The sequence below is a fragment of the Xenopus laevis genome, chromosome 3L, assembly GCF_017654675.1.
Source record: "Xenopus laevis strain J_2021 chromosome 3L, Xenopus_laevis_v10.1, whole genome shotgun sequence".
Classification (NCBI taxonomy): Eukaryota; Metazoa; Chordata; class Amphibia; order Anura; family Pipidae; genus Xenopus; species Xenopus laevis.
Window position 1 is genome coordinate 151,917,111 of NC_054375.1, and position 144,179 is coordinate 152,061,289.

Here is a 144,179-nt window from a genome sequence, read left to right on the forward strand (position 1 = left end):
CATATGCTTCCCCTTCAACAACTTTTTTTGTTGCTTATGGAATTTGTCATTAGCATTATATGACACCTCTGTCTCTAATAATGTATAGGTCTATACTACGAATCAAATCTCAGGCATCCAGTCATGTGACGTTGGTGTGATATAGAAGTGAGAAATCAGTGCTTCCCAGTCACTCTCACTACATTCTCATAAGTGGAATTATATCTGGATATTGATACTGCTGATCCCCAGAAATGAGAGCGGCGGTCTTCACTGCTCTTACCTGCGCCTCGCTGCTGGCAGTAGGTAAGTGGCCTTTTTTTATGCATTAATGAGAGGACGGTATACTGAGAATATATTTATTATAGGGAGATAGTCATCATGATAAAAAAAAAATATCAAACTGTATTGTCACCTACCTGTTCCTGTACCTGTATTTTTGAGATATAAAATTCAACCAAACATTTTTCCAGAAGCAGTCAACTCACTCCTGCTGTGAGTCTCAGACTCATGAGTCAGAGATTTGGGATATTCAGTTGCCAAGAGCCATAAATGAACTGATTGTGTTGATGGAACTGGCTACATTTTATAGTATTATATTAGCGAATGTAGCAGACAACAGTGCAAGAGCAATTTCAAACATTCTATGGTTTAATTCCATCATTTTTTATTTTCATTAATTATTATTTTCTAAATCCATTTGGAAAACTGGTATCAATAACCTGCAGTTCAACAGTGGATGTATATATATGCAGTAACCTGGCTTATTACTTCATCGCTTTATCATTATTCTACTGTAGGTGTTCAGTTCAAGATTAAATCAGTATTATCAGATTATCAATTTAGCCTTGTTTATTCTCACCGATATCTCAGTCATTAAAGTGATCCTATCATTACAATTTGTACACTTCTAACTGGTGCTAGATAGCAAAGTGATATTAAATACATTAAACATATTTTAAGCTGTTGCCTTCGACTTCCTTAGCATTCTTATATCAGTTATTTGACTAATGCAAGAGTGTGAGTAATAGGTATCCATGTGACAGAATGCTCTGTTATACAGATAGCTAGAATATCAGCTGCCATAAAGCAGGACAGGACTACTGCTTACAATGGGGATCAGATAAGATCTGTGCAGCCACTGGGACAGAATGTTCTGTTATACAGATAGCTAGAATCTCAGCTGCCATAAAGCAGGACAGGACTGCTGCTTACAATGGGGATTAGATAGGATCTGTGCAGCCACTGGGACAGAATGCTCTGTTATACAGATAGCTAGAATCTCAGCTGCCATAAAGCAGGACAGGACTACTGCTTACAATGGGGATCAGATAAGATCTGTGCAGCCACTGGGACAGAATGCTCTGTTATACAGATAGCTAGAATCTCAGCTGCCATAAAGCAGGACAGGACTGCTGCTTACAATGGGGATCAGATAGGATCTGTGCAGCCACTGGAACAGAATGCTCTGTTTTAATCTCAGCTGCCATAAAGCAGGACAGGACTGCTGCTTACAATGGGGATCAGATATGATCTGTGCAGCCACTGGGACAGAATGCTCTGTTATACAGATAGCTAGAATCTCAGCTGCCATAAAGCAGGACAGGACTGCTGCTTACAATGGGGATCAGATAGGATCTGTGCAGCCACTGGGACAGAATGTTCTGTTATACGGATAGCTAGAATCTCAGCTGCCATAAAGCAGGACAGGACTGCTGCTTACAATGGGGATCAGATAGGATCTGTGCAGCCACTGGGACAGAATGCTCTGTTATACAGATAGCTAGAATCTCAGCTGCCATAAAGCAGGACAGGACCCACATCGAGGGTCATGCTCTTGACCTTATATTCTGCCACTCATGCTGCCCATCCAACTTAATAAACTCTCCCTACCCTCTGTCTGACCATCATCTACTCTCCTTTCAGATACTGCTTTCACCTGCACCTTCACAACCATCTCTCTCTACCCATACATACAGAAACCTTAATGCTTTTGAACCACAACAATTATCAACAGTATCAGCACAATCCATATCTCATATTAATACTCTCTCCTGTCCCAATATGGCAGCTTCTCTCTACAACGATGCCCTTTCAACAGCACTTGACTCCCTTGCACCTTCTACCACCCGTCACAGCCGGCCAGCTAAACCCCAACCCTGGCACACTAGTGTAACACGGTACCTCAGAAGATGTAGTAGATCAGCTGAGCGACGATGGAGAAAGTCACGAACTGATCCTGATTTCATCCACTTCAAATTCATGCTCTCTTGCTATAACCGAGCTCTATCATTAGCCAAAGAACAATACTTCTCTTATCTAATATCTACTATATCCTCCAAACCACAGCAGCTGTTTGCCACATTTAACTCACTCCTATGCCCCCCTCCACCTCCTCCACCTATTAATGTTACTGCCCAAGACCTTGCTCATTTCTTTAATGAAAAAATCGATCTCATTAGGCTGAGCATACCGTCCGACAACAATCTCAGACCAACGTGCAGTCCACTCACATCTACTTTGCACTCCTTCACCCCTGCAACTCTAGAGGAAGTCAGCAAACTTCTAGCCAGCTCAAAACCCACCACCTGCTCCCTTGACCCCATACCCTCTCGCCTTCTCCACCCAATCTCTGATACACTCTCTCCTGCACTTACCCACCTATTCAATCTTTCACTCTCTACTGGTACCTTTCCATCATTATACAAACAAGCACTAATCACTCCTATCCTCAAAAAACCTTCCCTTGATCCCAGCTCTCCCACTAACTATCGACCAGTCTCCCTTCTTCCATTCGCCTCCAAATTACTAGAAAGGCTTGTTTATAAACGCCTGATCCAGCATCTCACTCACAACTCCCTCCTCGACCCCTTGCAATCAGGCTTCCGCCCATCACACTCGACTGAAACTGCCCTCACCAAAGTAACCAATGATCTTCTATTGGCAAAGTCTAAAGGTCATTATTCCATTCTAATTCTACTAGATCTCTCTGCAGCCTTTGACACAGTTGACCACACACTCCTCCTTGACATTCTACACTCGGGACACTGCTCTTTCATGGTTTACATCTTATCTGTCTGACCGCTCCTTTAAAGTTTCCTTCTCTAACTCTACTTCTACTACTTTCCCACTCTCTGTTGGAGTTCCTCAAGGCTCTGTTCTTGGCCCCCTGCTGTTCTCGCTCTATACAACTTCACTAGGAAAACTCATTCAGTCATTTGGACTTCAGTATCACCTTTATGCTGATGACACCCAACTCTACTTGTCTACTCCTGATCTTTCTAATTCTGTCCTTTCCCAAGTCACAGACTGTCTCTCTGCTGTCTCCTCCTGGATGTCACAGCGCCACCTGAAACTGAACCTTTCTAAAACAGAACTCATTATATTTCCTCCAAGATCTTCCCCTGTCCCTCAGATATCACTCACCGTAAACAACACCACCTTTCATTCCACCACACAGGCACGCTGCCTAGGAGTTATCTTAGACTCTCATCTGTCTTTTTCACCACACATTCAAACACTTGCAAAATCTTGCCATATTCAACTGCGCAACATTTGTCAAATACGACCCTATCTCAGTTCAGAATCAACTAAAACACTGATTCAGTCTCTCATCATCTCCCGCCTTGATTACTGCAACTTACTCCTCACAGGTATTCCAACAAGTCACCTTTCACAACTCCAATCTGTTCTAAACGCGGCCGCTAGACTCATTCATCTAGCTCGCCGCTCAACATCAGCTGCTCCCATTTGTATGTCCCTTCACTGGCTCCCAATCTCTTCTAGAATCAAATTCAAATTACTTACACTCACATTCAAGGCCCTTAATAATGAAACCCCTCCCTATATTTCATCTCTAATCTCCAAATACACTCCTTCACGAAACCTACGCTCTGCTTCTGATCTTCGCCTCACTTCTCCTCTGGTCACTTCTGCCCATTCTCGTCTACAAGACTTCTCTCGGGCTTCTGCTTTTCTCTGGAACTCTCTGCCACAAGCTGTCAGACTTTCTCCTTCCTTCCAAACTTTCAAGCGCTCTTTAAAGACCCATCTGTTTAAAGAGGCCTATTCGTTGTACCTTAATTAATCATTGCTGTATCAAAAATGACAAAGTGTTTATATAATCCTAATGTCTCAATTGTACCCTAACCTTTTAGTTTGTAAACCCCATTGTACTCTGTAATCCTTGTCTGTTAGCCACCATTTATTCCCTGTTTGCTATAACTGCAGTAAAGCACTGCGTATCTTGACAGCGCTATATAAATAAATGATGATGATGATGATGACAGGACTGCTGCTTACAATGGGGATCAGATAGGATCTGTGCAGCCACTGGGACAGAATGTTCTGTTATACAGATAGCTAGAATCTCAGCTGTCTTTCCCAAATGTTTTCATACATTGAATAGACCACAGATGATATATATGACTGACAGTATAATAAATACAGTCTCTTGGTTATAGCAGTGCTTCCTATTCATGATCCCATAGGCTCTTTCTGCATAGTCATTAGCACATATATTATAAATACCCAACACCTTCAGTACACCCTCATATAAACTGTTTGACACCGAACAATCCACCAAAAAGTGCTCTTGACTCTCCTCCACCCCACACCCCCAGGGACACTCTTTTCTTACATGACTCAGATATTTCATGTGGCCCCGCACATACAACTTGCCCTGCAGTGTCAGCCAGGAGTTATCAAACAGTTTTGGGGGGAGTCTCACGCTGTTTAAATACTTTAGTATGTCCTCCAGGGTTTTGCTGGTACAGTCTCTTATAGCCAGTGGGACAGTAAAGAAGGATGTCAGTACCCTGGCATAGATTTGCTTCCTTGGGGTTGATGTTATTTCTGCTGCCCCAATGTCCCACCTCTTAATCAGCTTAAGGGCATGGGCAATGTGTGGTGGGAAATAGCTCTGTCTTACACGGACCTCTTTCGCCCTAGCGCCCTGCAGCCAGTCCATGATAAAAGACGATGCCCAAGACCTGATACAACTTTCCCACAGGGAGCTTGTTCCTTGAGTCAAACCCCCAAAGTTAAACTTTAGGAACATGACACCAAAGAAGGTCACAGGACAGACCATCCCCAAACCTCCCTCTTTCCTCTGCAGGAACGTTATCCCTCTTTTGACTGGGTTTAGCCTATCCCCCAGATCATCTGGAAGAATAAGCTATAGACTCGAGCATTGAAAGATTCTTGCAAAGGGAACACACAGGACACATACAAAAACAACGGGATCAGAAAAGTCTTGATAAGGTTAACTCTTTCCCTATAGGTCAGCTTCCACCCTTTCCAACGCTGAACTTTTGCCAAACCGGTATCCAACTTCTCTTCCCAATTTAGCCTGGCATTATCTTCCCTCCCAAATTTAACCCCTAGTATTTTTACTTGAGAGGAGGCAACAGGGAAGGTTCTTAACTCAAAACTGGGCTCATCCTTCAAACTCCACAAAGCTTCCGACTTTTCACTATTGACCAGAGATCCTGAGGCCTCTGAGTAACTTCTGATGCAACAGGAGACTCTCTCCACCTCTTCAGGCTTTGAGATAACCACTGTCACATCATCTGCATAGGCCACCAACCTCAGGCGCTGACCACTGGGTGCACAGATACCCTCTAAGTTACCTCCCTGCAGTGACCTAAGAAATGGATCTAACGCAAACGCATATAGCAAAGGACTCAGAGGGCACCCCTGTCTTACTCCTGCCCCAACCTGGAAGTCTTCACCCTGCCAACCGTTAATTAGTGGGAAGCTTCTCGCCCCTTTGTACAAAACTTTTATCCAACTAATGAACTGACCCGGGATACCGTATTTAGACAAAACAGCCCATAGGTACTGGTGATTCACCCTATCAAAGGCTTTTGACTGATCTAAACACAGAAAGTATTTCCCCCACCTATGAGCTTTGCATAATTCCAGAGCCTCTCTAATGGTAAAGACAGCTCCAAAAATGCTCTGCCCCTTCACCGTGCAGAACTGACAGTCGGACAATAAAGTGCTTGAAAATAAATTTAAACGAAAAAAAAATAACCTTTGCAAGAATCTTTCTATCTGTATTGAGCAGGGCAATCGGCCTCCAGTTCTCAATATGCTTCTCGTCCTTACCTTTTGACAACAAAATCAAAGAGGAAAACTGCATAGATGGCGGGAGGTCATCTTCCTCTAAACAATTGTTAAACACCTCAACAAGTGCCGGAGCTAACAGATCTTTAAAGGTCTTATAGAATTCTGATGTTAAGCCATCCGGACCTGGAGCTTTCTTATTATGCAGACTCTCTATCTCCTACTTTACCTCCTCCTCTGTGATTTTAGCTGTCAAGGGGAAAAATCCAAATTATTTGTGTCAGGCCCTGGGGTCGTCTCTAAGAAAGCTTTCATCCTTTCCCTCTCCAAAGTTCTCTCAAAGCTGCATAGTAGGATCTCACAACCTCCAGTATTTACCCTGGAAGTCAATGAGACCCCTCAGCAGTTTCCTTTTAACTGACTCTTTACAGTTCCTAAAAGGATCTGGGGAAATTTTTGTCCCAGAATCCCTCTCAAGAACCAGTGACCTGTGGCGGTTGTACTGATACTGCTTCATTTGGTTCTTTAACTGGGTAACTTTTTCCCGCACCACCCCATCCGAAATATAGGACTCCAGCTTCTTTCTCAAGGACTGGTACTGCCATTGTCTATTTCCCTCCCTTTTAACAGATAGGGACTTGAAGGAAGCCGAAATGACCTCTTGGCCTCTTCCCACCACTGTGTTGGTGAATCATAAAAAATCATTTTTGACAGAATATTTTGTACAACAAACTCGCAAAAGGGTTTTTGTTCCTCATCCTTTAGTATTTCTGAACCTAACCTTCACAGACCTTTACCAACCCCCAGACTATCTGATACCCCATATTCAAAGAAAAGAACCAAGTGATCAGAAAACCCCACCTCAATCTCCTTAACCCCTGAAAAAGGAGCACCAGCTTTAATATAAATCTGATCAATTCTGCTACTGCGGGAGCCACAAAAATACGTGTGCTTGGCCTTCCTACCCCCTTCAGTAGCCACATCCACCAACCCTGCTGTTCGAACCACCTCATTGAGAAATGCACCCTCATATTTCCTATACATACCAGATCTATCCCCTGGCCCTGTCACTTGGTTGAAATCCCCAGCTAGGATGACTGGCATTGAGGTGTGCAAATATTGTCTCATTTCTCTTATGAGTTCCTTCCTCTCCACCACTGATTGGGGCCCATACATTTTAATTAATCTTAGATCTTCCCCTTCTATCTTAATATCAAGTAACAAACACCTGCCCATTTTAACCTCCACCAACCTCTTAACTTCAATGTGCCTGTCAACATTAAACAGAATCCCCACTCCTCCCGCCTGTTCCTCTGCTATGGACCAAAATGAGGGCCCTTTCTGCCAGTCTCTCTTTGCATTGTAGATGTCATATCTATTAGTTAGGCGAGTCTCCTGAACAAAAATGATATCTACCACCAAGGAAAATAAAAACTCAAATGCTACCAATCGTGCCTTGGGAGACCTAATGCTTCACATATTAAGGATAAAAAAAGAAATTGGGGAACCCATCATGTTTTAGGGAGTTTTGCTGAAGACTCTTCCCCTCCTTCCCCACATCTCTTAACTTGCATCCCCTGAGATTCATCCCCTTCTACAAAAACCAGAAACTCCTCCTCAAAGGAACCTCCTTCCCCAGAGTCTCTCTCCTTCCTCTTTTTCCCCTGCTCTTCCCCAGTAACTTCTAGAACATCTGCGATTCTTGGAGTCTGGCCTGCATCGGGTTCTGGGGATATTCTTCCTTCTTTTGTTTTTTGCCTTTTCTTTTTCTTCTCCTCTCTGTCCCTTTCTTCCTTCTCTATCTGCCTTTCTTCCTCCTCCTCCTCTGCCATCTCCCCCCAACTCTTCCCACCTGGGAGGGTAAATCTGTTTGATGTGCTCACACCTGCCTTAACAACCATCTTTCCCTGTTGTTTATTCCCCTTTGCTCCTACCACAGTCCAGTCCTCCTTCTCTGTCCCTTTCTCCTTCCTTTCCTTCCTCCTAGTTTCCTGAGGGACTGCAGGCTCCACTACTCCTTCCACCCTGGTCTCCAACTCCATTTCTTCTTCATGCTCCCTCCCCTCCTCCCGCTCCTCCTCCTCCTGAAATTCCCACTCCAAATTAGGGCAATCTCTGACAATGTTATGCCAAGCATTAGGGCAGTCCCTGTGTGTCTGACCCAGAGCATTACATAGGTTGCACCTGACCTCATTACATTCCTTGCTGGTATGGCCTTTAGCACCACACAGAGCACACACCTTGGTTTCACAGTTAATGGCCAAGTGTCTGTTTGAACCACACTTAAAGCATTGGCGAGGTTGGCCTGGGTAAAAACAAACCCCCCGTTCTCTTCCTATGAAAAATGAGTTAGGGAGGTGCTTGGGGACATTGTAATGAACCTCTAGTTTCACTTGGGCTTTCCATCCTCCTGCCCAAAAACCTTCCTCATTATAGATCTTGTTGAGAGGGGTTAGTACTGTGCATTGTCTCTTTAACCAAACAAGGATATCCTCAGGGGGGACTGATTCATGTTTGAAAATTATGGTTACATTTTTGGTTTCAGGACGTGAGATTGGGATTGCCTTAAAATTTTCCCACTCTTTTGTGTTTTTCTTTTGGTCATAAAGAGCCCAAAACCTCTCCATCCCCTGGGACAATTTAAAGCTGAGATCATATTCAGTAACAGAAATATCAAGAAAAGCATTGACATCATTAGTAGTGAAACCCATAGACTCTTTCACCAGGTTACGTGCCACATATCTCCAACCTGGGAATTTGTCTTGCTCCCCCTCCCATTTAATTCTCACCACATTGCGCCTTTTAAACACCGGCCCATCAAAGGATCTATTTAGCCCAGATGAGTTAGCAAACAGCTTCCTCCTTTCCCACACATTCACAGGTGCTTGGCTTCTCTCTTGCCCAACCTCTGGAGCAGCCTTACTGCCCCCCACAGTCCCCTCTCCCATCCCCCCCACACCAGCACTCTCACCCCCCTGTACCCCTTCACTCACAGTCTCTCTCTCACCACTTGCCCCACTCACACCTGCACTCACACCAGCACTCACACTCACACACTCTGGCTGCACAACAACATTAGCAGAGACATTAGAGGAAACATTAGAAGAAAAACGTTTCCCTTTTTCCATCTGCTCAAACCTTTCCCGGTTCTTATAAATCTCTTCCCATGGTTTAATTATAAGGAAAGTCTTTTTAATTTCTTCCTCCAGTTCCTCCAATTCTTTATTGTACATCGCAGTCTTTCTTATTCTCTGCCCTCTTAACTCTCCAGTCACTTTGGCAGCCAAACTAAGTTCTTTTGCAATCACATTATTTAGTTCTTTTTTCCTCTGCTGCAAAAACTCCATAGTCTTTAGAGCTTTAGCAATTGCCTCCTGATTTACAGAGTCTTTAAAGGTGGAGACCCCAGAAAAGTCTTTAGAGACACAGTCTGTAGCAGCAACAGTCTCATTAGTGGAAACCCCCTCCCCCACACAGGCAATTAAGGAAAAGTCAGTTTGTTTGTTACCTGCAGATTTCTCCTCCAACACCTGTAAAGCCACAGTCTCTGCCAGGTAGCCACAGTCCATGCTTGCCTCCATTCCTCCCTCTGCTGAAGCAGCAGCAGCAGTCGGTGCCATTTGTGGGGGGGGTTCCCTGATTCTTTGCTGGAATCTTTCCTTTCTTACTGTCTCTGCTGGACTCTCTGCAGCTTTCACTGGGTGGGCGGAGCTTCCCCTTTGCTGTGCACAAGCCTGTCTCTGCTTCCAAAATGGCGTCCTCCTTCCCAAGCACATGGCCGGCCTCCATTACTGCAATGCAGCTGGTACCTGCTTTCTCCCTCAGCTGGGGGTCACTGTCCATAGCAGCAGCTGCTTGTGTGTCAGTACAGCCGCTTGTACCTTCCATTTCCCCAGGCAAAGCACCGCTCCCCTCTGCTCCCTGACTGATGCAAGTACCAGATCAGGGGCTCCAGGCTGCGCTGGCCACAGGACTTTCCTCCTCCATAGCTATGGGGGACCTGCTTGTTCCTTGGGGGGTGCTCTCTGGGACACAGGTAGCTTGGGATTCACCAACCTTTGCTGAAGCTCCAGATGTTGAGACTTGTAGTTCCGCAACATGTTGCACAGGGGGCTCAGATGCCGCAAACCCAGACAGACTTGACTCAGGGACCTCATCCAGCTTTTCTTCCTCCTCACTCTCCACAGACACCTCTTCCACCACCTCCTCCTTTGGCAAAACGTTCCCTTTCTTGTTCACTTTCTTTACAGTAGCAGCCATTTTCTTTTCTGCACCAACTACAGCTTTCTGGCTCACTGCTCGCCTGCTGGATCCCAGCCTTGCTCGGGTATTCATTGCCCCTGCTTCCTCTGTTGGGGGCAACTTCTTACCCATTTCCAAAAATAAATAAATAAATCAAAAACAAAAATTAAAAGTAAAGGCTATAAAGCCGCAAAAACAGCTGAGAAATCAACCTCCCCAGACCCAGAAGGGCCTGGGTAAGTCAAAATCACAAGTTCTCTCTCAAAATCACCAGCTCTCTCCAAACACGTCTGCTCCCTACGGGGATCAGATAGGATCTGTGCAGCCACTGGGACAGAATGCTGTTATACAGATAGCTAGAATCTCAGCTGCCATAAAGCAGGACAGGACTGCTGCTTACACTGGGGATCAGATAGGATCTGTGCAGCCACTGGGACAGAATGTTCTGTTATACAGATAGCTAGAATCTCAGCTGCCATAAAGCAGGACAGGACTGCTGCTTACAATGGGGATCAGATAGGATCTGTGCAGCCACTGGGACAGAATGTTCTGTTATACAAATAGCTAGAATTTCAGCTGCCATAAAGAAGAAGGACAGGACTGCTGCTTACAATGGGGATCAGATAGGATCTGTGCAGTCACTGGGACAGAATGCTCTGTTATACAGATAGCTAGAATCTCAGCTGCCATAAAGCAGGACAGGACTGCTGCTTACAATGGGGATCAGATAGGATCTGTGCAGTCACTGGGACAGAATGCTCTGTTATACAGATAGCTAGAATCTCAGCTGCCATAAAGCAGGACAGGACTGCTGCTTACAATGGGGATCAGATAGCCACTGGGACAGAATGTTCTGTTATACAGATAGCTAGAATCTCAGCTGCCATAAAGCAGGGCAGGACTGCTGCTTACAATGGGTCTATTTAAGAAAATGGGTTTTACCCATGCTCTCCTAAGTCACTGTCAAGCTTGGCTTTCAGAAGTATCTAATATAGGAAATTGCAATCTTTCTGTTTCTTGTCCTTTTTGAGCCCATGTTGCCACAGCTCCAAGACCTTCCCCACAGTGATATCAGCCCCACAGTTGGGAAGCACTGACATAGGGCATGATGGAAGGATTGAGTTATTCAAGGCTAAAACAACATTCAGAATAAAGGAAGGTAAAGATTATCTGGTCAATGAAAAACATGTAAATGGCAAATGCTAACTAGTGATGGGCGAATTTATTCGCCAAGCGCAAATTTGCGGCTAATTTCCAAGTTTCGCAGATGGTGAATAAATTCACGAATTTGCAGCAAAAATTGACTGGCGTCAAATTTTTTTACGTCGGCGACAGTTCTGACGCCGGAGACAGTTCCGACGCTGGTGACAACCGAACGCCCATTGACCTTAATGTGTGTCAAATGTTGCCGGTGTCAAAACTTGTGTTTCGCGGGACAAATTCGCCCATCACTAATGCTAACCATTAACTATGACCAGAACACACGGATAACTTGCAACATGAAGAGTGAATTCCATGTTTATTTCAGTTCCAGTGATTAGTGATGGGCGAATTTGGCCCGTTTCGCTTTGCCGAAAAATTCGCGAATTTCGCGCGAAATTTGCGAAACGGCGAAAAATTCACGAAACGGCACCGGCGTCTCGTTTTTGACGCCGGTGCCCGTTTCTGACGCCGGCGCCCGTTTTTTGCGTCCGTTTTTTCGAAAAAAAATATTTCGACGCCGGCGAATTTTTGCCGCTAATTTTCGCGGGCGTTTTGCGAATTTATTCGCTGGCGGCGAAATGCGCAAATTCGCCGCGAATTCGCCAATCACTACCAGTGATGATTGAAAGGCTCAATGGTTTTCATTTTTCCATGTTTCATGTGTCAGTAAATAGATCTTGCAGTCAAGATAAGGTGACCAGTGATCTGATTTATTATTCATTAGTCATTATGGGTTTCTGCATTAGACAAATGCTGCCAGCTAAAGGTCTGGTGGTAGGACAGCAGGTTGAACTTGATGGGTATACTATGTAGCATGCAGATGGCAGGGGGAAGACCTTATGGCAAAGGGGTGTAGGTGAAGGAGACTTTTAAAAAAAAGCCTTTATTTTTTAAACAACTGATGGGAAAGAAAGTGTTTGGAAGGTGAACAATCCCTTTAAGGATATGTACAGATGACTATTTCTTGGTCTTTGCTGAATTGCATATGTTGTGCTTCCAACACATAGCATTTGCAGGAACTGACACACAATGCCTGTCTGTTAAAGTGGACCTGTCACCGAGACGCAAAAATCTGTAAAATAAAAGTCCTTTTCAAATTACACATGAAATCCAATTTCTATTTTTTATTAAAGCATTCATAGCTGTTGTAAACTCATTTAAAAATCTCAGCTGTCAATCAAATATTGTCTGCCCCGCCTCTATGCCTAGGCATAGAGGAGGGGCAGACAATTGCTTTCACTTTCCATTCAGCACTTCCTACATGTCACTGCCAGTGGCGTAACTAGACTTTGTGGGGCCCCACTGCAGAGGCACTTTTAGGGGCCCCTGATGAAGAATTTGATGATGGAAATATATTCAGTAAGGAGACCTTCTACAAAAACAATGACACATGAGCCCAGTTGCACCCCCTACTCACCTTGTGCCTTTTCTACATGGCCCCCAGAGCCTTGACCTCATGGCTGGAGTGCTTGCCCTTCTCTAGGCACTGGCATCTTACATTGCATGCAGTACATGTGATTCTCCAGCTCATGGATCGGTACAGGTGGAGATCTTGCAGAGACTCATCCTTCTTCTCACCTGGCTCTGCAGGGGGGCACTAGGCGATGCTTACTGAGTGGGCCCCCAAGGCTGCCGGCTCTGCATGGGACTCTGAGTCCGGGGTCTGCACAAGGATGTTCTTGGCACAAGAAGAACAGGCACAGGCTGTGGGGACAGGGCAGGATTATGGGTTCCCGGTAAAAGTTGACGCGCACCGGGTACTTGAGTTCACAGACAAGCTGTGCAGGAGGACCAGAGGCAGGCTCTATGCTGATCCCCTCCCGCCCTGCTAGGTTCGTAAAAAAAAAATCCAAGATGGCCGTGCGTTCCACAGTAGAACGCACAGCCCTTCACCAGTAGCAGGAGATGCGCCGGCTGCAGATAGGCAAAGCAGACGGCGCGGAGCACTTCAGGAATCGGGCCCCCCACATTGCGGGGTCTGTGGGTGCCTCAGTAAAATCCTTTCCGGGCCCCCTCTCCCCCCGGGCCCCCCCGCAGCTGCTGTAGTTACGCCAGTGGTCACTGCTCTCCCCACATTCCCCAGTTCTCTTAACCATTCAATTGTGTAGCCAGGACATGGGAATGGACATCAGGTCCCCCATTCTGGTGCACAAACAAGATTCTGAGATGATACAAGACTTGTCTTAATAACAGTGTCCACAAAATGGCTCCTACAGCTTGTTATTATTATAAATTCCCAGACTGAAGGAAACAAGATTCAAATAATTTATATAATGTAATTAAAGTTCACTTTGCTTGACTAATGTGATATAATAGGATTTTGATTATTTTTTTTGGGTGACAGATCCCCTTTAAGCGAAGGATAGCATACCAAATCTTTTTGCAGTCAAAACCCTTCACTCCTTTGCTTCTCACTACATCTCTGCACTTATCTCTTTATATTCCTGGCCAACTCCTCTCTTCCTCTTAGAGCTATCAACTACCCATACCACCTGCCATATCTCAGGTATGTTATAACTAGGGGCACTGTTGCCTTTAAAGGAACAGTTCATAATAAAAATAAAAACTGGGTAAATAGATAGGTTGTGCTAAATAAAAAAAAAATTCTAATATAGTTAGTTAGCCAAAAATGTAATGTATAAAGGCTGGAGTGACTGGATGTCTAACATAATAGCCAGAACACTACTTCCTGCTTTGCAGCTCTCTTGGTTTCCCCTGATTGGTTACCAGGCAGTAACCAATCAGTGACTTCAGGGGGGCATGTGGATCATAACTGTTGCTTTTGAATCTGAGCTGAATGCTGAGGATCAATTACAAACTCACTGAACAGTTATGTCCCATGTGGCCCCCCTTATAGTCACTGACTAACTCAGAGTTAGAGAGCTGAAAAGCAGGAAGTAGTGTTCTGGCTATTATGTTACACATCCAGTCACTCCAGCCTTTATACATTACATTTTTGGATAACTAACTAGATTAGATACATTGTTTATTTTGCACATACTATCTTTTTACCCAGTTTTTATAATTATACGGAACTGTTCCTTTAAAATAGAAGGGAACCAAAAGCATAAATACCTGTTACTTACACAAAGCAGATCTCTGACCCATATTGTATTTGTTCTGCTCCTGAAAGGTTTTAAAGTCTGCTCCTCTTCTCTCCTGCTGGTCAAGTGCTAGAAAATGCACTTTCTATTAGCACCAGCTTCACACATTTTCACTACAGGTCTATTTATTTTTCTATGTAAAACATAGGTTATCAGTGCTCCTAATACTAAGAACTAAGGGCTCATTTAAGGAGTAGGGAGGAAGTGCAGAGGACAACTTGTGTTTTCCCCTCAGTAAGTTGTGTGTAAAACCATTTTAATTGAAGGTACATCCCTATAGTTGTGCTCACTGCTGCTCAGTTTTTCCATCTAGTGATGTGTGGGTTGACCAACTGTCAACCCGGGCTGTCAACCCGTGCCCAACCTTTACCAACTCTAACCTGCACCTGATCCAGTCTATGGCTCCTTGGGGCAAATTCACTGTAGGGCAAATTATCGCCTCAATAGGCTCCACCTCACCTAGTGCAATATTGTCAGCGAAAAAATTTTCAAGCAAACTTTCGTTACTTACTTCCTAGTGAAACTTCATTAACATACTTACTGTACGCGTAGGTCAATTTGAATAGGGCGGGTACATATAGGTCATAGATACGTCTTTATTAGAGATGTTGGTGCAAATGCTTGAAGTGGCCACTTATTATTACAAATGTCCAAGGAAGCAAAATAAAGACAAAAGAGATCCTCTAATGACCTAGACATGAGCCCACCCTAAATTTGCCCCCATGTCTCGTTATATACCCCCACACCTAATTTGGAAATCCATATAATGTATAATGTTAAGGGGTTTCTGGATAACGCATCCCATACCTGTGTAGGGATGTGAAAATCTTAGACACCCTTGCACTTTACAGACAGGCACATCCCTAGTTATTTGGACGCCTCAGTGGGTCCTTATGGGGACCTTGTGCTTATGTAACCCCTGTAGTTCTCACAGTGTACACCAGATGGCACTGTGCCAGAGTATAAAAGGTTTAGAAACCATGTGCTCTGGGTCCATTGCTTTAGCCCAGTGATCCCCAACCAGTAGCTCGTGAGCAACATGTTGCTCTTCAATCCCTTGGATGTTGCTCCCAGTGGCCTCAAAGCAGGGGCTTATTTTTGAATTCCAGGCAAGTTTTGGGTGTATAAAAACAGATGTTCTGCAAAACAGAGCCTCAATGTAGGTTGACAAGCCGCATAGGGGCTACTAAATGGCCAAGCACAGCCCTTATTTGGCACCCCAAGAACATTTTTCATCTAGTGTTGCTCCCCATCTCCTTTTACTTCTGAATGTTGCTCACGGGTTCTAAAGGTTGGGGATCCCTGCTTTAGCCCAACCAAGCAGGCTGGAAGGGAATGGGTAGTGCTGACCCTAGGCGCCTTGGCCGTGTAATTAGACAGCTATATTCAATTATAGATCACTCTAGGAGTGATAGAGAGGCTAAATAGTTGAGCATCTTAAGGCTCCGCCTAGGAGATTAGAGGGATTAAGATCCCAGGGTATTACTGACCCGGAGTAAGGACTAAAGTGTTGAGATAGGGATGTCAGGAGTTCCCCTAGTCTGCCACTGGAAGATATCCTGAAAACTGGGCAATACCTCTCACATGCTGTCAACTTACTCTCTGCTGTATATTCCCTAGCCTGTGGGGATTCAGCCTATACGTGCTGTGAGTATATGCTTCCTTTATGCTGCTGTGTTATTCTATGCTCCATTATGGATGAATGTGCTGAATGATCTATGTGCTATTGTTTAATAAATACAGTTCTATGTTCAACCGTTAAAGAACTACTGGCGCCCATCATTGTGCTATTGCACCTAGTTACAGTTACACTACACCCTGCCTCCACCCCGTTGCGAGGGCTTGCCCCTGAGAAAGAGAACTCATCTGTGGTATCAGCCCACAAAGGAAAGTAGCTAAAACTGCTAAATACAAAGCAGTTTACTATAGCGCTACACCTGTATAATGGATTGTTAATCATTCTTTTTCACAAAGAGGTTTAATCAATCTTTCTTAAATAATGAGATTTCTGTGCTTCCTTATTTCCTATTGCAAAGAACACCCCCATACTATGGAATCAGTTGGTCAGACCAGGTGAAACCCACCAGGCACTCAGAGCATGTCTGAGTATTGTTTGATTCCAGAGCTCACAAATAAATCATTCAATATCCAAAGAACTGCAGGAGAACTTAATGAAAACTAATTACATAGGAATAATAATGATAGTTGCTCTTAAACATACCTTCACAGTTTCCCTATGCAAAAGGTAGCTCTGGTTCTCTATAAAGGCTTAGCTAAACATTAAATGAACAGTAACATCAAAAAATTAAAGCGTTTTAAATTAATAAAAATATAATGAAATGTTGCCCTGCACTGGTAAAACTGATGTGTTTACTTTGGAAACACTACTATTGTATGTAAATGAGCTGTATATAAATAAGCTGCTGTGTAGCAATGGGGGCAGCCATTCAAAGGAGAAAAGGCTCAGGTTACACAGCAGATAAGCTCTGTAAAACATAATGGTGTTATCTGTTATCCACTATTTAACCTGTGCCATTTAGTCTTTTTTTTCAATTTCCACCATTGCTACACAGCAGCTTGTTTATATGAACTATAGTAGTGTTTCTGACGGAAACCTGTTTTACCAGTGCGGGGCAACAATACATGATAATTTCATTACATTACAACACTTTAATTTTTTTGTTAAAAATTTGATAAAGTTTCATTTCTGAGATGGGATGTTGAAACTTGTAGTGATGTATACTGGAGAAAGAATTCCACAAAATCCCCAAATTTCTACTTTCACCTACAAAGCTTTGACTTTAAATCAACAATCTAATAAAAACTTATTTTGTTTCCTTACAGCTTGTTCTACAACAATGAATCCATCCTCTGTGTCTGATACAACAGAGACTTTCTCTGTGTCTGACTCAACAGAAACATCCTCTGCGTCTGATCCAACAGAAACATCCTCTGCATCTGATACCACAGAATCATCCTCTGCATCAGACCCAACAGAAACATCCTCTGTGTCAGACTCAACAGAAACATCCTCTGTGTCAGACTCAACAGAATCACCCTCTGCATCAGACCCAACAGAAACATCCTCTGTGTCAGACTCAACAGAAACATCCTCTGCATCAGACCCAACAGAAACATCTTCTGTGTCAGACTCAACAGAAACATCTTCTGTGTCAGACTCAACAGAAACATCCTCTGTGTCAGACTCAACAGAATCCCCCTCTGCATCAGACCCAACAGAAACATCTTCTGTGTCAGACTCAACAGAAACATCCTCTGTGTCAGACTCAACAGAAACATCTCCTGTGTCAGACTCAACAGAATCATCCTCTGCATCAGACCCAACAGAAACATCCTCTGTGTCAGACTCAACAGAAACATCCTCTGTGTCAGACTCAACAGAAACATCCTCTGCATCAGACCCAACAGAAACATCCTCTGTGCCAGACTCAACAGAAACATCCTCTGTGTCAGACTCAACAGAAACATCCTCTGTGTCAGACTCAACAGAAACATCTCCTGTGTCAGACTCAACAGAATCATCCTCTGCATCAGACCCAACAGAAACATCCTCTGTGTCAGAATCAACAGAAACATCCTCTGTGTCAGACTCAACAGAAACATCCTCTGTGTCAGACTCAACAGAAACATCCTCTGTGTCTGATCCAACAGAAACATCCTCTGTGTCAGACTCAACAGAAACATCCTCTGTGTCAGTCTCAACAGAAACATCCTCTGTGTCTGATCCAACAGAAACATCCTCTGCGCCTGATCTTACAGAAACATCCTCTCCATCTGACCCAACAGAAACATCATCTGTGCTGGACACAACAGAATCATCCTCTGTGTCTGACTCAACAGAAACATCCTCTCTATCTGATCCAACAGAAACATCCTCTGCGTCAGACCCAACAGAAACATCCTCTACATCTGACCCAACAGAAACATCCTCTGCGTCTGATTCAACAGAGACATCCTCTGCATCTGACCCAACAGAAACATCCTCTACGTTGGACCCAACAGAAACATCCTCTATGTCTAATCCAACAGAGGCTTCTTCTGTGTCTGATCCAATGGAAACATCCTCTGTGTCTAATCCAACAGAAACATCCTCAGTGTCTGATCCAACAGACACTTCCTCTGTGTCTGATCCAACGGAGACTAACTCTGTGTCTGGTCCAACAGAGACTTCCTCTGTGTCTGGTCCAACAGAGACTTCCTCTGTGTCTGGTCCAACAGAGACTTCCTCTGTGTCTGATCCAACAGAGACTTCTTCTGTGTCTGATCCAACAGAGACTTCCTCTGTGTCTGGTCCAACGGAGATTTCCACTGTGTCTGATCCAACGAAGACTTCATCTGTATCTGATCCATCAGAAACTTCCTCTGTGCCTGAACCAACAGAGACTTCCTCTGTGTCTAATCCAACAGAAACTTCCTCTGTGTTGGCCCCAACAGAAACATCCTCTATGTCGGACCCAACAGAAACATCCTCTGTGTCTGACCCAACCGAGACTTCCTCTGTGTCTGACCCAACAGAAACATCCTCTGTGTCGGTCCCAACAGAATCATCCTCTGTCTCGGACCCAACAAAGACTTCCTCTGTGTCGGACCCAACAAAAACATCCTCTGTTTCTGACCCAACAGAAACATCCTCTGTGTCTAACCCAACAGAAACATCCTCTGTGTCTAACCCAACAGAAACATCCTCTGTGTCTGACCCAACAGAGACATCCTCTGTGTCTGACCCAACAGAAACATCCTCTGTCTCGGACCCAACAAAGACTTCCTCTGTTTCGGACCCAACAAAAACATCCTCTGTTTCTGACCCAACAGAAACATCCTCTGTGTCTAACCCAACAGAAACATCCTCTGTGTCTGACCCAACAGAGACTTCCTCTGTGTCTGACCCAACAGGAAAATCCTCTGTGTCGGTCCCAACAGAATCATCCTCTGTCTCGGACCCAACAAAGACTTCCTCTGTGCTGGACCCAACAAAAACATCCTCTGTTTCTGACCCAACAGAAACATCCTCTGTGTCTAACCCAACAGAGACTTCCTCTGTGTCTGACCCAACAGAGACTTCCTCTGTGTCTGACCCAACAGAAACATCCTCTGTGTCTGTCCCAACAGAATCATCCTCTGTCTCGGACCCAACAAAGACTTCCTCTGTGTTGGACCCAACAAAAACATCCTCTGTTTCTGACCCTTCAGAAACATCCTCTGTGTCTAACCCAACAGAAACATCCTCTGTGTCTGACCCAACAAAGACTTCCTCTGTGTCTGACCCAACAAAAACATCCTCTGTGCCTGATCCAGCAGAAACATCTTCTGTGCCTGATCCAGCAGAAACATCCTCTGTGCCTGATACAGCAAAAACATCCTCTGTGCCTGATACAGCAGCAACTTCATCTGAAAAGGTGTCAACCTCAGATAAGCCTGATCAAGTTCAAACCTCACCAAAACCTGAACAGACTGCTCTAAGTACAACATTAAAACCAACTACTACAGCTATTCATCCCGCAACAACTACCAATAACCCAAATGAACGTATGTACTGCATGCTTCTGTTTCTATTATTTGTACGTATTCTATATGGCATTATTTAGAATTATTTAGTACAGAGGTTTGGCTTTATCCTGAAGGATTCCGAACAATTTGACTATTAAAAATGTATAATGAACTGACACATTTATTAAATATGAGCTTATTCAAAAGAATGTGCTTGAATACTTTGTTCCATAGAATGGCAGTTTTTATTTAGTTCATATGGTTAAGGATATACTAGGAAAACCAAGGATCCTATTTCCCCCGATTCCTCTCCTATCTGCGAATGCCTTGTGCTGGCTGGAGGGGTTGGCGCCTCTCCCAACAATATGAAGATTCAAGGATTTGCCAGACACAAAAGGCAGGTGTAGTGGGGAAATCCCCTGCATGTTTATTGAGTCAAAGATGTAACGTTTCGTGGGCACAAATGGAGAACAATACCACATGGAATTGCGTGATTAATTTTTCATAAAAACTTTTTTTGGCAACATTTTTACTACTATTTATTGTAATGTTTTTGCATTATATATTCATTGTATTTGATACAATATTATACACCTAACGTTTAAGCACGGGGAATACTTCCCTTAATTACTGGGATATGGGTTGTAATTATGCAAATCACATAAGGGATATAACACTTCTGTATGTCTGAAGAAGGGGCGCGCCCCTGAAACGTTACATCTCTGACTCAATAAACGTGCAGGGGATTTCTACACCTACCGCCTTTTGTGTCTGGCAAATCCTTGAATCTTCATAAGTATATACTAGGCCCATTAAGCAACAACTTAGAATTAACAACCTGCATCCTAGCAAATGACTATATACTGTTAAACTGCTTTGCATGAATCATAATTCACATGTCAAATTTTTTATTACTAGAAAGAGACTGTAAGAATGGAGGTTATGACGATGGCACTAAATGTATATGCATCAAGTATTTTTATGGAACTTTATGTGACTATGCTAAAGACACATTGGATGTAGGTAAGTGGACACACAACCCATGCTAGACCTGTCCTTTGTTCCAAGGAATGCTCCAAAGGTTTTGTTTCTATGATGAGAGGTTAAAATGAATGGCCTAAACTGCTGGCTTGAATTGAGCAGTTATGGGTTTTGATATAATCAATAATACCCCCTGAATGTTCTCAATTTATGTTCAATAGTCCTTTTAGATGCAAAAAACAGGAATAAGTATAAAATATATTAAGTCTGGGTGGATAGGGGGCTAATGCTGTTGGGATGCATTTGGGGTTTAGCTTAATTATCCTGATTTTCAAGTTATTATGTAGACATTATAAAGTAGTGATAAGCTTATACCAACAGGACTTTTTGTCAACCACTCACCCCATGAGAACCTCATTTGCCCCTTTGAATGTACACAGGCAATAGATTGCAAGGGCTTGTGGCTGTGCTAATTCAGCTGCAGAATGAGAATGAGACAGCGGTGGAGAACACCAGACACAGTTTGTAACCCACCAAGCAGAACCCAGCCAACTCCAGTTCTTTGGATACTCCTGGCCATTGCTTGGCCCATAAAAAAATGATGACTATCTTGTTGGACACCATGTGGCCTATTTTTTTTTACCAATATCCTTCTTGCCTTAGGACAAATATGACCCTGTTTCTTTCTTTCCATAGGAAACACACTTAATGCCACAGTGAAAGTGAATATGAAAATCACAAACAAATTGTTTCAGAAGGGGATGGAAAATAAATCCTCTCCAGCGTACGGACAGTTTGAGAAAGAGTTCAGAGCTCAGGTAAGAATTTGAAAAATTGAACTAAGCATTATTATAAGAGATATGAGAAACCTGTTACCCAGAAAGCTCAGAATTACGGGAAGGCTGTCTCCCATAATGTCCATTTTCATAAAATAATTAAAATCTTTCAAAAACTTATTTCCTTTTTCTCTGTAATATTAAAACAGAACCTTATACTTAATTCCAACTAAAATATAATTAATCCTTACTGAAGGCAAAACAGCCCTACTGGGTTTAATTAATGTTTAAGTCATTTTTTATAAATAACGTTTACATTTAAAATGGCGTCTCTCTGAAAGGGTTGGATGATTTTACTTGAATACTTTACCTACTGTATTATCTGGTCAGGAACGGGATTCCTTAGCTTACAGCTGTCAGTTTCATGTTTTTCCTCCCTCTTTATACAGATGAAGGCAATATACGAAAATGTCACCAATTATAAAGATGTGAATATCCGTTCTCTGAAGTAAGAGTTCTCTTACTCTTTTTTTTTTTTAAATAATCCCACTGTGTTTTGTTGGTCTCTCTTTTATCAATGTCTAAATATGTTTACTGTATATCAAAGATTCTTGGCACCTTATGCTCTTTCAATTTAGAGGCCTTTCCTGGGGTGGGGGGACATACAGTTTACCTAGAAAAACTATATATTTTTTTTCAGGGAAACCTAAGCTTTCATGCTATAACCAAGATTTAAATATGTTGTCTTTTTTGTATAATTCCAAATAATTATGTAACAAGATATTGGCTTCTAAATACCTAAAGAATGGAAAAAAGATATAGTTATGTAAGGTACACATTCTGACAAATCCAAAATGGGTAACTTTATCTTTGTACTCACACTATCGCCTAAAAATATTGCAATGTGCCACATTTAACTTGCACAATTCCTTACATATAAAGCTAAATCACAGTAAATATGAATGCTAAAGGTCTAACCAATGGTGTGATGCCAATATGCATAGATTTACGTGTGATATGTACAAACCCCAAATGAAAATTGTACTTGTGAATTCTCTCGACTGCCAAGTTCTGTGAACCAAGCCCCCATCTCCGTATTATGTGCCGTAAGACCCCATAACAGTAACAAAACCATATCATTTGGAAAGTACACATTCTGACAAATCTGAAATGGGTAATTATGTTGTTTTACTCCAAACTACAAAGCTACATGCTACATTTTACGACTTCTGAAAAACACTGAATAGTACTGCAGTTTGCCACATTTATCTCATACAGTATCTTATATACAAGTGTAAGAAATCCTAAATTGGAACTCCTAGGGTCTACTGGACACGTTGATGCCCAATATGCATAGATATACCAAAACATGAGGCATATACAGACCCCAAATGAAAATAGTGCATATGAATTTTCTCAGCTCCTGACTGCGTATTATGTTTCGTAAGACCCTTACACAGTACGAAGAGTTTGCAAACCATATATTTTTAGAAAGTATAAATTCTAACAAATTTGGTAAAAAAGTATTTTTACGCCAAATTGAACAACACAAAAAAAAACATAAAAACAATGCTATCATAAAATGGCAATAAGATCACAAAGATCAAATACAATTAGACAAATCAAAGAAATACCAAAATAACTGATCTATTAGTGTGGTCAGTGGTCACAATACCTGAATCCATACCACTCAATGTTGGAGTGCTCTACCTCTGTATTCCTTCTTTAGGAACATGTGACTTACCAACCTGCCACGGGTTGGTAAGTCACATACAATTCAATGGCCTGCGTACTTTTGACTGAAGAAGTGTTGCCCCACATAATTTGGTGTTGATTTTATGTCTGTGATGGTTCATCCTTGTGCGCAATTTTTGTCCTGTTTCACCAATGTATATGCTTCCTATAGAGCACCTAGTACATGTAATCATGGATACCACATTGGATGAAGCACACGGATAGTGGTCCAGAATGGTGTAAACTTTTTGTGTATTCAGAATCGCAACTTGATCTTTCCACAGGGTGTATTTGCAGGTTTAACATCTGTTGCAGGGTATGTACCTGTTTAGTTGTTTTAGGAAGAGACTTCTGACAATCATTTTCCTCAGATTAGGTGGTTGTCTATAAAACAAGAGAGGTAGTTCCTGGAATATTTGTTTAGTCGGGTATCTGTAAGTAGCATGGGTTGCAGGTCTCTGGCTATTTTTCTAACAATGTTCAGTTGTGGGTTGTAGGTAACTACAGTAGGTTCCCTGGTGTTTTATGTCTCTTCTTTGTAATCCAAGAGTGTGTCTCTGGGTATTTGAGTTGCTCTGTGGATTTGATCATCAATAACCTGCGGATGGTATTTTAAATATGTGCAAAAGTGTGCAAAAGAAAAAAGCCAATAAAGCATAAAAAAGCTACCTTTAGTGACGTGTGTATTGTGTGTATAAATGCATACATTTATTTGTAAATGTGTCTATATGTGTGTAAAGTAAGGCCACTTACCATTTCTGTGTGCTGGAGGGTTGTCAACGATGGAGGGTCCCAGGATCACAAAGTCTTCTCAGCAGGAAGTATGTGGATGGGCATAGGGGGCTGAAAGGGTGTCCCAGACAGTAGACATGTGATTCAGTTGTGTCTGATGTTTAGTGGTTGGTCCCCTTTGCTTTTTGCTGCAGGGTTTGGGGCACCCCCTGACCATCGGCCAAAGCTGCTGTGAGAATCTTGGAATTATTATCTGGTTCAGTGGTGGCAGTAGCTTCAAGGTTCCTCCCTGCATTTATAGGGGCAACTGCATACATTTCAGAACAGGAGTTAAAGAGCGCATGTTAAAAGAAGCATCTTTAATGGATGTGATTTTTTGCCTAACTGACTCTAGGGAAATTAGGGGCCACACAACTCCACTTGCGATTGTAATTGACCCTTAGTATGTAGAGTGCTGTGAGCTGCTCCATATTTGTTCTAAACGAATAACAGACTTTATGAATGTAAGGTGGTACCTAGGGTACTCTCACGAGCTCGGGCTCTTCTGATGCCACACCGGTGGACTCTGTTTGAAAATCCTCAGTATCTTACTTCCTCTTAAATCCTTAGGTCCTGGTCCATTTGGCTCTGACAATGAACTGTATCAGAAAGTTTGGCAACAAATTTAGTAAATAGATAATTAAGTATGGGCTTTAGCATCCATATTAAATAATAACCTACAGTTTGTAGGACTTTTAACTTGTACCATGCAGACGGTCGCCCATCCAGCCTTGGACATAGGTAATGAAGATAACAGTTCAGGTAATGTTTTCCTCCAGCAGGTTCCTTAGTGTATGGTGACTGGATTAAAAGTACTGTATAATCTTAAATCATTTGCAGCGTTGTTCTTACATAGTAGCCTTTTTAACTTTCATGTACTGCATTGTTTATTTTGTGTTAATGAGCATCTTTATTTGTGTCTCTGTCAGGAATGGGAGTATTGTTGTGGATTATGATATCATCTTAGAAATGGACTATAATTCTGAAGTAAATATAGACAAGAACTATGAAGACCTTTTTGGTATAGTGCAGGCCCAGCTAATCTCAGGCAATTGTTCAGATGAAAATAGTGAGTATCCCCTATTGAATTTTAATATAACTATTTTTGTATGTGTGTTCTGGTGTTACCTTACTGCATGTTGCACAGCCATCATTTGTGGGTGTAACTATGGTGTATAACGTTTGACAAAGTGCATAACCAGGGGGTGCATCACTAGTGCAGAGAGTGCAATTGCTTTTTGCTGCCCCTGGTAACAACTTGGACGCTGTTGTCTGAGGCAAATTATTTAACTTGAGTTATTTCAGCAGTGCTCCTGTATAGACTCGCTAGGAAATCCCTTGTGAATGCCCCAGAGGAGAACCTGCTCTAGAACCTCAATGGGATTCCTTACCTAACAAAGCCTTGAAGTGAATGGAATAACATATTCAGATAAAAGATACATCTATGGTAACCTTTATCTGGAAATTTGTTATGCAGAAATCTCCACGTTATGGAAAGGTCATCTCCCAAAGTGTGTTAACGAATGCGAAATCAGTACTTTGTACTTGATCTTAACTAAGAAAATATTAATCCTTACTGGAAAATCATTTACATATTAATTAAAACCAACAGGCTTGTTTTTCCTACAATAAGGGGCCAATTCAGTAACTTTGAGTGAAGGAATAGAAGAAAAAAAACTTCAAATTTCGAAGTGTTTTTTTGGCTACTTCGACCATCGAATGGGCCACTTCGACCTTCGACTACAACTTCGACTTCGAATCGAAGGATTCAAACTAAAAATCGTTCGACTATTCGACCATTCAATAGTCGAAGTACTGTCTCTTTAAGAAAAAACTTCGACCCCCTAGTTCGCCACCTAAAAGCTACCGAACCCAATGTTAGCCTATGGGGAAGGTCCCCATAGGCTTGCCTAAATTTTTTTGGTCGAAGGATAATCCTTCGATAGTTGGATTAAAATCCTTCGAATCTTTCGATTCGAAGGATTTAATCGTTCGATCAAACGATTATTCCTTCGATCGTTCGATCGCAGTATTTGCGCAAAATCCTTCGACTTCGATATTCGAAGTCGAAGGATTTTCATTCCCAGTTTAATATCGAGGGTTAATTAACCCTCGATATTCGTCCCTTGATGAATTTGCCCCCAAGTATTGATTGTATCATAGTTGGCATCAAGTACATATCATTTTCAAAAATTGGAATTATTTGATTAAAATTGAGTCCATGGGAGATGGCCTTGCTGTAATTATAAGCTTTTTGAATAACAGGTTTCTGGATATTGTTCCCCTTCGCTGTACTTGAAAAATAACTGCAACAAATTTGGCTCTCGCACCCTGACTTCTTTTAAAGTAGAGATACCTGGTGCACAAAGGTTTGGCCAATAAATCCATAAAAAGAAATCCAACGGCACACAGGAATAATGCAAGCAATATAGCCTTGTGTGCACTCTGCATTAAACACTCAATCTATCTTGTTTGCATTATTCCTGTGTGCCATTGGATTTCTTTTCATGAGCATACAGTATGAATAAATCACTGTTTTCCTATTTGTAACCTTTGTATGAACTATGGGGGAGCTCTAACAAAAGCTGTTCCACCAAGGGGGTCAGACAACCACTAGTCTAATGGAAACAAGATGGCGGTATGGCACCTGTATGTATAAATACAAATACAATAAAAAGGAAAATTCCATGCATATAGGAACCAAACTTATTTTTACAAAAATCCAGTAGAGCTCATTGTTAAATCGTTCTGTTCCTACAGTAGGTTATTGCTTCACAGAACCCAATGTCACAGAAGTCCCTGTCCCAACAGCAGAAGGTGAGTAACTGATATACCAAGTTTCATTGGCTCTACAATATATTTTAGGGACTAAGTGCCTGACAGTGTACTTTTTGCCTCTTTCAGAACTCTGCATGGACTCCATTGAACCTGGTTATAGGGAATTTTACACACCAAAACTTACAGCCAGTGGGTTGTCTTGCATATCCCATTGTGAAAAGGAATCCCCAGAATTCGAGAACTGTAATTCTGGTAACTGCCAAATACGGGAGATTGGCCCGATGTGCTTGTGAGTAAGGCGGCCATCTTGTCTGCCATTCTGAACTTCCTGTGTTGGCTGTTATACCAATAAAATAGTACTCACCATAATGATTATATATGAACTAAAGTCTTTTTTTTAACTCTAGACTACATTTTGGGGCAGAGTTCTCTTTTAATTTCCTCAAATTATTTTATTCAACTGTTTGTTTTATTTGTATCATTTTGCAACATGGCTCTTCCCTTGCCACACTAGAGACATTCTTATAAGTGCCCCTCTGATAAACATATAATAATACCTGCACCCAATACAGATGTAACTAGAGCTCTGTTGGTGAGGAGGGTGTTTTACCATTATCTCAGAACCAAGGGAAAGCTTGCGCTCTGTGGAACGTCCTAAGCGCTAGCATAAAACCAAGACAAAAAAGACATCCCAGTTACCTAGGGATCCCAGATTTTGAATTTAAAGGGCATGTAAAGGCAAAATATAAAATCCCATTTTTACTTTTTTAATGAAAAAGAAACCTATCTCCAGTATAATTTAATTAAAAAATGTGTACCGTTTTTATAAGAAACCTGACTGTATGCAGTGAAATTCTCCCTTCATTTACTGCTATGGATAGGAATTGTCAGACGGTCCCTAACTGCTCTGCAGGGAAACAATCATACTTATGATCAGCAGGGGGAGCCCCCGCCTTACTTCCCAGCCATGCAGAACTCAAGCAGCTTTGTTTGTTTCCCTGTAGAGCAGTCGGCGACTGTGTAGAGATTTGTATTGGATTTTATTTTTACAAAGATCATGGAGCCAGATTTAAACAGATAAACTGGGATTCTATTTGGAGGATTATGTGTTGCAGCCACTGGTTCTGCAGAGTTGGAGAAAGTTTGTATAAAACAATACAAAAACTATAAAATCCACATTAGATTACATGACAACACAGGACCCAGTGCAGTCTGTATATTCTGATTATTAATCAGTCTTGCTGTATCGGCTTCTGGCAGATATTATTTGACTTGTGCTGTTATGATCATTTATGACGATCCCTAAGCAGCCCAGACCACACTGAGCATGTGCACAGTCTTGGTCTTGCAAAGCTGTTTAACAAAGTTACAAGATGGTGACCCCTGTGCCGAACTTTGAAAGCATAAATCATGTGTTTGATTAGGCTTGTGGTGCAGTAAGTTCATGTTTATGTTTAGTATACAAAATACAGCATTTCTAGCCTTATTCTATATTAGACTTTACTTCCCCTTTAAAAAGGCTGACAAGAGGGGGAGGGGTAGGAAATGGTATATGCTGCTAAAAAAGTTTGGCACAAATATTTTTGAAACCCACCGCAAGCTCAATCAGGAAAGAATCTATTCACTCAGGAGGTATATTGTTATTGTTAGTTAACCTTCACATTATGGCTGCCTTACACTGAATCCATGTAAATGTAATCCATAATAACTCAATTCAATTGTGCCCCTGTACTACAGGTGTCCAGAGACAGAAAAATACTTATATACCTTATCAAGATGCAGAGGACGAATGCTGAAGGCTGCTTTGTATGGAGGTGTCGGAGCCGGCATGGCTGTGTTGGCCATTATTATACTTACTGTAGGAATACTCCTGTGCAAAGCCAAACAGCCAAAGAAACGGTGAGCATTCTCTAGTGTTTGCTGCTGCTCTAACCTACTGCACCATTAGTACAAGTACAACTTACCTTGAGCTGTGTCAGTAGCTACTACTCACTATACAAATATAAGAGTCTAATGGCCAATGTTATGTATTGCAGCAAGGACCCCTTCTCTAAAGACCAAGAGGGAAAATGGTATGAAGATAATGATGATGATGAATGGACTGTTAAACGAGGACTAAGCAACTCGGGATCAGAACAGGGACAGAATGGTAAGTAAAGGGAATTTATATACAGCAGTGCTATTATTGTCTGTTCTTCATATCAGCACCATTATTCTGGTTCCCCCAAGAGATTATGTATTTTATCCACAGTTACAAGAAGTTGTCCCATGGTTCAAACCAAGGTCTATAACTTGAGATCCAACAAATCTGCGAAATTAAGTTCATTTAAACTCTACTTTAAACTTTAACGTTAAATTAAAGGTACATTTTCTTAGAAAAATATTTCGTAATTAAAGGTAAACCAAACCCACCCCCTAATCCCATTCCCAATAGTTCTATTGGATTATTAGGAGGTTGCCGAATCCTCCATTGCTGAGCACCAGACTGCAATCCAGAGGTGTTGTTGAGGGTGTGCGTCTGCTCTAATCTGTTCCAGATATCCTTATATTAAACATCACCTGGCTATGTTCCTTTTTCTATACAGATGGTTACAAGAAAGGAATGGCCAACTATGAAAATTTCAGACCTACTCTGGAAAATGTTGACACCAAAACTGAGGTAAGTAGTAGTTAATCCAGAACTTTCCTATTATTATTGTTTTTCATAGTCCCTCAAAGATTGCCAGTAGGTCCTTCTCTCCCTCCTCTGACACACAACACACAATACTTCTTTTACACTTGAGTGAGTGTAATAGATGTATAGTATGTCCCCGTGTATTCCGTGTTCTGTCTTTTTTTATGTAAACACCCTGTTCTGCTTCCACTTTCCCAGGTGAAGATACAGAGACCACAGGTTTCCAGAAGATGGTGAACTAGTAGATTACAAGTAGACTAGAAGGTAACACAGAGATGCTAAACCTATATACTAAATTCAAGCAGTTCCAAGTCACCAGGACCAGAGAGCACATGGTACTTTGAACAATGGACCCAACTGTCCTTTTCCATATAATTGCTACAGTACTAAAGGTGGACATAAATACAGAGATGTCGACCCACTGGAAGTGATTTGCCAATACCAGTGAAACGTACCAGATACATTGTTATAGTCATGCCCAGTTACACTATGACCACACCCAGCACCTCCCTACACACACCCTGAAATCTAGTTGACTACTAGTTGGTGTTCGCTGGTTGCAATTGGTCCTTCTTTACTTGCTTTCCCCAACATGTGCTGCTAATCACCTCCCTCTCACCTGTGCCGCTACATTGTAACGAGAAACATATTTATCCTCTGCCGATGTCGCTTCTTCTTTATCGATTTTTGTAATTTGCACCATTTAATAAACTTGTCTTTTTTTATACTAAGCAATAAAAATATTGTTCTTTGTTACTATATACTAATTGTTTTTTCCTTGTATCCAACGTAACTATCATTCTCCCAATAAAACCATAATCTGATAATAAACTTTTAACTGATTTATTAAGGTGTTTTTTAAGATGAGCTTTTGTTCATCTAAGGGTTCTGCCTGGGGCCATACAGCAATAATTACCCTTTTGATAAACAGCCTCAGCCAATTCACTGTGCTCATCATAAGAACAGGCTTTCCTCCCTCTGGGTTTTAATGAACGAGGGGGAAGTGATGGATGGATGTGCTGCATTAAGGATCCTGACTAGGTGTTAGGTGCCAGACCAGGATACTTAAAGGGATACTGTCATGGGAAAAAACATTTTTTTCAAAATGAATCGGTTAATAGTGCTGCTCCAGCAGAATTCTGCACTGAAATCCATTTCTCAAAGGAGCAAACAGATTTTTTTATATTCAATTTTGAAATCTGACATGGGGTTAGACATATTCCCAGCTGCCCCAAGTCATGTGACTTGTGCTTTGATAAACTTCAATCACTCTTTTTCCCCCCAGCAGCCAAACAAAAGAACAATGGGAAGGTAACCAGATAGCGGCTCCCTAACACAAGATAACAGCTGCCTGGTAGATCTAAGAACAACACTCAATAGTAAAAACCCATGTCCCACTGAGACACATTCAGTTACATTGAGAAGGAAAAACAGCAGCCTGCCAGAAAGCATTTCTCTCCTAAAGTGCAGGCACAAGTCACATGACCAGGGGCAGCTGGGAAATTGGCAAAATGTCTAGCCTGTGTCAGATTTCAAAATTGAATATAAAAAAATCTGTTTGCTCTTTTGAGAAATGGATTTCAGTGCAGAATTCTGCTGGAGTAGCACTATTAACTGATGCGTTTTGAAAAAAAACATGTTTTCCGATGACAGGATCCCTTTAAGGTGGCCAGGTGGCCATAGACGTTACAATTACAATCTTTCCTGGAAAAGATCTTTCCTATTTCAATATATACATGTAGAGCTGAATGGTCAGATTTACAGGTAGAAACAATAGAATTCTACCTCTATCTGACGAATCAGCACTAACAATGGCCGATGTTCGGGGCCTTCAAAGGTGCTCGATCAAAATGTTCCGGCCAGCTAGTTGGACAGGCCGACCGATATCCAAGTCTTCTGTGGATATTGGCCGTCTCGTCTATCACCATACACGTATTGAATAGTGTACAAAAAGTTAGTTCTGCATGTTAGCTCTGACCCACAGCCTAAGCACTATGGGGCAGATTTACTAAAGGGCGAAGTGACTAACGCTGGCAAATTGCACTTTAATAAATCTGCCCCTTAGTTAGTTCCAGGCACTTCACCGATTTACTAACGGGCGCATTTGAAAGAGTGAAAGAGATAGACGCTAGCACTCATTCAGACTCTATCGGCAGGCAAATTTTTCCTCTGGCGAATGGACGTTACTCCACAAATTCACTAAAATGCAGATTTTACTCAACGTTACCTCTTTCGCCAAACTTGCCTTTGCCAGCTCAGACCATGCAAAGTGCACTGAAGTGCATAGATCTTCCTCAATCTTCTGTTACTTATATTATATTTTTAGTGGAAAAAGTTTCTAAGTCCCAAAAAACGCTGGCGACTTTTCCTTTTTTCAGAGTGATAGCATGCAAAAGTCCTTAAATTTTTTTTTGGGTAACCGGGTTCCCCCATACATTTTCTAACATATGGGACATAAAATATACAGTGGGCTCATGTGTAAGGCAACATAACAACTCTATGTTATTTATTAAGGTTCCCTGGACCTAGAAAAAAAAATCGCCAGCGTTCGGCGCCCTGGACGCAACTTTGCATTTTAGTAAATGAGCGCTGTCTGAGCGAATTTTCGCCTGGCGGAGTGTAGCGATGGGTGCAGAACCGTCGCTGACGAATTTTCTCAGGTTAGTAAATTTACACCTTAGAATCGATGCCAGACTACTGCGATTAAGCTGGGAAGAGACAAATGAAATTTTCACGTTTTATTAGTTACATGAATCACTGCTCATTACATCATTTCCTCTTTTTCCTAATTATTTCCATTCTGTGCTGTGTCCAGCCGATCAGCAAAGCCCTTTAGCCTGAGCACCTGTCAAACTTTTAGTAACCCAATGCACTTTGTTCCCTCCTCATAAAATGCAAATGAGGGTATTTACGGCTTTGTTTAGATAATAATTATTGGAATTTAACCAAGAGTCTTTACATCTGGGAGCGTCACGTCAGAATGCAAAGTTCCCAGGCTTATCAGGTTTTGTGAAACTCTATTTGGGGCAGCACAACAAGTCAAACGAAGACTGGGGATTAGGAAGTTCGAAATGAAAGGCAAAAAGCCAGGACAGAGTAATGAAGGGCATGGGACTCATATATAATCCCATCATGTTTTCAGTAGTCACCTGATTTACCTCCTTCTTACCTGGTCACATGTAGTTCCAGCTAAGCCATTCACTGCCAGAATTCCAACCCTTGCCTGCTGCACAGCATGTCAATAGGCCATAGGCAGGTTAGAAGTACTGGGCTCTCCTTTATCTTACACCCACTAGTGAACCATAGATTGTGTGTCTGAATAATGGAATGATGGGATTTAGTTATTTTTGTCTCAGCGCCAATATCAGTTTAGGCACGGGGAACAATTTTAGTATAACACTATATTTAAGACCCTGAATGGTTTTTGGCTCTGGTCTACCCCGTATAGGTACTTTCACCAAAAACAATGTTGATTTATATTTTCAAAAAAAATCTAAGCAATTTGTGTCTTTTTGTAGTAGTGGTGGCATCTAGGTCAAACTAAGTAACTTATCATTTACAGCAACTGGGGGAAAACAACTGTTAGCACTCCTGTGACTCCCGTCGTGTACATGGAACTAAGAAAAATGCAAGGACTTCTGGTTGGTCAACACTTATATCACATGTTGCCCTTACTGATAGCATCTCATCCTACAATATACCCTTATCCAAAGTCCCTTTCCAAAAGGGATTATCCCTACTACTAAAGGTTATGTTTGCACAATCAAGAGGTAAAGCTACAGCTCACTGAGGCCCTCGTTTGAACACCCCTCAAAGCCTTAATTTTGGTGTAAGCTTTCCAGTAGCACTCTTGACATTGACATGACATTGGCATGACCTTGGCAGACTTACTTTTTAATAGGGAGGGACATTTATCAAAGGTTGAATTTCGAATTCATGTGGGTTTTTAAAAACTCCCCTAAACTTCCATAAATTTGAAATTCCACCAATCGAAATGTATTAATAAAATCGAATTTTTTTAAACTCTGATGCATGGAATCGACCGGAAAACTTGAATCGAATTCTAATTGAATTTTATTCGAATTTTAAAAACTCGATTCAAGTTTTTTTTCTCTGAAAAGGCTGCAAAACAACTCCAAATTCATCTCTGAACCTCTCCCGTTGACATAAACAGCAATTCCGCAGGTTTTAGGCGGTGCACAGTCGAGTATGAAAAATCTCGAAAATCGAATTGAAATTTTTTAAAAAACAAAACTAAAATCAAATTTGAATAACTCGCTAGTCGAATTGGATCACTTTCTGTGAAGTGTCTTGTATAGAAAGATTTATGGAAGATTATGCTGAATCTCTACAATATCCACCAAGTATCATTGTCAAAACAGAAATGCAGGACAGGATCCCAGAATTTAACACATTTCAGTTCCTTTAAAGGGTCAAATGGGTTATGGTCATACAATTTTTTTGAGATTATCATTTTTTGGGGAAGATTTTTTATTTTTTTGTATAAAAACATTTAATTTTTTCTATAGGCACCCAAGCCTCTAGGCACAGGCCATCAGGTGCTTCTATATAAATATGGTCCTGATTATCACCTGCTTAATATAATATCTTCTTTTTAAAACATCTTCCCTTTACTGGAAAGTATGTGAGAGGGGGACAATATATAAACTATAGGTGATCATTGGCAGGCAGTATATACAGGACTTTTGAGCACCTTCCATCACCCAGAACTCACAAGGTTGGAGCACCTGTTGGATAAGCAAACTAGGAAGTTTTCCTGGAGGTCCTATGTGTGCACAAGCCTTTACACTGCAAAGAACTCAAATACAGGTATGGGACCTGTTATCCAGAATGCTCGAGACCTGGGGTTTTCCGGATAACAGATCTTTCCATAATTTGGGTCTTCATGCCTTATGTCTCCTAGAAATTCATTTAAACATTAAATAAACCCAATAGGCTGGTTTTGCTTCCAATAAGGATTAATTATATCTTAGTTGGGATCAAGTACAAGCTACTGTTTTAGTATTACAGAGAACAAGGAAATCATTATTAAAGATTTGGATTATTTGGATAAAATGGAGTCTATGGGAGACAGCCATTCCATAATTCAGAGCTTTCTGGATATCGGGTTTCCGGATAAGGGATCCTATGCCTGTATATTAATAAATAAGGTTTTTTATTATACAGTTCCTAGTTTCACTGCATTGAGGAACCATATGCACCGTGCATGCACAACAAGAAAACTGATTTTCTTTCCATTCATAGAAGAACCCCAATATAAAATAATATCACTTTATTCAGGTGTTTTGTTGTGGACTTTTATCTATGCATAAACATGCAGACTTTAACCTCTGTAAATAAGATGCATTAAAATAATATTTATAGCTTTATCTGAGATCACTATCAAACTGCAGGCATATGGGTACTTTTCTATTTCATTTCCTTGAACGTCATTTAATTTCTCAAAGTTCGAAGACCAGACTTTAATGGAGCAATAAAAGGTAATTTTGCTGAAGGAGCGACAAAAAGGGAAAGTGGAAAAATAGGCAGGAACTGTACTGTGAGAAGCAGTGAAAAGGCTACATAAAAAATAGATAGAATATGTATAGATAGAATGATGACCACTTGTAATTTATCATATCCTGATTTTCTATAGTTCCCGTCTTTAGGGGGGTACCCAGAATGCAGTGATAAATGCAGGGAAAATAACCTCTGGGAAGGAACTAGGTGATTAATAAATGCTACATGGAAAAGGCTTTATTTGAGGCGGCTGTTTTTCTATCCAGAAAGAAGTCCTTTTCTGTAGTCAGGAACAAAATGACCCTTCCTTTGACCTTAAAATTAAGAGTACATACACCTGCAGACAATGGATGTCATCGGAGGCTCTTTTGAGTCAGATACTTCTGGGCCAAAGGTGGCCATAAACGGGCTGATAAAGGCTGCTGACAGACCGAGTCGGCAGCTTATTGGCCCGTGTATGGGGGCCCCCGACGGGCTTCCCCGATCGAGATCTGGCCAAAAGTCGGCCAGATCTCGATCGGATGGGACTAAAAATCCCGTCGGATCGCGGCCGCATCTGTTCGTTGATGCGGTCCCGCGATCCGACCGACCGTCTGCAATCGCTAGGATCCGATCGTTGGGCCCTAGGGCCCACGATCGGATCAGCCCGATATTGCCCACCTCAAGGTGGGCATATCGGAGGGAGATCCGCTCTTTGGCGACATCACCAAACGAGCGGATCTCTGCATGTATGGCCACCTCAACACACGACCAGGACCCAGATAGAAACTGGCTAGAGACAGCATAATGCCATGGATGTAGTCCAGAGTTGATGGCTCTGCACAAGTCTTCCATGTGTTCTTACCATTGGCCTGTGAGCTGAAGGGTTTGATCCTTCTGAATGGAGTGGCCAATAAGATCCACTTATTTGGTGACCTGGTAAATGGGCAGATCTTCCCATTAAAACAGGTGATACTATTGAAAGGCCAGAAATAATAACAGTGACCAAGACAATTTCTCCATCTGTTTGACCACTGACCTGCGCCGGGAGATTCCGGCAATCTCTTACCTCCTGGTGCGTCTCGTCTAAGACGTGCAGTTCCTGCCATTGCGTCGGCTTTGATGCAGATCGTCATGATCCGAGCATCGTGACGTCACGAATATGGGCCAGGATTCAAATTTGGCGTCAAAACAGCCTTAAAGCTCCAGTCCACCATGTTGTGAATGCCCAAGCTAGGCTTCAGTTTACTGTTCCTGCTCAAGCGTATCTTCTGCTCTGATTATTTGTTTTTTTGACTCTTGCCTGACCCTCATTTACGATTCCTGCCGCCTGCCCTTGATTCTTCACCTCTCTGACTACACCTTCTTCTACATCCTTGCCGGTACCTTGCTTACGGACTTATTTCTCACACTTGCACTTTCTTGTTGGTTTTCCGCAGCAGAAGGTGAACACTGGAGACCACAGGTTAAACCTGTGCAACCAAGTGTACCCATCACTGCACAAGGTTCTGATAACGAGATTGTTACACCTGTGAGCTGAAGATTTTTATCCTCCTGATTTAATTGGACAGTAAGATCCACTTATTTGGTGACTTGGCCAGATCTTGGTGACCGGGTGAAGGGCAGATCTTAAATAAACCTATTCAAATGCCCGAAATAATGGTCAGGACAAGGAATCAAATTAGAGGAAGGGGAAACTTAGGACTCATAGCTAGTGGATGATGTAAGAATAGCTATTCTATGTCTCTGTCTCAATGTTTCATCAGTTATAAAACAGTTAATTATTTGCCTTATGTAGATTCAGAGGGCAGTCTTATGGCATCCATGGGCTTCCCTTACAACTGTTCTTGCAAAAGCATTATATGACACCTTTATCTCGAATAATATAAAGGTCCACAAATCAAATTGCTCAGATAGGTACCAGTCATGTGACGTTGGTGTGATATAGAAGTGTCTATCAGTCTGCTCCCCAGCCACTAACACTTCATTCTCATAAGTGGAATTATATCTGGATATTGATACTGCGGGTCCCCAGAAATGAGAGCGTCAGTCTCCACCGCTCTCATCTTTGCCTCGCTGCTGGCAGTAGGTAAGTGGCCTTTTTTTACTGAATGAATATATTCGAATTATATTCATTATTGGGAAACTGTTATCCACCAGTGATAAAATAAAATCCACCAAATTTTAGTGTCAAGTAAGTGATTAAAGGGGACATTCCAAATAACTTGTTCATGTTGAATACCTTTATTATATATATTTTATATATCTGACCTAGCTGAATTGCAACAGATCCCTTTCGCTCCATACTATTAGCTGAGGTAAAGGCAGTTATGGTTGGAGGCAACACAATCAAGTCAAAGTAAGTAATGTAGGAGGAACTCCTCAATTGCCTATTCCTTGCTTTGCCAATTACTGACCCAATATTACTCTGTATGGAGGTGCTGTGTAAACAAACGTAATACCCATTCATATCTCTGTATAAATAATTGCATTAGAACAAGTCTCCTAACAAGACTTCTTTCAAGGTTGCATTGTATTCTAATACATGGGTAGTTTATATTGTATCGATTTCACAAATAGCATCATCTCATTTTTAAATTACGGAATTCAACCAAACCTTTTGCCCATAAAGCAGACAATACAACCATGCTGTGAGTCTCAGACTGATACAGTAAAATAATAGATACAAGGTGGAAATTAGTGGCTTGAGGGTACAAGGAGTCAATCTATGATTTTGTTGGTCATGAGGACTTGTTTTTCAGCAGAAAGGGTTTTGGGTTGATGGAACTCCAGGAGTATCTGGTCAAAGTTCAGCTCCTTTTGAAGTGTGTTTACTTCATCCAAATCAAATCTGAGTTTAAAGCTGAGGACAACTGTGTGCAACTATTTTTTCCCCTTAATTAGCAAATATGAATTAGGATTTAGAAACAGGGCTAACAAACCTTACACAAAACTACCTCATATGTAATGACACTTGCATCACTTTATATAGCACTGTTTGCAAAAATGTGCACATGGCAAAAATTACCTTGGGGGCAGATTTATCAAGGGTCGAAGTGAATTCGAGGGAATTTTCGAAGTAAAAAAAAATTGAATTGAATTGAAATTTGAAGTTGTTTTTTGGATACTTCGATCATCGAATAGGCTACTACGACTTCGAATTTACTTTGAATTAGATTCAAAGTAAAATAGTTCGAATATTCGATAATCAAAATACTGTCTCTTTAAAAAAACGTTGACTTCAATAGTTCGCCAAATTAAACCTGCCGAAGTGCTATGTTAGCCTATGGGGACCTTTTAATGCATTTTTCTAAGTCTTTACACATCGAAGTAAAATCGTTCCATCGTACGATAAAATCGTTCGAAGCGCTTGATCGTAAAAAAATGTTTTGACTTTGATATTTGAAGTATGAGGGGCACATTTACTAAGGGTCGAATATTGAGGGTTAATAAACCCTCGAATTCGACCCTCGAAGTAAAATCCTTTGAATTCGAATATCGAATTTGAAGGATTTAGCGATCGAATGATCAAAGTAAAAATCGTTTTCTATTCGAAGGATTTTAATCGATCAATCAAAGGATTTTTCTTCGATCAAAAAAAGCTTAGAAAAGTGATGGAGAAGGTCCCCATAGGCTAATATTGTACCTCGGTAGGTTTAAACTGCTGAAGAAGGTAGTCAACATTTTTTTTAAAGAGACAGTACTTCGACTATCGAATGGTCGAATAGTTGAACGATTTTTAGTTCGAATCATTTGAATCCAAGTCGAAGTCAAAGGTCGTAGTAGCCTATTTGATGGTCAAAGTACCCAAAAAAAAGTTCGAAATTCGAATTTTTTTCATTCGAATCCTTCACTCGAACTTAGTAAATGTGCCCCAAAGTATTTTAATTCGATGGTCGAATTTCGAAGTATTTTTTACTTCGAAATTCGACCCTTGATAAATCTGCCCCTAACTTAATGTTGATCTTTTTAGTGTTAAGTCATCACTTTATGATTCTGGTAGGAGTTTAGTTGCTGATTCATCTTTCTCACAGATAACACAGTCCTAATTATTTCCCTTTTATCTTCTCACACAAGTAAGGATAAGTAAGGATTTGCATCCAGACATAAGGGGGAATGTAATATGCTTTATTAGTGCAAAAAATTTTCGCGAAGACTCTTGCGAACTTTGCGCCATTTTTGACTGATTAAGGCCACAACGATTACATCGCAAAGTTTGAGACCAAATTGCTTTTGTGAACATTTGCAGTGTACGTAATAAAATTTCGCAACCACAAACCGATTTTTGCGACAAATTTTGTAACGAAACCCAGAGCACATGTTAAAGGTTCACAATGCAATAAAAGCCTAACAAAGAACATTGTGGCAGTCAGATTTTTATTATTGCTCTTTCCCCCATAGTCTTTTTAAGTGTTTGTTTCTTTAGTGTTGCGCTTCTAATAGTGCTGGCCAGGAATGTATTATATATATTATGGCGTATTTTTGAAAAAACATTTTATTTACTCTGCTCTGTTATTTTTTGACCTTAGGGTTGAGGTTGTCTTTTTAAAGGGATACTGTCATGGGAAAAAACATTTTTTTCAAAATGAATCAGTTAATAGTGCTGCTCCAACAGAATTCTGCACTGAAATCCATTTCTCAAAAGAGCAAACAGATTTTTTTATATTCAATTTTGAAATCTGAAATGGGGCTAGACATATTGTCAGTTTCCCAGCTGCCCCAAGTCATGTGACTTGTGCTCTGATAAACTTCAATCACTCTTTACTGCTGTACTGCAAGTTGGAGTGATATCACCCCCTCACTTTTCCTCCCCAGCAGCCAAACAAAAGAACAATGGGAAGGTAACCAAATAACAGCTCCCTAACACAAGATAACAGCTGCCTGATAGATCTAAGAACAACACTCAATAGTAAAAATCCATGTCCCACTGAGACACATTCAGTTACATTGAGAAGGAAAAACAGCAGCCTGCCAGAAAGCATTTCTCTCCTAAAGTGCAGGCACAAGTCACATGACATGGGGCAGCTGGGAAATTGACAAAATGTCTAGCCCCATGTCAGATTTCAAAATTGAATATAAAAAAATCTGTTTTTTTCCCATGACAGTATCCCTTTAAGTTCAAGTGCCCCCTTGGAGGCGCTGCCTGTGGTCTATGCCCTGTTCTCAACCTAATTGGCCTTCAACCTGGACTTTTGAGTGTATCTAGAATACAATATAGGCATTATTCCTAATCTCACATTAACTGGCCTTCAATCGGAGCCCCCTTGTCTCTGCTCCAGGCCCTCACAGTTTAAAAACATTACTAAAGGGCACCTATAATAGTACAATTGTTTCCCCCACCAGAGGTGCAGGCTAATAAAGCCTGCACTCTCTTTAGGGAAATAATATTATTAGGGGCAGATAATGCTCTTAGCAAATGCTTCTTACCAGGAGGGAACTTCTGGTGCAGATGACCATGTGTGAATAACGTGACGGTGAGAGCTATAGTATGAAGTTGTGAATTATCTCCCAGAAGTTGTGGTATTGGCAGATACGTTAACTTTAAGAGAGGTCTGGATGATGGATCCAGTGATTGGTAGTTTGCACTTTTAGAATCAGAGAGAGAGTTTTCCCCTTCTAAAGTATCTTACACCTTTATCAGAAGATAGGTAAGATAAACTTGGACAAAAAGTTGAACTTGATGGCCATAAGTCAGTGGGCAGTAGCTGAGATTGCAGTCACTTTTAATCATTCCTATACCAACAGTTTGCTTGGAGAGAGACTGCAATATCACACAGCGCCCTCTGTTGGTTATATGAAAGAATAACAGTGACTGCAATATCACACAGCACCCTCTGTTGGTTATATGAAAGAATAACAGTGACTGCAATATCACACAGCGCCCTCTGTTGGTTATATGAAAGAATAACAGTGACTGCAATATCACACAGCTTCATCTGTTGGTTATATGAAAGAATAACAGTGACTGCAATATCACACAGCGCCCTCTGTTGGTTATATGAAAGAATAACAGTGACTGCAATATCACACAGCGCCATCTGTTGGTTATATGAAAGAATAACGGTGACTGCAATATCACACAGCGCCCTCTGTTGGTTATATTAAAGAATAACAGTGACTGCAATATCACACAGCACCCTCTGTTGGTTATATAAAAGAATAACAGTGTGCCCTCTGTTGGTTATATGAAAGAATAACAGTGACTGCAATATCACACAGCGCCCTCTGTTGGTTATATGAAAGAATAACAGTGACTGCAATATCACACAGCACCCTCTGTTGGTTATATGAAAGAATAACAGTGACTGCAATATCACACAGCGCCCTCTGTTGGTTATATGAAAGAATAACAGTGACTGCAATATCACACAGCGCCCTCTGTTGGTTATATGAAAGAATAACAGTGACTGCAATATCACACAGCTTCATCTGTTGGTTATATGAAAGAATAACAGTGACTGCAATATCACACAGCGCCCTCTGTTGGTTATATGAAAGAATAACAGTGACTGCAATATCACACAGCGCCCTCTGTTGGTTATATGAAAGAATAACAGTGACTGCAATATCACACAGCGCCCTCTGTTGGTTATATGAAAGAATAACAGTGACTGCAATATCACACAGCTTCATCTGTTGGTTATATGAAAGAATAACAGTGACTGTAATATCACACAGCGCCATCTGTTGGTTATATGAAAGAATAACAGTGACTGCAATATCACACAGTGCCATCTGTTGGTTATATGAAAGAATAACAGTGACTGCAATATCACACAGCACCCTCTGTTGGTTATATGAAAGAATAACAGTGACTGCAATATCACAAAGCGCCCTCTGTTGGTTATATGAAAGAATAACAGTGACTGCAATATCACACAGCACCCTCTGTTGGTTATATGAAAGAATAACAGTGACTGCAATATCACAAAGCGCCCTCTGTTGGTTATATGAAAGAATAACAGTGACTGCAATATCACACAGCGCCCTCTGTTGGTTATATGAAAGAATAACAGTGACTGTAATATCACACAGCGCCATCTGTTGGTTATATGAAAGAATAACAGTGACTGCAATATCACACCGTGCCATCTGTTGGTTATATGAAAGAATAACAGTGACTGCAATATCACAAAGCGCCCTCTGTTGGTTATATGAAAGAATAACAGTGACTGCAATATCACACAGCGCCCTCTGTTGGTTATATGAAAGAATAACAGTGACTGTAATATCACACAGCGCCATCTGTTGGTTATATGAAAGAATAACAGTGACTGCAATATCACACAGCGCCATCTGTTGGTTATATGAAAGAATAACAGTGTGCCCTCTGTTGGTTATATGAAAGAATAACAGTGACTGTAATATCACACAGCGCCATCTGTTGGTTATATGAAAGAATAACAGTGACTGCAATATCACACAGCACCCTCTGTTGGTTATATGAAAGAATAACAGTGACTGCAATATCACACAGCACCCTCTGTTGGTTATATGAAAGAATAACAGTGCGCCCTCTGTTGTTTATATGAAAGAATAAGAGTGACTGCAATATCACACAGCACCCTCTGTTGGTTATATGAAGGATTAACAGTGATGGCAATATCATACAGCGCCCTCTGTTGGTTATACAAAAGATTAACAGTGACTGCAATATCACACAGCACCCTCTGCACATGGTAGTGGGACAGTGGAACAATGCACACAGTAATCCGTTTGGCAATTCTCTGTCACCATCAACTTTGCAAAGAAGTCCGGTTGATCGCTGGGGGGGTCGCTTTGGCTGAATGTGCGCTGCTGGGAGACAGGGCTGTAGTTGTGTCTAGGCTTATACTCGAGTCAATAAGTTTTCCCAGTTTTCGTAGGTAAAATTAGGTACCTCGGCTTATACTTCGGTCGGCTTATACTCGAGTATATACGGTATGTCTAGTCTGTCTTTGCTGTATTGCATTTATTGTTCTTCCAACATGCACCAGTCATAGGATCTGTCACATACTGTATTATAAATGCTTGTTAAGCAAAGGAGAGAGAACCGTCAGGTCTAAACTGAGATTTAAAATGGGCCCTGGCATTTCATGTACATAGAGGCCCATTCAGCCTCCCTTGGGGCACAGGTGGGAGAACAAGGTCCAAGAGCGCACCTCGTAGTGCTTGCACCCAAAGGAATGCTGCACTCTGCTCCTTGCGCTGGATTGAAAATCCAGAAAAAATTAGAACAGTGGAAAAAAGTAGACTACAGTATCAGAAGGCTCAGTGAAGCCTTACCACATGACATAGACCCCTACTGCCTTTTTACACCAACCACGCCTGCTGCCAACTCTCTTCTATGTTACAGATGTGGACACTGATGCCTTTAAAAGACAAGGAGAAAAAAGAATAACAAATCATTAACCCTTTAAATGCCGGTAGAATTTTGCATTAGATTTGCAAAACGTTTTTTTGGAACATTTTGTGCTTATTTTAGGGGCATTTCCTGGGAGGGATGTTTAGTTTGCCTAATAAAACTGTGCATTGTTTTGTTTTTGTTTTGGGAGAACCTGAGCTTTCCAAATCTGCCTGAGCTCTAAATACAAAATAAATTGAAAAATTGACATTTTTCGCGATATAGAGATTTATACCAGAAACATTTTATTTTATGCACAAAAATTCAACTGATTTGGAAAGCCTCAAGTGTCTTGAATGGGTGTTACCAGATATGTATAGTTTTATAAAGATTTCTGTCTACAGATCAAAATCTCCAGGCAGTAAATTACCAAATTTCAAAGCACTACAGTAGAATATGGGAATTTTAGATTACAAAGCCAATAAATCCTGGAAATGTAGGTTTTCCACAGGAAACCATATATTTTTGAAAAGTACAGATTCTGTCAAATCCAAAATGTGTAACCATGTCTTTCTACTCCTAATTACCAAACATCAATGCTTTTCTGAACTTATTTGTTTCTATAAAAATGTATGTAAATTTGGGGAAAAAAGCCACAAAATAATATAAGTGCGTATGTACAATTGGCAAATTGTGAGTTGTGTGCATGTTATGTGCGTGTGTGTGAATGTGTGTAAGTGTGATTGTAAGTGTGGATTAGTGTAATAAGTTTTGTTTGTGTGTGTACAGTAAGTGTAACACTAACCTAGGGCAGTGAAGATCCAGGTACTGTATCTACTTGATCCAGCAGGAGAAATTAACGATGGGGGTCTAGAATCACGTGCAGTAGCAGGACACTTAGAATTCACGTGCCTTCTGCTGCCTGGGGGCCCCTGTATGATCGCTCCTCAGGGGCCACTTGATCCCCCATTCTGCATGTTGCCTAGGAACGTTGGAATGCGCAGAGATGGAGCAAGAGGCATGAAAAACCATTCCTCCTCTCCCCAACCCAGAAGTGCAGCAGATTGTAGAATCTACGTTCTGTGGCGCTATGGTACTTTTATTCACAGAATGTAGATTCTACTATCTGTGGCACTTAAACGGTTAATACCAAATTAATTCTCTTACCCCAGTTGCATGTATATATATCTTCATTTATCTGAGAATTACTCAAACAAATGTGCTTAATCAGGGATCCTTGTACATGCAGATTGAAACTTAAAGGAACCGTCAGTATAAAAATAAAAACTGTGTAAATAGATAGGCTGTGCAAAATAAAAAATGTATCTAATATAGTTAGTTAGCAAAAAATGTAATGTATAAAGACTGGAGTGACTGGATGTGTAACATAATAGCCAGAACACTACTTCCTGCTTTTCAGCTCTCTAACTCCGAGTTAGTCAGTGACTGTAAGGGGGGCCACATGGGACATAATTGTTCAGTGAGTTTGCAATTGATCCTCAGCATTCAGCTCAGATTCAAAAGCAACAGTTATGACCCATGTGATCCCTCTTAAGTCACTAATTGGTTACTTCCTGATAACAATCAGTGGAAACCAAGGAAGCTTCAAAGCAGGAAGTAGAGTTCAGGCTATTATGTTAGACATCCAGTCACTCCAGCCTTTATACATTACATTTTTGACTAAATAACTATATTAGATACATTTCTTATTTTGCACAGACTATATATTTACCTAGTTTCGATTTTTACAAAACTGTTCTTTTAACGTGTTTCTGATTGACTGTGCAGCATGTGCAATAGACTCCCAGTTCTAAATGATAACGGGTAAAATGCTCATGCACCATGGCTGATAAGTAGCTATCTTAACCTTGCACTGCATTGCTGTCTAAATACACGTTGTACAGCAGGGCAGCCCCACAGCATTGTTGACATATAGATTTTCCAATATAGACCCCTAAACTGTGAAAGCAGAATCCCCATTGAGTACATGAAAAGGATCTAGAGGTCTTTGTAGATAACACGTTGTCTAATTCTGGGCAGTGTCATTCTGTGGCTACTAAAGCAAATAAAGTTCTGTCTTGTATAAAAAAAGGGCATTAACTCAAGGGATGAAAACATAATTCTGCCTCTTTATAGGTCTCATCTGGAGTATGGGGGCAGTTTTGGACTCCAGTCCTTAAGAGGGATATAAATGAGCTGGAGAGAGTGCAGAGACGTGCAACTAAATTGGTTAGAGGGACGGAAGACTTAAATTATGAGGGTAGACTGTCAAGGTTGGGGTTGTTTTCTCTGGAAAAAAGGCGCTTGTGAGGGGACATGATTAGACTTTACAAGTACATTAGAGGACATTATAGACAAATGGCAGGGGACCTTTTTACCCATAAAGTGGATCACCGTACCAGAGGCCACCCCTTTAGACTAGAAGAAAAGAACTTTCATTTGAAGCAACGTAGAGGGTTCTTCACAGTCAGGACAGTGAGGTTGGGGAATGCACTGCCGGGTGATGTTGTGATGGCTGATTCAGTTAATGCCTTTAAGAATGGCTTGGATGATTTTTTGGACAGACATAATATTAAAGGCTATTGTGATACTAAACTCTATAGTTAATATAGGTATGGGTATATAGAATTTTAATTAAAAGTAGGGAGGGGAGTGTGTATGGATGCTGGGTTTTCATTTGGAGGGGTTGAACTTGATGGACTTTGTCTTTTTTCAACCCAATTTAACTATGTAACTAAATATGTAACTATGTAACTATGTAACATGTAGGACCTGTGGGATGAGGGAGAGATAATGCCAACATAAGAGAGATGTGGCACATTGATGGCAACATTGAAGTAATGTACACTGGTGCAGAATGAAATACATTTTCTAAATTAAAGTTATTTTTCCCCTCACAGCTGTGCAAGGAGCATGGGGCTCATGGGAATGGCGGGAACAAGAAATAAATAAAAATGAAAAACTCACCCAAGAAGAATTCTGGGAAATGAAGAAAGAAACAAATGATATTGAAAGAAAAGAAAAGGAAAGAATTGGAGGAATGGAACAGGAATCAAATAGAGAGGAAGAAAATAATTACCTGGAGATGATGGAGACATACAATGATGATAATGAAACAACAACTTCCTCCATGTCAAACCCAACAGTAACTTCCTCAGTGTCCAGTCCAACAGAAACTGACTCAGTGTCCAGTCCAACAGTAACTTCTTCAGTGTCCAGTCCAACAGAAACTGACTCAGTGTCCAGTCCAACAGAAACTTCCTCAGTGTCCAGTCCAACAGAAACTGACTCAGTGTCCAGTCCAACAGAAACTTCCTCAGTGTCCAGTCCAACAGAAACTGACTCAGTATCCAGTCCAACAGAAACTTCCTCAGTGTCCAGTCCAACAGAAACTGACTCAGTGTCCAGTCCAACAGAAACTGACTCAGTGTCCAGTCCAACAGAAACTTCCTCAGTGTCCAGTCCAACAGAAACTGACTCAGTGTCCAGTCCAACAGAAACTTCCTCAGTGTCCAGTCCAACAGAAAATGACTCAGTGTCCAGTCCAACAGAAACTGACTCAGTGTCCAGTCCAACAGAAACTGCCTCAGTGTCCAGTCCAACAGAAACTGACTCAGTGTCCAGTCCAACAGAAACTGACTCAGTGTCCAGTCCAACAGTAACTTCCTCAGTGTCCAATCCAACAGAAACTGACTCAGTGTCCAGCCCAACAGAAACTGACTCAGTGTCCAGTCCAACAGAAACTGACTCAGTGTCCAGTCCAACAGAAACTGACTCAGTGTCCAGCCCAACAGTAACTTCCGCAGTGTCCAATCCAACAGAAACTGACTCAGTGTCCAGCCCTACAGGAACTTCCTCAGTGTCCAGTCCAACAGAAACTGACTCAGTGTCCAGCCCAACAGTAACTTCCTCAGTGTCCAGTCCAACAGAAACTGACTCAGTATCCAGCCTGACAGAAACTGACTCAGTGTCCAGTCCAACAGAAACTGATTCAGTGTCCAGTCCAACAGTAACTTCCTCAGTGTCCAGTCCAACAGAAACTGATTCAGTGTCCAGTCCAACAGAAACTGACTCAGTGTCCAGCCCAACAGAAACTGACTCAGTGTCCAGTCCAACAGAAACTTCCTCAGTGTCCAGTCCAACATTAACGGACTCAGTGTCCAGTCCAACAGAAACTGCCTCAGTGTCCACTCCAATAGAAACTGACTCAGTGTCCAGCCCAACAGTAACTTCCTTAGTGTCCAGCCCAACAGAAACTGACTCAGTGTCCAGCCCAACAGTAACTTCCTCAGTGTCCAGTCCAACAGAAACTGACTCAGTGTCCAGTCCAACAGAAACTGACTCAGTGTCAAGCCCAACAGTAACTTCCTCAGTGTCCAGTCCAACAGTAACTTCCTCAGTGTCCAGTCCAACAGAAACTGACTCAGTGTCCAGTCCAACAGTAACTGCATCAGTGTCCAGTCCAACAGAAACTGCATCAGTGTCCAGTCCAAGAGAAACTGCCTCAGTGTCCAGTCCAACAGAAACTGACTCAGTGTCCAGCCCAACAGTAACTTCCTCAGTGTCCAGTCCAACAGAAACTGCATCAGTGTCCAGTCCAACAGAAACTGCCTCAGTGTCCAGTCCAACAGAAACTGCCTCAGTGTCCACTCCAATAGAAACTGACTCAGTGTCCAGCCCAACAGTAACTTCCTTAGTGTCCAGCCCAACAGAAACTGACTCAGTGTCCAGCCCAACAGTAACTTCCTCAGTGTCCAGTCCAACAGAAACTGACTCAGTGTCCAGTCCAACAGAAACTGCCTCAGTGTCCAGTCCAACAGAAACTGACTCAGTGTCCAGCCCAACAGTAACTTCCTCAGTGTCCAGTCCAACAGAAACTGACTCAGTGTCCAGTCCAACAGTAACTTCCTCAGTGTCCAGTCCAACAGAAACTGACTCAGTGTCCAGTCCAACAGTAACTTCCTCAGTGTCCAGCCCAACAGTAACTTCCTCAGTGTCCAGTCCAACAGAAACTGCATCAGGGTCCAGTCCAACAGAAACTGCCTCAGTGTCCAGTCCAACAGAAACTGCATCAGTGTCCAGTCCAACAGTAACTTCCTCAGTGTCCAGTCCAACAGAAACTGACTCAGTGTCCAGTCCAACAGAAACTGACTCAGTGTCCAGCCCAACAGTAACTTCCTCAGTGTCCAGTCCAACAGAAACTGACTCAGTGTCCAGTCCAACAGAAACTGACTCAGTGTCCAGTCCAACAGTAACTGCATCAGTGTCCAGTCCAACAGTAACTATCTCAGTGTCCAGTCCAACAGAAACTGCATCAGTGTCCAGTCCAACAGAAACTGCATCAGTGTCCAGTCCAACAGAAACTTCCTCAGTTTCCAGTCCAACAGTAACGTCCTCAGTGTCCAGTCCAACAGAAACTGCATCAGTGTCCAGTCCAACAGAAACTGACTCAGTGTCCAGTCCAACAGAAACTTCCTCAGTGTCCAGTCCAACAGTAACTTCCTCAGTGTCCAGTCCAACAGTAACTGACTCAGTGTCCAGTCCAACAGTAACTTCCTCAGTATCCAGTCAAACAGTAACTGACTCCGTGTCCAGTCCAACTGTAAGTTCCTCAGAATCCAGTCCAACAGAAACTGCCTCAGTGTCCAGTCCAACTGTAACTGAGTCAGTGTCCAGTCCAACAGTGACTGCCTCAGTGTCCAGTCCAACAGTAACTTCCTCGGTGTCCAGTCCAACAGTAACTTCCTTAATGTCCAGTCCAACAGTAACTTCCTCTGTATCCAGTCCAACAGTAACTTCTTCAGTATCCAGTTCAACAGTAACTTCCTCGGTGTCCAGTCCAACAGTAACTTCCTCAGTGTCAAGTCCAACAGTAACTTCCTCGGTGTCCAGTCCAACAGTAACTTCCTTAATGTCCAGTCCAACAGTAACTTCCTCAGTGTCCAGTCCAACAGTAACTGCCTCAGTGTCCAGTCCAACAGTAACTTCCTCAGTGTCCAGTCCAAAATCAACTTCCTCAGTGTCCAATCCAACAGTAACTTCCTCAGTGTCCAATCCAACACTAACTTCCTCAATGTCCAATCCAACAGTAACTTCTTCAGAGTCCAATCCAACAGTAACTTCCTCAGTGTCCAGTTCAAAAGTAACTTCCTCAGTGTCCAATCTAACAGTAACTTCCTCTGTGTCAAGTCCAAAAGTAACTTCCTCTGTGTCCAATACAACAGTAACTTCCTCAATGTCCAATCCAACAGTAACTTCCTCAGTGTCTAGTCCAAAAGTAACTTCCTCAGTGTCCAATCCAACAGTAACTTCCTCAGTGTCAAGCCCAAAAGTAACTTCCTCTGTGTCCAATCCAACAGTAACTTCCTCAGTGTCCAGTCCAACAGTAACTTCCTCAGTGTCCAGTCCAACAGTAACTTCCTCAGTGTCCAATCTAACAGTAACTTCCTCAGTGTCCAGTCCAACAGTAACTTCCTCAGTGTCCAGTCTAACAGTAACTTCCTCAGTGTCAAGCCCAAAAGTAACTTCCTCTGTGTCCAATCCAACAGTAACTTCCTCAGTGTCAAGTCCAAAAGTAACTTCCTCAGTGTCCAGTCCAAAAGTAACTTCCTCAGTGTCCAGTCCAAAAGTAACTTCCTCAGTGTCCAATCCAACAGTAACTTCCTCAGTGTCCAATCCAACAGTAACTTCCTCAGTGTCCAATCCAACAGTAACTTCCTCAGTTTCCAGTCCAACAGTAACTTCCTCAGTGTCCAGTCAAACAGTAACTGACTCAGTGTCCAGTCCAACAGTAACTTCCTCAGTGTCCAGTCCAACAGTAACTTCCTCAGTGTCCAGTCCAAAAGTAACTTCCTCAGTTTCCAATCCAACAGTAACTTCCTCTGTGCCTGATTTGGTATCAACTTCCTCAACTACATCTCTAGCCACTACAGTAAAGCCAACTACTTCAACTACTCCAACAACTACCAAGAAACCAAATACTGATACAAGTATGTATTGCATGCATGTTAAGTTTCTATTAGGTACAATAGAATTATTTAGTACAGACTGGGGCTTTCTCCAAGCATCTCTTTGTCCCTTATGTCTCAATGTATCTGATTTAGACCATAGCAAGCCAGAGCCTGGAAACGTGACACGCAGAGGGGAATGATACAGCATACTTTATACCTATTCATACTAAAATAATAAAATCCCTTAGACACTAAAAGAGTTATTTATTAAAGCATACATTTTTCTGTCTGGGCTTTAAAGGGTATAACTTGACTTGCCGAGTTCATGTACTGTATAAACCTGTGGTTGATGTCCCTATTCCAGTTTGAAGATATTGTGGACTGTGCTGGGTTACGTACAATAATCTGAAGAATTCAAGTTTTTCGGGTGTCAAACTCGATAAACTCGGGTTTGTAGCGCCACAGTCCAAAAAAGTCACATGATTCGAACTGGCGCTCAAAATTTTTGAGTTTTTTATTGATCAAAAAAAAAATTTTTCTCGATCTGATTTGTTCGAGTTAAATTTTTAGCAAATAAGATAAATTCCTGGATGAGAGTTTGGTCGAATTTGGTTTAATTAAAACATGAGAAAAATTTGGATTTTAGTAAATAACCCCCTAAATATTCTTGAGAACAGGCGATTTAATAGTTTAGTAGTACCCATACAGTAGTTCATAGTTCTTTAGTAACTCTTTTTTCTATTCTCTATTTATCCTATTCTTTATTCATAAAAGCAAAATTAAATATTTTAATATTTAGGGGCAGATTTATCAATGGTCGAATTGAAAATTCGAATTCAACATTCAAATTTTCTAGGTTTTTCTATGTTCAAAACTGCCAAATTGGACTAGGGAATTATTCAAAATTTGAGTTTTTCAAAAAATTCTAATTTCATTTTTGAGATTTCTCATACTCAAATGCAACTACTTGACGCCTAAAACCTGGCAAATTACTGTTTAAGTCAATGGGAGACGTCCAGGGATCAGTTTGTAGATGATTGCAGCCTTCCTGACATTCAAGTTTTTCTGGAGAAAAAAACTCGAATCGAGTTTTTAAAATTTGAATCGAATTCAATTCAAATTCGATCCGAGATTTCGGATCTATCCAATTCACCCGAGTTTTTAAAAAATAACTATTTTTTTTTATAATGTTTGTGCCTTCAGTGAACTATGTCCAAGTCCCTACCCTCCTAATATCTATAAAAGGCAACAACATATGTTAAAGGTACAGTATATTCCATCATTCTAACATAACTTACAAGTTTCTATGAATGATCAAGGTTCAATACAAATTAATTTCCCTACAAGCAAATTATACATTGCCTCCTTATTGTGGCCTGTTTGACATTCAACGCATCATATCATTTTACTTTCACAACTGTGATAATGCAACAATTATCCAGTGTCCACAAATCTTCTTCTACATGTCCATGGTATAAATAGAATGTTATATAAGTTTCATCATAAAAATTATCATGTAATAACTGAGATAGGAGGTCGGATATAAGATGTAATCTAACTATTCCTAAGTATAACTCTTTCAACACAGATGAACTTTGATTTCTTGGCAAACATTTCTTCTGTGAATGGTGCCAGTCAATTTTCTTTGGAATATTTATCCATCCCATGTGTAGAGCCTATTGGTAAATGGATGTGCTATGCTCAACTAAACTCCCTTTTAATCTTGGGGGTGGGCCCTTGTGTAAGGTTGGAGGAAGGATGCAGTAGAAGCAAAAACAAATGGGCTCCAGTGGTTCTTAAAACAAGCAATATCTTCTTTACTGGCAGGCATAACAACAATCTCTTGGGTAACAGGCACAGATGATCCAGTACAGTTGTTCAGCACAAATAGAACCTTCAGAAGTTCTTGCCTATCAGAGGCCAGTAATCAGTATGTGGATAGTCAACTTGAAAATGTCCAACCCCAAGAGTCAAGCCCTCCACAGGATTCTTATAGCCCTATGGATCATACATAGGGTTATCACTAGACAGCCCGTTTTTTTGAAGGGCTGCATGCATCAAACTTTCTGCATGATTTTCCAAATTAGGAAAACCGCGCAGTGATAAGCGAATTTTTGCTCATCCACAAATTCACTAAAGTGCGAATTTTCCATTGCGTTACCCCTTTCTCCAGAGTTTCCTTTGCCAGTTTAGACCTGGCGAACTGATAAGATGAAGCTACATCCTCCTCTATCTTATGTCAGTGACATCATATCCTGTTTGCCGAAAAGTCGTAAAAATGATTTAAAAAACAAACGCTGGCGTTTTTTTCATATTTTTAAAGTGGTATTATCTTTAAGGGGCCGATTCACTAAGGGCCGAATATCGAGGGTTAATTAACCCTCGATATTCGACTAGGAATTAAAATCCTTTGACTTCGAATATCGAAGTTGAAGGGTTTAGCGCAGATAGTTCGATCGAACGATCGAAGGATAATTCCTTTGATCGAACGATAAAATCCTTCGAATCGAACGATTCGAAGGATTTTAATCCAACGATCGAAGGAATATCCTTCGATCAAAAAAAGTTAGCCAAGCCTATGGGACCTTCCCCATAGACTAACATTGACTTCGGTAGCTTTTAGATGGCGAACTAGGGGGTCGAAGTTTTTTTTAAAGAGACAGTACTTCGACTATCGAATGGCCGAATAGTCGAACGATTTTTACTTCGAATCCTTCGATAGTCGTAGTCGAAGGTCGAAGTAGCCCATTCGATGGTTGAAGTGGCCCAAAAAAACCTTAGAAATTCGAAGTTTTTTACCTTCGAATCCTTCACTCGAAGTTAGTGAATCGGCCCCTAAAAGTTGTAAAGATTAAAATTTTTTGTTATAACATTTTTTTTAAACATTTGAAGCTCATGAGCCACATTTGTTTTAGGATGGGCATTAGAGGATCTCTTTTGTCCTTATTTTGCTTCCTTGAACATTTGTAATAATAAGTGGCCACTTATTTGCACCAACATCTCTAATAAAGACATTTATCTGATCAATATGTACCCACCCTTTTCAAATTGACCGAAGCATAAGAGTACTAACAAAGTTTCGCTAGGCAGAAATAAACGCTAGAGAAAGTTCGCAGAAACGCTCACGTCGACAAATTTATGCTCACCAGCATTCGGCTGCCGAGACACAACTTTTAGTGAATTAGCGTACTGGTAGAGAATTTGTGCCTGGCAAAGTGGAGCGAAGTTTGGCCCTTGCAGGTGAAAATTCGCCCTTTAGTAAAAGTGTCTCAGGGGCAAATTCACTAAAGAACGAAGCGCCTAACGCTAGCATTAATTCGCTAGCGTATCGCATTTTCATTAAGTCACCGATTCACTATCGGACACTGGCGTAAATTCACTAGTGTTACTTCGCACCCTTACGCCTGGTGAATTTGCGCAACGGACGTAACTACGCAAATTCACTGACGCGCGCATTTTTCTGAATGCTACCTTTTACGCCAGACTTCCTTCGCCACCTCAGACCAGGCGAAGTGCAATAGAGTAGATAGGGATTGCTGGCGTGTTTTCTTTTTTATGGGTGATAGGCTGAAAAAGATCGAAAAAATTTTTGGGGCTACCCTCCTTCCCCCCTACATTTCCTAACTCATGGCAACTTAACTATACAGTGGGCACATGTGTAGGGCAAAATAAAAAATATATTTGCTGTTTTGAAGGTTTCCCAGGCTTGTGTAGTGATGCTACATATTCCTCCATTGTAACTTAGATTTGGCGCCGTATGCAAATTAAGCATCGCTAGCGTAACTTCGCTTTGCTTGGTGAATTAACGCTAGTGCAACTTCGCAACCTTACGCTTCACCTGAGTGCAACTTCGGATTTTAGTGAATTTGCATAGCGCTTGGGAAAATACGCCTGGCAAAGTGCGGCGAAGCGGATGCTGGCGCAACTACGAATCTTAGTAGTATACATTCTCCACTGATTTCATCTATGATATCAAACAAAGAGGTTTAACTTTACCAGTACTTTAAACAGTAACATTAACAAGTTTTCATCACAAATCCTGGTAAGTGTGTTGGTACAGTCCAGAGGTTTTCTTCCTTTTAATTTCTTAAACCATTTGCAAACCAGAAATATTTAGTGAAGATTCCTATGCATAACACATAAGTCCTATAGAGAATATGAAAAATGCACCAGTACAGGTATTTTCCAATGCCCTTTTGGAGTAAGTGTTAGTTCTGTATATTAAGGGGCAGATTTATCGAAAAGTACTTGTTTTTCTTTGTGAAACTGCTAGAAAATTTGCAAAACGCATTAATGTCAATAGTGTCAACTTTCGCACGGCGCCATGACCTTTTCCAGATGCAGATCTGTCCATTCACGCCAGATATTTAACGCTGAAGCCAATTATTTGCCCCATGCTGATGGAAGCTTTGAAGCTCTCTTACATTTAACTAAATAGCTGTCAGCGTGAGGCTAAATTTAGGGCACACTTCTCAGTTTATCTCCTGAATAGTGATGGGCGAATTTGTACCATTTTGCTTCGCCGAAAAATTCTCTAATTTCCCGTGAAATTCACGAAACGCCACAGCCATCTCGTTTTGGACGCCGGCGTCCGTTTTTGGATGCTGGCAGGCATTTTTTTTTGGCGAATTTTCTCCGGACACCGGCGAATTTTCACAGCAGTTTTGGGAATTCACTGCGAATTCGTGCCTGCTGAATAAAGTCGCCCATCCCTACTCCTGAAATATCTTCCTCTGCCCCAGTTGATATTCCTTTTTCTTTGACTTTTTTATTTAATACATAATGTTAAGCATATCAGACAGCTGCATAAATACAACCTAGCAAAGAATGAACATATTATATAACATACCTGCTCCCTTGCAAATAAAATACTCATAAATCAGTTTTGCTCTCCAGTGAATGCTTTTGCTTGAATGTTGATTTGCCTTTCCTTTTTTTAACCAGCAAAAGTATGTCTGAATGGAGGTACCCCTGATGGCAACAACTGTATATGCAGCGGTAATTTCGATGGACCTCAGTGTGAGTTTGGTGGAAACAAAGTGGATATGGGTAAGTGGGCGCATCAATACATGCTAAACTTGTGCTTTTCTGATGATCAGTGGCGTAACTACTCGCTGGCAGGCCCTGATACAGGATGGGCACCGCCACGGGATCCCCTGTCGGACCCTCCCCCCTATGAATCGAGGACTAGAGTGCTGCTGGCACACTGTAAATTCTCCTCCTGCCCAGCTACCCTCAATAACCGTTATTGTGGCTCCAGCGGGCCCCAAGAGCGTGTGGGCCTTGTTGCAATTGCACCCCCTGCACCCCTGGTAGTTACGTCACTGCTGATAAGTAGACTTGGGCGCATTTGACCCATTTTGTGTCGCCAAAAATTTGCAGCCGGCGAAATGTCGCCAAAGTATAAACACAACCCAGAGTGGGCTCATCAGTAGGGATGGGCAAATTTTTTTGCCGTGTTTCGCCATGGGAATGATGCCCATAAGCCTTCCTGTTCTGCTTCTATGCAGCTTTCAAATTAGGGTTTCTGACCCCAGCAGTTAAAAATCCATTGCTCCTTGAAGCTGCAGTTTTATGTTTTTTTTTACTTATTATTTCCTATTCCGATCTCTTATTTAAACCACAGTCGGTTGCTAGAGCAAATTAGACCATAGAAGCTAGAAACTAGACAAATGCTGAAATTAAAAATTGTAAAGCCGTGGGGGAAAAGAAGGTCAATAATTCAAAGATCTCAAAAAAATTTAAAAATGAAGAACAGTTGCAAATTATATAGAAATATCACTGTCTACATCATACTAAATGTTAAAGGTGAACTACTCATTTCATACCAAACCACTGTATGGAAAAGAGCAGTTATGATTAATTGTATGTTTTCAAGGGAACCTCACCAATCTATAGAACAGTAAACCTATTTCCCCAAACATCCCAATTTGTGTTGGATAGTCCTGAATAACAGATGCAGATGGGACAGGGGTAGGTGGAATATGAATGGGTGAATAGGGGATGTTGGATGAAGTTGGGATAAATCAGGGGTTGTCTTCGGCAGAAAAATAGGTTTCTTTGGCTTTGAAACACTGCAGGTTGACAATTCAGTGTATCCCTGCCGCATATCCCGGGACCTTCTTTTTGCGCCCATTTTGTATTCCAACTATCTCCATGGTCCCCGACCTTAGGGGTTAAACCATCCACTTTGACCTGATCTCGCATACCCGACCAGATCACGTCCCCGGCAGACTGACAATGACCCGCCTAAGCTATGACAAAGACAAATCGCCTTCCTTAGCTCCCTGAGCTACTGTCTATGCCACATACCTAAACCAATAGATACTATGATCAATGTAAGGAACTATAAGTGATTACAGAGGAAATATTAAAATAAATAGAATTTGTTGCACGATTGTTCAGCTGCTTTATTTATAAACTGAATTGTTGGGGCAGGAGTCCTCTTAAACCTATGTAAAGGACACCAGCTTCTCTGTATGTATAGGGACACACATACTCCAAGGACCAATGTGACTCAGTTTCTCTCTTTCCGTAGGAGACAAACTGAACGCTACTGTGGATGTGACTATGAAAATCACAAACAAAGAGTTTCACTCAACAATGGAAAATAAATCCTCTCCAGCGTATAAAGAGTTTGAGGAAGAATTCAAAGCTGAGGTGACAGATTGAGAACATGCAATACTACTACTACTACTACTACCACTGCTGCTGCTACTATTACTATTACTGCTCCTACTCCTACTACAACTACTACTACTCCTACTACTACCACTGCTTCTGCTACTACTACTACTACTACTACTACTACTACTACTACTACTACTACTACTACTACTACTCCTCCTCCTACTACAACAACAACTACTACTACTATTACTACTCCTACTACTACTACAACTACTCCTACTACTACCACTGCTTCTGCTACTACTACTACTACTACTACTACTACTACTACTACTACTACTACTCCTACTACTACAACAACAACTACTACTACTATTACTACTCCTACTACTACTACAACTACTCCTACTACTACCACTGCTTCTGCTACTACTACTACTACTCCTACTACTCCTACTATAACAACAACTACTACTATTACTACTCCTACTACAACAACTACTACTACTCCTCCTACTACTACTACTACTACTACTACTACTACTACTACTCTACTACTACTACTACTATCACTACTACTACTACTACTACTACTACTACTACTACTATAACTACTACTACTACTATTACTACACTGTATTATTATTCAGAGAAAGGGTGGCAATAGAGAAAACCCACAGTATACATAATATTAGGTCCCAGATTTCATTAGTAACTAAAATAAAAAGACAGATTTAAATCAACAAGAAAAGGTTATTTTATCCGAATCTGTTATATTTTTTCTAAAAAGCCTTCCATTCATATTCACGATATTTTGGGCCAGAATTATTTTATTTTTTTGTACTATCATTTTTATTGTTTTTTTTAAACGTACATTTCTCATAGCAAAAAAAATATTTTTCACAGTATCTACGACAAAGAAATTGTAAAATAAACAAACAAAATAATATAATGAACATCAAAGAGTAGCTCCTTCTTAAATAAAAATATAAAAATAGACAACTTCTAATATTTAATTCTAATATCTTTCCAACGCTGATAGGATTCTTGAATAATAATTTTTCCCAATAAAGTTACTTGGAATTGCCAATTCATATTCTAAATTACTAGTAAATTCTGTTATTTGTGCGGTGTTTTATGCTATTTTTCCCAGTTTCCAGCAATCAAAAGTCTACAAGCATTTAGAACTTGTAAAATTAGTCAAAATTATTTTCAGTAAAAATTGTAATTGACGATGAAGCAGAAATCTTTGTATATTATCACAGGACCACCGTAGATGAAACATGCTATGTCTTTGTGACATCTCCAACAAACGTTTGAAGTCCAAGGATATCATTTTCGATATTTTTGAGGGGGTTTGGTACCAACTGTATAGAATTTTGTAGTCGTTTTCTAGATGAGCAATGCACTTTGCGTTCTGAAGGGTCAGATCTAATAGAGTTTTCATTTGATAAACACTTTTTTTTGCCTGGTATGGATTAAAATGCTGATATTATTATTATGAGGCTTTGATATGAGCATGATGGTGTAGAGCAGTGATCCCCAACCAGTAGCTTGTGAGTAACATGTTGCTCTCCAACCCCTTGGATGTTGCTCCCAGTAGCCTCAAAGCAGGAGCTTATTATTGAAATCCAGGCTTGGAATCAAGTTTTAATTGCATAAAAACTAAGTATAGTGCCAAGTAGAGCCTCCTGTAGGCTATCAGTCCACATAGGAGCTACCAAATAGCCAATCACAGCCCTTATTGTGGCATACCAAGGGACTTTTTCATGCTTGTGTTGCTCCCCAAATCTTTTTACATTTCAATGTGGCTCACAGTTAAAAAAGGTTGGGGACTCCTGGTGTAGAGGGTAGGGGTCTCACCTTGTGCATTGCAATGTTCTGGTCCTGGGCTCAATTCAGAGTAAGGCAACTTTCCCTTTTGCATGTCGATAGGTATTTTTTTATTAAAGGAAAATCTTACACATTTACAAGCACATACAGGGGCACATTTACTTAGCTCGAGTGAAGGATTAGAATGAAAAATACTTTGAATTTCAAAGAATTTTTTTGGCTACTTCGACCATCTAATTGGCTACTTCGTCCTTCGACTGCGACCTCGAATCGAACGATATGAACTAAAAATCGTTCGACTATTCGACCATTCGTAGTCGAAGTACTGTCTCTTTAAAAAAAACTTCGACCACCTACTTCGCCACCTAAAACCTACCGAGCACCAATGTTAGCCTATGGGGAAGGTCCCCATAGACTTTCCTTGCAATTTCTGATCGAAGAAAAATCGTTCGATCGTTCGATCAAACGAATTGCGTTAAATCCTTTGACTTCGATATTTGAAGTTGAAGGATTTAACTTCGATGGTCAAATATCGAGGGTTAATTAACGATGTTAGTAATAGTAAATGTGCCCCATAGTATTTACATTCTCATTCCATAATGAAAATCAAAGCAAAAACATTACATATTTTGCAAAGACACATTTACAAACCTCTAGTTTTACATTACTTTTTGAATCTTTAAACTCAGCATTTTTAACAAAGGAAATCTCATGTAAAATAATTTGAATCGTTCTTTCTACTGAACCTTCCTCACCAAGGGATTTTTTTACATCTCATTTGCCACAGATAGAATCGAATTATAGCAAGCATAATATAAATAGTTTCTTTATCATGTTGCGTGCATGTTGATAGGAGCAGTTTGGATGTATTTTTATAAAATGATTTAGATATTATACTGGCTTGGAGAGAAAGACCAAAGGGGATAATTCTTTCTCCTTCTCTTTACATAGATGAAGATGCTCTACATCAATATCCGTAATTATAAAGATTTGATAATCCACTCCCTCAGGTAAGACTCTCAATGATCCTTTAATTCAATGGCAATTCTAGACAATATTAATTATTAAATGAATGTGAATTTAGTTATTAACCCAGTTAACCTCAGTAACTCGGATTTAAGTTGGGTGTCATGATCATTATGGCGCCATTTTTATCACTAAATTATACTATGTATATAATGAATTCATAATTAATACTAATAATAATAATTCATTCTACCATTTAAAATTTTCTTCTTAAACTAATAAAGGTATTTTTTAGGTGTAATATAGGTTTGTAGCCAGTAGATCCTACAAAACTGCTTTTGATTCACCAACTCAATGTTATCTCCCAAGTCTCTGAAATGACTTGGCGTTCTTCTGCTTGGGTGCTATTCGCATATCAGTAGGTGGAGCATGGGAGGATTTTTATCAATGCAAAGGCTGGTTGAGTTTATTTGCCCATAATTGCATTGGCATCCAATTTCTCCATGTGCCATCATCACCCTAGTGAATAAGGGGTCATATGGGCAGTTGTCCTTGTTTCCCCAGTAATTAATTACAGGACAGTACAGGACAGCCCTAAGCTGAGCAAAGGCACCAGCACAGAAACATAGTTACATAGTTACATAGTAAAATTGGGTTGAAAAAAGACAAAGTCCATCAAGTCCAACCCCTCCAAATGAAAACCCAGCCCCATACACACACCCCTCCCTACTTTCAAATAAATTCTATATACCCATACCTATATTAACTATAGAGTTTAGTATCACAATGGCCTTTGATATTATGTCTGTCCAAAAAATCATCCAAGTCCCTCTTATAGTCATTAACTGAATCAACATCACAACATCACCTGGCAGTGCATTCCCCAACCTCACTGTCCTGACTGTGAAGAACCCCCTACGTTGCTTCAAATGAAAGTTCTTTTCTTCTAGTCTGAAGGGGAGGCCTCTGGTACGGTGATCCACTTTATGGGTAAAAAGGTCCCCTGCTATTTGTCTATAATGTCCTCTAATGTACTTGTAAAGTGTAATTATTTCCGCTCACAAGTGCCTTTTTTCCAGAGAAAACAACCCCAACCGTGACAGTCTACCCTCATAATTTAAGTCTTCCACACCTCTAACTAGTTTAGTTAGAACATGGAGTTCCTATCAGTTCAGGCAGTTCAATCCTTCAGCAGAGGGGTCAGGGAATTGCTACCTGGTTACCTTCCCACTGTTCTGTTGATAGGCTGCTGGGGAGAAAGGAAGAGGAGTGATATGACTTCAACTTGCAGTGCAGCAGAGTGACTGAAGCTTTTCAGAGCACAAGTCACATGAATGAGGTCACCTGGAAAACTAGGAACTTGTCTAGTCCTATGTCAAATTTCAAAATTAAAAAACATCTGTTTTGGTGCAAAATCTATCAAACAAATATTGGTGTCTTCTGACAACATACAGAGGGGAATCTGCACTAATTTTGAAGTCCATTAAATCCTTTCTATTTGAATAGTGAAGAAGGAATCTGTCTTGTTTCACTTTGCTGAAAATTTTGTGAAATGTAGAAAAATTTGCAAAATGCATTGGGCCTTTTTTGAACTATCTTTTAATGTAAAAGTCATTAGGGGGCAGATTTATCAAGGGTCGAATTTCGAAGTGTAAAATACTTCGAAATTCGACCATCAAATTGAATCCTACGAAATTAGAATTCGTAGGATTTTTAGCATCGTACGATCGTATTCCGATCGTACCACGATTGCTTTGAATTTCAAATTTTTTTAACTTCGAAAATTCACTGGAACCTTAGAAAATCTGCCCCTAGATGTTTTTCTCAAATTTTTTGCAGCAAATTTTTGCTGCAGTTTCGCAAGAAAAATTTCAGATGGTTAACAAGGAAATTTGCCGCCAATTCATTCCTGTCAGAAAAATATCACTATATTTGAGCTTATCCCATCTGTATTGGTCCTATTGTCCTGGTCTTGGTACCTGTATTTATAACCTGGGATTCCAATAACAAATAGGGTGGAGAAAGAGAAAGACTGTTAATCAGTCAGATAACTGGCTTGTCATTTGAAGTATAACCATTTATTAGGTACAATGTATATACACCAAGGAGTTAGAAACTCAGCTAAATGACCTGTTATGAATGGTATCTAGTGATGGGCGAATTTATTCGCCAGGCGCAAACTTGCTCAATTCGCCGCCGGCGAATAAATTCGCAAAACGGCTGCGAAAATTCGCTGACGAAAGTTCGCCGGCGTCAAAAAAAAATTGTCGCCGGTGCACAAAAAACGGACGCTGCCATTATAAAAACGGGCGTTGGCATCAAAAACGGTTGTCGGCATCAAATAAGGGCGTCTGCGTCAAAAAAACGGACGCCGGCGTCAAAAACGAGACAGTTTCGAGAATTTTTTGCCATTTCGCAAATTTCGCAGGAAATTTGGGAATTTTCCGTGAGATGCCGCAAATTCGCCCATCACTAATGGTATCCCAAACCCAGAAAAAACCCCAAGATCCCAGATTCAGCTCAAGCTTCCACCTATAACAACCGCCTTTTGCTTTGGGAGGAACCCTCTGCTACTCAGGTGATGACAGGTCTTATAATGATAGGACCAAACATTTACAGGAAGAACGGAGAACAAGGAGCGTGGTCAAGGAACAGGCAATACCAATCAGGCAGAGCAGTACAAAATCAGGAGACAAGAGCATAGTCAAGGTCACAAGTCGGGACAATCACACCAGTAGCACAGTTCAGAATCGTGATTCGAGAGAATGGTCAGAAACAGGCAGCAAACTAGAAAAGGTCAGGGACAGGCAGGGTCAAGAACAGGTTAAACAAACTTAGAATCACACCAAGTATAATTACATGACCACTGTGAATAAAGGTAGGGATAGCAGGCACCCCTGCCTTGTGCCTCTGGTGAGAAAGAAGTTTTTGATTATATATATGTAGATGAAGCCTGTTTGTTTTTTTAATTTTAGTAAGGATCTAATTATCCATAATAAATAAGGATATTGGTCAGTATAAACTATACTTTTCTGGACTCTTCCCCTTGTACATGTTCAAATGTCACCTCATCTGTGCCCTGGACAAAAGAAATTTTGAAAAGTTAATATAATGGTGCTAATTTATTAAAATTAGAATTTGAGGTTTTCCACAAGTCAGTAAAGAAAAAAATTGCAATTAAACCATGTTTTTTTGTGATTACAATGAAAATTGCATTTTTCAATTTGGTTAAAAATCTTATAAAGTAAAAGAGCTTCAGTTTAAAATGTAAAAATACACTGCCAATTGATTTGTATAGATGCTCACAAGGTTTTAGCTTCCAAATGTTTTCATTCAAAGATTTATTTGGTTGATAATTCTCAAACATTTAATTCAGACTCAAACACAGAGTCAAAAATATTCAAATTTGCTATTTGCTACTTGGACTTGAATTAAAAAACAAACAAAAGAACTGTACGTACAAGATTAAATTAAGAATCTGGCAAAACTGTGTTCAAAATTTGTATTTAGCAAATACTTAAATATTCATGGGAACTGAATCTGAACAAATTTATTAAAACATGCATTTTTTTTGTCATTCAATCAAAAAAAGGTGAAAAAACATGGCCGTTCATATAGTTTTTCTCAAATAACTCAAATAGTCAAAATTTATTAAAGAAATAAATGTGAAAAATTCTAATGAAATAACTCATCAGCTAAAAGCTGTCAAGTTTCTTTAGAAGACAATGGGAAGAGTCTCTAAAGATTTCAGGCAAGTTGATTCAACTATATTAAAATTATTGAGGTTTTATAGCCTTATAAGTGGAACAATGTAGTTTTCCTGTATAAACAAGTTTTTTTTTCCCAAGCGGAAACACACGTGATAATGCTGTCAAGTTTTTTTGTTAAATATGGTGGAGTCTGAAGACTAATTTTGACTCAACTTTTTGCATTTGTGACTTTTTTCTCAACTTGAAAATTCATAAATCAAATTGATATTTCTTTGTCCATATTTGGTGAAATGTTTTTTTTTTTCTTCATATTTGATTATGCAAATTGTGGTTACATTTTCAGCCAAATTCTTTGTGGGAGATACTGTATTCATTAAATCAAAAAATCATACATTCAGGGGCAGATTAATCAAGGGTTGAATTTTGAGGGTTACAAAACCCTCGAATCCGGCCCTCGAAGTAAAATCCTTCGAATTCGAATATCGAATTCGAAGGATTTTAGCGCAAAAGGTCCGATTGAGCGATCGAATAAAAATCGTTCGATCAAACGTTAAAATCGAAGTATTGAGTCGAAGGATTTTTTAAAGGGACAGTACTTCAATTATAAAATGGTCGAATGATTTTTACTTCGAACCATTGGATTCGATCGAATTTGACCAATTCCATGGTCGAAGTACCCAAAAAATTACTTCGAAAATTCTAATATTTTTGGATTCGAACTATTCACTCGAGCTTAGTAAATGTGCCCCACAGTGTATCCCAACTGCTTACAGATTTGATATTTGGATTTATTTCTTTATGTACATTAGTGTAAATGAGAGTCTCCTTTTGTGTCTCTGGCAGCAAGGGAAGCATCATTGTGAATCATTCTATTGTCTTAGAAATGGACTATAATTCGGAAGTAAATGTGACCGAAAATTACAAAGAACTTTTTGATAAAGTGCAGGACCAGCTACTTTCGAGCAATTGTTCAAATGGAAATGGTGAGTTTCCATTGCTGAGTTTTGATATAACTGTGTTTGTATGTGTGTGTCCAGGTTCTACCATGCTTCAAGTTGGACAGCCATCATTTGAAGGTAAAACAAGACAGTATTATTTGCTAAAATAGACTAGGCTCACCTATGGTGAACTTGAAAAGTTTTGGAGGCCAGAGCCAAGTGACAATCTCAGTGATCTCAGGGCATCAGTCTGCTGTATGTTGTGTGCTTCCCGCTCCAACGATGATCATTCTCTTGAGTTGGACAAGGCTTAATCATTTCCTTTGAGAAATATGTGCTGCTCGTTTGCTACTCATTAATTCAAGAGCTGCTGCAGATGTTACCAAAGGAAAATGTCTTCATGTGAATCAGTTGAGACAAGCAATATGGTAGAATCTTCACATAAACTCATAGATTTTTCTGTTCCAACAGACGGTTTATGCTTCCAGGAACCAGAAATCATAAAAGTCCCAGTCCCAAATGAAGAAGGTGAGAAGAGCTACTATTTCCAGTTCATTTCTTTTGATATATTTTAGGTACTTAATAGTGTACTTTTTTCGTCTCCTTCAGAACTCTGCATGAATTTTATTGCACCTGGTTATAGCAATTTTTACACTCCAACACTTACCTCCAAGGGGCTGATTTGCTTGTCCCATTGTGACGAGGACTCACCAGTATATCAAAGCTGTAATTCTGGTGACTGCAAATTAGAGAAGACTGGCCCAGAGTGTTAGTGAGTATTCTGCCATTCTGAACTTCCTATCATACTTGTTATATGATATTTGTATACATGGGTATAAAAGTTTTTAACAAAATAGTCTAGTGCTTATTTAGACTGAACTAAAGCTTTTTTTTTTAATCTCAGGCCAAAAAAACAGAGGCTTCCCTCCTTGTTTTACCCACCTATTCCTTAAAAGCAGAGAAGTGCAGTGGAAGGGGCAGGCACAATGTCATGCCACCCTTCACGATAACCAACCTGGATTGTACACATATAACATGGTGTCCTGTGCTCTCTTGGGTTAATTAGTTGAGTTATAAACACCATGACCCCCACCATGAGGGGAGCCTGTACAACACAGTAACAACAATGAACTGGAGGTCCACAACACACTTGCAATAAACTCACAAACCAAAATTATTTTCAGCCACCAACAAGATACAGCATTAATACTTATCTCAATATCATCTTCATTATATTAGGGTTCCACGGACCACTGGGCCCCAGCCTCCTGCCTACAGTACTTCCCTATTCCACCACATCTGTCAGGGATAGGATTGCCAACTTTTCTGGAAAAAATACCTTCTTCCTGTATTTCTGCCTTTTTTCCCTATTAATAGCATTGGCATCAGACTTCATTATTACCAACCAGGTGGCAACCATAGTCAAGGGTGTCGATCCTTGTTGCCTACTTTCAGCAGAGGGGTCAAACTTACGTGCCAGGTACACTAGGCCCTACATACCCTAGTCCCTATCCTTTGGGTCCCTAACTTGGCAAGTGCCACGAGACTCTGATCCTCTTCCTCATTGGACCTTCGTCTACTCGTCTCTCTACCCTGCCACTAACTGTCACCAACTGCAGTGAGCTCCAAAAACTCTTCTCCTATCACTAGCTCACCAAACCTAAGGTGGCTTATCTCAGGCTCCCTGGTGTCATGTACTATCCCTATCTTCGTTGGCCAAAAAGTAGGTGCCTCACTATACTTCCACTTCTATAGCTTCACCATGGGGAATGTCTCTTCTCAACAATGCCACTGGTGGCTGAACCTAATATAACAGTAATTATACAACAAACAATGTTCATACTCCTTACACTTAGACCTGCAAGTTTCTGCATTAAATAAAAGAGAATGTCCAGTAGTACAAGATGGCCTCTCGGTGCTACTCTGCAGTAATGTGGTTCTGGAGATCTCTAAAGAGGATGTACAATTTTAATAAAGCATTAGGCCAGTGACACAGTAGGTGTTTTTCCCACCTGCATAGAGGAAAGGCCAATCCACTGACATCTGCACACATGGTGTGGTTTCAAGTTGGTTAGCTCCTTTTCTAGTTGCAACCCTGTCTGTTCTCTGCCTCTTCCTTTATCCTGACCATTCTCTGAAGCTTCTTTAGAATTTCTCTGATTCTAGTTCTTGCCCAGTGGCTTACCTAGAGTGTGTTGGGCCCCCCTGCAAAAAAACCTTCATAGGGGCCCTGCACACTCCTCTCCCCATCTTTCTGTTCCATCCACACCACATCCTGACTCCATCTACCACCCACCTCGACTCTGCTCACGTACGTCCCGACTTTTGTTCCCTTCCTCGCTGGTGAGGAGGTTTTCTTATTAGCTATAGAGGAGGTGGCCCCACAGTCCGGGCCCCCTGTTCCTCGGGCCCCCCTGCAACTATGGGGTCTGCTTCCTCTATAGTTATGCCACTGCTCTTGCCCCTTTCTGTATAGTTTATTATATAGTGTACCTGCTTCATTATGCTTTCTTGATATTGATATTGTTACAAATGTACATGTAGTCAACAAACAAATAATTTTATTTTCATTTTTTTATTTTTTTATCTTCTTTATTTTACAAAACCTGGTTATAAATGAAAAAGCTGGAGACAGAGGGGAAGTGTAAAGTGGGCACAAGATGTCCATTTTGAAGGCTTTAGCATCACTTGCCACTGTCCAATCAAGTCAGATTAATTGTATCAGCTTCCTCGGGTTCCACTAGAAATTGTGAAGGAATCATTAGAGCGTTGGGTTGAATGTCAAAGTTGAGATCCTGAGACATGCTCCTGTAGTTACTCGCATTAAAACAAGGAATATGGTAACACTGAACCATTCATATGTAGAAATACAAAACATTTTCTGTGCATATGGAAATCTACCCTCTCACAGGGGCAAGTTCACTAAGCGCCGTAAATACGCTAGCGACGCCTTCGCCGCACTTCGCCAGGGCACCGCTAATTCACTAAAATTCGAAGTTGCGCTCAGGGAGGCGAAAGGTAGCGAAGTTGCGCTAGCGTTAATTCGTTAAGTAAAGCAAAGTTATACTAGCGATGCCTAATTTGCATACGGCGGGAAGTTAAAGTACAATGGACGTATATGTAGCAGCAAATACATTACACTACACAAGCCTGGGAAAGCTTTATAAAATAAAATAAAGTTGTTATATTGCCCTATACATGTGCCCAGTGTATAGTTTAGGTGCCATATGTTAGGAAATGTAGGGGGGAAGGAGGGTACCCCCTAAAAATGTATGATCTTTTTCAGCCTTTCACCCATAAAAAAGTAAAAGACGCCAGCATTTTTTGGGACTTAGAAAAAATGTCAACTTTTTTTGAAGCAATCCCTATCTACTCTATTGCACTTCGCCTGGTCTGAGGTGGCAAAGGCAAATCTGGCGCAAGAGTTAAAGTTCAGTAAAATGCGCAAGTTAGTGAATTAGCGTAGTTACGTCCCTTCGCCATATCGCAACTTTGGCTGGCGTGAGGGTGCGAAGTATCGCTAGAGTAGGTCCACTTCACTAGCGAATTTACACCAGCACCCGTTAGTAAATCGGCAAACTAACGAAATGACGTCACGCTGTGAATTTGCTCTAGCGTTAGCTGCTTCGCGCTTTGGTGAATTTGCCCCACAGTGTCTGTCTCTATGATTAACTGGATGTAATTGTAAGGTGTAATTATTATGTACAATTGTGTCCCTGCCCTACAGCTGCCCAAAGACTGATATCTACATATACTCATCATCGAAGTGCAAGGGGCGAATATTGAAGGCCGGTTTATATGGAGGTGTTGGAGCCGGCATTGCCGTGTTTGCCATTGTTATACTTACTGTAGGAATACTCCTGCACAAAGCCAAACAACCAATGAAACGGTGAGAATTCTCTAATGTCTGCCATGTGCACTGCTCTAGCCTTACTTTATTAGTGATGGGCGAATTTATTCACCAGGCGCGAATTCGCAGCAAATTTGCGCGATTCGCCGCCAAGGAAAAAATGCCGGCGTCAAAAACGGGCGCCGGCATCAAAAAACGGGCGCCGGCGTCAAAAACGAGACGCCAGCGCCGTTTCACAAATTTTTCGCCGTTTCGCGAATTTCGCGTGAAATTCGCTAATTTTTCGGCAAAGCGAAACAGCACAAATTCGCCCATCACTATACTTTATGTACAACCTACCTCCAGCTATGTCACTATTAGCTACCACTACTAAAATTTAGGGGGCATATTTATTATGCTGTGTAAAAAAACAGCGGGATAATAAATACACCACACATCGCCAGGCTTTGTCGTGTAAAAAACAGAGTAAAATTTGTGCTTGTTTATCCGACTTCTGCCGTAAGAAATGAAATGTATTTTTTGTTTTACACTGCATAATAAATATGCCCCTAAGACTCTTTCTAAGAGCTATGTAGTAATGGGAATGGTATGTATTGCAGCAAGGACCCCTTCTCTAAAGACCAAGAGAGAAAATGGTATGAAGATAATGATGATGATGAATGGGGTGTTACACAAGGCTTTAAGAACATGAGATCAGAACAGGGAGAGAATGGTAAGTAAAGGGAATGTATACAGTTCTGGGATTCATAGCTGCAAAGTATGTTAATGCCCCATAAGTATCTTGTTCAGGATTCTAACTAAGGTCTTTAAATTGAGATCCAACATACTGAAATTTGTTTTATTCCAACACTAAAACATTGCCTTAGAGGAATTGTAGGTGTCACTTAAGATGCATGAGACAGTGGGTGCAGCTGTTATAAGTTGTTATAAGTTGTTACGTTTCACACTGCCTGGGGAAGCATAAAGACACCCTCAAAGAGAGACCTCACGCAGTTCAAAGGCTGGCTGTGTGCCACCAACAACTATCATGATTCATACAGTCGAAGAATTAATTTGCAGCAAAAATAAAAAAGGATCTGGTTGGCTCAAGACCTTAAAGGGATACTGTCATGGGAAATTTAAAAAAAAAAAAAAAAAAAAATTAATCAGTTAATAGTGCTGTTCCAGCATAATTCTGCACTGAAATCCATTTCTCAAAAGAGCAAACAGATTTTTTTATATTCAGTTTTGAAATCTGACATGGGGCTAGACATATTGTCAATTTCCCAGCTGCCCCTGGTCATGTGACTTGTGCCTGCACTTTAGGAGAGAAATGCTTTCTGGCAGGCTGCTGTTTTTCCTTCTCAATGTAACTGAATGTGTCTCAGTGAGACATGGGTTTTTACTATTGAGTGCTGTTCTTAGATCTACCAGGCAGCTGTTATCTTGTGTTAGGGAGCTGCTATCTGGTTACCTTCCCATTGTTCTTTTGTTTGGCTGCTGGGGGGGGGGAAAGGGAGGGGGTGATAGCACTCCAACTTGCAGTACAGTAGTAAAGAGTGACTGAAGTTTATCAGAGCACAAGTCACATGACCAGGGGCAGCTGGGAAATTGACAATATGTCTAGCCCCATGTCAGATTTTCAAAAAAATCTGTTTGCTCTTTTGAGAAATGGATTTCAATGCAAAATTCTGCTGGAGCAGCACTATTAACTGATTATTTTCAAAAAAATTTTTTTCCCATGACAGTATTCCTTTAATTAAGAGATTTCCTGTTTTGTATGCAAATTGTCCGTATGTCTTTTACCAGCAGGAAACATGAAATGTCTCATCAAAGTATGGTTACAAAATACTGGGAATTTTTAATTATTTTACATTTTAATTACCTTTTAGATTTCTCGCAGCTGATTAAACCAAGGTTGTGCCATGCCCTTGTAGCCCCTTTTTAAATTATTATTGTGGATAAAATGCATTGAGAAATGGGTTCATGGATTATAGGTTGCAGTACCACTTTGCAACAGTAAACTTAAACAGTAACGGTGGCCATACAAGGGCAAATTAAAGCTGCCGATATCAGTCCTTTAGACCAATTTGGCAGCTTATCTGCCCATGTGTGGGGGCTTCTGATGGGTCCCCACTATCGATATTAGGCTAATAATCAACCTGATATTGATCAGGCAGATTTGATTTTTCCTGCGATTGAAGACCGCATCAGTTAGTTGATGCATTCCTACAACCAGTCAGCGGCCATTCTCTTTGTTGTAATACAATCGTTTGGCCCAAAGGCCGAACATTCGGATTAACCCAATATTGCCATGCCGTAGGCATATCTGGGAAAGATATGCTTTTTTGGTGACCTGGCCAAACTAGTGGATCTTATCGTGTATGGCCACCTTTCCCATAGGTCTGAAGCAAGATAAGTTCAGAATCTAATGCTTGCTGCACATAAGGCAGATTGATGATGAGAACTTAATAGCCATTGAATGATGGACCTGGCAGACATAGAAGACACTTTTGTTTTAGACAGCTGATTTTTCACCATAAACATGTAGGGTGTCACTGGAAGCTGTTGTTTTAGTTGCTTTCTCACCCAGAGGGAGGGATAACCCTGCTTTGTTCCTCTTTCTATGCAGATACCTCCAAAAATGGAAAGAATAATAAAGAAAACTTCAAACCTGCTCTGGAAAATGTTGACACCAGAATTGCGGTAAGTATCAACTTCTTTTCTGTAATTATATCTTGTTATGGATCTCTAAATGTTTTCATGGTCCCCCAAATGCTCCATCTGTTTCATTTATTAGCTTAAGGCTGCAGCTTCCAAAAACATTATCCATAAGTGGATCTAGTGATTGCTAACCTATTAACCTTTCTGATCTCCTCTGGCTGCTCTTCTAACTACCCTGAACCTATCTCATTCTCACAGTGAACTATTATAGGAGCTCTCACAGTATCCAGTCCTACCTGATGTTAGGTCTTCTTCTACTAATGAGACCTCCTTCTTGGCTGATAGCTGCCAACCCTAATCCAAAATCGTAGCCATAATTGACCACAGTGTGCCCAGTCAGTAGATGAGAAGTATTTTTTCTCCCGCTTCCCTTCCATTATAGGAGAGATCTTCAATCCCTACTTCCTTACAACTACTTATAAATATAAATAACCCAAATGACCACAAATTTACACTATTGTATCCTGAGAAATTAGTTCCTTGTGGTTCTGGCTCTGTTATCTTGCAACAGAGGGAATGGTAAAGTGTTTTTCTAGCCTTGCTATATATACTATATATCACAATATATTTGCAGCAGTTGCATGAGGTTGTGCCACCCTCCAATGAATTCAGTCACTAGATCTCTTCCTTTTACTTATTCCTTTTGCATACTATCATGTGACACACACATAGAATGATGGGTAAGTTTATGGAACTTGTGACAAGTAGTTTATGGTTTAAAGGTGTTCTTCATGTCTAGGTGGGTTTCCATCTACAGATATACTTATAGCATGTGATCATTAAACAAAGAATAATAGGTAGAGCCTGAAACAAGTAGTTCATATGAGGTGTTCATCATATCTAGGTTTTATGAACATCCCATATGTGCTTCTTCATCCTTCCCAGGTGAAGATACAGAGACCACAGGTTGCCGGAAGATGATGGATCCTGGGCTTATGAGTAGGAAAGACGGCATCACAGAGAGAGAGCGCCTATATACCCAGATCCAGTCACCAATTCAGACAGCTACACGCCACGAAGAACAGGGAGAACATGGTACTTAGACTCTGCCCAACTGTCTCTATAAAAATCCTGCATTAAATGTGACTGATTTCCTGTGAAGCGACCAGTGAATGTGACTTGATTGTGATCAATGCACAGTTTTAGCTAAAATCTGCTTTATTTGCCTTATAATTGCTAAAACATGAAAATCAACTGCTCAGAAAAAACAGAAATATCAACCAAACCCACTAAAACTGGTTTGGCTGGTCCCAGAAATTTGGATGGATTGACTACTGTGAAAATAGGATGTGCTGATGATCATTGTTTGCCCCTTATTTACTTGGTCCACTCAATATATACCCCTAATTTTATTTTCCTGTCAATGTCACTTTTCTTTATCTACATATCAACATAACAATCATTCTCCCAATAAAATAAGACTGATAATTTGATAATGTACATTTAACTGATTTATTGAATTAACAGCGCTGAGCTTTTATTCATCTAAAGTTTTTTAAAAACAGACATACCTGATGTCATAGATTAAAAGGAAACCATGATACTAAAGGTAACAATGTAATGCAACTCCTCTCTCACCTTGTTCCATTGTGATTCAACCGATTCCAAGACTTGAAGTCCCTCTGTGGGCGACATACAGATTCTCTGGAAATCAGTAAAACTAATCTAATCTATCAATTCACAATGGCACAAGGAATGGGATAGGTTGACTTACAATGTGGGGGTTGGGAAATGGTTCTTATGAGTATCATGGCTTCTTTTCAATTTGTGGAATCTGACCATGTTAACAAAATGTACCTCTTTGCTCTCCTAAGGTTAATTAAAGCAAGAGTTAGGGTGGAACTATGGCTCCGACTGCAATGTTTTGATATATTGCTCACTTTAATGTAAGCCAAGATGAAGCCGTGACCAAATGTTGGATCTCAGCGGGTTTTTCAACCAGTGATCTAAAGGAATCGTTTTCTGCTCATCTCCCTCCCATCTTTTTAATCCTCTTGCTTTCCTTAGATCATCTCTTCCATTGGTAAGTGTCTAATTTATAACTTTTGTATTTCAGCACCTGTTTCTTTGATAACTGAGAAGATAACCATCACTTTTAGGTCTGAGTTTGATCAATGGCATTGGTTTTACTTGCTGGAAGCATTTGTTCTTCAGGGTATTTATACTCCCTGCACCAATATTGGCTCCCACCCCTTAACAGGTGGCTTACAATAGGGAAATAAGTAGAAGGCTGAGCAAGGGCATCAATAAAACATTATCTCCCCATCTATAAGAAAGATTGTAAACCAGCTTCATTAAACATTAACTTCAGTTTAGCCACTTTCTTTATACCAATAACAGGTAACCATCAAACCTTGTTTCTGATATAAAGGTCCTTGGTGTATCGATCTCCACTGCAAAGTCGACTCAATAAAGACAAATTCTGAAATTACGATAATAAAGAGAGTCGGGGACAGGCAATAAAACTTATTAATGGTTTGCAGGTTCTGAAGTATTGCAAGGGCAACATAGAGTTTCATATTCCCAGAGCTACACAAGTTCAGTGTATTTATGACGATGCCAAACAAAGACTGAGAAATCCTTCATAATGGAAGTTGGATTTGTACAAGAAATCCCTATTGCTTTGCTGGAACTGGAAGGTCATTTACTGTGTTTCCTTGTTGTGGCTCAATACTTCAGGGTGTGGGATTCTTTTTTCATTCATGTCTCTGGATCAATAAGTAGGATGTACAGAATGCTGTGGCCCCCGGTAGTGACAGTATAAACTGGCACTGGATGACAACAGAGCATCTACTTTACACCACTTTACATACCTTTTTTTAAATACAAATCATTATACAGTGTACACTTTTGTATTTCCCTAAACTGTAAAGTTCTGTGCTGTTTTAAATTGAGCCAGGGAATGGCCAGAGCTTTAAATTCTCCAGTCGTTGAACAGTTGATGAAAGGACACAGATACTGAAATAATTGAAAACCTTGTACTAAGGCTGTGCAGAGAGCTATAATATGACAATTCTGGTATGTACAGACGAGGTCTGATCAATAAGTACACATGGTGATAAGCATAATGTGCTACTGTTTCTATATATTGATCGTGTTCACTCTGATTTGTCTAATTTATAGGGCCAGTATCACCAGAAAATGAAAAACCACACATTATGGCTTATTTGCTTAGGGTGGCCCCTTAATTACACAATATGTAGGCACCAACATATCAGGTACCAGCCCACAGGCATGTGCACAAACAAATGCCAATATACTGTATGATTTTGCCTGTAAACGTGGGCAGCTGACCTCTCTGGGACAGACTTGCAGGACCGATGAGCACCAAACAAAGTGCAGTCATGATCATAACTAAACACATTTGTGGGCTTAAATCATAAAGTAATGACAGTATCAGCAGCAGCATTTGGGCAACATCTCTCTACCAAGTGAAAAACGCTGGTCCATTTGCTATGAGCCCCTACAATGTTCAGGGGCTTACATTCCCTTCAGCCCCCTCTGCTTCCCATTAGATCCATTAAACACCCACTGACCTAGTGACGGATGTTAGAGAAACAATCACGAAGGCACTGCTTACTGGCTGGACAAAGGTTTGAAGTTGATTTACAGCCTGATAATATTAGAACATTGTTCCATTATTACACTAGCTATAACAACAACAACAGGAACTCTGAACCAGGAAAGAACTGATTATTCCATTTATTACAGCTCCTGGAATCCAAGCAAACACTAAATCATTAATGCAATCGTGTCAGCAATGGTAAAAATTACATACCTGAATGATAAGTTCCCCTTTTGTTGTATTCCCCTAGTGATAGAGAGGATAAGAACATACCAGTATTGAGGAAGCCCCACTGTGTATGTGATGTTAAATACAAAGCACACAGGTCTATAATATAAACAATAATATGATTAATCTGCTCTAATGTTTCCTGTGCCCGGATCTCTTGGGTATTTTCGGCCACTAATCTGAAGGGCTGTTTATAACAAAAGGGCTTGGAAAACCCAGAGTTGGGCCAGGCTGAGCAGGAGCATTGGCCAATGTACTTAGTGGCTCACAGCAAGTCACACTCCCCATGGGGTTTATTATTAAATCAATGGCTCTCCAGCAGCTATTAATTTCAGGTTAATAATTTATAAACTGTCTTACAAGTCTTTTAATGGATGTAAAATTCCCCTCCCCTTCTTCCTTTCAGTCAGTGGAATTCTTGTTCTTATTTCAGAAGAGCTGGAATGACTGTCCTTTCCATTAAGTTATGTAATGCAGTCTACTGCTGTATAGTCTCTGTAGAAAAAGCATAATAGAAATCCCTGGTCAGTGAAGAAAGGTTGAGGTTGCAACTGAAGAAGCAAAACTATACAACTTTTGGACACATTCCAAGATGGATGGAGAATGAATCATTAATCTAAGGCTGTTGTTCATGGTTTTGTTAGGGCCCCTGGCTCCAGTGAAAAGCAAGCCTTACCCTACAGCAGTGATCCCCAACCAGTAGCTCGTGAGCAACATGTTGCTCACCAACCCCTTGATGTTGCTCTCAGTGGCCCCAAAGCAGGTGCTTATTTTTGAATTCTTGGCTTGGAGACAAGATTTGGTTGCTTAAAAAACAGTTGTACTGCCAATCAGAGCCTCCTGTAGGCTGCCAGTCCACATATCAATAGCCAATCACAACCCTTATTTGGCACCACCCAGGAACTTGTTTCATGCTTATGTTGCTCCCCAACTATTTTTACATCCAAATGTTGCTCACGGGTGAAAAAGGTTGGCGATCCCTGCCCTACAGCATATAATGGTAAAACTTTCAAAAGTCAATTAATGTACCCAAAGAGTCCTGAAGTTTCCCTTTCCTTGCCGGCTCCCAGTAGACTTTGAGTATAACACACAAATTTCCTTTGGTTTCTAAGGAGTTAGCGCTGCCACAGCTTAGGGAAAGAAGTAGTATGACAGAGTGATAATATATAGTTTAGTATATTTGCACTCTTTTTAGTTTAGTTAGCCCACTTTCCAAATTTTCGATCAAACAGGGTTTTCATACGTTACACACTCGAGTGTCACACATATGTATTACAGCAAAACCACCACTTGTAGCCTTCCCGAAGTCAGCAGCTCTCAGAAAGCAGGGGGGCCGGGCTAATCTAGAAAGTGCAGTGTGGCAGGGCCCCCTTACCCTCGGGCCCCCTAAAACTCTCCCCCCTGTCCCCCCCTGATGGCTGCCCTGTCCCCAACCAGTGGTTTGCAAGTAACGTGTTGCTTACCAATCCCTTGGATGTTGCTCCCAGTGGCCTCAAAGTAGGTGCTTGTTTTTAATTTGGCTTGAAGGCAACTTTTAGTTGTACTGCCAAATAAAGCCTCCTGTAGGCTTTAAGTCCACATGGGGCTACCAAATAGCCAATCACAGCCCTTACTCTTTCATGCTTGTGTTGCTCCCCTACTCTTTTTTTTATTTGAATGTCGCTCACATGTGAAAAAGGTTGGGGACCCGAGAACTTTATCAGAAGAGTTGGAGTTGCTTTAGCAGCAAAGGGAGGGGCAACTTCATGTTAATCTCCCTGGTTTCTGCATTTTTGAATTATGTAAGGAACAGATTTTGGCCACATAGTGTATAAGGTTGCACTCTTTTTGTTGCAATTGTTTGGGTATTAGGTGGGAGATGAAATGTTAATGTTTCCCTGGTTGTACCTTGAAGTGAAATGCTTGTGGTTCCTTTCACTAAACCATTTACACATTTCTCTTACTGTAGGTACTGTAGGTAGCTACTAAGGTGAAATTCTGTTTTCTGTTTGTCTGGTGAGTCACTTCTTCAAGGTCTACCTATAATTGGTAACTTGCCCAAATTACAAATTCCATTAAGGTAATATAAAGCCATATAAAACTGCCAGGCCCTTTCTATCCTATCTAGCTACGTGCGGCTGGATCTCAGGGAATGAAATGTGTCACTCATCACGAAAGTGACGCATTCCTGTTGCCATTAAGTGTCCCTGGCGTTATTAAATCAATTAATTCCATGCAGTTAATGATTTGCTCAAGGTCTCAATAACAGTTTATCTCAGAACTTCACTTCATCACTCCAGGCTCTTCCCCTGTTGGCACAGAGGCGTATGTGCAAATCGCGGAGATAACGCTCTTCCCATGTTGGCACATCTGCCAATTACAAGGCTTAATAAGTTAAGTGACAATACTGGTGACAAAGTCCATTAAGAACTGTTCTTCTGATGCCTCCAGTCCAGTGTCCCCATTTTTGACTTGCGAGCAGCGACTGATGCTGCAATTTGTAGACACTTTCACTGGATTTTACTAGTTACCTACAGCATGAAGGCTGTGGTCACCACAGCTCTAATTTTTCTAGCACTTCTGGTCTTGGGTAAGTGCCGGCTTTGGCCACTCATTATTTTTGCAATTTTCTAAGGATGAAGCCATAGCTGAACTTGTAATCTTAACCATGTTCATTTACAGTTATGGTTCTTAAGAGAAATACTGCCATCCTGATGGCATTCAGAATGTGCTTGGACATAACTGCCTATTCTTTTTGTCAGCTTTTTGCTCCAATTTGCTGGTGCCAACTTTGCTGCTTGATGCCCAAGATGGAAAGTATAGGACTCCCTTTGCCTGAAAATGTCTATAGGTGCTTGAATAACATGCAACTGGAGGGTGTGTAATTGTCTGCCCATGCTACACCTGTCCTGTTTGTATCTCTAGGATGTGGTGCAACATTATGTGCCTGATTTGCGGTGGGCACATGGAATACTGGAAAGAAATGTTGCGTCAAGGCTAAAACACAGATTGTGCCACATTTTTAAACTCCATTGGTAAATAAGCCCTTTAATTACTACGGAGGCTGTCTATGAAGGTTTTCATTCATCCAGGTCGTGGTATCTCTAGTAGAAGTAAATCTAGAGCTCTTTGGTATGGTGAATGTGGCACTATGGGGTAACGTAGTTGGTGAGGTTCAGGAGGGTGGAGGGGGCCTCCTAAGAGGACAAAAGATATATATCCTATATAATAAAGTTGAAGTGTCTCTGCGTCCAGTCCCTGTGTCCGTGGGATTGCGCTACTGCGCATGTGCCCCACGGACCGTCTCTGGCGAATTTACGCTAGCGAAGTAGAGCCTGTTACTTTAACGGGCTTAATGTCTAGTGTATATATATATATATATGTAGACAAAATAAATACCTGGGTGCCAGCATGGGAAATAAGCAGTGAAAAAGGATTGCAGCACTCACAGGGTTTTAGTGAAAAAACAAAAAAATGTTTTATTATTAAGCCTCAACGTTTCGATCCCCCACAGGGATCTTCGTCAGGAGCAAAATCAAACAAACATCCAGGGGTTGTGGGTGCTGGATGTTTGTTTGTTTAACTTTAACTTTTTTGAAGAATATTGAAGAATAATTGGTTGGTAATTATACCTCAACACAATTCAAAGTGATTAAGTAAAATGTAATGTATATCAAGTCACGAGGAAATCCTTTTTTATTTTCTTTAAAATAAAGTCTTAACGGTGTTCAGTATATGCCATTCCCAGAGAGACACTAAAGAGAGGTTGGTTGGTGCTTTGCGTTGATTCTCCAGAGCCATTCTTATTAAATGTGAAACAGCCCCATAGTATATCTAGTAGAAGTAGATCTAGAGCAACTGGACTTATTGATTATCATTGAAGACGTTTTGAAGACATTGAAGACATTTAACTACTCATCCGAACAGCTTCTTCAGTTCAACTGTTGGCAGCGTACAGGAGACTCTGTTATCCAGAATGCTCAGGACTTGGTGTTTTCTGGATTATAGATCTTTCTGTAATTTGGAACTTCATACCTTAAGTCTGATAAAAAAACATTTAAACATTAAATAAACCCAATAGGTTTAATTTGCTTCCAATAAGGATTAATCAAAATCTTAGTTGGGATCAAGTACAAGCACTAAGAAAATGGAAATACAGTGGCGGAACTACCGGGGGAGCTGGGGTGCAAGCGGGCCAGGGCCCGTACCCCCTCAGGGCCCCCCGGCAGCCCATGCGCCACTGAAATGCGGCCGTACGGAGGGGACGGGGGCCCGGCTGCGCGTCATGCACCAGGGCCCATCCCCCTCTAGTTAAGGTACTGAGGAAATAGGTTTTAAAATTTAGTGTTATTTAATTAAAATTGAGTCAATGGGTTAGATTCACTAACGGGCGAATTTTCGCCAGCGTCAGGTTCGCACACCTCGCACCACTTTGCCAGGCACAAATGTGCTACGACTATGCCAATTCGCTAATATGCGAAGTTTTGTCCTGGGTGCCGAATGCGGAGACTTTTGGCTACCGTTATTTCAGCAGTGTGAGCATTTCTTAGCGAAGATTTGCTAGCATTGCCCAGCGAAAATTCTCTAGTGATCTTGCGCTTAGGTCAATTTGCATAGGACGGGTCATTTAAAGTTGTATGGACGTCTTTATTAAAAATGTTGGTGCAAATGCTTAAAGTTATCACTTTTTATTACAAATGTCCAGGGAACCTTAATAAAGACAAGAGAGTTAATATAATGCCCTACACATGAGCCCACTGTAAAATGAATGTTCCATATGTTATAAAATGTCTGGAGAAAACCTGTTACCCCAAAAAAAATTTAAGTCAGGACTTTTGTAGGCAATTCCACTTAAAAAAAAGGAAAAGTCGCCAGCGTTTCTTTGAACTTAATGCATTTTCGACACACATGATATGATGTAAGTGACAGAAGATTGAGGAAGATCTAGCTGCTTTATAGCACTTCGCCTGGTTTGAGGTGGCGAAGTCAACTCTGGCGAAAGAGGTAACGTTCAGTAAAATCCGCACTTTAGTGAATTTGCAGAGTAATGACCTTTCACCAGAGTGAAAAGTCGCCTGGCGATAGAGTAAAAACGAATGCTAGCGATGGTCTCTCCGAATTGGCGACGTCCCTGTGGGTGACAACGCTGGCAAATTTTCGCTAGCGTTAACCACTTCGTCCTTTAGTGACCCTATGGGAGAGAACATTCCCTTAATTCAGAGCTTTCTGGACAGCTCCTATACCTGTGTTTGGATTATTGATGTTTCTTCTCTGGGGGGAACCATATTGAATTTTACAGTATCTTGGGTTCGATCTGTAAGAAAGTATTCCGTCCCCACCCATGCATTTGCCCAAAATGCTGTCCCTTGGTGCATATATTGCCCTGTTTCTTTGCATCTTGCATGTTGCTCAAGCTTGATAAATGTATGTATGTACAGGTATAGGACCTGTTACCCAGAATGCTGGGGACTTGGGATTTTCCGAATGAGGGATCTTTCGATATTTTGGATCTCCATGTCACAAGTCTACTAAAAGAAACATTTAAACACTGACCAGGATTGTTCTGCCTCCAATAAGGATTAATTATATCTTGGTTTGAGTCAAATACAAGATACTTTTTATTATCACAGGTATGGGATCCGTTATTGGGAAACCTGTTATCCAGTAAGTTCAGAATTATGGAAAGGCTGTCTCCCATAGATTCCATTTTATCCAAGTAGTCAAATTTAAAAATGATTTAAAAAGTAGCTTGTACTTGATCCCAACTAAGGTATAATTAATCCTTATTGGAAGCAAAACCAGCCTATTGGGTTTATTTAATGTTTATATGATTTTCTAGTAGACTTAAGGTATGAAGATCTAAATTACAGAAAGATCTGTTATCCAGAAAGCCCCAGGCCCGACCATGTGTACTGTATGTGCTGTCTCATGTATGTGTATGTGCTGGCCCATGTATGTGTATGTGCTGGCCCATGTATGTGAATGTGCTGGCCCGTGTATGTGTATGTGCTGGCCCGTGTATGTGTATGTGCTGGCCCATGTATGTGAATGTGCTGGCCCATGTATGTGTATGTGCTGGCCCATGTATGTGTATGTGCTGGCCCATGTATGTGTATGTGCTGGCCCATGTATGTGCATGTGCTGGCCCATGTATGTGTATGTGCTGGCCCATGTATGTGTATGTGCTGGCCCATGTATGTGTATGTGCTGGCCCATGTATGTGAATGTGCTGGCCCATGTATGTGTATGTGCTGGCCCATGTATGTGTATGTGCTGGCCCATGTATGTGTATGTGCTGGCCCATGTATGTGTATGTGCTGGCCCATGTATGTGTATGTGCTGGCCCATGTATGTGTATGTGCTGGCCCATGTATGTGTATGTGCTGGCCGAGTGTAATTTAATTTGTATTTGAAACCTCTGAGTATAAAATGGGAAGAGCTCAGTTACACAGTGGACTTTGAGGTTTCTGCTTGGCACAGAATCCTCAAAAGGTGCCAATATACATTTCAAAATACCAATTAATTTATTTGCCTTCTTATCATTTTGTTTTTACTGATATATAATGACTGCATGACCTCAGCTGTATTTACTGTAGCCACAGAAACTGTTCCCATACCTCCCAACTATCCAGTTTTTTTCATGGGACAGTCCCGATTTTGATCTCCTGCACCGACGTCAGAAAAAGATACAATGTTTTGGAAACTTAATTAAATAAGAGGCTTTTGGCAGAGAGCCCAGAATACTCAGCACCTGCACTTAGATACATTTGTAACTAATAAGATAAGCAGATCTCTTGGGAGAAATGAGAATTAAAGCTTAAAGGGCAATTCACCTGCATTAGCAAAAGTGTTGTAACCCATACAACCTGGTCCTAAAACTCCCAGAAATGTGTTCATACTTTCTTCAACCTGCCAAATTTTATAAAAATGATGTGTGATTTAGGGGTGTGGCCATAAAATGGGCGTGGTCAAAATGTCACTCCCGCTAAGTGCAGCAGCTGTTTTTGTCTTTCTTTCTGTTTTGGGAGGTATGTGTTTCATGGGTTCCCATCGCTATTTCTGAACTGTGGTGGTGCAACTGCTACAGGTCGGCCTTTATCTCTGTTTGTTTCATATTGACGTCTATAGTGGGGGTCTGCAGTATTAGGGCCGACAGCCCCAGCCCCTCATTAACCACTCCCATTGCCCCCCCTGGACTTGTACTTTATAATAAAGGATATTCTCTTGCCATATATATATATATACATATTGTTTTGTTCTTTTTTTATATGAACACATTTCTTAAAGGAACAGTAACATGAATTTTTTTTCTATAAAAAATGAGTTTGCCCTTAATGGAAAAAAAAAACACCAGCACATATTTAACTTTATATTCACAAAGACTTTATTAAGAAATATCTTACCGATACTCCCTTTGCGCTCCTCTTCTGAAAAGGTGACATGGTGACGATCCATCAGGCGGCGCTCGATTTCTCCTCCCTGCTTTCTATAGGAGATAGCCAGGGAGGAGAAATCGAGCGCCGCCTTTTCAGAAGAGGAGTGCAAAGGGAGTATCGGTAAGATATTTCTTAATAAAGTCTTTGTGAATGTAAAGTTAAATATCTGCTGATGTTTTTTTTCATTAAGGGCAAACTAATTTTTTATAGAAAAAATGTCATGTTACTGTTCCTTTAAAATAACCATTAAGAACTTTCAATAAGCACCCCCTTCAAATAATGGACCATCCCAATGCCTATTCTACTGCTCAGAGCAGCAGTCCGAATTTAGCTCCGCCCCTTCCCTCTGTGCGACACTTCCTGCTCCTCAACTGTGTGAGGAATGAGAGAATCTCCTCCTGATGAAGCAGCTTCTTTCCCAGGCAGAGTAGAGTGTATCTGTGTGGTGTGTTTAGCTTAGAGTGTGAATGGCACTGTAAATGTGTGTGAATCTGCGTCTGTGTGTAAAATGAAGGCCCAATCAGCCCACATAGAGGCCCAAATAGCCCCCACCAGCCCACTAAATACTGACTTTCTATGGCACCTTATAGCAGCCCCTTTGGCATTTGCCAGAACCCACAGATTGCCAGTCCGGGCCTGTCTCTCTCTATTCAATTTCCTCTTTTACCCTTTCCCTTCTCATTCTGCTGAGTTACCCCCACACTCACCTCTCTATCTCTAATAACCAGGGCCGCCATTAGAAATCACGGGGCACCCGTACAGCAAAATTTTCGCGCACCCCGTCCACTCCACCCAAGCCCCACTCCATCCCGCCCAAAGACCACACAGACATCAGCGCTAAAAAAGTAACCCCCCCCCCCACACACACGTTATAAAAAAGCTATTGATGGCCAGGGCCCCCTTATAAGTTAAAAAAAAAACATTGGTGCCAGGGCCCCCCTTACAAGTTAAAAAAAATTGGGGCCCCCAAAATTTAAAAAAAAACAAAAAACATTGGTGGCAGGGGCCTATAGAATATTAAAATAATACATTGGTGGCCAGGGAATTAAAAAAACATAACACAAAGTGGTGTTCAGTAGAATTGAACTCGTGGCCTCGGGACTTCAATTTTGCCTCCTTTCGTGACTTTGGGTCTTTTCACCACTTCCGGAGTTTGACTGTTTTCGTCGATACGGGTCCTTCAGCTGTTCGGCTTTTCAGCACTTCCACATTTCGCCTGTTCGGGACTAGAAAATGGCCGCAAGCTTCGGTGCTTGCAAGGGGGGCCAGGCTCTTTCAAAATTGCAGCACTGCCGGGCCCCCCTTCATGCCCAGGACACTTGTTCCCCCCTGATTGTGGCCCTGCTAATAACCTTCTGTCTCACTCTATTTACTCTCCTCTTTTACCCTGTCTCTTCTCATTCTGCTGTTATTACTCTACTTTATGTGCAGTAGAACCTTATTTTTACATGTTTCAGGGAATCAGATGTAAAATCAGGGAAATGTATATTGGTGGGACCACAAAAAATGGTATAAAATATGGGGAAAATCTAAATTAGGGTATGTAAAATGGAGGCTTCACTGTATGTATTCAGCTGTAACTAGAACTCGAGAGGGAATAACATTCTATAAGCCGTTGGCTAGTAATTGTGCTAAGAAAGTAGAAAATACCACGTGCTTTCCTGGCAAACAAGGAGATTGTGTCACTAATAGAATGGGAATACTTGACTTGTGCAACAGTTACTACTTTATATATTTATAGAAAAGTTGTTGTTTGTGTGGAAACCAAAATATGGGTACAAGTATGGGACCTGTTATCCAGAATGCTCGGGACCTGGGGTTTTCCGGATAATGGATCTTTCCGTAATTTGGGTCTTCATGCCTTAAGTCTACTAGAAATTCATTTAAACATGAAATAAACCCAATAGGCCGGGTTTGCTTCCAATAAGGATTAATTATATCTTATTTGGGATCAAGTACAAGCGACTGTTTTATCATTACAGAGAAAAAGGAAATCATTTTAAAAAATTTGGATAAAATGGAGTCTATGGGAGACAGCCATTCCGTAATTTGGAGCTTTCTGGATAGCGGGTTTCCGGATAAGGGATCCTATGCCTGTACAAGTAATTTGTGTAATATGTTTTGTTCCTTGCCCTTCCCCCGGAAAATATTCTGTGGAGGCCCATGCCTGTGGTCTGCTTAGTGTCTTCCTATCCTGCCATCTACTGGTCAAACCAAATAAGGCAGAAAAACCTTTTTACAGGTATAGGAAACTGTAAACAAACCGTGAGGGCAGTGAGGGTGTGGAATGCAGTTTCATTAGATTTGGCAATAGTAGATTCCTTTCAGGCCCTAAATACGCGCATATATTTTTGGAGAGATAAAATATCCAGGACTACAGTTACTATTTATATATATGAAAAATGCAGCGGTACTGTAACTTATCTAGATATTAGATAGGGTTGCCACCTTTCCATACGGCTGAGACCGGGCAGGGGGCAGGACCGTGACATCAGTGGTTGGGCCATGACGTAGGTGGGAGTGGTTGTGACATTAAGGGTATGACGCCTTGTCAATCAAAGGAATCCTGCCTGGTTTTCCTTATTTGGAAAACCAGGTAGGAAGTTTTAACCCCCGACAGACCTTCAGAATACCAGGATGTCCGGGCCAAAACTGGACAGGTGGCAGCCCTAATATTAAAAGTCACCAAGGAATTATGTGACCATATAAAAGCACAAAGCCCCAGGTCCAGGCCTGGATATGTGGAAAGGCCACCAAGGCCCGGGCCTAGGGCATCAGAATTTGAGGGGGCCGGCATGAAGCATGAAAAAAAAGTCTAAAAAAATAAATTAATATTTGTTAAAATATGCCATTTTCAAATTTTTACTGTTTCGCAAATTTTTCCACGAAGCAAAATGGGACAGAATCGCCCATCACCAGGGGTGTAACTACAGAGGGGGGTCCACTAGGTATAGGGACCCCATAAGGACCTAATACATGTACACTTTCAATAAATATTGGTAAAACAGGTCAACCTCTAGACATTTTTTTTGGCCAGCAGAAAATGTGAGAATGCTTAAGAGTAATGAGAGATTGGGGTACAGAGGCCAAATCTGGTAACTCCCGACTTCTAAACAAGTCAGTCCCATTGCATCCTGGGTATTGTAGTCTTATATTAAACTTGGCAGTTGGCAAATTGTTAAAGAAAAACTACATTACCCAACATGCATTGGGAGACACAGGCTTGGCACATTAGGGCAAGAAAAAACTTTGGCTGGTTTCCAAAGTACAAACCAGCCAAAGGCCCAAAAAGTAGCTCAAATCTGTACCATGGCTAGTTTGGACTTAAAAAACCCCGCCTGGGCTTTAAATATTTAACCCTATTTGGCTGGAAAAGCACCAACCTGGCAACCCTGAGCGGGACAGAGGGAGCAAAACAGAGAGGAGATTGATGGTTGAGGGCACAAGACTGGAGAGGGACTTGGGTGGGAGGGACAGACAGAGGGAGACTAAAGTTTGATAGCTGGAGGGTGGGAGCGGCAGTCAGAACAAGACAGAAGAATGACAGGGTATGGGAGGGGCAGAGGGACTGTGACAGGAGGAAGGAGAGAGATGCAGATGGAGCGAGACTGGAGATGGAGGGGAGAACAGAAGAGGGAGAAATATGTTGAGGGAGCAAGCAGAAGAGGGAGGGAGAGAAAAGGAGAACTGAGAAGGAAGGCAAGACTGGAATAGGAGGCACTAGTGAGCCAAGTGAGGGTGGAAGTCAGATGTGAGTTGAACAGGCAGGAAGAAAAGCTACAGGGACAGTGCGGCAGTGACAACTTCATAGTAACATAGTAAGCTAGGTTGAAAAAAGACACACGTCTATCAAGTTCAACCTTTTGGATTTTTTTTTAACCTGCCTAACTGCCAGTTGATCCAGATGAAGGCAAACCCCATCTGAAGCCTCTCCAATTTGTCTCAGAGGGGGAAGATTTTGACTCCAAAATGGCAATGGGACCAGTCCCTGGATCAATTTGTACTATGAGCTATCTCCCATATCCCTGTATTCCCTCACTTGCTAAACACCATCCAACCCCTTCTTATACCTATCTAATGTATCAGCCTGTACCACTGATTCAGGGAGACAATTCCACATCTTCACAGCTCTCACTGTAAAAAAACCTTCCGAATATTTAGGCGGAAACTCTTTTCTTCTAATCGGAATGGGTGACCTTGTGTCAGCTGGAAAGACCTACTGGTAAATAAATCATTAGAGAGATTATTATATGATCCCCTTATATATTTATACATAGTCATCATATCTCCCCTTAAGCGCCTCTTCTCCAGCGTGAACATCCCCAATTTTTTTCTTTCTTCATAGCTAAGATTTTCCATACCATTTACCAGCTTAGTTGCCCTTCTCTGTACCTTCTCTAAAAACAATAATGTCCTGTTTGAGTGATGGAGACAAAAACTGTAGGGCATTTTCTAGATGGGGCCTTACCAGTGCTCTATACAGTGGAAGAATGACCGCTTTCTTACGTGAATCAATGCCCCTTTTAATACAACTCAAGACCTTATTTGCCCTTGATGCTGCTGACTGGCATTGCTTGCTACAGACAAGTTTATCATCTACAAGGACTCCAAGGTCCTTTTCCATAATGGATTTGCCGAGTGCAGTCCCATTAAGGGTATAAGTGGATATTTTTACATCCCAGGTGCATGACTTTACATTTATCAACATTGAATCTCATTTGCCACTTAGCTGCCCAGATTGCCAGTTTGTCAAGATCCTGTTGCAAGTGTCACATCCTGGATGGAATTAATTGGGCTGGATAATTTTGTGTCATCTGCAAACACTGATACATTACTTACAATACCCTCCCCTAAGTCATTAATGAACAAGTTAAATAAAAGTGGACCCAATACTGAGCCCTGGGGGACCCCACTAAGAACCTTACTCCAAGTAGAGAATGTCCCATTAACAACCACCCTCTGTACCTGATCCTGTAGCCAGTTTCCTATCCATGTGCAAACGACTTCATTAAGCCCAACAGACCTTAGTTTAGAAAGCAGTCGTTTGTGGGGCACAGTATCAAACGCTTTGGCAAAATCCAAATAGATCACATCTACTGCCCCCCCACTGTCCAGAATCTTACTTACCACATCATAAAAACCAATCAAATTAGTCTGACATGACCTATCCTTCATAAATCCATCCAGTCTCTAAATTATAAATGGCACACTCTGATGTAAAAACAAGCTGATTAGAAGGATATAAATAACATTCTGGCCCATAGGAATTAATTGGTCTGTAGTTTATATGTGTATTTGTGTGATTCTTTGCACTGGGGGGAACATTTGCAAAAGTTGCTTTTGATAAACAGTAGAGTTTCTTAAATTAATGGGCTTTCCTATACTTTGTAGAATTCAAAGTGGGGTGATTACCATTTGTTAGTAAATCATTAGCTCAGGTTTTAATAAAATAAAAAGTCTTTATTAGGACATACAAGACATACAGGTCTCGTGCCCAAATGGGCACTTACTCATACTCATACTTACTCATATACTAATATGTTTCCTATACTTTGCTCCAGTTTGCAGTGTAAAAAATGTATCTTTGTAAAGTTGCAATTTTATTTATCTACTACTTTTCATTTAACTACTACTGAAGCCCAATTGCACTTCTTTATCCAAATCTCACCCGGTTGATAAGGAAATTATGCTTAAGGGAGAACAAATCATTAAAGTACAGAGTGGAGGGCGGCAAAATGAAAGTAATTGAATTGATAAAAAACAAGAAAATTATGGCTTAAGGGTTCAATAGCTTTGATAAAGTTATTCTAAACATTAATTGAAAGATCAATTGTCCAACTAACAACCAGCTATACTGCAGGTAAATAGTAATGTAAGAAAACAGGCCACAAAAACAAGAAGTGACTTGAAAGAAATAATTAATGACCCAATATCATGTACATGGCAAACTGGATCATAAGCTCAAATATTTTCCCTACAGCTTAATATACATTTAACTAACCTGAAGGTTTAATAAATGGGGAATGGTACCTCGATATTACTGCATGCGGCATACTGTAAGTTAACTAATTGATAATAAGACCTGTTCAATGGGCAACATATTTATAATATTTATATTACATGTTGTTGTAGAAATAACTCTGGCACAAGGCTCTACAACAATTACTAACACCACAACTGGAGAAACAACATTGACTAGTCAGGAGACTACTGTGGAAACGGGAACAACATCTGTACTGCCAGATGCAGCCAAAACGTCTGCCACAACAAGCAACTCAGAGGAAAGTACTCTCCAGGCCTCAACAGTAGAGCAATTAACAAGTACTATTGCAGACACCACAAGAGGAGAAAGCACATCAATGAGTCATGAGACAACTGTGGGACAAACTACCACTGACATTTCTGAGACAACGACAGAAGCTGAAATCACAACAACCACCTCTGAAACCTCCTTAGCTGAAGAGACAACAACAGCTAGAGAAGTTACAAGCAGCTCTGCCAAGACAACACCTCTACCTCTGGAATCAACCACAACAGTTGAGGAAACAACTTCTGCAGCAGCAAACACCATTACAGAGATAGAAACAGCTACTGTGGGACAAACATCAAGTTATGCCACAGACACCACAGCTATAGAAACTACATTAGCAGAAACTACAACTAATGTTTTTGCAACAACATCCATTCCTGGAACAACAGTAGCCACAGAAGCAACAACTTTAGAAGACAGTACAACTTCAGCCATGGAGTCCACAACAATTAGAGAAACAAAATCAACAACTGCAGCTGCTGAAACGACAACAGATCAGGGGTCAACTATAATTACTCTCCAGACCTCAACAGCAGAGCAATTTACAAGTAAAATTACCAACACCACAATTGGAGAAAGCACATTGACTGGTCAGGAGACAACTGTGGAAGCGGAAACAACATCAGTAGTGACAGAAACAGATACAGCCAAAGCATCAGCTTCTGCCACAACTAGAAACTCAGAGGAAAGAACTTCTGCAGTTTTGGACTCAACAACTGAACAAACTACTACTGAAATATCTGAGACAACAACAGAAGCTGAGATCACAACTACCGCCTCTGAAACCACCTTAGCTAAAGACACAACAACAGTTAGAGAAGTAACAAGCACCTCTGCCGAGACAACAATTCCATCTCTGGAATCAACCACAACATTTGAGGGAACTTCTTCTGCAGCAGAAACCACCATTACAGAGATAGAAACAACTACTGTGGGACAAACATCAACTTATGCAACAGACACCACAGCTAAACAAATCACAACAGTCCTATCAGAGGAAACTACATTAGCAGAAGCTACAAGCAATGTTGTTGACACAACATCCATTCCTGAAACAACAGAAGCCCTAGAGGCAACAACTTTAGAACACAGTACAACTCCAGCCATGGAATCCACAACAGTTACAGATACAAAATCAACAACTGCAGTTGCTGAAATTACAACAGACCAGGGGTCAACCATAATTACTGTCCAGACCTCAACAGCAGAGCAATTCACAAGTACTATTGCAGACCCAACAACTGGAGGAAGGACATCAATGGTCCAGGGGACAACTGTGGGACAAACTACCACTGAAATTTCTGGTACAACCACAGAAGCTGAAATCACAACTATCCCCTCTGAAACCACTATAGCTGAAGAGACAACAATGGCTAGAGAAGTTACAAGCAGCTCTGTTGAGACAGCACCATCACCTCTGAAAACCACCACAACAGTTGAGGAAACAACGTCTGTAGCAGAAACCCCCATTACAGAGATAGCAACATCTACTGTGGGACTCACATCAACTTACACGACAGACACCACAGCTACGGAAATCACAACAGTGTTATTGGAGGAAACTACATTAGCAGAAGCTACAACCAATGTTGTCGAGACAACATCCATTCCTGAAACAACAGAAGCCATAGAGGCAACAACTTTAGAACACAGTACAACTCCATCCATGGAATCCACAACAGTTACAGATATAAAATCAACAACTGCAGTTGCTGACATTACAACACACCAGGGGTCAACCATAATTACTGTCCAGACCTCAACAGCAGAGCAATTCACAAGTACTATCGCAGACACCACAACTGGAGGAAGCACATCAATGGGCCAGGGGACAACTGTGGGACAAACTACCACTGAAATTTCTGGTACAACCACAGAAGCTGAAATCACAACTATCCCCTCTGAAACCACTATAGCTGAAGAGACAACAATGGCTAGAGAAGTTACAAGCAGCTCTGTTGAGACAGCACCTTCACCTCTGAAAACCACCACAACCGTTGAGGAAACAACGTCTGTAGCAGAAACCCCCATTACAGAGATAGCAACATCTACTGTGGGACTCACATCAACTTACAAGACAGACACCACAGCTACGGAAATCACAACAGTGTTATTGGAGGAAACTACATTAGCAGAAGCTACAACCAATGTTGTCGAGACAACATCCATTCCTGAAACAACAAAAGCCCTAGAGGCAACAACTTTAGAACACAGTACAACTCCAGCCATGGAATCCACAACAGTTACAGATACAAAATTAACAACTGCAGTTGCTGACATTACAACAGACCAGGGGTCAACCATTACTGTCCAGACCTCAACATCAGAGAAATTCACAAGTACTATTGCAGACACCACAACTGGAGGAAGCACATCAATGGGCCAGGGGACAACTGTGGGAGAAACTACCACTGAAATATCTGGTACAACCACAGATGCTGAAATCACAACTATCCCCTCTGAAACCACTATAGCTGAAGAGACAACAATGGCTAGAGAAGTTACAAGCAGCTCTGTTGAGACAGCACCTTCACCTCTGAAAACTACCACAACAGTTGAGGAAACAACGTCTGTAGCAGAAACCCCCATTACAGAGATAGCAACATCTACTGTGAGACTCACATCAACCTACACGACAGACACCACAGCTACGGAAATCACGACAGTCCTGTCGGAGGAAACTACATTAGCAGAAGCTACAACCAATGTTGTCGAGACAACATCCATTCCTGAAACAACAGAAGCCCTAGAGGCAACAACTTTAGAACACAGTACAACTCCAGCCATGGAATCCACAACAGTTACAGAATCAAAATCAACAACTGCAGTTGCTGACATTACAACAGACCAGGGGTCAACCATAATTACTGTCCAGACCTCAACAGCAGAGCAATTCACAAGTACTATTGCAGACACCACAACTGGAGGAAGCACATCAATGGGCCAGGGGACAACTGTGGGACAAACTACCACTGAAATTTCTGGTACAACCACAGAAGCTGAAATCACAACTATCCCCTCTGAAACCACTATAGCTGAAGAGACAACAATGGCTAGAGAAGTTACAAGCAGCTCTGTTGAGACAGCACCTTCACCTCTGAAAACTACCACAACAGTTGAGGAAACAACGTCTGTAGCAGAAACCCCCATTACAGAGATAGCAACATCTACTGTGAGACTCACATCAACCTACACGACAGACACCACAGCTACGGAAATCACGACAGTCCTGTCGGAGGAAACTACATTAGCAGAAGCTACAACCAATGTTGTCGAGACAACATCCATTCCTGAAACAACAGAAGCCCTAGAGGCAACAACTTTAGAACACAGTACAACTCCAGCCATGGAATCCACAACAGTTACAGAATCAAAATCAACAACTGCAGTTGCTGACATTACAACAGACCAGGGGTCAACCATAATTACTGTCCAGACCTCAACAGCAGAGCAATTCACAAGTACTATTGCAGACACCACAACTGGAGGAAGCACATCAATGGGCCAGGGGACAACTGTGGGACAAACTACCACTGAAATTTCTGGTACAACCACAGAAGCTGAAATCACAACTATCCCCTCTGAAACCACTATAGCTGAAGAGACAACAATGGCTAGAGAAGTTACAAGCAGCTCTGTTGAGACAGCACCTTCACCTCTGAAAACTACCACAACAGTTGAGGAAACAACGTCTGTAGCAGAAACCCCCATTACAGAGATAGCAACATCTACTGTGGGACTCACATCAACTTACACGACAGACACCACAGCTACGGAAATCACAACAGTGTTATTGGAGGAAACTACATTAGCAGAAGCTACAACCAATGTTGTCGAGACAACATCCATTCCTGAAACAACAGAAGCCCTAGAGGCAACAACTTTAGAACACAGTACAACTCCAGCCATGGAATCCACAACAGTTACAGAATCAAAATCAACAACTGCAGTTGCTGACATTACAACAGACCAGGGGTCAACCATAATTACTGTCCAGACCTCAACAGCAGAGCAATTCACAAGTACTATTGCAGACACCACAACTGGAGGAAGCAAATCAATGGGCCAGGGGACAACTGTGGGACAAACTACCACTGAAATTTCTGGTACAACCACAGAAGCTGAAATCACAACTATCCCCTCTGAAACCACTATAGCTGAAGAGACAACAATGGCTAGAGAAGTTACAAGCAGCTCTGTTGAGACAGCACCTTCACCTCTGAAAACCACCACAACCGTTGAGGAAACAACGTCTGTAGCAGAAACCCCCATTACAGAGATAGCAACATCTACTGTGGGACTCACATCAACTTACAAGACAGACACCACAGCTACGGAAATCACAACAGTGTTATTGGAGGAAACTACATTAGCAGAAGCTACAACCAATGTTGTCGAGACAACATCCATTCCTGAAACAACAAAAGCCCTAGAGGCAACAACTTTAGAACACAGTACAACTCCAGCCATGGAATCCACAACAGTTACAGATACAAAATTAACAACTGCAGTTGCTGACATTACAACAGACCAGGGTTCAACCATTACTGTCCAGACCTCAACATCAGAGAAATTCACAAGTACTATTGCAGACACCACAACTGGAGGAAGCACATCAATGGGCCAGGGGACAACTGTGGGAGAAACTACCACTGAAATATCTGGTACAACCACAGATGCTGAAATCACAACTATCCCCTCTGAAACCACTATAGCTGAAGAGACAACAATGGCTAGAGAAGTTACAAGCAGCTCTGTTGAGACAGCACCTTCACCTCTGAAAACTACCACAACAGTTGAGGAAACAACGTCTGTAGCAGAAACCCCCATTACAGAGATAGCAACATCTACTGTGAGACTCACATCAACCTACACGACAGACACCACAGCTACGGAAATCACGACAGTCCTGTCGGAGGAAACTACATTAGCAGAAGCTACAACCAATGTTGTCGAGACAACATCCATTCCTGAAACAACAGAAGCCCTAGAGGCAACAACTTTAGAACACAGTACAACTCCAGCCATGGAATCCACAACAGTTACAGAATCAAAATCAACAACTGCAGTTGCTGACATTACAACAGACCAGGGGTCAACCATAATTACTGTCCAGACCTCAACAGCAGAGCAATTCACAAGTACTATTGCAGACACCACAACTGGAGGAAGCACATCAATGGGCCAGGGGACAACTGTGGGACAAACTACCACTGAAATTTCTGGTACAACCACAGAAGCTGAAATCACAACTATCCCCTCTGAAACCACTATAGCTGAAGAGACAACAATGGCTAGAGAAGTTACAAGCAGCTCTGTTGAGACAGCACCTTCACCTCTGAAAACTACCACAACAGTTGAGGAAACAACGTCTGTAGCAGAAACCCCCATTACAGAGATAGCAACATCTACTGTGAGACTCACATCAACCTACACGACAGACACCACAGCTACGGAAATCACGACAGTCCTGTCGGAGGAAACTACATTAGCAGAAGCTACAACCAATGTTGTCGAGACAACATCCATTCCTGAAACAACAGAAGCCCTAGAGGCAACAACTTTAGAACACAGTACAACTCCAGCCATGGAATCCACAACAGTTACAGAATCAAAATCAACAACTGCAGTTGCTGACATTACAACAGACCAGGGGTCAACCATAATTACTGTCCAGACCTCAACAGCAGAGCAATTCACAAGTACTATTGCAGACACCACAACTGGAGGAAGCACATCAACTGGCCAGGGGACAACTGTGGGACAAACTACCACAGAAATTTCTGGTACAACCACAGAAGCTGAAATCACAACTATCCCCTCTGAAACCACTATAGCTGAAGAGACAACAATGGCTAGAGAAGTTACAAGCAGCTCTGTTGAGACAGCACCTTCACCTCTGAAAACCACCACAACAGTTGAGGAAACAACGTCTGTAGCAGAAACCACCATTACAGAGATTGCAACATCTAATGTGGGACTCACATCAACTTACACAACAGACACCACAGCTACGGAAATCACAACAGTGTTATTGGAGGAAACTACATTAGCAGAAGCTACAACCAATGTTGTCGAGACAACATCCATTCCTGAAACAACAAAAGCCCTAGAGGCAACAACTTTAGAACACAGTACAACTCCAGCCATGGAATCCACAACAGTTACAGATACAAAATCAACAACTGCAGTTGCTGAAATTACAACAGACCAGGGGTCAACCATAATTACTGTCCAGACCTCAACAGCAGAGCAATTCACAAGTACTATTGCAGACACCACAACTGGAGGAAGCACATCAATGGGCCAGGGGACAACTGTGGGACAAACTACCACTGAAATTTCTGGTACAACCACAGAAGCTGAAATCACAACTATCCCCTCTGAAACCACTATAGCTGAAGAGACAACAATGGCTAGAGAAGTTACAAGCAGCTCTGTTGAGACAGCACCTTCACCTCTGAAAACCACCACAACCGTTGAGGAAACAACGTCTGTAGCAGAAACCACCATTACAGAGATTGCAACATCTAATGTGGGACTCACATCAACTTACACGACAGACACCACAGCTACGGAAATCACAACAGTGTTATTGGAGGAAACTACATTAGCAGAAGCTACAACCAATGTTGTCGAGACAACATCCATTCCTGAAACAACAAAAGCCCTAGAGGCAACAACTTTAGAACACAGTACAACTCCAGCCATGGAATCCACAACAGTTACAGATACAAAATTAACAACTGCAGTTGCTGACATTACAACAGACCAGGGGTCAACAATAATTACTGTCCAGACCTCAACATCAGAGAAATTCACAAGTACTATTGCAGACACCACAACTGGAGGAAGCACATCAATGGGCCAGGGGACAACTGTGGGAGAAACTACCACTGAAATATCTGGTACAACCACAGAAGCTGAAATCACAACTATCCCCTCTGAAACCACTATAGCTGAAGAGACAACAATGGCTAGAGAAGTTACAAGCAGCTCTGTTGAGACAGCACCTTCACCTCTGAAAACTACCACAACAGTTGAGGAAACAACGTCTGTAGCAGAAACCCCCATTACAGAGATAGCAACATCAACTGTGAGACTCACATCAACCTACACGACAGACACCACAGCTATGGAAATCACGACAGTCCTGTCGGAGGAAACTACATTAGCAGAAGCTACAACCAATGTTGTCGAGACAACATCCATTCCTGAAACAACAGAAGCCCTAGAGGCAACAACTTTAGAACACAGTACAACTCCAGCCATGGAATCCACAACAGTTACAGATACAAAATCAACAACTGCAGTTGCTGACATTACAACAGACCAGGGGTCAACCATAATTACTGTCCAGACCTCAACAGCAGAGCAATTCACAAGTACTATTGCAGACACCACAACTGGAGGAAGCACATCAATGGGCCAGGGGACAACTGTGGGACAAACTACCACTGAAATTTCTGGTACAACCACAGAAGCTGAAATCACAACTATCACCTCTGAAACCACTTTAGCTGAAGAGACAACAATGGCTAGAGAAGTTACAAGCAGCTCTGTTGAGACAACACACCCACCTCTGGAATCAAGCACAATGGTTGAGGAAACAACTTCTGCAGCAGAAACCACCATTACAGAGATATATACAAGTACTGTGGGACAAACATCAACTTATGCCACAGAGACCACAGCTATGGAAACCACAACAGTGCCATCGGAGGAAATTACATTAGCAGAAACTACAACTAATGTTTTTGAGACAACATCCATTCCTGAAACAACAGTAGCTACAGAGACAACAACTTTAGAAGATGGTACAACTCCAGCCATGGAATCCCCAACAGTTACAGAAACAAAATCAACAATGGCAGTTGCTGACATTACAACAGATCAGGGGTCAACCATAATTACTCTCCAGGCCTCAACAGCAGTGCAACTCACAAGTACTATTGCAGACACCACAACTGGAGGAAGCATATCAACGGGTCAGGAGACAACTGTGGGACAAACTAGCACTGAAATCTCTGAGAGAACCACAGAAGCTGATATCACAACTACCTCCTCTGAAACCACCTTCGCCAAAGAGACAACAACAGATAGAGAAATTACAAGTAGTTCTGTTGAGACAACACCTCCACCTCTGAAAACCACCACAACAGTTGAGGAAACGTCTGTAGCAGAAACCACCATTACAGAGATAGCAACAGCTTCTGTGAGACTTACATCAACTTACACCACAGACACCACAGCTACGGAAATCACAACAGTGTTATTGGAGGCAACTACATTAGCAGAAGCTACAACCAATGTTGTTGAGACAACACCCATTCCTGAAACAACAGTAGCCACAGAGGCAACAACTTTAGAACACAGTACAACTCCAGCCATGGAATCCACAACAGTTAAAGAAACAAAATCAACAACTGCAGTTGCTGATATTACAACAGACCAGGGGTCAACTATCATTACTGTCCAGGCCTCGTCAGCAGAGCAATTCACAAGTACTATTGCAGACACCACAACTGGAGGAAGCACATCAATGGGCCAGGAGACAACTGTGGGAAAAACTACCACTGAAATTTCTGGTACAACCACACAAGCTGAAATCACAACTATCACCTCTGAAACCACTTTAGCTGAAGAGACTACAACGGCTAGAGAAGTTACAAGCAGCTTTGTTGAGACAACACCTCCACCTCTGAAAACCACCACAACAGTTGAGGAATCAACGTCTATAGCAGAAACCACCATTAGAGAGATAGCAACAGCTACTGTGGGACTCACATCAACTTACACCACAGACACCACAGCTAAACAAATCACAACAGTCCTATCGGAGGAAACTACATTAGCAGAAGCTACAACCAATGCTGTTGAGACAACACCCATTCCTGAAACAACAGTAGCCACAGAGGGAACAACTTTAGAACACAGTACAACTCCAGCCATGGAATCCACAACAGTTACAGAAACAAAATCAACAACTGCAGCTGCTGACATTACAACAGACCAAGGGTCAACTATCATCACTCTCCAGACCTCAACAGCAGAGCAATTCACAAGTACTATTGCAGACACCACAATTAGACAAAGCGCATCAACTGGTCAGGAGACAACTATGGGAACAGAAATGACATCCAAGACAACAACAGAAGCTGATATCACAACTACCGCCTCTGTAACCACCTTAGCTGATAAGACAACAACAGCTACAACAACAGCTACAACTCCATCTGTTATACATTCAAGTGCAACAACCAGTACCACTACCAAAAAAACAACCAGTACCACTACCAAAAAAACAACCAGTACCACTACCAAAAAAACAACCAGTACCACTACTAGAAAAACAACCAAAGCCCCTATCACTGCAAAGCCATGTAAGTTTAATATATAATATATAATGTTCCTATTTCTTACTAGTATTAGTATACTTTTTGAATAATTAAATAACATCCAATTCTAGGTATCTTTAAAATATAAAACTAAATGAAACTAATCTAATGGTTTTAATGTCATTGATAATTATGATCCAAATGAAAAGCTCATTAACACACCTAGAAGACTTTTGCAGCAGTTTGTCACGAGGCAGAGAACATAACACTATATAAAAACATAAAAACATTTAAACCACTAGGAAATTGTTTAAATTGAAATGTTCTTTCAATATTGGGTGAATATACCCTTTATAGGTCCAAACTGGAATGCAGCTTAGAATCAAAACTGGCATTTAATTAAAAACATTCCTACATGAGCTACAGTCATTTTACATTTGCCTTGAACATAAATGCTACAATATATTTTTATGAAAGGATTGGAGTGTATGCTCCCCAAGTTTAAAGCATCTAAGGCAAAACTATCACATATTCATTATTATAAAGAATTTCACACACAAATGACCTTATTAATTTTTATTTCTTGTGTGTTCTTTCCTTTTCAGTGGAATGTATAAATGGAGGAATCTACGATAAATTCGGTATTAAATGCATTTGTCCGTCTGATTTCTATGGTACGCTATGCGAGTTTATAATGGATAGAGTTCCTATTGGTAAGTATTTTCTAAGGATATTTTCATATTTTCCCCTATATTCTCTCACAGTTTCATAGGGAAAACCAACATTGATTATCCAGTATGCTATATGAGAACATGTGGGGAATCTTGTGGTGGTATAGCTTGGTGGTATAGAGTTGTGGGATTATTATATGTTTGAACACATGACACAAAGTCCATACATGTTGTAAATATTTGGAATGGTATTGTTGTTTGATGCACAGCATTGCACTAATGTACTTTTGGTCCACAGGAATCTGAACCTCTAGGTCCCTCTGCCTTATGCAGATCCTCTTTATGCCACCAACCTCTGCAATCACAAACCCCCACTGCAGTTGCACCGCACAATTGTTAAGACCCTCCTCCAGTTGTGTTGCGGGGCTGGTGGTGGGTGGATGGGCAATGTGACTATGCAGGCGAGGTAGGGCCTGTAGGGAGTGTGTGAATTCCAAGAGGACCCACCAGGTTCCTGATGGGCAAGTCCAACCCATGATCCAATATCTGTATTGAGCACAATCCATTGTTAATCAAATTGCAGAATTCTGTCATTGTACAGAAAGTGTCTCATGGAAAAATATACTTATATATGTTTAATAAATACTCAATTGTCACCACATGTATTTAAGATCATGAATGATATAAATTCTCTGTGCCCATAACTAATAATACATCATATTAGGAGAGTTCAATAGAAAGATACTTTATAACTGCAAACCCTAGTGCACATCCTTGAATAACTCAACATTGTTTGTTGATACAGTGACTGTGAAGCATGCATGTAAAACAGTTTCTAGATTTATCATGCATAAAATTCACTACATATAGATAATCATCAATTTACTTTGAACACTTTCATCAATACTTCTGTGTAGCAGAATTCTTGGAAGGGGATTGATTGGTGTTTGAAAGCACAAGGGGTCATTTACTTTACACACTATGGCTCAAATTGTGACCATAAATGACCACTATGATCTAATATCTACAGTACATGTGGCAGAATTTCTCATTAGAGGATTGCCTGTAGCTTGTGATCCATTTATCTAATTGAAGTGGAATTAATTTTATGAAATGATCTTGGCAAACGTAGAAATGTCAACCACCCTAGATTTCAACCTGAGCCATTTCCCAGTTCCACTCAGATGATCCCCCATTGAGCCATAAATCTGCTCCATCCAGATAAGGAATATACAGATGGGTGGTTTTTGAAAAACTCCAGGCAGGCTCACAGGTCTGCTGGTGGTTGCTCCAATGGTTTAAACCCTTTATGAACTCCTCCTGATTCATTTGCTGGGACTGTTATATTATACCAAGCAGTGATATAATCAAAACTTATAAACTTATATTGATACTTCATTTATTATGTACATCTAAGCCCAAGTATGCAGCTATATTAGAAGCAACGTAGGGGGTTCTTCACAGTCAGGACAGTGAGGTTGGGGAATGCACTGCCGGGTGATGTTGTGATGCTGATTCAGTTAATGACTATAAGAGGGACTTGGATGATTTTTTGGACAGACATAATATCAAAGGCTATTGTGATACTAAGCTCTATAGTTAGTATATGTATGGGTATATAGAATTTAATTAAAAGTAGGGAGGGGTATGTGTATGGGGCTGGGTTTTCATTTGGAGGGGTTGAACTTGTTGGACTTTGTCTTTTTTCAACCCAATTTAACTATGTAACTAAGTCAATGTTCCCCCACCCCCAACAGATACAACCATTAAAACTGCCGTAAATGTAACACTGAGAATCACCAATGAAAATTTTAAAGAAGAACTAAAGAATAACTCCACAAAAGAATATAAAGATTTTGAGAAAAAATTCAAAGAGGAGGTGAGTGGGTGCTGTGCGTCCTTTGTTTGACAGGGTTCTAAAGATGATGATTATTATTATTAGTATTTATAAAGCACCAATTTATTCCACTATTAATGGGTGGGACATTAAACATAAAATAACCCACACAAAAACAACCAATAATCATAAAAAGAGGGCCCTGCCAAAAGAGCTTACATGCCCAGTAATGTATCTGTGCCCTCCACTGTACAATCTCAAAAATACTTGGAAACAACATGGTACTTGTCTGATCCCCATCTGTACAATAGCGCTATGCTCTTCCTTGGGTCAAAACTTAAGGACAAGTAATTCACAACTGTCTGTGTTTAGACAGCAGTCCAGTTAATTCTTCTAATGAAGACAATCAGATGGCACACACTCTGGCAATGGTGCTAAATATTTGCAATTTATTGAGATCTCCACACAACGTTTCAGAGGTACAACCTCCTTTCTCAAGTGCTCTCATTAGTGTAACTTAGGTCTATAAGGGTGCAGAGGAGGAATACTCCTCCCCTCCAATTACGTGCCATCACAATGTTAATATACAAACAATAAAAGACCGTGATACATTGTGTATAAATATACTATTATAATACCTGTATAGTGACGTGAAGTGCTTATTACTCCAAACGAGGGGGTATGTTCACCACCTGTAGAACCAACCACCTTTATTGATTACTGTTATGGCCCTGTAGTCTAAAGTGCCAACTTACTGGGGTAACATACTTTTGTTTTTCTAAATCACAATTGTTTATTGTGGGCTGAATGATTACCGTGGCCACCCATTCACAACGTTGTTATGCACACTTCCGTCTCTATTTATATACACCTGCCTGCGTCTCTGCAGAAAGGCAGGTTGGGTGCAGAACATAAATAGAGATGGCTCACTGGTTCAGGCTGGGAATGGGTGGGTTAGGGTTGGTGCAGGTCGACATTTTCAGTGAGACCTTCTGGAAAGGTGTCAAAGAGCCGACAAATTGAATTCAGTCAGAAGATTATTTAATATTAGTATTTGGTTAGTACAACCCTAAGGGTTTACACTACAACTAACAGACACCACACTTGTCTCGTTTGATGTCTCCTCAGATGAAGTCTGTTTATAGCAGCATCCAAGGATTCAAAGAGGTGATCATCCTTTCAATCAAGTAGGTACCTCTGGATTGACATTTACTGTGAATTTTATGAATACTCAACTGGTGGCCTTCAAGGTGTTCTTCATCTGTCACTGGTTCCATACTGAATTCAATCACGTGACCCATGTCCTTAAAATAGGGCTTTCTTTTCCGTCTAAACTCTGTATTTTATGATGTGGTGGTAGGTACCTCATTGCTCTGATAGGGTGAACAATATACTGTGGTTCTGTCCATCTCACTTGACCAGGCATTGCATTTACCTAGTGTAATTTTCCCTTGCACCTTCCCAGATCTCTAATACTTTATATAACATAACCACATATAAAACCTTTGTTTATTAGTGTCAGTATCTTGATCAGCTACAGTTCATATTATATTAGGGAGTTGTAGATTCCCAACTGTTCCCAGGAAGACCTCTTTGCTATTAATATCTCTTTATGGCAGGAATGGCAGTATCATTGTGGATCATGATGTGATTGTAGAGATTAACATCAATGAAAGCGCCCCTATCAAACAACAGTATGATAAGATCTACGAAGAAATGAAGGTTCAATTGAAAGATCTCACTGAGTCCAACTGCACAAACTGTAAGTGTCAGTCCTGCATCACTTAAGTTACTTGTAGTTTGTAACCGGGCGCCCCCAGTGCTAGTGGGCACCCATTACTGTAAAATACATATGCAGGGCCTTTGCTGACAGAAGTAGAGCGATGAACCAAGGTAGGTTGATGACATTTAACACACTTTATTGATGAACAACCTCATGCAGGGAGGCAACTTTATGACCAAGGCTCTGGTTGTCAACAAAGGATGATACTGATGCAATCATTATTATTTTTGCAAATACTTTCCCTCTTTCTCTCTCACACACACATACATACAACTGGGACCGCACATACAGTGCCCAATCTTCCACTGTAGTTTTCCTCTAACTAAACCTACACGCTTATATCCCTAACACTTTTTCACAATAGCCGGAGGGCTCAATCCCCAACCTAGTCACTCCTCATTGGGACAACTGCCTATCCTTATACTTTCTAACTTTCACTCCTGGAGTAGAATTACTTGCGACTACTATACTCTAACTACTAACCTCCTCATTGGTCTGGCCACTTAGGTCTGCATGCCACTTCTTGATGTTCCTAGGCTGCTACTGAGGAATTCCCATGTAGGCCAATCTTAGGGTTTGGCAACACCTGCTGACTGCCACATTGCCCAACAATTTACAGTAATAAAGTATATTTACCTCCTTGCAAGTTGACTGCTGGTAGTGTTTGGTTTAGAGAACATAAAGGGATAAACATATGTTACTTTCAATAGTGATTATATTTACAAATAACTAACTAATACATATTTTATATTAATGTACATCCTCTCCCTTTAAGTCTCCCTTTAAAAGCTCCAGGACTATTTCTCTGCTAGAAACTTCTAGTGGATTCCCAATAAGGCCAAAGCACTAATTCAGGAATTATAATGAATCATATTATTGCAGAAAATAAAGTCAGTTAGCCCTGCCATTAAAGGTAAAAGTCAGGGTCAGGTACAGTATAGTGGGTTGGGTACAGGACTACCCATCTAGGCTAGGTCTGTAAAACCTGGGAAAATGTTTATCACAGCATGCATTTTGACTACAAAGAAGAATATTGAATCAGATCATTAATTTATACCAGGAGAACCTGACAATGCCTTTAGCTGTCCAAGATGTTGGCGTCCATGGTTTCCACACATCACAGCATAGTGGCATCATTGGATCGTTGTGTGATGTCATTGTGCTGTGGATTGGCACCAAATTCAAAGGGTGACAAAGACCTGGGTTCAATGGTAGAATATAGGTTCTGTTTCTGAGAGTTCCTGGGTGCGTTTTAATTGCTCTTTGATTGATTTCTGGTTCCTGACCCTTCCTCTTCGACTCCTGACTTCATTGATCACTACCTGCCCCTGATTTCTTGCCTGGATACTAACCTTACGCAAATGATAAATGGAGAATATGCTAAATTTGGTTCTGTTCACTATATATTTAAGAAAGTGAACTCCACTAATTTCGACACTAACAGTCCATATACAGAAAAGCTTTGCTTTTAAGTGTCCTTTGTGGACTAGCAGCCAATAACACATATTGCATTTGAACAGCTCACCCGAAAAAAATCACGGATCCCACTCTTAAGTCCACAAATGCCTTAAACTGTATCAAGGGTAAAACGTCAGAAGAAACTCACCAGATCCATTAGGTGGCCCGGGTGCATCGCCCCAAGCCCGTAGCTATAGGGGAGTCACCATAAATGAACAGAATTAGACGAGCACTCCGTATCCATCAGTGAAGGTTTAAAAAAAAGTAAACTTTTATTTTAAACTTGTTAAAACCATAAATTCCTGATGCGTTTCGTATCAGCCGATACATAATCATAGGTACTTATGACTAGTATTGCCTGATATGAAACGCGTCAGGGAATTGATGGTTTTAACAAGTTCAAAATAAAAGTTTACTTTTTTTTAAACCTTCACGGATGGATACGGAGTGCTCGTCTAATTATGTTCAATTTGTTCATTTATCGATATTAACCTTGATGTTCTGTGAACTGGACTATTTCCTGTCAGTCTGTACACCAGCTTCCTCTTTGATCCCATCTTCAACCTACAAGAGCTGCTAGGCTCTGACACCCAAGCTCCTTCTTCCTTTATGCCAATACCTCATGTAATTTTTTCGTGAAAAGCTAACAAGCAGCCAAGAAAAGATTTTCTCAGTGTAAGGATGTTCTGTAGACCATTCATTTATGCCCCCACAGTTGTTCTGAACATAATGTTTTCTTTTCACTTCAGGCAGTCTGCGTTTTGATCCTGATTCCACCCAGGTCGAGAAAATACCTCCACCAAATGAGCAAGGCAAGTGAAATGTTTAAATGTTTTGTTCAGAGAATGAAGGTCACCCATGATAATTCTGGCAGGACAGTGTGATCAAAGTTATCCCCAGAAGTAAGGAGGGCCAACCATGAAATGACAATAAAAGAGAGTGTCAATACTGGAAAGGGAAGTGTCTATGAGGGACACAACCAAGAGGGAAAGGGATGGTCCAAAACTGATAAATGGAAGAGATGAAACCCTTTAAGCCCCTTTTGAAGCTGGGGGATTTGGAACAGCTATTGGCAGGCTATGTTACGAGAACTGTCCTCAAAGACACCATGAGGGCCCAATGAGGTAGGACAAGCCTGTAACAGAGCAACCTTTTTGCAAGCCAATATAGTTTATATCAAATAGAATGACTGCACTGCTTTTGTAAAGTCATGCAGGGAATAACCAAAGAGAAGCCAGGCAATGGCAGTCAATCATCCTGCACAGCAAGAAAGAAAGCAATATAAGTCAGACAATATTTCTTTAACTTCTGATGAAGGCCATACATGGTGGATGACAAGTGGCTTAGAGTGTGATAGAAATAGTAGCGACTGGACTGGCACTTCCCCTAACTAAGATCCAGAGAGACACTCTTCAAGTGACAATTCTGATGAAGTAAAGTCTGTGTATTCAGATGATGATAGTCCTAGTGAAGATGAACAAAGTATTTCATATTAGGAGGATAATATCAAAATGATGAGGATCCAGAGAGACACTTTCAAAGTAACAATTCTGATAAAGAATCTGATTCTGATAGGTTTAGGGTTGAATCTGAAGTAGAATCTGTGTATTCAGATGATTATAGTTCTAGTGAAGATGAACAAAGTATTTTAGTGGAGGACAATGATCTCAACATTACGAGGATCCAGAGAGACACTTTTCGACTGACAATTCTGATGAAGAAATTGGCATAAGATGGGGAAGGGGACAAGCACCAGTGATGTGCAGGTGGTGGGAGGCAAGGGACCAGAGAAGGTGTAGGAAGATGGAGGCATCCCCTACCCCCCCCCCCATTTTGTCCTGGGCACGTATCTTTTCTGCCTACCCCTAATTCCATCCCAGATTATAAATCAATTTAATTCCTTATTCCTATCTGTGTGTATAGAAGTGTGTCCATCTTTTGCCACTTGGTTTCAGCACATGTACAAAGAAATACTTTAAAGAAGAAACAATAATATACCTTTCCCTTGTTCAGACAGCTGTTTGTCCTGATTTCCTACAAAATCAAATAGAGTTGTATTTATTGCCAATCAATCTTGTTTATACTTAATTCAGATTTTCTACATATTATATCATATTTTCTTATACATCATCATCAAACTTTACCGGATTGACATGCCAGGGGATCTTTGTCTCCTTACTGCTCTTTCCCATTACTCCTTACACAGTCACATGGCATCAGTCTTTAAGTGTCCTCATTACCTAACACTGCCATCTGCAGGCTGGAGGTGACCGTTACATTGTCCTCATTTATCTGCCTATTACAGTATATATTAATAAGTCTTGCCCGGTCCTATTTGCCCTATGGGTCCACCAGTGGGACCACCAGTTAGGTTTCTGTTACAAGTTGTAGTTTTATAGACAGTACCAACTTGAATACACTAATATGACTGTATCTATTTCCTTCCTTAGAACTGTGCAGCAACAAACTTGACCCTGGATTTCGGGAATATTATTCTGCCACTTTCATTAATGATGGAATGGTCTGCATATCACAGTGCGATCAACAATCAGCTAAATATTTCAATTGTTATGGTGGCAACTGTCAGATAAAGCAATCTGTTGGGCCTCAGTGCTTGTGAGTATTTGCAATAACCTAAGGAGCAGCCAATAAAATGGTTTCTAGATAAGATATGTCCCATGGTCAACTCCACCAATGTCCACTGGGGGCAATTCTGTACCATTTTCAGCTGGTGGTGGAAACTGGCAATTGTAGTTTGACTACACATATTTATTTTACTTCCTGCCCCAGAGAAAATGCCATTTGTGCCCAACCTTAAACAAATTGAGATGTCCGTGTGCAATCAAAAAGGGGGGAGGAGCATGGCAAAGAAATTACTAATTCAGCTTCCATCCATATTGAAGATATCTAGTAATTGGTAATAATACTAGAAAATTAATATATATATATATATATATATATATATATATATATATATATATATATATATATATATATATATATATATATATATATATATATATATATAGTCAAACGATTCTCCGGCACTCACCCTCAGTTGATCACATCCCGGGTGCTTCTCAAGGGGAAACACATGTGTACAGATAGGAGCACTCACGGGTATGGTGATAAAAAAAGTCTTTTATTGGAGTGTTACAAACTACCCCACATCAACGCGTTTCGGTTCCCTCAGAACCGTCGTCAGGATGCACCCAGTGGTCATCACATGATGCATAAATACAGGAATCCACCAATCAGTGTAGATCATCAATTAAATATTCATGACATTAAACCTGTTCAACATTTAAGTGTTAATAACAACTGCAATACTGATTAAAACAGTATAAATGTGAATTAAAATTGTGTAAAAAGTGTATAAAAATATTAACCACCTTGTTGAAAACTGCAATTGTGAAGTGCAAACTTATAAAACTACAGAACATTGTCTACATGCAAACCGTTTGTGCAAGGAATAAATAAGCTAAGCAAGGTTATCATGGGTGCCATTCAAATATAGCGCTGTACGGGAATTAAAGCAATTTCGAAAAAACATTAAGAAATTAGAAGGACTGCAATATCAGAATTTAAAATTTAGTGGCACAAATAGATGCTGTGTATAAAGCACGGCCTTCCCGTTAGAGTCAGATTATATTAGGATATGGGTCAATCCACGTCCCAATATATATCAACCTCAGTACCCACTATATCGTGTGTAAAAATTCTGGGACACTCACATCCCATGGTTGCATCTACCTGCCACAAACTACCTGTGGCAGGTAGATGCAACCATGGGATGTGAGTGTCCCAGAATTTTGGATTGACCCATATCCTAATATAATCTGACTCTAACGGGAAGGCCGTGCTTTATACACAGCATCTATTTGTGCCACTAAATTTTAAATTCTGATATTGCAGTCCTTCTAATTTCTTAATGTTTTTTCGAAATTGCTTTAATTCCCGTACAGCGCTATATTTGAATGGCACCCATGATAACCTTGCTTAGCTTATTTATTCCTTGCACAAACGGTTTGCATGTAGACAATGTTCTATAGTTTTATAAGTTTGCACTTCACAATTGCAGTTTTCAACAAGGTGGTTAATATTTTTATACACTTTTTACACAATTTTAATTCACATTTATACTGTTTTAATCAGTATTGCAGTTGTTATTAACACTTAAATGTTGAACAGGTTTAATGTCATGAATATTTAATTGATGATCTACACTGATTGGTGGATTCCTGTATTTATGCATCATGTGATGACCACTGGGTGCATCCTGACGACGGTTCTGAGGGAACCGAAACGCGTTGATGTGGGGTAGTTTGTAACACTCCAATAAAAGACTTTTTTTATCACCATACCCGTGAGTGCTCCTATCTGTACACATATATATATATATATATATATATAGACTGTGCATGCTTGCCTTTACATATGGAGCAATCTCGACATCTAGGAACAGATGGGTCATCATGCCCCCCCCATGCCACTTCATTTAAATAGATCACTATCAGTTCTTATGTCATGGAAATCAATGCTGTGTCCTATTCTGCCATTAATACAAAGTTTGCTCCACGTGTTTTGATTTAGGCCAACTAGAAAAGAAAGTTACCACCAATCATATCTATAGTAATAGGTCAAATCAGCTTGCTATAGATATACCATGACCTGGATGAATGAGAACCTTCACAACCGCTTCATGAATGGAACCACAATTTTAGTTTTCCTGGTTTGTGGTTTCTTCACCATAGAATGATGGAAATGCCAGTTTCCGTGAGTTCAGCCTTTATGCTGTACTTGGGTGTTATGCACGGCTCTGGCAGGCTGCCATACTCATGTATCTCCAGCCTTGGTGACTTCTCCCTGTAACCAGAAGAGACTTGGGAAAGGCTTAATGTTTATCACCACAAGGTAACAGCTGACTTTTAAGGTAGCCATAGATGTTACAATTTTGATCTTTCTTGGAAAAGATCTTTCCAGGAAAGAATTGTCAGGTATATAGGTAGAAACAATAGAATTCTACCTGTATCTGATGATTCAGCACTAACAATAGCCAATGTTCTAGTGCCTTTAAGGGCGCCTGTTCAAAATTTTCAGGCCAGCCTTGCCGATATTGGTCGGCTCATCTCCCACCATATACGCACCGAATATCGTACAAAAAATTTGTGTCAACTTCAAAGGCGCCCAATCAAAATTGATTGACAAGCCATCTGATATCCAAGTCTTTTGCAGATATCGGTCGGCTCGTCTCCCACCATACACGCACTGAATATCGTACAAAAGTCAGTGCATCTATGACCACCTTTAATGATACCTGCTAATTGGTTGCTATGGGTTACTAGTGCACCATTTATTACACGATCCCCATTAGAGAACCACGTAACTGTACATAACCATCATATTATTGTTTTTCTGCCAAACAGCTGCCCTGAAACAGAAGTCTACATATATGCAACAGGAAACTGCCAAGGGAAGATGCTAAAATCCGTTGTGTATGGGGGTGTAGGAGCCGCCATCGCTGTCCTATTCATTATTATTGCCGTCATTGGGCTGTTGTTCTATAGAGCCAGAAGGTCTAAGAAACAGTATGTATTCCATCTCTTGCCCACTAAAGTCATCAGTATTATTTGCTATTGTATAGTCAACACATTTGCTCAGTGAAAACATTTTGGGCCCTGAAATACCTATCCCAAGCTACATCTCTGCCAAATCCCTTGCCCACATTCAAAGTGGTTTCAGATCCAGATGGAGTCAGTCCTGCCTAAAATTAAGTCCGTTTTTGAACTGACATGCTTTGTTGGAATAGCTGATTGACCTGTCTTTGTCAGTGTGATCAACTTTACTACATTCTGTTCCAACAGGGAGGCATTTTCCAAGGATGATGCCGATGATGTGTGGAGTGTGGACAGTCAGGATCAGTGGAACATTCAGAGCGGTTTCAATACAAATCAAGAAGAGTATGGTAAGTGTAGAATGGAAATGTGTAACAGAGGGACAGACTCATAGACCCTGTGTCACTTTGCATAGAGGGAGGGACAGACTGACAGATTTTTTTTTTATCTGTGTACAGAATATTCAAATTCAAACAGAAGTCATTCCCAAAGTACCTTCAGGCCTTCATTGGAAAATGTAGACACATCAGTGCAGGTATGTATGTTCAACCCTGCACCTTTTCCTGGTTGGGCTTTTTGGGGACAAAACTCGATACTGCAAAAAGCCTGAATCTGAAACCTGTCAAAGTCATCTATAAGTCAATGGCAGATATCCCTATCCCAAATTAAAGATATTGTGGTCTGCGCTGGGTTTAGCCCGATAATCTGAAAAATTTGGGGTTTTCAGGCAATAACCTGAAAAAATCTAGTGATTCCGGAGTAATGTCTGAAAAATTCATACAATTGAGTTTTCGCTCAATTTTATCGAGTTTTTTCCGACCCGCATTTTTTGAGTTATTTTATTGATAAATAAGATTAAATCTTGGATGGGAGTTAGGTCACTGGGTTTAATAAAAATATGTGATAAATTAGAGTTTTAATAAATAACCCCCTTAGTGTCTCAGACCTCTAGTCAGTGTTTCTTATTCTCTTCATGTTTCAGTCTGATCCATTTTCATTCCTTTACCTCTTGTACATTCCCCTTCTCTTTGGAAACTGGTCATCTTGTGTCTATTATCATCCTGTAGTATCATCTTGTGTCTAAGACCTTCAACATTGGAGGTTTTGCCCAACTTAATTTTCCATCATCCTCAGTCAGTTCTGGTCCAAGGAGAACCTGAAGAAATGCATCTATGATCTTTAAAAGAATGATGTGTTTCAGACTCTTTCTAGTGTTTCTTGGTTCTTTCGTTGTCCACTTTTCTTCCACAGCTTTCGGACTAATGATTTTCTGTTTCTCGGCCAGGTGACGATACAAAGGCCAGTTATTTCGCATGTTTGAACGACAGCCAGCCCTCGCCAATTACAGGAAATTATTGCACTGGCACCAATTAATTGAGAGCAATGTCATTATACTGAGACTTGGAGGAGAGCCCTCAAGATCTGCCACATACTGTACTGTTGGATACTGTTCCAGACCAACGTTTCAAGACTATCAGTTTCACCAGGGTGGAGGAGGGTGATCGGGGGATCATATACACAATGAATACCTGTTTTTGATCCATTGCTTAATTCTATGCTGGACTCATAGTCAAGACAATAATGGGCCTTAAAATATTAACCTGCTCTCCAAAATAGCTTTCCTTCTCCCTTCACACATTAGTGGTTCTTGGCCCTGCCACTAAGTTTTCCAGTTGGTTGGTGATGCCTGATCCCAATAGAATATCCAGTCCCTGCAACTATTTTATTTAGCCTGGCCTCTCTCCTAGACTTCTGTTTACTAAATCATGTGTTCGGTTCTTTGCTGTAGATTTTCTGTATTCAAAATTGTTTACATTGACAAATTAAGTGCTTTTATTTATTAATTTAATACCAGCTATATCATCTTTAAAGCATCCATTTAAGGCTATTTAAGTCAAGGCAATAAATAGATCAGTTATACAGAATGGATGAAGGGACCCTCTTCAACTTTAAACTTAGATTTTGGAAAAACAGTAAAAAAATAAATAATGGAAAGTAATTGGAAAAAGTCTTTATTTCTGGGGAACAACCTAAAAACAACTGAACTGAAAAAAAGTGTTTGGAAGGAGAACAACCCCTTTAATACCTTGATAGCACCGAGATTCAATATAAAGGAAAAATCTTTATTACTGTAATTCATCGTCTAAAAAAGAGCAGTTATAATTGACGGCGTGTTTGTATATATTCCAATAGGGGGTGCATTATAATCATATCATTATTACGACTTGTGAATTTACTGTGTTTAAATTCATGTGTATTTTATATTAAATCTCATTGTAGAGTGAAGTTCAGTGCAGAGGTTTCTTCATTCCATTAGGTTCCTTAAAAAAACGTTTTCTCCTTTTCTCCTTTTCTCCTTTTGTGTTCATCCAATAATTGCTCCTCCTGTGGTTTATCCCAAGCAATGTATCATTTAGTTTTAACAACGGTATCAGCCTTCTGAAGATGATTTCCTGGAGGTTTTTGGCCAACCATTCCCACTGCACTAGATTTTGGTCATCCAAATGGCTCATTATTGGGTTATACTTGCAGACCAATGATCATTTAGTTTGGTTGGACATGGACAGATTATGAAAAAAATAGTGGCTGTATGGTGCCATCTTTACATGTCTGACATGCCCTATGCTCCACTAAAGAACACGCTCTATTTACAGACCATGTGATTTTCTGGGATGACTGGAGGGTGTTTTAGAAGATGATGTTCCACCTTTTATTATGTGTAAGTACAGGTATGGGATCCATTATCTGGAAAGCTCCAAATTACAGAATGTTTATCTCCCATAGACTCAATTTTATCCAAATAATTAAAATTTTTAAAAATGATTTCCTTTTTCTGTGTAATAATAAAACAGTCGCTTGTACTTGATCTCAACTAAGATATAATTAATCCTTATTGGAAGCAAAACCAGCCTATTGGGTTTATTTAATGTTTATATGATTTTCTAGTAGACTTAAGGTATGAAGATGCAAATCCATTAACCAGAAAACCCCAGGTTCCAAGCATTCTGGATAACAGGTCCCATACATGTACAGTGATAGACTGAGCCCAGATTGAGCCCCAGATTGAGCCCCATTGAATTATTCATTCCATGTAACAAGCAAGGGACTTGGCATCAACTCATTGAATGTACCTGCAAACTTTTTGAGGACTGTCCCCAAGCATTCAAGAAAGTCATCAATATTGCAATAAGGGCTAAGCACAAAGGAGCATATACTTGCATTCAAGGAGCACTGCCATAAGGGCATTGGAATTAGTTAATAAAGTTAATCAGTAATTAATCGGATCCATTGCACCACCCCTACGACTTGTATAGGAAATATGAAAATATTGTTTATGGGTTTGGTTGGAGCATCTCCCCTCACTCTCTGTATAGGTGTTTGGGGGAACATCAACCCTTAAGATCCGCCAGTCCCACTCCCCATTCCCCACACCATATACTAGCATTGTGCCTCCTTTGTAACAGAATCCTATGTTATTTATTATTATATTCAATAAAAATGATTTCTTAATTGTAACATTTTTGCCTGTGTTGTCTCTGTGGCATGACAATTACATTCAAATATAGAATTTTATTTCCATTGACTATTTAACACAAAACGTTTCCCTTTCAGAAATTAGAAAAATGATGTTCTTTTCAGAGCTATACTTTTGAACAGTAGAAGAAAAACAGATATTTTCATATTTTTGCAGATGCTGATACTTGCTACCATTTTGTTGTAGAGTATACATAATGTTTTTAGTTACAAAATGAGAAAAATGCTTTATATAAACAAGCTGCTGTGTATCTAGGGGGCAGCCATTCAAACACAGGATACACAATGGATAACAGATAAGTGACGAAGAATCCCATTGTATACTACAGAGCTTATCTGTTATCTGCTGTGTATCCTGTGCTTGAATGGCTGCCCCCATTGCTACACAGCAGCTTATTTTTATAAACTATAGTAGTACTTATCTGTTAACTACTGTTGTATCCTGTGCTTGAATGGCTGCCCCCATGGCTACACAGCAGCTTGTTTATATAAACTATAGTAGTACTTATCTGTTATCTACTGTGTATCCTGTGCTTGAATGGCTGCCCCCATGGCTACACAGCAGCTTGTTTATATAAACTATAGTAGTACTTATCCGTTATCTACTGTTGTATCCTGTGCTTGAATGGCTGCCCCCATGGCTACACAGCAGCTTGTTTATATAAACTATAGTAGTACTTATCTGTTATCTACTGTGTATCCTGTACTTGAATGGCTGCCTCCATGGCTACACAGCAGCATGTTTAAATAAACTATTGTAGAGTTTCTAAATCAAACACACCAGTTGTACAAGCGCAGTACAATCAGTACATTACATTTTCATTACTTTAATGCACTTTCATTTTTGGCGTTACTGTTCCTTTAAGGGTATGCACTTTATTCACCTTGTATACTGTACTGATTTCTGATGTTTTAATTTGGAAGAATAAATGTTATAACTCAGCCTGCAGCCTTGTGCCTTTATATGGTCACAGAACAACCCCTCAGTGACTTCTAATATCCTTATCATTTACAGTAGGGGGTACATTATCCCTTATAATACATGAGTGATACTCAGAGTTCCCTGTATAACTCAGCCTGCAGCCTTGTGCCTTTATATGGTCACAGAACCCCTCAGTGACTTCTAATATCCTTATCATTTACAGTAGGGGGTACATTATCCCTTATAATACATGAGTGATACTCAGAGTTCCCTGTATAACTCAGCCTGCAGCCTTGTGTCTTTATATGGTCACAGAACAACCCCTCAGTGACTTCTAATATCCTTATCATTTACAGTAGGGGGTACATTATCTCTTATAATACATGAGTGATACTCAGAGTTCCCTGTATAACTCAGCCTGTAGCCTTGTGTCTTTATATGGTCACAGAACAACCCCTCAGTGACTTCTAATATCCTTATCATTTACAGTAGGGGGTACATTATCCCTTATAATACATGAGTGATACTCAGAGTTCCCTGTATAACTCAGCCTGTAGCCTTGTGCCTTTATATGGTCACAGAACAACCCCTCAGTGACTTCTAATATCCTTATCATTTACAGTAGGGGGTACATTATCCCTTATAATACATGAGTGATACTCAGAGTTCCCTGTATAAATCAGTTGCAACAAACATTGTGCCATATGGTATTCCTATTTCATTGGGTGAATACAAAATAATTTAATCCACCAATGAAAAAGGAGATAAGAATAGTAAAACTTTGAAAGGTTTGGTAACTCAGAAACTGCAGGTCAACGTTTTGACGGAAAACATCCCATTTACAAGTTACTTACATGCACTGGCCAAGATGAAACGTAAATATTGTCATATAAAATGTTAATATGTTCTTAATGAGCTTATGATTTACCCAACACTTTATTTTGCAGTGACATATTCTAACATTTCTATGAAGACTGGGCACCCGCTATAACAATACTCACTGCAGTTATTAAAATGTAACTTGCCCTTTATATGAATTATAAAAACAGTGATGTTTCTCTCATGAATCAACCCATGTTATCTATGTGCCGTGTCATATAAGCATCATTACTGGCATCACTTGCAATAAAGGTATGTAAATGTTAACATGTCTGTAGAACTATAACTTGCCCTTGTACGTCAGTGCTAGTTACATCCCTCGGGATAACTTTATTGCTGTCATGGAAGGAAAGATGGTATGCAAGGGCTAGGGGTTGGAAAAGGGGCAAGGGCATCATTTAAAGGGGAACTAGGAACATCTGCTGCCAATCCTGTCCCATCAAGTCAGATACCTACAGGGTCTTACTATGTGAGGACTCCAGAGAAGAGTCATTTCAATAAGCTGAGGGCTCAGAGGAAAGGAAGCAAATGCTTAGCAAAATCATGGAAGTGAAGGATCCAGGTGACAATTCAGGGCTGGCAGAACTGGAGCCCATGTCAGGGCAGGATAAGGGGGTAACAGATGGAAGCTTGGGCAAATGATAGTATTGGAGCAGTGGTCTCAACGTTTTTTGGTGTAGAGCCAAATTTTCTTGCAAGGACCGGTGGGGGGGTCGGGGGAGTCTGTAGAGGGTCGGCGTCCAATTCTAGCGCGATGGCCTCCAATTCGTCACTAGGCTCGACGGGTCAGTGCAAGAATGTCTACGGCCCGGTTCTGGCCCAACGGTTGGGGACCTCTGTAATAGAGGACTTCTTTTAAAGGAACAGCTCAGTGTAAAAATAAAAACTGGGTAAATAGACTGTGCCAAATAAAATAGGTTGTGCAAAATAAATAATATTTCTAATATACTGTAGTCAGTTGGCCAAAAATGTAATGTAGCAGTAAAACCCCCCACACTTCCTTAAATTACCAAAATTGATTAGAAATATATAATAAATATAAAGTGCTAATGTGTTCTATAAAGTGATTGCAAGTGCTTCCAAGGCACTGGGGATTTGTGTTTTTTTTTTAAGTGTAGTTAATTCTCCTACCAATAGATAGAGAAGAGTAAATACCAGTCCTGCCTTCTCCCATGAGTGGTGTCCCAGAGCCTAGAAAAATCAATAGATGGTATCTTCAGGACAACGCCACCTCTATACTATTTCTGTTTCTGAATTTTTGCTTATGAATTGCTGGCACTTTTCCTGAATTCACTTTCAAATAATTAATTTCAAGCACTTTATTTAATTAATTTCTAAAACACTAAGGGGCTGATTCACTAAGGGTCGAATATCGAGGGTTAATTAACCCTCAATATTCGACTAGGAATTCAAATCCTTCGACTTCGAATATCGAAGTCGAAGGATTTAGCGCAGATAGTTCGATCGAAGGATTTAAATCCAACGATCGAAGGAATATCCTTCGATAAAAAAAAGTTAGCCAAGCCTATGGGGACCTTCCCCATAGGCTAACATTGACTTCGCTAGCTTTTAGATGGCGAACTAGGGGGTCGAAGTTTTTTTTAAAGAGACAGTACTTCGACTATCGAATGGTCGAATAGTCGAATGATTTTTAGTTTGAATCATTCGATTCGAAGTCGAAGTCGTAATCGAAGGTCGAAGTAGCCCATTCGATGGTCGAAGTAGCCCAAAAAAACCTTCGAAATTCAAAGTTTTTTAACTTCGAATCCTTCACTCAAAGTTAGTGAATTGGCCCCTTAGAGTAGAACTTCACGGGCGAATTTACCTTCGATACCTTCCGTTTCTACACAATGAGACTAATTGCAGGCGTCACGTTAGATGCACCGAATCTAATGCAAGTAATGCAAATGTCGCACGTAGAAGCTGATTGCATCCGTCACGACACGACTTTCGGATGCGAACGCTGCATGTTGCGTCTTCATCTGACAGTTGTGTCGTGTCGCATGCAATCAGCTTCTACGTGCGACATTTGCATTACTTGCATTAGATTCGATGCATCTAACGTGATGCCTGCGATTAGTCTCATCTCATCGGAACAGAAGCTATCGCAGGTAAAATCGCTAGTGGAGTTCTACCCGTAAACATTTGATTTTTTGAATCATTATTAATTAATTATTGGCACTAAGCACTGTACAGAACACGGTAGTACTTTATATTTATTTCTAATCAATTTTGATCATTTAAGGCAGTGTCTGGTTCTACTGCTACTCTTTATAAACAAGTTTGCTTGGTATTTATACCTCTACACAATCTTAAGTCGTTTATATCAAATTACAAGGAAATTTATTTTTCTAATTAACCAAAAATGTAATGTATAAAGGCTGAAGTGAGTGGATGTGTAACATAATAGCCAGAACACTACTTCCTGCTTTTCAGCTCTCTAACTCTGAGTTAATCAGTGACTATAAGGGGGGCCACATGGGACATAACTGTTCAGTAGGTTTGTAATTGATCGTTAGCATGCAGGTCAGATTCAGAAAATAAAAAGGTAGTGGGAGCACTTATCGACGCAGCTGCGCTCCAGTGTGCTGCACGTGAGCCGCGATCCCCCACAGCCAGAGTAAATACAGAAATTGTAGAGTACGGAGCACCAATGGAAACCAGGTTTAGTTTGTTAAAAAAGTAGAAATTTATTAAGCATATTTAAAATCCAAGTATATCGTGCCCAGACATGATAGGGGCTTCTCACCACATCATCAGGAGCTACTGACCACCATCCCCCTTCATCCTTAAATCCCCCACAGTGCTTTATCTGCCCCTAAAAACATTATTAACCCAGTAAGATATTTACAACAATGGCAGTTAACACAGTTAAAAAGGCACAGCCCGTAGGTCAATTTGAATTGTGTTTAACTAGAAAAGAAAAATTAGAATATTACTATCTCAAATGGCTCGCCCCAGACTTATCAAGTCCAGTGCTACATGGTCATCACTTCAGAAAAAGTCACACACACCTTATAATCAAAAAATCTAAACGGTCCAAACAAGACCTAAAAAACAGCTCCCAATGACAGGTTTCAGAAAAAACATGAGACTTCCCATCCCTTATTCATACCTCAATATATTTCAGTAGTTTTAAGATGGTAAATCCAATAAGCCTCTCTCTTCAAAAGTTTTCGGTCTTGATCTTCTTATATCAAATGTTGGTTCATCAATAATCTGGAACTGTATCTTCATATCCCCCTCATGTTTCTCCATTATATGATAAGCTACAGCCAATTCAGAGTCCTTTCTCCTTAGGGTGGAAACATGCTCCAAAAAACGTGTCCCCACTTTCCTAACTGTTTTTCCCACATATTGTGCACCACAAAAACAGGTCACAAGAGATACGACCCCCCTTGAGGTACAATTGTAATATTTTTTGATCTCATATCTTAGCCCTGAACTCTTTGGAAACCTTAAGAAAGCTGCATGACTTGCACCGCAACCTACCACATCTATAATTACCTTTGACCCTTAACCAATAGCTCTGATCTTCCATAAGTTTCGAGGTATACAGACTCCTAGAAATCCATGATGCTATGTTCCTATTTTTCCTGAAAATGAAGGAAAGGTTTATTATCGAGAACTGCTGCCAGCACCGGGTCCTGTCTCAATACTCCCCAATATTTCCTAATACTGTCCTGAACCGATGGACTCCCTCACCATATGTAGTACAGAAACGTACTGGGGAATCTCTAACACCTTCACTGATGTTGAATTTATTGGGATGTTTGACTTTCCTCAATAACAAATTTGGTCTGTTTATCATAAGCTGATCTCACTACCTCTACAAGATAGCCGCGATCCAATAGCCTGTTGATGAAAAGTATCACAAGTGGAGCAAATTCGCCAAAGGCGCATAAACTGCTCCACAGGAATTCCTCTCAGACAATTCCTTGGGTGAGCACTCTCAGAGTGTAATTGGGTATTTCGGGTGATTGGTTTCCTGTACAAATCCGTGCTGGCGCACCCTTCATTCACTTTAAACAAAACATCGAGGAAGGCAATCTGGGTAGCGTTCGTTTCCATAGTAAAGATCAAACCATCAATCTTATTATTGCAGTAGGTAACAAACATTTCCAAGGATGCCTCATCCCCCTCCCAAATACCTATACAATCGTTGATGTCGCGAAAAAATCTCACCAGACCAGCCCTAAGTGGATTGTTGTCAACAAAGATGTGGAGCCACTCAAGTCAACCCATGTATAGGTTGGATTCAGAAGCAACAGTTATGACCCATGTGGCTCCCCCTCAAGTCACTGATTTGTCAGTCAATGGTAACTAATCAGTGGAAATCAAGTACACACAAATTTAATTGTGAGTTGTCTAAAGGGAGAAGACATGCTAGCGGCCAGTGAACTCTATCACAGCTTGTCATCAATCAAACCTTAGCGTGGCAATGATGGAGCTCATCCAGTATCGCATCTCCTTGTGATCGCTGCTCTCCCGAGAACCCGGTCCCTTCTCTCCAGTTCAAACAGCACAATATCTCACTCGCTTCTGAGCGCTGAATAGGACAAAGGAGCCGTTCTAATATTGGATATGTTTTATTAAAGCACACATATTAATAATAATGTTACAGCAGTGGGTGTGCAAACTAATGTGTTTCATTCTCGTACACTCGGCACTTCCTCAGAGTTGTGCCATAACTTGTCATCAGTCTGCTTCCAGCTATAACAATATGTACCCAACCACCATAATTAATATCATTGCAGATTCTAAACTACCATTTACCTCAGACCTTGCAGTCTATTTTAGCCTATTTTTTTAGCCTATTTTTCTTAGCCTAGTTTGGTCCTATGATCCATTTTTTTTTTTGGCGTAGTACTAATGCAGATGAGTAATCTAATTGCCCAAAAAGGCTAAAATGGCAGTCTTCTGCTCATAATTAACAAACCAACATTGGGGAGAACCTAACATCAGGTATGACCAGCATCTAAATACATTTGAAAGCATACCCAATCAGAATCCATCTAATCCCCCAAAACATTTGATTCACAATATCAATTTAGGTCCCACATGCTGGCAGAGTTAGTTTGGTCAAAGGCCCAAAATATGTGTGCATCAGCTTATACGTCCAACCTCTGCTCCACTTAATAGTAGCACAGCCAATAGTTTTAAGCCCTCAGAGGATACTAGGTGTGGAGCAGCTTTGGATGTTGCTGAATATCAACTACTAAGCTATTTGGCCTAGAACTTTGTTGAGGAGAAGAACTTGAGGCTGTTGTATGGTGAAGGAACACAGTGTGATCCCTCATTTAAGTGGGCACAGGAAATGCTCTACAGATGGAGCAAAAATTTTTGAACATTGGGATAAGCTGGCTCTCCATGTTTATTAACCTAGGTCATCATAAAACCTTTTTCCATTCAAAGAAATTCTATGATTTGTGCCATGGCATGCCATGTGATGTTAAAACAAAGTTTGCTCCATCTGTGTAACTCAAACTGTGTCTGAACTGGTTGTCTCATAAATAATGTTAATGTGGTTTTCTCATGTTAATTATTTCCCAAGTTTTATGCCTAAGCAGGTAGCTACTTCTGCCCAATTCCGTCATGACCTTGGTGTCATTTTCATCAAATATCTACTACTATTGCCTTTATTAGCTAATACTGTACGTATAGATAAGAAAGGGCATAAAACCCTGTAAATGTAAAAAACTATAGAACTTTGTACGTAAGCCGTCAGGCGTAGTCACATCTATATATACATGACAATAACATTCCCTTCAGCTTCATTCTTCTAAGGACAACAGAATAAGAGAGCCTGAGATTCTACCAATTGCTTATTCCAAGAGAGGGAACCTAGTCAACATGAAGGGGAAAGTGATTTCTATTATAATTTGTCTCACTCTTGTGGCCACAGGTAAGTGCCTTTTCATTTCTGATTTCAATGATCATAATCATTATTAGTATACAGATAGAAGCCAATGTCCTGCTTTGAGTTCCCTGGTGGGCACACCATAAATTTCATCAACCAAGAAGATTCCAGTTTTTTTTCCACCAGTTGAAAAAAATGGAGGCTCTCCAATGATTGAAAGCATAGTCTAGTGCAATGATATCATTTTTAATGATCAAAAGTCATAGAAAGTTAAGGAATGATTCAAAATAATGCAAAAGTAGAACTTTGTTTATGTGACTGAGCTAAGTTTACTTCCAAAGACAAGATACTGCAATTTTAATGTAAGCACTATTATCTTCTTTCTTAGTCACCTCTCGGCATCAAGAAGCCAAAAAGAAATCGGACTTCAAGTCCCAGGATGTACCAGCTGTGATCACACAACTTAAAGTTACCAAAACAAATTCACCAAAGAGTGACTTTTTTGAAAAGAAGGAGCACAATGGTGGCAAACCCAGGACAAGGAGAGATGCCATGATGGTGTTGGAGATACGAGAAACCAATGAGGAAATCAGTGGGAATGGGAAGCTTAAAAGCACTGCCAAACCAATGACTCAACCAACTGCCAAAATAGGACATTATTTCATCAATCTAGGGAAACATAAAGGAATGTCTCTAGAGTATAAAAGAGCACAACAACAGATGGCAGAGATTTATGAAGGGTCTGGTACAACAGATCCAACTCCAGAAGGATCTGGAGAGACCGAAACAAGTTATACAGTAGCTGTCTCCCAAACCCCCATCTCTTTAACTACACAGTCATCCATCATTAGCACACCATGTAAGTTTCTTTACTTTTATTCACATGTCGGGATTTTTCTTCCTTTGAGAAAATAGATTTAAACTTCTGCATGTTCTCATAATTTAAGATAACTCATGAAAGTGCCTAAGAACTTCATATTCAAAAAGTCCCACTTGAATTATTGTCTGTCCAATCTAACTCTACTCCTTTTATTTTACTATCCATTTAATGGCTGGTGCTCTTTAAGGAGGGGGGACTGAATGGTACATCATGTTTTATCCCATATGTAATCTCCAAAAATCTCCAAGCCCTTAGACTTTTGCTAATCATCCCCTTGCAAAGGAAGATAATATATAATATAAATAGGTTTAAGGATAGGGGGACCCAAATCAGAGGTCTACAAGGTCTACAGTTTTATTTCTGCAAACTACTTACTTGTATTATACTGTATTTCTCTAATATCATTTGCTCTGTCCCTTAATAGACTCGGCAGTGGTTTCAGCTGGGCTCCCGTAACAATATTCATTCATGTAAACATACATTATTACTGAACTGGAATATTAGTTGATAATAGCCTGTGGCTTTGTAAGATTTGGCTCTTTCTTTGGAAGAATTCTAGGGGGTTATTTATCAAAGACAATTTTATCTCCACATTTTCTGCTCTGGTTTTTTACGCTTATTTAGTATAACATTTTCCCGAAAATTTGCTTTGTGGGAAAAAATAAAATTTTCACTATTTGTTTGTGATTTTTCCCCTGAAAACTCAGATTTTTTTGGGATTTTTCATGCGAAAACTCCAATTTCTTATGCTTTTTGCCCAAAAACTCAGAAAACTACAGGGTATTGCATGAAACCCAGCACATGTCAAAAAATCATTGGGACTTCTCCCGTTGACTTATATGCAATCTTGACAGGTCTGAGATGCCGGATTTTCTGATTTGGACTTTTCCATCCTCTGGGTTTAATAAATTCTGGAAAATTTTAGATTTTTTAAAAGTCCGATAATCACAAATTTTTCCGAATTTCTGCATTCGGAGTTTAGTAAACAAACCCCTTAGCCTATGGTAATTCCTAAATTCATCCCTGCTGCCTACACCATTAAAACCCTTGTTAGAATCCAATTGGCTAGAGTTACGTGGCTACAGTCCCAAGAAGGTATTTAATGGCATAAACTTTTAATCTAATAAAATGTATCATGTTCAATGCCTACTGAAGTAAAGTCAGGAAGTTTAAAAATGTTTTAATATCTTCTGACTACCAGACCACTAGGAACATTATGATACAACATTGGTCTCTCTTTATTATGTCTCAATATTTTTGTTCTGTTTGCTTTGTTTTTATATTTTTGACTACTGACCTCAGTTCTACTGGTCAGTTCTACCGGCACCCTCTTGCGATTTATTATCCATTATCCATCTTGTTATTATATACAGTATCCTATTTATTTGTTTCTTCTTCAGCTAAATGTCAGAATGGAGGTACCTATAATGGAATTAACTGTATTTGTCCCAGTAATTTTTATGGACCTTTCTGTGAATTCATCACAGACCTTAATTTAGGTAAGTACATGTAGGTACTAAGTGAAGTATTTATTAAGTATTTATTAAGGATTATTAAGACCTTTTACGCAGTTTTACAATTTTAGTTTGCTCTGGAACACATTAAAGGTCAAATTTATCAACATTCTCATTTTATTGGCTTTAGAGGTTTTATAAAATAATAAACCAATTTTCTCTAAAAATGCAGCAGATACCATGACATATATTAAAAGATCCAAATATAAAAAGCGAGAACGAAAAAAAAACAATGAACATTGCTCTAAAAACATTTTTAGACAATAACTACCAAAAAAAAATCAGAAAACCTCTAAAAGTCCAAATGGTTAAAAAAAAAAGGTCCAATAGGATCAGAGCAGCTCCCATTGGCTTAATATACCCTTGACTGCTTTAAATGGAAAAGTTTTTTGTGGTTTTTACACTTCGTAAATCTCAAATGTTTAGGGTTTTAGAGAAATTCGAAAAAAAATTTAATGTGAAAAAAATAGAAATTCGTATTTTAGTAAATAGACCTCTAAATATTAGTGCTTTGTTGGCTTTTAGGTCAATGTTTTAAGCCTTCTAGTCTGGAACAGCAATAGACACTGCATCTTTTTATGCCTAAAATGCATAGTGCAGGGTCTGGGCTCAGCTGGGACAGATTGGAAAAAAGTTTTTGTAGCCACACCGAATAGTCCTATAATGAGGAACAGGTCCAAAATTTTTCCAACCCCTTGGTTTCCCAGGCAGGAGTTTAGAAAGGGGTTTGTAGTCGTTCCTTTGTGGGGAATTTGTGAATGTTAAGGTTCTAGGTGACATGTTAGTTGGTTGGTTCTGTGATAGGTCAGTCCCATGGCTAGATCAAGTCCCACATGTGTCGGATCTTGCCCATGTGTTAGTTCTAAGCAACAAAAAAAGCTCAGCCCAGTTAAGACTAAAAAGAACAATATTAGAAGAGAGGGAGGGAGGTATTTCCTACGGCTGTCCAACTGGATGCCCAATCAGATATTTTCAAGGCCCACCATGGACACCATGGACAGGGATCAAAGCAAAAAATATGTCTATGTTCTCACTTCTGTTTCTAACATGAAAGTTTCTTATTTGCTTCTGGTTTCTGCTAAACAAATGTGCAAATACCACTTAGGTAATTTTGTACTTCTTGTCACGTATTTAGGCAAGGATTTTGAAACCATTGTCAAAGTGACTTTAAAAATTATTAACCAGGAGTATACAGAAGCATTGAATGATAAAACATCGGCTGAATATGACATTTTTGAGAGTAATTTCAAAACAGAGGTGAGAGGATTGTACCATGTCCAACTGTAAATCCTGATTTAGTTGTAAGCCACCAGTTAATATGTTTTGTCTTTCTTTCTACTTGTAGATGTATAAAGTCTATGGCAATGTTACTGGATATAAAGGGGTACAAATTGGCACTGTAAGGTAGGCATGCTTATCATTAATACTCAACTGTTAATCAAGCTTCTAGTCTAAAGATTTTGGAAAGCCCTGGAGATGCCAGTGATGCTCTTTTGAGGACCCCAAACTACTGCAGTTATACAATGATCTTATTCCACTTAAGACACAATAGGAAGAGAAAATCAGGTAGCAGGGATCTGAGAGCAGACAGTTATTATTGTCCAAGTCGATGGTATATGTCAGGCAACAGCAGCATATTCTAGAGAGTTACAATATCAGGCAGCAGTAGTTAAATCTGAATGCCAACCTGAGGGTCAATAATAAAGAAAAGGAAACAGCAGAGTTTTCAAAGACATCAGCATAACCCCCAACTGTTGCAAATACGACCCTGTACAAACTTGAACTGTGAACTCTAAAGGGGACAGGGCTTATCAGAAAGTCGATAAGGTTTCAAACAGGTCAAGTGTAGACCTGGGCAGAACCCGACATTATCAGGGTGGATTGGGGCACATCCTTATGAAGCATGAAAGAGACAAGCAATTTGAGCAGTGTACCTGATAAAGGGTCACTAAATCCAACAGCTGTCTTCAAAGCATGTGAAATGCACTATATAAACAATGGCTAAATTAAATTCAATGTATTAAAAGTATAGCCATGGTAACTAATATGGAAATGTAATAAAAGGTGCAAAGTTTGCTCCTAATCTGATAACCAATAGCAACCAATCAGCATGTATCATTTACCGGTCACCTGTTTAAAACAACATTTTATTGGTTGCTATAGGTTACTGCTCCTAGGCAGACCCAGTACCTTTTATTACATATGGTATGGGTGGTAAAGGAGCAAAAAAGTAGCTAACTTTTGGGTACTTTACATATCCATGTTTACCCATATTGAAGGTATGTTTTGCCCATCCTGCTGTTTTCTTTGCTTTCTCTTTACCTCTACATTGCTATTCCTTACTCTCCTTATTCATAAATGGAATGCTATTATTGACATTTATAAAATTCTGATGGGTAATGGTATTTGGGAAGAAGACTTCATGGGGAGACAGGAATGGGAATACCCAACACAAGATAGTTAAAGTACTAGACTGAGACACCGCCTAATGGAACTGACATCTTCATATTATGGAATGCATTGTGTCTCCTGTAGCCGAGGAAGCATCGTTGTTGAGCACAATGTTACAGTGAAGACTGAATACAAGATTAACACCAGTGTGATAGAAGACTATGATGAAATATTCCGGGATGTGAACACTGTGCTGAAGAAGCTTGTGATGGAGAACTGTACTGGGCAAGAGAACTGTATGTATCAGATATTTTTGTTAAATTTACCACTCATCTAATCACAATAGCACATCTCCTTTAATTAATTGCACTCTTGTTAAAAAAGGGGACATACTGCCTTTTTTAATTGTGCCTCTTTTAATTGCTTAAATGATAATTAATTCAGCTTCATCTTGTGGGACACGTGTTTGTCAGTGATCAATGACCAACAAGGATTATGCTTTCATCCTCTATAAAGGAGAAGGAAAGCTACTGAGACAGTTAATTGGCAATAGATTAGCCAAAATAATGCAAGCTAACGTGCTATATTGATTCTGTAGAATGCTTTACTATACCTGAGTAAACAGCTCTAGAACTTTCTGTTTGTTTAGGATAGCAGCTGCCATATTAGCTTGGTGTGACATCACTTCCTGCCTGAGTCTCTCCCTGCTCACTCATAGCTCTGGGCTCAGATTACAGCAGGGATGGGAAGGGGGAGGAAGGAAAATGGAGGGGAGGAGGGAATAGGGAGGGATGGGGGAAAAGGGAGGGGGAGAGGAGAGAGGAACAAAATGAGCATGCTCAAGCCCTGCCCTGGAGGTTTAAACTAAAAACAGGAAGTCTGATACAGAAGCCCATGAGTACACAATAGAAGGAAAGAAATGTGGTGTTTCTTTTGACAGGGGACTCAGAGCAACATTACTTTGAGGGTTTATATAGACCTTTCTGAAAAAGCTTACCTACTTTTGGGGGCCCATTTACTTAACTTGAGTGAAGGAATAGAGGAATAAAACTTTGAATTTAGAAATTTTTTTTTGGCTACTTCGACCATCGAATGGACTACTTCGACATTCGACTTCGATTCGAATGATTCGAAGTAAAAATCGTTCAACTATTCGACCATTCGATAGTCGAAGTACTGTCTCTTTAAAAAATACTTCGACCCCCTAGTTCACCACCTAAAACCTACCGAGGCCAATGTTAGCCTATGGGGAAGGTCCCCATAAGCTTCCTTACAATTTTCTGATCGAAGGATAATCCTTCGATCGATGGATTAAAATCCTTCGAATCGTTCGATTCGAAGGATTTAATTGTTCGATCGAACGATTATTCCTTCGATCGTTCGATCGTAGGAATAGAGCTAGATCCTTCGACTTCCATATTCGAAGTCGAAGGATTTCAATTCGGCAGTCGAATATCGAGGGTTAATTAACCCTCGATATTCGACCCTAGATAAATTTGCCCCTTAATCTTTCTTTCTCCTTTAACACAGCCATCTTTAGTTTATAAGTTCTGAACATGAGTGTGGATGTGGGTATGAGGGATTTCCCCTACAGTCTCAACCCTTCATTGTCTAACTTATTATTTTCATAGCATCGCTGTGCGTTGAAGCCAGTTTTACTACTGAAGAAGTTTATCCTACAAGTTTGGAAGGTAAGGAAAATGCAACAGTAAATTATTTCCTACAATTCTATGGAGAAAACAGATTTGTGTAATTACAGCCATGAGTTAAGGAAGTTTCTCGGGCTATAGCTTCAGCCCTATCTAGAAGAGTTGCGTAGTTGTAATGAGCCTGTTCCCAATATAAATCATATACCATGGATGTCCCAGTCAACCCATTTAACACTTATGGGCAACTTTGGAGTGAGAGAATGTACGTCAAAGCTGTTCTGGTCATTTATGGTCCAGACAAACTTGTGATTGACCCTGCGCTTGTTAGTGACTGCTTGTGCCTGAAAATAATACTACCTTTCTCTGATCTGAAGGAATGCCCTCATCTATTCTGAAAAAACCTACTGGTGAATGAAGCATCAGAGTGTTTATTGTGTGGAAACACCTAATCTCTAATGGACCATTAGAGATTGAACAAACTTTGCTCATATCTAAGACCCTCTATTCCCTCAGCTTACATGTGTTTCTTCTGATTTAATATTGTAAATTATGTTGCCTGTATAGTAATTATGTTTTCTCTATTTCTGTTTCTATATAATGAGGGGCACGAGCTACAGATATTGCTTCCCAAATAACATGAACATGCCATTACATGACTTCTCATTTATTTGCACAAAAACACACACTTGAAGACCACTGAATCTTCATGTCTTCACTTACCGGTCACAAGTTTCCATAAATACTCCCCTGCCTATTCTGTTTTAACAGACACTAGAATCTACAATAGGTGACTAAGGGAGTGTCAAGTAGGTGGGAACAATTACGAACCCATCATACATACTAAAACCTTCCCTTTGAGCCAAACAAGCGACCAAAATCAGAGAGAGGCCAGATCTGTGGCACTGATGAAGGCTTTAATTGACAATTAATAATATGTTAACAATATAATTATAAACAACACAAAATGCTGTCAATTCTACAAAATTAGTTCAAGTTAAACAACCTTACAATACCAATATCCCCCAAGGAATACATCCCACAAGCTTTATCAAACACAAGTCTTTTTGGGCCGTCTTGCTAGTCATCCAAGCTGAGGGGCCCAATGGGAAATGATCTGTGCCCAGAGAGCATAGAATGCATCTCATTCAGCTACATATACTGCAATAGACCCAAGGTGTAAACCCCACACAACAAGCATTCTCCACCTCTGAATACAATTGCTCATATATGACTACCCTTGCAGATGTTCAGGGTAGATGTGAGTTGTTATACTGACCATGGCTCACTCTACTTCTGGCCGCCTGCTTGCCTAGTAGACTTCTCCCCTTACCATGATGCCAGACTCTGCCCATTTCTAACTTTGTAAGCTCCACCCTATATTGTGCTCCAGATGGTCAAGCATGTGCATGTGGTCTGATGTCACCGGAGGCATGACCAACCAAAAAGGACCCTAAATAGAACGCTCTTTAGCTGTAAAAGCTCCCTTCGTTGCTCATAGCACAGACAGATGAAATAAAAACAAATGCTAACAACGCTAGTCCCTTGCCAATTCTATCTTAGCTGTAAAATTGGAGTAAACATCATATTACAAATAGAAAACATAAAAATTTTAAATAAATTTGCAGTGAAATATTATACATTGTTAACTCTTATTAAAAAAAACCAAAAAAAAACCACAACCTTGTTATTTAATGTTTTCTTTTTTTCCACTACATTTCTTGACATTCTCAGATCAATGCAAGAATGGAATTCCAGAAGACTATTTGAGTTTCTTCTCTCCATTGGTGACTGATAAAGGTCTGACCTGTGTGTCTGAATGCAATGAGCTCTCCCCGAGATACATGAACTGTGCACGTGGCACCTGCCAGATTCAGAGTAGTAAAGGGACCCATTGCTTGTGAGTATTTCCTTTCTTGAAAGAAAATCAAGTATTCCAGCATGGCTAGACTAACTTGTAGCCAATCAGAAACATTTTCATCCCAAATGTATTTCAAATTGTTATAAAACTCATAGGGCTAGTCAACTAGAGCAACTAGAGCATTTAAAACTTGAAGTGTTAGATCATTCAGTTGTTGTATAGTGTTAGCCAGACACAGGGTAAACAAATTAACAAAAAATGGAATAAAGGTAGGGATATAACAATTTAATAAGACCACTAGAACTTGACATGTAACCAGTTACAACATAGAACTCAAATTGATTTGTTTTAAACCAATCTCAGCATTATTATGTCAATGTATTTGGACAATTGAATCTTAGAATGATCATACTTCAGGCTTTGTGGCGCTTACTACCAACTGCTGTAAGATAAGGACTTCATATCAAGTTGACCAATTGGAAGATGAACCACACTTTCTTTTGCCGGTTCAGATTTACTCCACACAGCCATAAAGATACCTGAGGGAACCATATGGAGTTGGCATAATTTCTGCCAAAACAGGACATTTTGTTGGGATTTGTTTGGGAAACCATCTGGTCATTATCTAATAATGTTCTTTTATGCCTTTGTACAGATGCCCAGATGCAAATGAATATCTATACACCTCAGCAAGATGTGCAACACGGATCTCAAAACCTGCTATTTATGGGAGTACTGGAGCAGTTGCTGCTGTCCTGTTAATTATCATCATCACAGTTGTGATCATACTGAACCGAGAGAAAAGACACAAGAAAAGGAGGTAAGCTTTTATGTAACCTCCACATCAATGAGGCAATACTCCAAATTATAAACTTTAAAGCCGAATTCCCCGAGTGAGCAAACCTAGAGAGAATGACTTGCTTAAACAATAAGGTATTTGAGAATACTGTATATACAGGTATTCTGAATGGAAAGCATCAGCATAAAAGTATAATTTTTTTCAATGAAGAAGAAGGACCACCTTTGGTTCCTTCTATGAAAGTAACACCTTAAGTGATTCTATAGCATCTAAGAGTCCAAGATGGTCTTGAACTGCATCCCTCAATAAAATTACACTTGAATATTGAATATTGAGGCCCTCCATATGTATTAATAATATAGCTGGGGCTGGTCACTTAAATTTGATACAGTTTAAAGAATACTTAAATTGGTGGAAACCAGACTAAATGAGTATTTGAGGATATAGTGTAAAACTGCATAGAGTTTCTCTTCTTTAGTAAATTGTGCTCCATCTACCGTCATCTTTTTTTTACATGTTGTGGGCTTATTAGTTGTCAGAGTGCATGTCTATATTGAAACGATGATGTCTTCTAAGGAGGTCTATGCAATCCTTCAGAAGATTAGGTCTAATTTACTGCTTTGAAACAAGTTTAACGGGACAGAATTATCTGTCTTGATCTTAAAATACTTTTCTTGTTTTTCTCATTCTACAGTATCTGCAAAATATGGCAATGTTCTATGTATTAGCTGCACAATCAGCACTATCTTACTGCCTCTTTTGAAATTCTTCTTTTAGCTTATCTGTTCTCTGTCCTGGCTTTACTAACTCTCTTTTAACTAGGGTTTCCACCTAAGGACCTAGCTACCTCTAGGCACTAGAGACATTCGGATATCAGTTTTTTTTAGTTCAAGTCCCCTTTGGCCAGGGCCTTCCTAAGCTCATAACAAGGTTACAGATAAAGGAAAACATTGCTACATCAATCATTCATTCATTCGTATCTGCAAGAATATCTAGGACAGCAAATACAATTTCACCCCATATATCACCTTGACTTGCAAGCTGTTCTTTTTTTGGTGTATCTAGGAAAATAAACATCCCCCCAGATTTCATCCTAACTGACCTTCAGACTAAGCCTACCCGAGGGGAGCCAACCCCACAGTTTGGGAACCCATGTCCTTGGATATAGTTGTATGTAATAGGTGTAGTTTGCATGAAGTTATCACTGTGTAGTTCAGTGATCCCCAACAAGTGGCTCATGAACAACATGTTATTCACCAACCCCTTGGATGCTGCTTCCAGTGGCCTCAAAGCAGGTGCTTACTTTTGACTTCAAGGTTTGGAGTCATGTTTTAGTTTCATGACAGATGTTTTGCCAACCAGAACCTCCTGTAGGCTGCCAGTCCACATAGGGGGCTACCAAATAAGCAATCAGATCCCTCATTTGACACCCCCAGGAACCTTTTTCATGTTTTGTGATGCTCCCCAACTATTTTTACATTTGAATGTGGCTCACTGGTAAAAAAGGGTTGGGGAAGCCTGGTATAGTTAAATTTTCTGTCTGACTAAGCCTATGTTTCGTAGCACCAGGGAGCCATTCAGCAATGATAAGGAGTATAAATGGTACGAAGACGATGAACAGTGGTCCACTAAAAATGAAAGCATCCCAGCCACCAATTTAGCACTACAAGGAGAAGGTGGTAAGTGTCCTGTAACTGTCTCATGATGGAAGAGAAATACAAACTACCAGAACATTGTGCATATGAGACTACTGGGCAGACTTCTTATATTTTCTTTGTATTTTACTGGGCAGATATACCACAGAATAGATATCATGCCAATAAAGAAACCTTCAAACCTTCTCTGGAAAATGTGGACACAATGGTACAGGTAAGTGCCGCTTATCTGTTTTATTTCAGTTCCCCAGTAGAAATATTCAACCCTGTTGATATATACACAAATTTCCCTGTCTGGAGCATACAATATAGGAAATAGGAGAGTAGAGCAATGAGGAGACTCAGCAAAGCTCCACTTTTTTGAAAAGTCTCGGGACCACATCACTGGAGACATTTACAATACATTTTGGGCACAATGACCAGATATCTGGATTTCTAATGGGCATTCACATTGTCAGAGTGATAACCAAAAGAAAAGTAGAAACAGCTGTCACTTTCTATTATATTATAATTTCTCACACTTTATAGCCTATCTCCACTATTCCAAGTGAAATACCAGCACAAGATTATGTTTAATAAAAACTCTCCATGATATAACGGTATACCCACAAACAGAGAATTTTCTGCCTCCAGCTCTGTCTTCTCAGCTCTTCATTGAGTTGTGTCAAAACATTGTTATGGCCTTGCCCTAGCTTGGTGCCTGAGGCCTTTATCAGCTATGATATGCTAGAGGTATTGCTATCTTAACATAATAACTTCTGTCATATCTCAGTACCACCTATATGCAATCCACAAAAAGAAATACCAACATGATGGAGAGACAGAACTGCTGGTGGAAATTGTTTGCTTGGTGGTGAACATAAAATGACTTTTTTAAAACTACTTAACCTGGCAAAGGCTGATTTCAATTATGTCGTTCAATATATTTTCAAAATAATCATTGAGATTTTCCAAATGCATGTACAACATGTTCTACCCTTTCCTTTTGTCTCTTTCCCACCAGCTGAAGATTATGAGACCAGAGATCAACAAACCATTATGAAGAAAACCTGTCTCCTGTACATCCCAAGAGTTTATATTACAATAAGGGCTCTTGATTTATACAGCAGTTATAAAGAACTAACATATTCCTCAGCACTGTACAATAAATAAACATACAGTATTACATATAAAGTAACCAATAACCGATATAAGAGGTGAAGAGGGCCCTGCCCCAAAGAGCTTACATTCTAATATCTCAAACATTCCATATGTGGCTCCTCCATTGGTTTCCAAAAAATTGCACGTTGTCATCTGTCTGTGGGAGGAAGGAAGGAAGGAAGGGGAAGAAGAAAGGAAAGAAGGAAGGAAGGAAGGAAGGAAGGAAGGAAGGAAGGAAGGAAGGAAGGAAGGAAGGAAGGAAGGAAGGAAGGAAGGAAGGAAGGAAGGAAGGAAGGAAGGAAGGAAGGAAGGAAGGAAAAATATGTGCAATGGTGAATCAGAGTAAAAAATTGATGGGGCAAAATAAAATCTTGATAGGGACAGAAAACTGACAGTATTAAAAAAACTGTGAACTGTGAAGGAAGATGAAGAAGTGGGTAGTTGGTGAAAGAACAAGAAAGGCAACGGAAGATGAACAGGAAAATAAAGAAAGAAAGCAGAAAAAGTCAAAAAGAGGTTGTGTAAGAAGGAGAAACACAAGGAGAGAGGAGGGAATGAGAAACTCATAAAGAGGAGAATGAAGAATAGAGAATAGAAAATGAGTGTGAATTAGGATTGGCATTTTGACAGTTCTTACATCAATATGAGATTAGTGGCAGTCTCCGCCAGACCTCCAACAGCCAATAGATGCAGTAAATGGCCCTAACACAAAGTAATCTGGATGGCAGAGATTTCCGAAAACAGGAAGAAAGACAAGTACAGAGGAAGAGTGGGATCAGGGACCAAAGACAAGTGAAAGGTGTTGCAATTGTTACATGCTCTGCTTTCATCCCCAAGTATTCAAAGGTAGCAATAAATATCTTCCTTGTGAATGCTACCAAAAATTGTTTTCTTTGTGCTGCCCATGGCACTGGTAAATGTATATATTAAAGGAGGAGCCTAAATTTAAATTAAAGCTTAATTTATGCAAATATATTAAAAGTGAAATAAAATATGCTCCTATCTTAGTTTAATGTCTCGTCAGACTTTTTATTCCACCACCTATCTATATTTTTGTTATTGCTGCCAAAGAGAGAGAACAGGGAAAACTGAATCTACTCCATATAGCCCCTGCATAATGACCTCCTGATAGCAAACCGGTCACAACAAAGGGTGAAGGGAGGACATTGTATACTGGTAATCTAATAAAAAAAATAACAGTAATGGAGCAACTTGAAGGGTGTAAAAATATGTCATGTTTAAATGTGTTCCCAAACTAGAGATGCCTACACTTTTATGTAATTATATTCATGTTTTGTAGGTTTTATAAGAAAAAATAATAAATCATTTCTCACACCTTTTATCTTTCACAAAGGACTTTGTTTGCAAAGCGCATGATTTGGGAGTTTCTACTTAATTGTCACGGACATGGTATGCCTAGTACATGTGTGACACCCATGATCCAGTCATAAAAGAATAAACTACAGTTTATATCAATAGATGTATCTTCTGTGATAAAGATGTATCTACAGTATCAACATTAAAGGGATACTGTCATGGGAAAACATGTTTTTTACAAAACCCATTAATAGTGCTGCTCCAGCAGAATTCTGCACTGAAATCCATTTCTCAAAGGAGCAAACAGATTTTTTTTATATTGAAATCTGACATGGGGCTAGACATATTGTCAATTTCCCAGCTGCCCCAGTCATGTGACTTGTGCCTGCGCTTTAGGATGGAACTACTTTCTGGCAGGCTGTTATTTCTCCTACTTAATGTAACTAAATCAGTAACAGTGGGACTTGGCTTTTACTATTGAGTGCTGATCTACCAGGCAGCTGTTATCTTGTGTTAGGGAGCTGTTATCTCATAGTTTCCAATTTTCTGTTGTTAGGCTGCTGGGGGGGGGGGGAAGGTGGATGATATCACTCCAACTTGCAGTACAGCAGTAAAGAGTGATTGAAGTTTATCAGAGCAGGACTGGGGCATGACTGGGGCAGCTGGGAAATTGACAATATGTCTAGCCCCATGTCAGATTTCAAAATTGAATATAACAAAATCTGTTTGCTCTTTAAAAAAATTAATTTCAGTGCAGAATTCTGCTGGTCAATTCCTTGATATGTCATGCAGCAATGTATATTCTTCTTCTATGTTTATCTTGACATACTTGATATGTGAATTATAATCTGTTGTGTTTATGAAAACCCAATAAAAATTGTTGTAACAGAATACTGTTGGAGCAGCACTATTAACTGATGTGTTTTAAAAAAACAAAAAAAAAACAACAAAACATGTTTTCCCATGACAGTATCCCTTTAATGTAGGAGTTTAAAGGTTTTGCCTGTCTTTACTAAGGGAGAGTCCACTTAAGTGTTAACTCCAGCACTGGTTTGGGTTTGTTCAGAGTGGGTTGGATCTTCTTTTGCAGGTTAAGGGATGACCTTATTGGCCAGGGATGTCAGGTGTTCCCTTGTCTTTAAAAGCTGGATGACGCTTGAGGTTCTATCTCTTTAAACCCCACTGACTGGAAGGGGAGGATAGTGCTAAACGGCCTGATGTAGGCAGCCTCAGTAGGAGAAGAATGTAGGGCTTCTAAGGTTAGATCCTGTAATAGCACACTCTAGGAGTGAGAGTTAGTCTGAGGGTAGTTAGCAGAGCAGCCAAAGGCTTCACGAAGGAGAGCAGAAGAGTTGGTAACCTGGGTGTTACACTATAATTTTCACAGCCCCACTGCAGCAAGACTTCTTTTGCCAAAAAAAAAAAGGAAAATGGACACAATCCCATCACGGTCTGAATTATTTGCTTCAATTAATGAACACTCCCAATACAGGAAAACGTCAGCACTTGCCAACAGTAGCATCAATAAATTTCAAGACCAATGGAGCAGCTGGACGCAATGGTCTAAAAAGCGTGACAACACAAAATATATCTTAAGCTCCGACATTAGGATATAAGGGCATCACCAGAAGACTTGAACATCTTTCTGCCATTCCCACCTACCAGCCACACACTAGTAACTACCTATAACCCTAGAATTTTAATACCTCTCACAAACAACAAGCCAGATTCAATTCAGTGAGAACCTTTATCTCAATGTTTATCACCTTAAAAGTCATTGACGAGATTCAATTTGAGGAGAAAAAACTTTTCTCTAAATTCAGTTCCAGGTTTTTTCCTATAGACTTCAATAGAGTGTTCATGTGATACACTGTGAGATAAGTTTTCTGAATTGAATTGCGTCTCATGACTTTTCACGTGATAAACCCTTTTCACATTGATTGAGTGCTCAATGACAACAGCTTTAGGCTTGCCTATTTTTCTTCTTGTCTATGCTCCTCTCCACATAATATTTTTTCCCTATCTCTTACCTAACCAAGTTGACTCTTTCTTGAGCCCCCATCTCTATCTCTATTTCCTTTCCTATCGTCTCTTCCCTCTCCTATATACTTTCATCTTTCCCATTTCCTTGTCTCTCTCTCTACTATCTTTGTATTCTTTCTTGTTAAATAGAAAAACCTGAAATACGTTTCTGTTATTGTTCTTGAAAGCTTGGAAAATTGATCAATAAAATATAAAGTGCAAAAAAAACTGACATGCAGGGGTTACACTGGAGGATTGGTTATTCCGTTTCAGATAAGATAAGATACAAAAGCTGAAAGGAACCGCTATCTCCTCTTTTGACATAATAACTATTCTAAGCATTAATTTCAAATGTAGGAATCAAACAGCTGTAAGGCACTATAAAGTAAACTGCAAGTGTTATTTAATTCGCAGTGTGAGTACACTGGGGGCATTTTTATCAAGGGTCGAATTTCAAATTGAAAAAACTTCAAAAAGACCAACCGAAATGAAGTCAAAGTTTTTTTTTTTGTCGAATAGTCCATATTTGGCTGAATTCGAATCGTACGAATCAAAGGAATGGTGCATCAGTTCAAATTCGATTCAAAGTTTTTCCCCAAAAAAACTTTGATTTCACCAAGTCCACCAATTGACTCCAAATAGGTTCTAGGAGGTCCCCCATAGGCTAAAACAGCAATTTGGCAGGTTTAAGATGGTGAATGGTCGAAGTCGAATTTTTAAAGAGACAGTACATGATAAATATCGATATTCTAATTTTCTAATTTTTTTCAAATTCAAATAGAATTTGGACTATTCCCTAGTTGAAGTACACAAAAAATAGCTAAAAAATTGGAATTTTGTTTCATTTGAAAATTCACCTTGACCTTTGATAAATCTGCCCCTACATGTTTCAGGCCGAGCCCTTTCTCAAGTGTACAGGGTGCAAGGCATTATAGGATTAAATACCTTCAAACAAGGAACCTCCCCCACTCACCTCTTAAAGTGACAGTGTCAAGTGAACACAATAAGATATTACAAAATTCTAATAATATATCAAACAATATCAAATTGATAATCCAAAGTTAGTCCATTAAAGTTTATTCACATGTGTAGTCCTTTATTGTGTGATGTAGTGATGGGTGAATAAATTAGCAAGACGTGGATTTGTGGCGAATTTTCCTGCTTCAATGCCCGCAAATGTTTTCGTGAAACTGCGTTGAAAATTTCCCGCACAAAATCCACTGGGACAAAAAATTTATCTTGCTTCAAAATTGTCATGTGCATAAAAATTGAATCTGGACTGAATTGGACTGGGACCCTTAGCTCATAACAAGGTTACAGTTATGTAATAATATTGGGGTAACAGTCACCCTACTATAGTTCCAGTGGTGCCCAGGGTACAAATAAGCACTCACCCCAAATCTTCCCCTAACTGACCTTCAGACTGGGCCCCTTAGCTCATAACAAGGTTACAGATATATAGAAACATTGGGGTAACAGTCACCCTGCTATAGTTCCAGGGGTACCCAGGGTACAAATGAGCACTCACCCCAAATCTCCCCCTAACTGACCTTCAGACTGGGCCCCCTTAGATCATAACAAGGTTACAGATATATAGAAACATTGGGGTAACAGTCACCCTGCTATATAGTTCCAGGGGTACCCAGGGCAGAAAATAAGGCTTTGAATGGATTAGGGACATGTCCAAAATGGTCAAATTTGTGTGGGGGTGGGGGAAATATACTGTTGTCATGTTTAAAACACATAAACACATGAGGAAAAACATTTCATTACCCTTGAGATAATAAAGATACCAATACCAATATGAGTCACCAGGTGATGCTATGTACAAACAGTTCTTGCTTGAATGCAGATTTAGTCTATCCTTCATTTTATTGAGCCAAATTTCAAATTAATCTCAGAAACTCAAGTTTAAACCTAGCTTTTAAATTAGCCTTCTAACCAGCTTTTGTTCTAGCTTTTCCCCCAAAAAAATCTAAAAAAAGACTTTCTGAAACTCAGATACCAATTTTTGCAGCAAAAAACTGGAACCACTACACTAATATTTTATGTTGTTCATATCGTTTTTTTGTGTGATTTGATCCAATTGTTAAAACAAATGATAGTTCTATAAAGTGATTTATATTTTATATTATGTGACAGTTTGATTCTTGAGTTCCTGGAGACTCTCTGGTGAAGAACTGGCTTTTGGTTCAAGAGTCAGAACTGGAGACCAGAAAATTAGTGATGGGCGAATTTGCGCCGTTTCGCTTCGCCGGCAAATTTGCGAATTTCGCGTGAAATTCGCGAAACAGCGAAAAATTCGCGAAACAGCGAAAAATTCGCGAAACAGCGAAAAATTCGTGAAACGGCGCCAGCGTCTTGTTTTTAATGCCAGCACCCGTTTTTGACGCCGGCGCCCGTTTTTTTGATGCCGGCGGCCGTTTTTGATGCCGGCGTCTGTTTTTTTTCGACGTGGCAAAAAAATTTTTTGACGCTGCCGAAATTTTTCGGGTGAATTTTTGCGGGTGTTTCGCAAATTTATTCGCTGGCGGCCAATCGCGCAAATTCACTGCGAATTCGCGCCTGGTGAATAAATTCGCCCATCACTACAGAAAATGTTAATCAAACAGTGGTTTTGATTATTACATTTTTTACAAATGATTATTATTATATTTACAAATGATTTGAAACCATTGACAATATTTAATTAATGCATATTGGAAAGTTGTATAGAACTACATTTCATCATCCAAAAGCTGTTTTTGGGTGGAGATCGATTATAATCTATCAGAAGTATAATAGTGTCATTTGAAGTAGTAAAATGTTGTAAATGTGCAATATAACACGGTCATGTTCATAGTTTAAGGTAAGATAAGATGAAAAAGAAATTATGAAGTGTAAAAGATTAACTTGATAAAACATGGCATATAGTAATTTGTTGCTTAGTAACTGAGGAGTATGGGTCAATAAATATCAGTGGTGCTGTATTCAGAAGCCCAGATTTGGTGTTTACCACTAACAGCTACATTTAATTAGAAACATTTGCAGATTTTAAAAAAGTAATTATTTCATTGAATTAAAACATACAGAAATACCCAAAGGAGATAAACATTTTAAACAATTTCAGTATGATACAAAAATATATTCAGCAGTATCTACAGTATCTTAATAAAATATAGAACATTATATCAAAAACATTTAAATGTAAAATGATATGAAATTGTGTAAAACAACATGAAAATCAATTAAAAATATTGTTCTCCTAAGGTTTCAAAAGTTATTTCTAAAGAAAATATAGAAAATAGAATTTAAAATAAAAATGAAGCCTAAATTCAGAATCAATTGGTTTCTTAGCTGCCATGTAATGTGAATCTGGATTAGCTACTAATTAGATTTGTATTGTGACTTTTACTTGTGAGTAAGAGCTAGTGATGGGCAAATTTCGGCCAGAAAAATTTGCCCACGTCAAAAAAAAATTTGCATCAAAAACGGGTGCCAGCATCAAAAACTAGACGCCGGCGCTGTTTCGAAAAAATTTTCGTCGTTTCGCGAATTTCGCAGGAAATTCTCGAATTTTCTGGCGAAGCGAAACAGCGCAAATTTGCCCATCACTAGTAAGAGCAGCCCAGCAGCTGCTGGAAATCAGCAGAAAAGAAGATGGGGAGCTAAATATTGAAAAGGATGTGATTTACCGCACTTTATTTGTTTTGACTGACAACTGAGAAACTCTAAGGGGATGATTTATCAACGTTCAAATTAAAATTCAGCTTTCAAAAAATGTAAGATATTTTATTAAGCACAATTTTTTTTGAAAAACTCACAAAACAGCTTCTAAGTTTCTAAGCTGCAGAGTTCATGTAAAAGTCAATGAGAGATGTCTATGGCATATTTAAAGCATTTTTTTCAAAGCTTTTCAAAATTTGCAACCCATTGAAAACAATAGAGATTCCTAACTCACCAAAATCAAATGTGTGCTTATGAATTAAAAATCATGAACTTGGAAAACTTGAGGGAAAAACATGGAAAAACAACTCAAATACAGCAACATCACATTCTAACAACCATTTTCAGTCTGCCAAATCTCAAATAAGCCTCAAAAATTCAAATTGAAAAATAGATTGAATTTCGCTATTACCACTCCCATTAAATTGTGCATTAATTTTCTAATTTTTAGACGCCAACATTTTTATTTGCTTTTTTTGCATTTAATTAATTTCAGACATTTGAGTTTTGGAAGCGCAAATTAAAATTTGCTGTTTTTGGTGAAAAAAACTCAAATAATGAAAAAATGAAACTTGATAATAATAAGCTCCTTAGGGGCAGATTTATCAAGAGTCGAATTTCAAAGTACAAAAAAAGTTGAAATTTACTTACCGTAATTTCCTTTTCCTTTTAGTCCAAACAGCAGCACACACTGAGATTTCCTCCCTCCCCCTAATTAGGACAGTAGGACCAATAGCTAAGCTTTTAGAAGCCATAAGAACCCTCCCCTTCCCCCCTTCCATCGTGTCTTTGCAAGTAATACAACAACACCGAATGCCAAATTTTTTAATAGGGTGGGTTTACTTGTGCTGCTGTTTGGACTAAAAGGAAAAGGAAATTACGGTAAGTAAATTTCAACTTTCCTTAACGTCCAACAGCAGCACACACTGAGACATAGCAAGTAACAATAAAGGGAGGGATTAGATTCCAGATTCTTTCACCATTGATTGAAGAATAGACCTTCCAAAGGCCGCATCCTGGGAAGCATTGATGTCCAGTCTATAATGACTAGCAAAAGTATGTGGACTTGCCCACGAGGCTGCTCTGCAGATCTGGTCCAGCGGTACTAGAAACTTCTCTGCCCAAGATGCTGCTGTCGCTCTAGTAGAGTGTGCTTTTACAAATATTGGTGGAGATTTGTTATCAGCAACATAACATGTCTGTATGGTGTCCTTTATCCATCTGGCTAAGGTTAACTTTGAAGCCCCTTGTCCTTTGTTCTTCCCAAAGGAAATGAAGAGCTTCTCAGATTTCCTGAATGACTCTGTTCTTTTGATATACACTTTTAGAACCCTTGTCACGTCCAACAGATGAAGTCTCTTCTCTTCTGGAGTTTTTGGTTGAGGAAAAAATGCAGGAAGACAGATCTCCTGATTAATATTAGCCCAAGAAGCCACCTTGGGTCTAAAAAAGGGCACCGTCCTAAGTACCACCTGTTCTTGAAAGAATCTTATATAAGGCTCTCTAACTGATAATGCCTGAAGGTCGCTTACTCTCTTTGCAGAGGTGATGGCCGTTAGAAATAGTGATTTAAAGGAAAGATGTTTAATATCTGTACTCTCCATAGGTTCAAAGGGAGCGTCACAGAGTTTTCTAATACAATATTCAGATCCCACTGTGGACACGGCTCCAGAACAGTTGGTCTTAATTTGAAGGATGCTCTTATAAATCTTCTAATAAGAGGTTCTTCAGCAAACCTTGTCCCCAGAAAAGCTGAAATTGCCGATATGTGTACTTTGAGTGTATTAGGTCTTAGATTTTTATCTAAGCCATTCTGAAGAAAGTCTAAAACGTTGTTTACAGAGACTGAAGACAATTCAACATTCTCTAGGCTACACCAGTTCTTGAAGACCTTTATAATTCTGGAGTAAACTTTGGAGGTGGATTCTTTCCTTGCACTCATTAAGGTACTGATTACTTTTTCAGAAAGACCCCGATTTTCTAATAGGGGCCTATCAACCTCCATGCTGTCAGGTTCAGACGTTGAGGGTCTGTGTGAAACACCTTCTTCTGGAACAATAGACCTCTGTTGCAGGGAAGGATCCAATATTCCCCCCGACTCATTTTCATTAGGAGTGAGAACCAGCTCCTTCTCGGCCAGAATGGTATGATCGCAATCACTGAAGTCTGGTCTATGCGAATCTTCCTTAGAACCCTCCCTATGAGAGGAATAGGGGGAAAGATATACGCCAGACTGAAGTCCCACTTGATTGATAGCAAATCCAGGAGCCAAGGCTGATCCTTCCTGTAAAGGGAGCAAAACCTGGGCAGCTTGGAGTTTTCTCTTGTTGCCATCAGGTCTACCACTGGTTTTCCCCATCTTCTGATAATTTTCTGAAAAATCCTCTGACTCAGAGACCATTCTCCTGGATCCAACGCAACTCTGCTCAGGTGGTCTGCTAGTTTGTTGTCCTGACCTCGAATATGTACTGCCATCAGAGATAGAATATGTTCTTCTGCCCACTGAAGAATATTCATGGTCTCCTTTAGGAGTACTCTGGATCTTGTGCCTCCTTGTCTGTTCAAGTAGGTTACCACCACCGTATTGTCGGACTGAACCTTTACCGCCTGGCCTGTTAGATGCCTCTGGAAAGACTTTAGAGCTAGAAAAACTGCTTTCAACTCCCTGAAGTTTGAGGAAAGGGACTTTTCTATAGGACCCCAAACTCCTTGGGCAGATAGGCCCCTCATATGAGCTCCCCAACCACTGAGAGAAGCGTCTGTTGTCACAACAATCCACTCTGGCTCTTCTATGTTTTTCCCTTGTGTAAGTCTTCCTTCTTGCAGCCACCAGCTTAGTGACTTTTTTGTTTCTGCAGATATAAAGAACTTTTTGTCCAGTGACTCTATGTCTCTGTCCCATCTGGAGAGCAGTTCTTGCTGTAGTGGCCTCATATGCAGTTTTGCCCATTGTACCGATTCTATAGAGGTTGACATGAGGCCCAAAATTTTCATCCTCTGACGAAGAGATATCGCCCCAGAATTCTCCAGAGCTATAATCTGGTTTTGAAGAGACAACACTCTCTCCTGAGTCAGAAAAATCCTCATCTTGACTGTATCCAGTCTGTTCCCCAGAAACTGTTTCTGTCTGGCTGGGAAGAGGGAAGATTTTTCTTTGTTGACTAACCAACCAAGATTTCCCAGGATCTCCAGGGTTCTCTGAATCTGTCTTTCTAGAAGAGAGGCTGAGACTGCTTTCAATAACCAATCGTCCAGATAAGGGACTATGTGTATTCCTTCTCTTCTTAGCACTGCTACCACAGCTACCACCACCTTGGTGAAGACTCGTGGTGCAGAAGTTATTCCAAAGGGTAGTGCCTTGAACTGGAAATGGTGTATCTTCTTTTGAATAACCACTGCTATCCTCAGAAATTTTCTGTGATGATGAAAGATGGGTAGATGTAAATAGGCATCCTTTAAATCTATTGTCGCCAGATAATCTCCTTTTTCTAGAATCTGAATAACAGACCTTATCGTTTCCATCCTGAAATGCTTTTTCTTTATAAATCGATTCACCATTCTCAAATCGATTATCATGCGAAAAGTTCCATTTGGCTTTTGGACCAAAAAAAACGATGGAGTAGGTTCCCTGGCCCTTTCCGCAATCTGGAACTTCTTCTAAGACCTTCATCTGAAGATAATTCTGGATAGATTCTTCTAAGAACAGTTGCCTTTGAAGAGAAGAACCCTCTGGGGTGGTTAGAAATCGAGGAGGTGGTTCTTGATGAAACTCTATTCTGTAGCCTTCTCTTATTAGTTGTAGAACCCAGGAATCTGTCACAGTTTTTTCCCACTGAGGGTAGAATAGCGAAAGCCTTCCCCCAACCTCCAAACTTCTGGCGTCAGAATTCTTTCTGTCTGCCAAATTGAGGTTTTCCTCTTCCTCTAGAGGTTCTTGTAGATCCTTGCCCTCGAAAGGGATGTGCTCTCTCTTTTTCTTTTTCATAGAATCTATCCTGTCTTTTCCTTGGCGGAGATCTCTTTTGTCTACGAAAAAAGGATCCTCTCCAGTTCCTTTGTCTATCTTGTGGAAGTGATTTCCCTTTATCATCTGATAGCTTTTCCATTAATGAATCAAGTTTGGATCCAAATAATTGACCTGGTTCAAAAGTCCATATTACAAAGATTCATTTTTGAGGTTGAATCCGCTCTCCACGGCTTTAACCAAATTGCCCTTCTAGCTGTAATAGAGAGTGCTAAATTCTTTGAAGCAAGTTTAAGTGACTCAATAGAAGAGTCACAGAGAAACTCAGATGCCAGTTTCACTGTCTTCAAACTTTTGACCAAATCCTCCCTCGAAATTTTGTTCTGAATATCTTCTTCCAACTGAACTAACCAGTTTCTCAAGGCCCTTGACACCTCAGCGGCCGCAATCAATGGCTTACACTGAGCAGCAGAAGTCATATAAATTCTTTTTAAGGATGTCTCCGCCTTTCTGTCCATCACATCTTTTAGGCCTGAACCATCTTCCACCGGAATTGTGGTTCTCTTTGAAAGTCGGCCCACAGCCATATCCACTTTGGGAGGATCCTCCCATTTTTTGGACTCTTCTGATATAGGAAAAAGAGTCTTAA

General features: G+C 40.3%; 4 protein-coding genes across 4 annotated transcripts; all 4 read left to right on the plus strand.

Annotated features, from left to right (window-relative positions):
• The first annotated feature begins 17,455 nt into the window (after positions 1-17,455).
• On the plus strand, positions 17,456-21,916 carry LOC121401291 (serine-rich adhesin for platelets-like). The gene is made up of 3 exons (XM_041585644.1): positions 17,456-20,144; positions 21,024-21,128; positions 21,783-21,916. The coding sequence occupies exons 1-3, from the start codon at positions 17,456-17,458 to the stop codon at positions 21,914-21,916; spliced, it is 2,928 nt and encodes a 975-aa protein (XP_041441578.1).
• Positions 21,917-22,263: 347 nt separating this feature from the next.
• LOC108711737 (mucin-3B) lies at positions 22,264-30,612 on the plus strand. The gene is made up of 8 exons (XM_018253741.2): positions 22,264-22,370; positions 25,297-25,436; positions 27,128-27,184; positions 27,272-27,434; positions 28,883-29,044; positions 29,182-29,294; positions 29,731-29,804; positions 30,018-30,612. Exons 1-8 carry the CDS (start codon positions 22,312-22,314, stop codon positions 30,054-30,056), a joined length of 807 nt encoding a protein of 268 aa, XP_018109230.2. The 5' UTR covers positions 22,264-22,311; the 3' UTR covers positions 30,057-30,612.
• A 19,022-nt stretch (positions 30,613-49,634) lies between these two features.
• Positions 49,635-72,563, plus strand: LOC121401652 (putative GPI-anchored protein pfl2). Its single transcript, XM_041587322.1, has 11 exons — positions 49,635-50,630; positions 55,536-55,640; positions 57,130-57,251; positions 60,006-60,064; positions 64,574-64,713; positions 65,140-65,196; positions 65,278-65,440; positions 68,396-68,557; positions 69,118-69,230; positions 71,130-71,203; positions 72,107-72,563. Exons 1-11 carry the CDS (start codon positions 49,715-49,717, stop codon positions 72,140-72,142), a joined length of 1,947 nt encoding a protein of 648 aa, XP_041443256.1. The 5' UTR covers positions 49,635-49,714; the 3' UTR covers positions 72,143-72,563.
• Positions 72,564-77,312: 4,749 nt separating this feature from the next.
• On the plus strand, positions 77,313-111,459 carry LOC121401292 (serine-rich adhesin for platelets-like). The gene is made up of 12 exons (XM_041585645.1): positions 77,313-77,583; positions 88,562-98,122; positions 98,683-98,790; positions 100,506-100,627; positions 101,714-101,772; positions 102,205-102,347; positions 104,576-104,638; positions 106,277-106,442; positions 109,253-109,414; positions 109,691-109,791; positions 109,900-109,976; positions 110,727-111,459. Exons 1-12 carry the CDS (start codon positions 77,532-77,534, stop codon positions 110,760-110,762), a joined length of 10,650 nt encoding a protein of 3,549 aa, XP_041441579.1. The 5' UTR covers positions 77,313-77,531; the 3' UTR covers positions 110,763-111,459.
• The last annotated feature ends 32,720 nt before the right edge of the window (positions 111,460-144,179 follow it).

Excerpts from the sequence above, each read along its gene's own strand:
- LOC121401291 (XM_041585644.1), top strand. The coding sequence starts at position 17,456 with ATGAATCCATCCTCTGTGTCTGATACAACAGAGACTTTCTCTGTGTCT. Across the intron at positions 20,145-21,023 it reads TACCAATAACCCAAATGAAC|AAAGAGACTGTAAGAATGGA; the intron begins GTATGTACTGCA and ends TTTTATTACTAG. Across the intron at positions 21,129-21,782 it reads TAAAGACACATTGGATGTAG|GAAACACACTTAATGCCACA; the intron begins GTAAGTGGACAC and ends TTCTTTCCATAG.
- LOC108711737 (XM_018253741.2), top strand. The coding sequence starts at position 22,312 with ATGAAGGCAATATACGAAAATGTCACCAATTATAAAGATGTGAATATC. Across the intron at positions 27,435-28,882 it reads GAGATTGGCCCGATGTGCTT|GTGTCCAGAGACAGAAAAAT; the intron begins GTGAGTAAGGCG and ends CCTGTACTACAG. Across the intron at positions 29,805-30,017 it reads ATGTTGACACCAAAACTGAG|GTGAAGATACAGAGACCACA; the intron begins GTAAGTAGTAGT and ends CCACTTTCCCAG.
- LOC121401652 (XM_041587322.1), top strand. The coding sequence starts at position 49,715 with ATGTCCAATCCAACAGTAACTTCTTCAGAGTCCAATCCAACAGTAACT. Across the intron at positions 57,252-60,005 it reads AGGAAGAATTCAAAGCTGAG|ATGAAGATGCTCTACATCAA; the intron begins GTGACAGATTGA and ends CTCTTTACATAG. Across the intron at positions 65,197-65,277 it reads CCCAGTCCCAAATGAAGAAG|AACTCTGCATGAATTTTATT; the intron begins GTGAGAAGAGCT and ends CGTCTCCTTCAG.
- LOC121401292 (XM_041585645.1), top strand. The coding sequence starts at position 77,532 with ATGAAGGCTGTGGTCACCACAGCTCTAATTTTTCTAGCACTTCTGGTC. Across the intron at positions 98,123-98,682 it reads CCCTATCACTGCAAAGCCAT|TGGAATGTATAAATGGAGGA; the intron begins GTAAGTTTAATA and ends TTTCCTTTTCAG. Across the intron at positions 106,443-109,252 it reads TCTGTTGGGCCTCAGTGCTT|CTGCCCTGAAACAGAAGTCT; the intron begins GTGAGTATTTGC and ends TCTGCCAAACAG.